The following is a 144,179-nucleotide window of genomic DNA, read 5'->3' as shown; positions in this document are numbered from 1 at the left end:
CAATTTGCAATTAATTACGAAAATTAATTACCCCTTTTAATTTATTTCAAATTTGTAAAATTTAACCATGTTCATGCAATTTAGATTATGAAAATAATAAGAGGCTCGTGATACCACTGTTAGGTTTTGATACATATGACAACATAAATCATGCGGAAAACCTTAATGCCAGGAAACATATTATTTACACATAATCATTTAGCATAATTTAGGTGCATACGTTTTGTAGCGTGCCCTCCCTAGCTGCGCCCGAACCGAACAAGAACAAGTCTTTAGGACTCCAAGTGTCGTCCCTCCGTAGATAGTCCACAGCACGTCCGGATCCGCCTTAAGCTTGACCAACTAGAATCGCCCTTAAGGTTCTAGGAATTTTCGGCTAATAGGTTGCAAGTGTTTGGCTGATTTTTGCTTCAAATTCTTACCTTTGAATATTTCAATATTCTGTATAAATATGTGACCCTAGGCACCTATTTATAGAGTTATGGAAAAGGAATTATAATCCTATTAGAATACTAGTTTAATTTAATTAGAATCCTGCTAGGACTCTATTTAAATAAACATTATCTATCAGGATTAGATTTAATCATATGACGAATCCCGGTAGCCTTAGGATTCGAGTTACACACACACGAGTGGCGCACAAGCACCGCACGGAGGCCTTACGGCCCACGCACAGCGCAAGGCCCAACTCGTCGCAGCACCTTGCTCCGTATGCGCGCGCCCAAGCCTTGGCTGGGCCTTGGCTTCGTGTTAGGCTTGGTTGAGGCTTGGTGTGTGTTTGTTGCGCTTTGGCTTGTTGGGCGATGGCCCGACTTCATGCTGGGCCTTCGTCTGGCAGGCCTCGTCCGATGTTAATTCGTACGATACCCTTCCGATTAAATTCTCGATTCCGGAATTTATTTCCGATACGAACAATATTTAATATTTCCGATTCCGGAATTGTAATACCCCGAAATTTTAAACTCGATTTATTAAAATTAAAAATATTTATTAACTTAATTTCGTTTTAATTAAATTACGAATAATCGAATTTCGTTATTTTAATCGTTTTTACGAATTATTTTAAACGATAAATTTATAAACTGAAATTATTTATTTTCGTTAACGATAATTTATTTATTTTTAAGGAATTATTTTAATTAAACATTTTATTACAAATTCTGAATTTTTGCCAAATATCTGGTTACCTATGTAGTGTTGTTGACCTAAATACCCCTGCACCTTCCATTACTGACATACCTGTTGTTTGTGAATACCCACGCGTTTTTCCAGAAGAAATACCTAGTATGCCCCCACCAAGAGAATTAGATTTCAACATTGAATTAATTCCAGGATCTACCCCTATTTCTAAGGCACCATATAGAATGGCACCAGCTGAGTTACAAGAATTAAAGAAACAATTAGATGAGTTACTTGAAAAAGGATATATTCGACCTAGCGTTTCACCTTGGGGAGCCCCTGTCTTGTTTGTGAAGAAAAAGGACGGAACTATGAGGCTATGCATAGATTATCGAGAGTTAAACAAGATTACCATTAAGAATAAATATCCTTTACCCCGTATTGATGATTTTTTTGACCAACTTCGAGGTGCAAAAGTGTTTTCTAAGATTGATTTGAGGTCAGGTTACCATCAACTTCGAATTAAACCTGAGGATATTCCAAAGACAGCCTTTAGAACCAGATATGGTCACTATGAGTTTGTTGTGATGCCTTTTGGATTAACCAATGCGCCAGCTGTATTTATGGATTTGATGAACCGTATTTTTAAACCATACCTTGATAAGTTTGTAGTTTTTTTCATTGATGATATTTTGGTATATTCTAAGAGTAATGAGGAACACGAGGAGCATCTGAGAAAAGTGTTAGATATGTTGATTGAAAACCAGTTATATGCTAAGTTGTCGAAATGTGAATTCTGGCTTAAGGAAATATCATTTCTAGGACATATTATCTCTGAGAAAGGTGTATCTGTTGATCCTGAGAAAATAAAAGCAATTGTTGAATGGCCTAGACCAACTAATGTACCTGAAGTACGGAGTTTTATGGGTTTAGCTGGATACTATCGAAGATTTGTTCAAGATTTCTCTAAGGTTGCCTTACCCATAACCCGATTAGTTAGAAAGAATACCAAATTTGTGTGGAATGATCATTGTGAATGTGCATTTCAAGAACTTAAGAAACGTCTCACCACTGCCCCTATTCTTACCCTTCCATCTGGAACTGACGGATTTGTAATCTATAGTGATGCTTCCAAGAATGGGTTAGGATGTGTCTTGATGCAAAACGGAAAAGTTATAGCTTATGCTTCACGCCAACTCAAAGTTCATGAACAAAATTACCCTACCCATGACCTCGAACTTGCAGCTGTTGTTTTCGCCCTCAAAATTTGGAGACATTATTTGTATGGAGTTTCGTGTCAAATTTTCACTGACCATAAGAGTCTTAAGTACATTTTCACCCAAAAAGAACTCAACATGAGACAACGTAGGTGGTTAGAACTTCTTAAAGATTACGATCTTGATATTCAATATCATCCCGGAAAGGCTAACGTTGTTGCGGATGCATTAAGTCGGAAGTCTCACCTAAATTCTATCCTAACTTTTTCCCGAGCCAACCAAGATGATCTACAAAAGATGGAAATTGAGTTTACCATGAAAGGAAACCCTTGTTTGAATGTGTTGGTAATGAAGCCAACTTTGATTGATGAAATTAAGGAAGCACAATGTAAGGACTTGCAATTAGAAAGAATAAGGAGTGAAGTGGAAAATGGGAAGTCACCTGGTTTTGTCATTCAAGAAGATGGCACGTTGAGGTTTCAGGGAAGATTATGTGTGCCAAATGATGAGAAGTTGAAAAAGAGAGTTTTAGAAGAGGCTCATAATTCACCATACTCGATTCACCCTGGAGGAAATAAGATGTATAAGGATTTAAGGCAAGTGTATTGGTGGAGCAACATGAAGCAAGAAGTGGCAGAATATGTGGCTAAATGTTTGACATGTCAGAGAATCAAGATCGAGCATCAAAGACCAGCAGGTTTGTTGCAACCTCTGGATGTGCCAGAATGGAAATGGGATTCAGTTTCAATGGATTTTATCATAGGTTTACCAAGATCAACCAAGGGAATGAATGCTATTTGGGTTATTGCATTTCTTAGCAATGAAGAACAATTCGAGTTTAGATCAACTTGCTGAGCTATATGTGAACACTATTGTGCGATTGCATGGAGTGCCTAGTTCGATCGTTTCTGATCGTGATACGAGGTATCAATCAACCTATTGGAAAGAATTGCAGAAAGCTCTTGGGACAAAACTTAACTTCAGTACTGCATTTCACCCAACGACTGATGGACAAACAGAACGTACCAATCAAATTGTCGAGGATATGTTGAGAGCATGTATTTTGGATTTTCAAGGAACCTGGGAGAAGTTTCTACCTATGGTTGAATTTTCGTATAACAACAGTTATCAGGCCACTATTGGTATGGCACCTTACGAAGCACTTTATGGAAGGAAATGTCGAACACCATTATGTTGGAGTGATATCGATGAGGCACGTATTATAGGACCAGAATTGATTCAAGAAACAACTGACAAGATTTGTTTAATCCAATCAAGAATGATGGCAGCTCAAAGTAGGCAAAAGAGTTATGCAGACCAACGAAGAAGACCTCTAGAGTTTGAGGTTGGAGATCACGTGTTCTTGAAAATTTCGCCAACAAAAGGAATAATGAGATTTGGTCAAACAGGAAAGTTGAGCCCAATATACCTCGGGCCATATGAGATATTAGAAAGAGTAGGTGCAGTAGCATATCGACTAGCTTTACCAACCGACTTGGAAAAAGTGCATAATGTGTTCCACGTGTCGATGTTAAGAAAATATGTTCCTGATCCCAGCCATGTGATTACGCACGAACCCTTGATGTTGCGAAACGATTTGACTTACGAGGAGAAACCAATTGAAATTCTAGAACGAAGAGAGAAACGACTTAGAAGCAAAGTAATTCCAATGGTTAAAGTCTTGTGGGCCAATCACTTGACATCTGAAGCTACATGGGAAGTCGAAGCGCAAATGAGAGCGAAATATCCCCAGTTATTCGTTTAGAAATGATAATATGTATGAATTCTAATATGCTTTTTGAATGATTATGTTATAATGTTATTCCGCCATGTTTGTCTAGGGAATAGAACGAATAAGTATGAATTGTATGATTTCTATGAATGGCTAGTTCGACTGAGCTCCAGTTTCGAGGACGAAACTTTTTCTAAGGGGGTAAGAATGTAATACCCCGAAATTTTAAACTCGATTTATTAAAATTAAAAATATTTATTAACTTAATTTCGTTTTAATTAAATTACGAATAATCGAATTTCGTTATTTTAATCGTTTTTACGAATTATTTTAAACGATAAATTTATAAACTAAAATTATTTATTTTCGTTAACGATAATTTATTTATTTTTAAGGAATTATTTTAATTAAACATTTTATTACAAATTCTGAATTTTTGCCAAATATTGTGAAATTATTATAAAAAAAAAAAAAAAATGTCAGCTTTATTTTCTTGCTCCCCACGCTCAAACCAGGAAGTCAAAAACTTCCTTCCTTCCCACATTTCAGTCCAAATGCAAATGCTTGGACCCCAAGCACAATTCCTAGCTTGTTCAACACAATTCTCATGTACAAATTCAGAATTTTGGATGGAATTTCAACAACAAAAAACACCATTTCAATCTCAATCTCAACTCTTGTTTTTCTGTGATTCAATCCAACCAACCACCAACAACAACCACCTCAACCACCGTGCACCACCATCCTCACCACCACTCCACCACCCCGCATCTCCCGACCACCCAGAACCACCGAACACCACCACCCCACCACAACTCCCTGCTCTCTCCTCCTCTCGCATCCCCTGCCTCCTTCTTTCTTCCTCCTCTTTCGCCCCACGCCACCACCACAACCACCGCACCACCATCACCACCTTATCCCTCCGATAACCACCAGCAACCGCGCCAAACCACCGAGCCACCCAGCCACCTCCCTCCTCTTTCTCCTCCTCCTCGTTCGTTCCCTTCCCCCTCCCCTGTTCGCGCACCCTCTCCCTCCCCCTTGAGCCGTCGCTGTCAGCCACCACCCACACCGTCACCTTCAGCGCGGTTTCGCGGTGCTGCTCCGCCCAGCCACCACCCTTTCTTCCTCTCCTCCCCTGTGTCGTGCTTCCTCTCCTCCCTCCCTTCTCTGTTTTTCTCGTGCCTCAACCAAAACCAAAGCAAATAAAAATCAGATTTTCTTTGGCCTTGTTTTTTTACTCTCCTCAAACCCTCATACAATTGGGCCAACTAACCATTTGGGCCTTTGGTAAGACCAATCTAAATTTCAGATTTTAAATTTAGCAATATTTATGTTTTAATAATTTTTATGATATAATTATTTACTAATAAATTGTTATTATTTTCAGGTTTAATTATCAAATATCGATTTTACTAATAAATTACTTAGCCTGAATTAACAAAAACGGAATTTTTAATATTATTTACATGAAAATCAATTATAAAATATATATGTATTTCGATTGAAAATTCGATTAATAATAAATTTTTTTGTTAAATTCCGAAAGTATAATTTTATTAAAAATTCGTTATTTATATTAAAACTCGTTATTTATAAAATTCATTACTTATAAAATTTATGATTTTATAAAATATTGATTTTAAATTATATTATCAATTTAACTGAAATAAGTTACTAAATGGATTTATCAAGGACAAAATTTAAATAAGATTTTCGTGTAAATTAATTAAGGAAAATATATATATTTCGATTGAAATTCCAATTAATTATATTCTTCACTAAAATTGGCGTTTAATTATATTTTCATTAAAACTATGAAATTATATATATTTTTTTAACATTATTATTAGAAAAATTGGTTAATTATAAAGTTTCGAAATTATTAAGTTAAATTATTTATCAATTTGGTACTAATTCAATTATTTAATATTTTTAAAGAAATTGGACTCGGAGCTCAGGACGAACGAACCAACGAAAACCCTTAGCAAATCGCGGAAGTGAGGTAACGGCTATTGCTAGTACCCGCAATTCCCTTATAAATGTGATTATGAAATTACAACGTATGATTGATTTATTAAATGAATGTTTTGACATGTTTTATGAATTGCGGGAAATGAAATATGATTTTATTGAATAATTTATTATAATATGATTTGATGGAATTATTCCTTATTTTATGATTGATTATAAAATGCTATGATGATTGATTGAATTTCTTATAAAATGCTGTTTATAAGAAACCAGGAAAGAAAGGATGTTTGATCTTATGATCCAAAGGAATTATGTTACTTCAACTGAAGTAAAAAGACTAAAATGTAAAATTAAACGAAACATGATAAATGAAAGTGAAATTCCTAGTCCGTTTGGCAGTATATGTTCACATGTTACGATTCTCGGTCATGCATGTACCCATGGGGCATCCGCCCATTGAGCCAAGGCTCTCATGTTTTCGGGCCAAGGCCCCATGTTTATGGACAGCGGTCCATCGTGGAAGACGTTCCACCATGTCATACTTGCCACGGCTAGCATGTGCACCCTAAAGTTATGAATGAATTAAATAAAGGACTTTATAAAATGTTTTATATTATTCTATTCTCCCTGTGTTATTAAATAAAATGAATTGAAATGAATTTACGTTGCTAGAATAGTTCGTTACTGAGTCTTCGGCTCACCGTTATTTTGTTTTCTGTTTTAGGTACCGCTGGGATCGATGGGAACGAGTAGTGGCGAGGATTTCACTTTAATAATTCCCACATAGTTTATGTTTTAAGTTTTAATAGTTTAATTAAAGACTTTTAGTAATTTATGCACCTTTATTTTGGTAATATAAAAGATTATTATATTAATTTTTGGGATTTAATATCTTATGATTGATGGTTGCCTTGTAATTCCCAAGGGGGAGTTACGGCAGGTAATGCCCCGACCGAATTAGGTTAATTCCGCTGCTAATTATGCTTTAATAATGTAATTAGAGGTCGGGGTGTTACAGGAATTAATTTCCGTTTTGAACAAATATTTAATATTTCCGTTTCCGGAATTATTTTCCGATTCCGATAATATTTCTGGTTCTGACAATATTTCCGTTTCCGGCAATATTTCCGATTCCGGCAATATTTCCATTTCCGATAATATTTTCCGATATGTACCATGTTTCCGTTTCCGGTAACATCTACGACTTGGATAATATTTATATTTCCGATACGATCCATATTTCCGTTTCCGGCAATATCATCGTTTCCGGAGTATTCATTTACTTGCCTTTGACGATCTCAGCTCCCACTGAAACCAAGATCCGTCGATTCCGAATATCCATAGATGGAGTATTTAATGCCATTAAATACTTGATCCGTTTACGTACTATTTGTATGACCCTACAGGTTCAGTCAAGACTAAGCACTAAGCTGTGGATTAATATCATTAATTCCACTTGAACTGAAGCGGCCTCTAGCTAGACATTCAGCTCACTTGATCTCACTGAATTATTAACTTGCTAATTAATATTGAACCGCATTTATTAGACTTAACATTAAATGCATACTTGGACCAAGGGCATTATTTCCTTCACTCATTATGTCCAGAGGTGTTTCTCGGTTTCAGAGTTCAACTGATCAAATAAACAGATAATCATAGCCTATGATTCATCTGAGCACGGACATGCATTTTACAGTTTCTAGCTCTCCGAGTGGCCTTGTACAACTTTCAGCATCTCATCCTAATTTATGGGAGGACAATCTCAATCTTGCGAACTTGAGATTAGACTTCGTTTGATAGGTGATTACCCGAGCATTGCCTTTATAGCCTTCTTTTACGGTGCGACGGTTGACAACGTCAAAGTAAGCAGTTCTCAAACAAGTAATCTCAAATCACTCAGGTATTGAGGATTAGTGTCTAATAATTATAATGAAATTTACTTATGATAGATTTTCATCTCTTACAGTTAAGTTTCATAGGTTTGTCCAATACTAGTCTTCCCAAAGTAAGTATCTATGCAAATGATTGCGACATTGGCATGTCCACATAGTTCAAGAAACAGAACTACTAGTCATCTTGCATTCTAGTCGTCTAACGTTTTCTATGCGTCCATTTTTATAGAAAACTCCAACCAGGGACCTTTTTCAACTTTTGACATTCATGTTCACTTGATAGACATTTCTTAGTCACAGGAATAGTCCTGATAGTCTATCTTGAATATATCGTCAAATTGAAGGGACTCATCATTTAATACTAAACCAAGATTAAATGGAATATGAAAATACATTTCATATATGATAAATGTTCAACCCCAATGTTTTACAACCATGGGCTTCAAACCCATCTTTAAAACAGTTCATGGAATTCAAAGTTATGCTTGATTTCCAGTGCTACAACGTGAGTGTTGCTTCTCACTTGTTGCATAGGTTTAGTTATCATGCTTTGCCAATCTTAATATCCTTTTCATCGAATGTTCTTCGAGATATGATGATAAGATCTTTTGAGTATGTTTATTTTGTGATCTAGTCTTTCTTGCTACATTAGTGGTTCTACGCATTTTGCAATGAAGAACCATTAAGTCAACAGACATGTGATCTACCCAAGTTCAATGAAGAACTCTTTAATATAAACAACCCTGTTTTATTGCTTCTTAGGCAATAAGTACTTTTACCTCAACTGTATAGGTTGCTAGTGATGCTTTGGTTGAATTTACTTATCCAAGCAGTTCACAGATATGTGGAAGACTTTCCAGCTGTATCTTAGAACATAGAAATTAATATTTAATTTCCCACGCAACAACTCATGGTCTCCAATCCATGTTGCCATTTCAAAACACGATGCTCTATAGCTCGTCCTTGCCAATGGTTAACTCCAAAGGGATCTTGCTTGATCCTTTGCTAGTGTTTATGCGTGTAGCATCAACTATTTAGCATATCTTTATTTCCTTGAATCAAGAACTATTCCTATGTACCTTTTCAAGTACCATAAGTTTTTCTTGATCTCAATCTAGTTGATCTTCACTTAGATCAATAGAGATTGGTATATGTTCGTTATGCCTAAAGCCATACGATACATTTTTGGCGATCCTCATATTATATCATACATGATAAATTCTTTTGCAGAATTATTCTCAATTGAATTATATCCATGTAACTTTAGCTCATTCAGTTTCAGTGGATACTGAATCCAGCTAAATTCTTTGACATATAATATAGGTTTAAGAATCTCACTTGGATCCTTTGATGTTTAACTTAGTAATTCTTATACATAGTTCAAACATTCTTTACTTATATTTATTCACATGGGTCGAATATCTCCAATGGAGTCTTTCGTGTTTGATTTAGTAAATGCCATTACTTAACAATATTATAAGATCTTTGTAACTAGATCTTAATACCCAGTATGTACCAAGTTTCTCCATGGTCCATCATTGATGAATAATTTCAAATCTAAGTCATTAGCATTTGAATGTTATTTCACAATAGAGAGATATGTGTGTGATACACATAGGACCAATTAAGTTTTACGTACTCCCACTAAACTTCTTATATATCTATAAGAGTCATGTACATTTTATGAAACTAAAATACTTATTAGCTTCACTAAAATACATTTTTAATTCCCAATTGCTTGCTTAAATCTGTACTTAGATTTCATAAGCTAGCTTTCTTTTCAAGCATTTATTTGGATCCACAAATCCTATGACATACCATGTACATAGTTTCTTCCAACATTTGATTGAGGAAGATGTTTTGTCATCCAATTGCCATATGTACCAATATGCAATCATTGCTTGATTTATAGATTTGAGCATTACGATTATGCATGAGGTTTCAACATAATCCATGCCGTGAATTTTCTTGTAACCTTTAGCAACTAATCTAGCTTTGTGTGTGAACACAATTCCATGTTTGATGGTTTTTATCCTTAAAACCAATTTGCAACCAATAGGTGTTTAATCTATTCTTGCAAATCAACAAAATTTCAATTTTTTCATCAAAACATTAAGTATTTTTTATGGCCTTTAACCAATTAAACATTTAGTCTATATATGGCCTCTAACCATTTTAGGGAATCTAGGTTTCGTCATAGCCTTCTTACAAGTCACAAACTCATTAATCAACATAATAGTTTGACTGCAAGTTGTAGGTTTCTTTACTGTCTAATAGAAGAATCGCATAGCTTCAATGACATGAACTCCATGTTTCTTTACTATCTAATAGAAGAATCTCATAGTTTCAGTGACTTGAACTCTATGCCTACTTGGGTATAGAACATCAAACAATAGAATATCAATAGATTTTTGAAAGTCTTTTGAATATTCTGTTCTCCTTGAAGAACTTGTAAAGTCTTCTAAGAGATGTCTATTCTTTAAAGCCACTTCTAAAGTCCTTAAAGAATAAGTGTTCGGATTTTCTGAAGAACTTCGAATGTCCGTTTATGTTTGTTGTTTGCCTCGAAGACTTTCGAGGTCTATTTTCTCCCACTTGTCATTTTGGAAATGAATCTCCAAACGAACATTATTTCGAGCAAACAAACATTATGTTCTCAAAAATTCGTGGTAGAAACAATACCCTTTTGTCTCATTTGAATAAATCACAATGAAACATATATCTAAACTTGGACCTTAGTTTGTCGAATAACAAACACCAAGCTCCCACTGAGTTTAGGAACTCTTTAGATATATCATGAAAAGATATTCTGAAATTACTTTTCAATAGCCTTGACGAATTTGGTTTAGTTTGGTGGTAGTTGAGCATTTTGTTTTAGAAATTATAGGAAAAGTCTTTATGATTCATCATTGATCGAATCAAGTACTAATTGAATTAGATAATTCCAACTTAGATACGCCATATCATATGGAGCTAGATCGTGAAATTACAACACACAATCATTGATGATCATTTTTGGTCTTAAAGTAATCATCGTCATGATCTAACCTAGATCTTTATGATTTCTTGCCATGTGGATTTTATACTTCTGAATCTTTGAACTAGTCAAACAGATTCAAACTTATATCACTTTGAGTAAATAAACCAATATTCACTCAAATCTAGGTGATATAATAAAGTCATAAAATCTTTCTTTAGCTTTGAACTCTATTGTCTAGGCGTTCTAACAATAGTTCATATATTTTGTTATGTTCAACAAGTAAGACTAGCTTGTCTTGAATTGATATAGAAATCAACCAACTTTCAAAAGTCCATCAAAATAGAGCTTCTGAATGTTAACTTGTTGACATGGTCTAAGAAACAATGCCAAAGATTAGTGGAACTCAAATCAAGAGATTGATTTGAACCTAGTAAAGTTCTTATTGTTAAAGAGTTGTTTGTTTTAATCAAGCATATTGACTCAACCCGTAAATGACCATTTCATTCAAATAAACAAACATTGTTTTTGTCTTTCTGAATGTGAGTCTTTCTGCGTTTGAAAACAGAAATTTAGGTATGCTGATTATGGAACAAAATAGTCATTAAGTTCCAGCCTTTGAAAGGACTTAAAACAAACTAGATGACCCTACAACTAATGTAGCATTGCCATGCTTCATTTCCCACTTGTAGGTCATTAGTGTATCCTAGCTTCCATTATTTGAGTTATTACCGAAGTAAGAACCTCAAGCGGTATATGATACCAAGGAAGTTTGATTGATAGGTTACTTTTTCTTTAAACATAAACTTATAAGTAGAAACGGAATTGTAAGTTTCTTTCACTTGTTCCTTGTTTTTCCTATTTCTTGTACCCTTTCTTATAGTCTTAAGAATTGAATTCTCTAGTGTTGACTTTTATACTTTGTTAGACATGTCCAATGTCACTCCATCAAAGTTCTTACCATTTTATTTATGTTTAATATTTGCTTCAACTAGATGATCTTACCAGAAGCTTCTAAAGTTCTCTAATTGTCGATCTATTCGAATGTCTAGGGACTAGACTCATTCGAGAATTAAATGGAAAAAGATATTAGGTTGTTAACCATTTGTTAAGCTGAGCGTTTAAACTCAATGCTTTATGATCTCAAAACTACATTGTATTTTGAATTCACAAGCACCAATCGGTTTGCCATTCGACTTTGATACTCGAAAACAACTATGAGGGGGTCGAAAAAGCACGAGGCTAATCCGTGACCTCGTCCCTCGTGGGTGTGACGATTCTTTTTATTCAATCAAGTGTAATTGGATTTCCTGTGAGTATACACCCAATTGACTAGTAATATAGGAGTCGCCATTCAGTTTTTAACAACAATGAGAAAAACTGACAAAACCCGGTTATCGTGACATAAAGGGAGTGCAATTATGTTTGACCACGACGGCCGTAGGTTCCCTTGTGATCCCTGGTGTGGGGATCTCTCAACATACACCCGCAAGGTAGAGATTGAGGGTTCGGGGGACTGTAACTACCGAGAGGAGTACTTCGCTCGTCGATAACTCCAGAGGCAGGATATCCTTACTAGCTCAGCATAAATAATTGAAGGGACATGCGTTAACTATTAAACTAATCTGAGTTGATTTTAGCAATATGCAACATATAATACTAGATCGATCGTGATTATCTGATTTAAATAGCATTAAGGGACCTATTATGATAATCCAATTTCCCAAAAATATTATATTTGTTAGGCGTGATAGAACAATCAGATTTAGTTAGTTTAACAGTTCATAAAAAGGGCGAGGAAAGCAATTAAATCATCGAAAAGGGACACATTACGACGCACCCTTGAGAGGTGCGTCACGGTTCTCAGAAAACTAACCACTTTGACTTTGCTATTTCTCCTTTTTATTTAACGAATCTCAAATTATGGGACAGGATACGTTCTGTTCGATTTATGGATCGATTGCGACAGAACGCGTGAACAATTTCGCAGCGTGAGGCTTAGGCTAAGGGTTGGAGTCAATACTCAGAATATGAATTGTGTGTGTTGTATCACGTCGAATTTGGGGCTGTATTTATAGGGAAGAGTTCGTGGAAAGATAGAATTGCAGAGTTCTAATCCACAAAGAATTAGGAAAAAACACGTACCCAGGTATTTTCAGCGCCCAGAGCCAGGCGTTGAAAATAGGGTCTGGGCTGTTTTCTTAGTCAGATTCGGATTCCTGAAATCCGTAGTGTTTGAGACTTAATTGAGTCTTTTAGTGCGTATCAATTTCATGACGGAATGCGTCTGGGCCCGTTACGAACTCTAGGCTCGTTAGGATTTTAATTAATACGTAACTCTTATTTCCGAATCATATTAGGAATAGGATTCTCGCAGTTTTCTATCTCATTTAGGATTTACGTTGGAGTGCAACACCTAATTCTGACAGGTTTCTATCTTTTATGACTTGCCACTTTTAGAAGCTACCCTTTACGGCAGTTACTATTTTTAGCAGGTTTCCATAAATAGCAGGTTTCTGGTGAAATGAAAAGGGGAATTGAGATTCGTTTATTTTATAGGAGATGCGTTGTCAAGTGGAGATTTACGCTTTCATCATCGAACCTTCCCTTTCGGGAATGGGGACAAAAGTAGGTGTCTACAGTTAGCCCCCACTTTGACTGAGTCTCGGGATGAGACGATGGTCAAAGTACTGGACGGAGTGCGTCACACAAGCCATGGTGTATGTGACCTGTTTTGCGAGGGTCTCACGAGCCCCCGAGTGATAACATTTGACTTAAGGGTCATCACTTGAAATGTCGACATATCCCTCACGTGTCATTGGGATTTGTCAACGGATAGTATAGAAACTTCCTCACTTTGTCATTGGAAGGATCTAAAGGTGCGTAGAAACTCCCTCACTTTGTCATTGGGAGTAGCTACAGATGTTTTCGAAATCAAAGCTATAAAGTGTAATTGGGCCTGGCCAAGCCCAATCACAAGGTAAAAAATGTTTTTAAAGATTCTCATTTTCAGGGCTAGCTAAACGAGAAAACCCCCTTGTTTTTATGGGACGTAAAACGAAGGAAAATCCAGCACATCGCTCTTTTTTGGAAAAAACGGAAAACCAATCTTTGGAAAAAGGGAAAGCTACTCACATCGTTCTTTTTTGGAAAAAACGGAAAACCAGAAAAAAGTTATCGCTGCAGCGACTAAGGACCTACGCTGTTAGTGACGCAGACCCCGCCGGCTAAAGATGGCGAGCCTGTCCACTAAGGGTGGACACCACGTCCGATAGAAGTGGACGAATCTGTTTTTGAAATTTGAAAATAAGGACCTACGCGGTTTGTGACGTAGACCCCGCCGGCTGAAGATGGCGAACCTGTCCGCTAAGGGTGGACACCCCGTCCGATAGAAGTGGACGAATCTATTTTGAAATTTGTTTTGTGTTTATTTTTTGAAAATAAGGACCTACGTGGTTTGCGCCGTAGACCCCGCCGGCTGAAGATGGCGAACCTGTTTTGAATTTGAAGACTTTATTTTTCGAAAACTGAGGACCTGCGCGGCTAGTGACGCAGACCCCGCCCGCTGAAGGTGGGCGAGCCCTGTCCGCTAAGGGTGGACGCCCCGCTCGCTGGAGGTGAGCGAACCTGAATTCGTCCTTTTTGATTTGGGATTCGCGTGGTTCGTGGCGCGATCTTGCCCGATTGAGGTGGGCAAGTCCCTATTTCTTTTGTTCATCGTGATTTCTTTTGAGAATTTCTTTTTGTTCATTCTTGTAAGAGCGAATTCTTTCGAGGGATGCTCGGATTTAGTTGCAACCTGAATGTGGGTTGACAACGTGCTTAGACGGACCATTGTCTCGTGGTCATCATCTTTCATGGTTTTGAGCTAGTTTTTGCGGCTCAATTTTTGTCACTACTTGGGTCCTTGATTATGGGACTATGTATAAGTATCAACGGTGACCTTTGTCTTGAGGTCGTAATCCGGTTTTATATTTTGAGATTATCCAAACACGGGACTTCGTACAGCGTAGTCTGGGAATATTGTTTTTAACTTTGTATACTCTATATTTTCTTTCGAGCCCCCAAGCACTCGTGCTTGACGGTCATTTCTTGTCAAAGAGGTTCCTTGGGGATACGCATTCTGTAATGTCCTTGATCGTGTTTGGGATTGTGCTCGTAAGTGCGAGCGATCTTTGTAGTGGTGTGCTACTCTTAACAAAGGCGTGAGGTGCGACTTTCAGTAAAGAAATCAGCAACTTTCAAGTCAAATGAATATGGCAGGGCCCTATAGAAGTCAGAGAGGGTCTGGGATCATTTTCGGCGCCCAAGCCTGGGCGTTAAAGATTTCGGCGCCCAGCGTTGGGCGCTGAAAATAATTCCTGGCGAGGTTTCTTGATGACACAGTTGGCCTTTTGTTCGTTCGTGAATGTTCGATACTTAGAATGATGATATGTATGTGTGAACGAGCGTTCATAGAATGGCCGTTGTGTGCGGTCCATTAATCAGTTTGCTTGAATCATTTTTCTTTTTGAGCAACGACTGATCTTGAATAGTTTGCTTAGAAGCTTGATAGGGTTCAGGCCCATTCATGAAGTGGGCTCAAACATCGTGCCCTTTTGATCGTTCAAACATTTCCTTTGAGATTTTTTTTTTATTTTTTATTTTGCTACGGTCGTTTCGTAGCTTGGAGCCCCCAAGTATGCATGTTGGGATGCTTCCTTTTGGCGTACGATTTTTGTAGGTTCTTTCGAGAAAGATGCCTTGGGGTTCCGCTCGTGTAGGTGCGAGCTATCCCTTCCGTGGGAGGCAATGTTTTGCTACCTTTAATCCTTAATGTAGAAGTCGTGTGGCTTGCATTTTGAATTTGGGCGATAAGTAGTTTTTTGCCTCTTTTACACATGCTCTTGGTCGTGCCTACATTAGTGCAATATGCCTTACTCCTTTTTTAGACTTGTACCGTGGGACGGTTGAACTTATGGTGCAACGTAGGCTTGTGTGGCCTAACGGCGTGTCTTAGAACATTCCTCCAGGCGTTTGGGATATCATTATTATTTTTGCATTGGAGTACTTCATCATGCCTCGTTCAGGTGTTCGAACAAATGTAGCACCTTCCGCGTGGGTTTGCACGGCTTATTACTTCGTTCGATGCGAGGATTCATAGGTGTTTCTTTCTTGTTTTTATATCTGGGCAAATTTTGACAAGCAGAAAGATTCAGCGCCCAGGCTGGGGCGTTAAAGATATCGGCGCCCAGCTCTGGGCGTTGAAAATGATTTCTGGGCAGAATTTTGACAGTTCTTTTTTCTTGATTTTTTTCTTTCGCTTTTTCTTTGGAACGATGTAGACTGTGTAACGGGTGCTTTATAGGGCGAGCGTTATGTGCAGTGGTTTGATCGGAGTTTTGGTGACTCGCGATTTTCAGTTACCCTTGTTAGTGGGGTGACTTTATATATTCTAAGTAGCGCTTAGAATTTGGGAGGGGTTGTAGCCATTCTAAGGTTTGATTTACACGATTAAAGCTTAGGATTGTGCCCCTATGATGTATGTATAGCATTAGCATCGAGAATTTTCGATAAAATCGTCATTTCGAGAATTTTTAGAGTGTTTTTCTCAAGCCTCCAACTGTAGCTACGGGATTGGCTTGGTGCTATAATACTTGGCATACGTTTTTATGCATTCATGGTGACACGGATCATGAATAGTTTGAACCAGACTCGTTTAGTGCGAGGTATGTTCGAGTAGTGGTTTTGCTACTTCTCTTGTAGATGTCGTATTGTGCGACATTGCCTATGGTCAAGGTAGTCACATGTTGAAGTGTGCCTTGACCAAAAGTTAGGTGTCTTTCTTTACCCATAACCACATTTAGAAATCTTTTGACTCACTTGCAACATCGAGATAAACGCATACTTAGCTTAAACCAACGACACTTTATTATGTTCGAAGAAGTCTTTTAAAAATCATTTGAAAATTATTTAAAATCCGAATCCTACTGTGTACAATCCAAGGTCTCCTAAGCAGGTTGACTCATAGAAAGGCTCGCACAGGATTACATGAGTGAATCAAAATACTGTTACGATTTTGGAATGCTGTCTAAGGATTTGCTGGAAGCCAGGGTGCAGGTGTCAAGATATTACTTGTGCCCGTTTGGCATATGCTTTTAGGCTTTTAGGGCCATCTTTTCCAGAGTTGCGGGAATATAAACCGTTTTCAAATTGACTTAGATTTACTTGGTGTATGTCTGCACAAAAGGTCAAGGTATACTTAGTTCTTTCCTTAGCTCTTTCATTTCAATTTTTTAGCCCCCTGTTGCTATTATGTCTTCCCTTTAATGATATTTTTAGAATTCGATTTTAGATGCCCGTGTCATATGTCTGAGTAGGGTGAGCCTTGGTTAAGTGCCAAGTCCTATTGACAATGTCTGATTTTTTTCAAAGGGGATTCGCAAGCATTTGAATTACCATGAACGGGTGCCCTGAGTTCGAAGGAACGATGGGGCGACGCCGTAGAACAATGCTCTTTATTGCAAGCTTACTGCCTTTACTACTTGTTGGCGATTATGACTGTGTCTAGTGGTGAAAGAAGGTCTTTAAGCGAACGACTATGTCTAGTGGTGAAAGGAGGTCTTTAAGCGAACGACTATGTCTAGTGGTGAAAGGAGATTTTTAAGTGAGTTAGTTCGCTTTAGGGAGGGTCAAGTCGAGTACTTTAGGGGTCATGGACGCTTGCGCTAGCCCCCATTCAATTGAGGCAAAGCGATCTTTTGAGTCTTGGCTAAGTGCCTAGAAGTGTGAGTGCTCCTTCTGGCAAGGGTACGTGCCCTTATTATTTTTCGATGTGTGCTCATTTTGGCATCTTGACGACTTGGATTCTTTCTTTGACTTAAATTTTTCTTTCGACTTGGATTGCAAGTAATTAAATTTCAATAAGGGACTTCTATTTTTATTCTTGTTTTTCTATAGGCTATTTTTGCAAATTGGTTGGACCGAATCATAGATTGCCTACGTATCCGCCTTAAATAGATTTAATTTGGAATCAGGTCTTGCGTAGTTCTTAGCCTAGAAAATGGTTTCATAGAATGCCTGATTTTAAACAAGTATGTTCTGAGGTGGAAACATATTATTTGAAACGGTAGAATAAGTGAAGTTTATTATTATTTCAGTCTACTGCCTTGCCGTAAGCCAAAAATTTGTTTTATATTTTTTTTTAAAGTACATGTATTTTTTGGTGGTACGTATATCTGAATACGTGTTGTACCCCCCAAGTGTTCGTTATTTTTCCGTGTATGTGCGGATAAAATGATGAGCACTTCTGGACAAAATTTAGCAAGCAGAGAGATTCAGTGCCCAGGCTGGGGCGCTAAAGATTTCGGCGCCCAGCTGTGGGCGCTGAAAATTATTTTTGGGCGGATCTTTTTTGGTGCGCTAAATGCTTATTTTTCTTTTTAGACGAACTTTTAAAGATGCTTTGCAAAGTTTGCTTTTTTACATTTTTTTTTTCTTTTTTTCATTTTTACGTTGAGAGTAGAATGTACTTTTCATTTGTCTTTATTTATTTATTTGTGACTTTAGACGGCTTTGAAAGATGGGTTGAATGAGATAGGATAAGTTAGGTATTGGTCAAGTCACGAGTTTACATCAATCAAGGCCAATGAGTAGTATGGGGACGGCTCAAGGGTATATCAACAGGATGTAACCACACAAGTTATATGGTCATTATGCTAATGGTGGTGTAAGAACAGGTTTTGGGCTTTGGAAATAATGGGTATGACGCACGTGTCAATGGCCGTGCGTGGTTTGCGGTTGACAACAAGTTCAAGAACAAGAGTCGAGGTAATGGTTTCTTGGGTTATGGCAATGAGAACATGGATGGGTTAGATGAGCTGAACAGGGACCCCAGAGCGAAGGCGTCTAAGAGCATAAGGATTGGAAAGGGTAGACATCGTAGAATTTTATGATTTGGATTGGTTGACTCAATTCTTTTCCTTCGTTTACCTGGGTAGGTTTCGCACTTTGGGAGGTACGGGCTAAGTATTTCATGGCTCTTTTTCGCTCTCCCTTTTCTCTTTCTTTTTTTTCTTTTTGCTTGGGATTTCTCCCTAACATAAATCCTTCAATCAATTTTTTGTTTGGGCTAAAAGGTAGAGGGTTGTGGTCTTTGAGTCACGAGGCGAGACTGAGTGAGCCTCGTTTGGTAGGCCTATAGTGGACCTCTAACTTTAGTAAGCCTAAGGTGGACCTTTTAAATTGTCTTACTTTGCAAGCGTATTTAGTCGTTTCTTAAAATGTGCAAATAGCGTTGATTCAAAATGTTATTTTTACCTTATTGAAATTTAACGAAAGAATTACATCGAAAATAATTTTTTGTTGTTTCTTTTCAGACTCCAGTTTCTGGGATTTAATTGGAAGTTGTGATTTAGACTCAAACTTTCATTAATTTTTCTGATTATAACCCGTGTATGAATACAAGGAGATGGCCTAGACTCAAAATAATGACGTGGCGTAAGCCTATAACACTTGACCAAGAGACTCTCAGACTTAGGCTAATTGGACCATAACTTTCGTTGGTTGACACTTTAGATTTTAACCCTTGGGTGTTCATTTGTCATGCGCCATTTTGCTTAATGTTGGCGAGGTAGTTAGTTGGGTAGATCGAATTTTTATTTTTGCAAGACTAGAATCATTAGTGCGGCTTCCCACTTAGTGTGTATTGCTTTACCCCAATGGTAGCCTTATGGTATGCCGATTTGGGTATTTTCATGGTTGGTCAGGTTGCATTCATGGAAAATCTTTTAGTCCGTACTTAGGAGTATTTAAAGGAGCGAGTGGCTCGAGAGGACTACGATAGTCGTGACCCAATGTGATTATAAGCCTTGAGGCCATTAATTTTTTTCTTTGCCAATGGTATTAACACCTTAGATTCACTTTGGGGATTGTGCGACTATGGGGGAATGATTTTCAGAATGTGACCGTTTCCATTTTGTAAATACTATAATATATTCTTTTTATTTGTGAGAGAGAGTATTGAGGCCGTGGATTCTTAGCCAGGGATGACAATTACATATGGGTGCTTATTGATTTAAATGTTAGGAGGGGAGACTCAATATGGTTTAACCTTTTAACTTGCAGAACGACACCAAGCATTAGGACCGATTCTACGGATAAGACAACTAAGACTTAGGATTTGGATTGTACTTTGGCATAGCCTAGTCTAGACTCGGATTTTTTTTTTATTCGAACATTATTTTTCCTTGAAGACTCTATTTGAACATTATTTTTTGAATACTTTGCCCATGTGACATTCAAGGTCGTTTAATTAGCATGCTCGGTTTTGGTGCCGAGCATTGTCGTCATAGGAGGCCTAACAACGACACAAAGAGTTATTTATTTTTATTTTTTTTGTCGCTTTTAGAATCAAGTGCCTTTTCATACGCCCTTGCAGCAATTTTTACGAAAAGTTTTTTTTTGCTACGTATTTTCTTCATGCGTGGGCACCGAGGCTGCTGTGCCTGACCAAAAGGCCAGGCAGCAACTTCAGCGCCCAGCAAAGGGCGTGAGAAATTTTGGCGCCCAGCCAGGGGCGTTGAAAATGCGTCCCTGGCTGGTTCACGTTTTCTGTTTGCGTCTACTTTTTGTTTATGCGACTTCGATTTTGCGTGCTTGCCTAATAACGTCCTTTACGCGTTGTGCAGCGTTTGTGGGATTCGTTACAGGCCATCCCGAGCGTCGCTTATTTTTGTGGCGATCGTTCGGGCTTGCGGAACACGTATTTTGGTATAACTCTTTGGCCAATTGGTTCATGAATGTTTGGGAATTTTTTTAAGGTCGTTGGTTTTCTAGAATTATTTATCTAGCATTATTCGTACGCACAATCATAACATAGTCACATAGTTCGCTACACATAACTACATTACAAACATGGATTTGAAAATTAAATATGTTACGTAGTTTATGATAGGCTTCTATGGGTAGTATTTGCACCTGGCTTGGTACCGCTTCTATCGTAGATCCAACACATGCCCCGGTTGAGGTAGTGTCTTCAACAGACGAATTTCGCTCAAGAGGCCAACCCGCTAGTGCAAGCCAAGGGGGCATGCAGGCGAGAGGGACCTAATGAGCGAGCGATTGGGTTCGGGATAGGTGTACTACCTGCACAAGTACCGAGTGGGCAACATGCGCAGCGTATGCACCCCCCTATTGGCGAAAAAAGGTATCCTTAGTCCCAACTCCCGAGAGAGCCGAGATTCGTTATGCGGTTCTGCCCGTTCACATTAATATGCTGATTTTCAGGTCGTCCCAACTTGATTGGGAAATAAACGCGGGGTAGGATCGTTTCACCCTTCGGCTATTTTGATTACCTACAAGCACGAGTATTTCCTTCACTATCCCCAGTGGAGTCGCCACTGTGAGGGGGTCGAAAAAGCGCGAGGCTAATGCGTGACCTCGTCCCTCGTGGGTGTGACGATTCTTTTTATTCAATCAAGTGTAATTGGATTTCCTGTGAGTATACACCCAATTGACTAGTAATATAGGAGTCGCCATTCAGTTTTTAACAACAATGAGAAAAACTGACAAAACCCGGTTATCGTGACATAAAGGGAGTGCAATTATGTTTGACCACGACGGCCGTAGGTTCCCTTGTGATCCCTAGTGTGGGGATCTCTCAACATACACCCGCAAGGTAGAGATTGAGGGTTCGGGGGACTGTAACTACCGAGAGGAGTACTTCGCTCGTCGATAACTCCAGAGGCAGGATATCCTTACTAGCTCAGCATAAATAATTGAAGGGACATGCGTTAACTATTAAACTAATCTGAGTTGATTTTAGCAATATGCAACATATAATACTAGATCGATCGTGATTATCTGATTTAAATAGCATTAAGGGACCTAGCATGATAATCCAATTTCCCAAAAATATTATATTGGTTAGGTGTGATAGAACAATCAGATTTAGTTAGTTTAACAGTTCATAAAAAGGGCGAGGAAAGCAATTAAATCATCGAAAAGGGACACATTACGACGCACCCTTGAGAGGTGCGTCACGGTTCTCAGAAAACTAACCACTTTGACTTTGCTATTTCTCCTTTTTATTTAACGAATCTCAAATTATGGGACAGGATACGTTCTGTTCGATTTATGGATCGATTGCGACAGAACGCGTGAACAATTTCGCAGCGTGAGGCTTAGGCTAAGGGTTGGGGTCAATACTCAGAATATGAATTGTGTGTGTTATTTCACGTCGAATTTGGGGATGTATTTATAGGGAAGAGTTCGTGGAAAGATAGAATTGCAGAGTTCTAATTCACAAAGAATTAGGAAAAAAACACGTACCCAGGTATTTTCAGCGCCCAGAGCCAGGCGTTGAAAATAGGGTCTGGCTGTTTTCTTAGTCAGATTCGGATTCCTGAAATCCGTAGTGTTTGAGACTTAATTGAGTTTTTTAGTGCGTATCAATTTCATGACGGAATGCGTCTGGGCCCGTTACGAACTCTAGGCTCGTTAGGATTTTAATTAATACGTAACTCTTATTTCCGAATCATATTAGGAATAGGATTCTCGCAGTTTTCTATCTCATTTAGGATTTACGTTGGAGTGCAACACCTAATTCTGACAGGTTTCTATCTTTTATGACTTGCCACTTTTAGAAGCTACCCTTTACGGCAGTTACTATTTTTAGCAGGTTTCCATAAATAGCAGGTTTCGGGTGAAATGAAAAGGGGAATTGAGATTCGTTTATTTTATAGGAGATGCGTTGTCAAGTGGAGATTTACGCTTTCATCATCGAACCTTCGGGAATGGGGACAAAAATAGGTGTCTACAACAACCATAAAAGTCGCTAAAAGAAACGTACATTTTAAATTGCTCACATCTCTCATTTCCGTGAATCGTTCTTGGATTCACTACCAATCGAGGAAATTTACTGTTACCTTTCTAAAAGGATTTACTGCAGTGCAAGATATTTAATTATAAACAATAATTAAAACATACATTGAAGCATGCAAAGTCTAAACATTTATCATGAGTAATAACTTGAAAATTAAAGCATTCATGCAATTTAAACAAGTCATTAGCATTTTATTCGAATTTATTGTTCTGGCAGGTGTGAATAAAATGATTCCAAGATCCTTAAATCATTGAAGAATTAAGCATATTATGTATTTAGACTCAATTCTAAAATATTTTAGGTAAGAAAAGCCTTTGCTAATAGTTTAGAAACTACTCTTGGTTGATAGGTACGTCTAAGAACTTATTAGGTAAACCTATCTCATTTGCCACGACATAAAAGGACTCCTTACTTATATCGTTGAGTTTCACCAAAACTAACATGTACTCACAATTATTTGTGTACCTTACCCCTTTAGGATCAATAAGTAACACCTCGCTATGGCGGAAAACTATTACTAAGATTGATGTAAAGGTTTATCCAAGTAAGTGTTAGTTTGGCATGACACCTTTTAACTCAATTTTAAAGTTTGGAACTTAAGGCTCTTACTATGTTGGTTAGATTTTAAGTGAACTAAAATCCTTAATCATGCAACATAATCAAGCCACAATCTCATTCATAATTAAGACATATTTAAATCAATAAATAACTTAAAACATGCATAAGATATAAATATGATCTAGTATGGCCCGACTTCATCTTGAAGCTTCAACTTCAAAGTCCGTCTTGAAAATGGATTGGAAACTCCGTCTTGAATTTTACCATGGGAGGCGCCATTTTCTTCAAATAGGATGAGCTATAATTAAACTAATTACAACTATTTGATGGTACGCAGACCATATTTAAACCAATAAAACTTGGTACTTTTGACCAATATTACATTCAAATTAATGGTACGCAGACCATATTTTCTATCCTATTTGGGCCATACTAGTCACTTTTCAATAACCTGCAAAACAGTACATATACAATATATACCATTCACCCATTCATTATCATGAATGGCCCACATAGCTAGTTAGTAGAACATATTATGCATCACAAAAACATTTGCAGCAATTAATCAAGGGTTCCAATAATCTACCAATTATTCAATCCTTAATAATTCTAATCAAGTTGTTTTAACCTTAAAGGAATGTAGACCTAATCCAGAGTTTATGACTAAAACACTCCCACTTAAACCAATAAATTTACATGCTTTACTAATTTTAAACATATTGTATTTACTAGTCTAACCGGAAACATACAAATTTAATTAAAATTTAAAGCTCGTATAAATTATAATTGAATCCTTTAATTTATTTTCAGTTGAATTAAATAAATGAATTTAAATTTATTCAAGGTTTTGATTTTAGTAAAATAATTAGTATAAATTAGAATTTATAATAATTAGATTATTCAAAATTAAATTCCGAGAAAACAATTTAAATTACGAATTTTAAAGTTAATTAAAATCGTTTCCGAACTGAAAATTCAAAATTAAATTCAAAACACATCAATCGTAACACGACGAGGCACTTGGGCTTGCGCCCAAGCCCCATCGAGTCATGAGGCAGCAGCGCCCCATCGACTGATCGCTCGACATGCACGAGCAGGCCACACCCATCGCAGCCAGCCTAGGCCACGCTGCGCGCAGCTCGCCTTGCTTCAACGCTACTGGTCGGCTCGCTGGGCGAGGCAGCGCGCGTTGTGGCGCAGCACGCTCGCTGCCCACACGCGACTGCTCGCCTGGCTCATGCCTTGCCCATCGCCCAAGTCCCATCGAGTCACACACGCCCAGCACCATTGCTTCACGCGCGCGCCTCTTGCTTGTTGCTCGTTGCATTCGTACCGCATGGGCGACGGGCTCCTTTGCTCGTCGTCGCATGCCCGCACTATACAACCCCCTTAAGGGTAACACGTAGCGTCCTTTGCTTTGTGCGTGCAACATTCATTTCATAAAAATTAAAACTTTTTAATTCAAATTTATTGACAAATTAATAAAACATATTAATTTCATAAATTTAGGGCGAAAATCGAAAATTTATTAATCAATTAATTTCCGATTATCATGGATTCAAATCTAGGTCATAAAAATTTAAAATTTATCATAAATTAACAATTTTTATGGTGGTTTTTAATCATGGATACCTAATTAAATCGTCAATTAATTATGAAAATCAAATCAATTATAAATTATTCGAATTTCAACAAATTAATTACAATTACAATTAGGTTGTATAATTAACAAGCTTAGGCATTCAAATTTATTAAACATATACAGTAGGTCAATCAAAAATTCAAGATTTAACAACAAGAAGCACAAATATTTAATTTTAACATCTTAAAATTACAAACATTGCGTTCGAAAAACTAAAACCTCCGAAAAGTCATAGTTAGACTTCGAATTTGGGAATTCTGAGTTCGGCCGAAAAATAATACTTTTGTCAAAAGTTTAGAATTCCTTTTAAATGCAGAATTAACACAAAAATCACTCGATTTCGTTGAGTAACGAATAAACTGCCGAAAAACTGCGTACATATAATTAAATAAACGCAAATTTGCAATTAATTACAATTACGAAATTAATCACCCCTTTTAATTCCTTGCAAATTTATAAAATTTAACCATGTTAAGCAATTATTATGGAATTAATTAGAGGCTCGTGATACCACTGTTAGGTTATGATACATATAAATGAATATAAATCATGCGGAAAAACCATAAAAGCCAGGATTCCAAATTAATTGCCACATAACAATTAGCATAATTTAGGATGCATACTCTTTGTAGTGTGCCCTCCCTTGCTGCTCCCGAACCGAACAAGAACAAGTCTTTAGGACTCCAAGTGTCGTCCCTCCGTAGAAAGTCCACAGCACGTCCGGATCCGCCTTAGGTTTAATTAACTAGAATTTCCCCAAAGGTACTATGTGTTTTCGGTTTTTATGCAGCAAATAAATGACTGAATTTTATGCCTAAAACTCTTATGAATACTTGGAAAACTCGTCATAAATTGTGAACTATATTCACATATTTATAGGGTATGGAATCGGGTATTAGAATCCTACTAGGAAAAGAATTAATTAATATGAATTTAATTAAAACTCTATTAATTAATTTATCTAGTAGATATAGGAATTTAATCTTAAAAGAATCCTACATGATTTAGGTTTCGTACGCAAGCACAAACACACACGAGCATGACCCGCATGCGCGCAGGCCATGCCCGCGCATACCCAAAGCCCGCAGTAGCTACGAAGCCCACGCAAGCTGCCATTGTGCTCGCAGCCTTTGGCGCGCTGGGCCTGGCGTGGCCTTGGGGCTGCTTTGAGGCGCGCTAGGCTTGATGGACGTGGGCCTGGCTTCGCGCTGGGCCTTCGTCTAGCAAGCCCGTCCGATGCTTATTCGTACGACGCGCTTCCGATTAATTTCCCGATTCCGGAATTCATTTCTGATACGAACAATATTTAACATTTCCGATTCCGGAATTAATTTCCGTTTCGAACAAATATTTAATATTTCCGTTTCCGGAATTATTTTCCGATTCCGATAATATTTCCGATTCCGACAATATTTCCGTTTCCGGCAATATTTCAGATTCCGGCAATATTTCCATTACGGATAATATTTTCTGATACGTACCATGTTTCCGTTTCCGGCAACCTCTACGACTTGGATAATATTTATATTTCCGATACGATCCATATTTTCGTTTCCGACAATATCATCGTTTCCGGAGTATTCATTATTTGCCTTTGATCTCAGCTCCCACTGGAACCAAGATCCGTCGATTCCGAATATCCATAGATGGAGTATTTAATACCATTAAATACTTGATCCGTTTACGTACTATTTGTGTGACCCTACGGGTTCAGTCAAGAGTAAGCTGTGGATTAATAGCATTAATCCACTTGAACTGAAGCGGCCTCTAGCTAGGCATACAGTTCACTTGATCTCACTGAATTATTAACTTGTATAATTAACACTGAACCGCATTTATTAGACTTACCATTAAATGCATACTTGGACCAAGGGCATTATTTCCTTCAAAGTGCTCTACCATTTGAGCTAATAGGTTTAAAGGAAAATAATATTGACGCTTCATTATTATTATTATTAAGTTTACTTTGAAAGAGATTTAAATTTAATTAACTTTTAGATTAATTTAGTTTACTTTTGGAAAACAAAACAGGAAACAACAAATCAACTTTGGCCAGGCTACCAAAGTTGACTTAAAAACCGAACCACCAGCCCTACACAACAATCCAAGACCCTACTGTTAAGATCCACCCTCAATGAAGACTTACCGTGTCCCCAATATTTTTGTTTCGTTTTACCTGTACCAAATAAACCCACAACAATTTGGCAGCATGTAACACAAGGGACATGCCATACATGAAAACCAAAATAAATAAAACTCCTCTATGTGCCACTCGTGTACAAGTTTCAAAGTTATTGCACGGAAATTGGTGTTTATCAATCAGGTATCAGTAACGAGGAAATGAACTCATAGATGATATTTACACAAGTTCAGGAATTTATGATACTAAAACCAGATTTATTAAAAAAGACACGTCTATTTTAACTTAGAGCTAATGTAGTCTTATGTGCTAATATCAGATTGCATTATAAAAAAAACCCTTAGCTCCTTCCTTGGATCTAGTGATTTGGCACTATAAGATGTTAAATATGGCTATGTGATCCTAATTCCTAAATTTTCTAGTTTACAAATTTCACTGAAACTTTATTTTGAGAGATGGAATGAGGTTAGCAACCTTAGGTTGTGTAGAAAAGAACATGAGACGTGTTTGTGATTTTCCAATATAATTACATACTCCGTATCTTTTTGTGAAATAATTTAACCAAAGGGCTAAAGCTAGGCAGCATTATAAATTTCTGATGGATTCAGAGGCAGTAACACGATTATTGCTAACCATGAAATAAGAAGCACAACTAACAAGAAAGACTCTAATCTTTACACTGACTGTGCACCATCCCCAGTCAACTAAGGTCAACAACTAACAAGCAGCCTGACTGAAATAGAAACCAATAGCCTAAAGTCAACCTGATCAACTTGCTTCACGCGACCTACAATACCCACCAAACAGAACCTGACCATATTTTGTTTACTTTGGATCATTTCTATTTACTTTTTTCAGTTTTTGCTTTACTTTTGAGTTAGATAAACCACTTAGTGCAAGGAAACCTCAAATTGCATCACATTTTCAAAAGTAGATGAATAACTAAGAAAAGTAAATGAAACTAATTTAAAAGTAAATCTCATAAACAAAATCTCAAGTTGCATCACATTTGCAAAAGTAGATAAATAACTCTGAAAAGTAAATGGAACTAATTTCAAAGTCAATTTAAATCATAGATGATATCAACTACCCAAATTTCTTTGTAGTTCCTAAGACCATAGAGTTTGCAGATCCGATAGTTTACCTTAAATAAAGTACAAATAGCAGAAACCATAAAAAAACCATCTAACATACTAGATATACTAACACGGTATTTTACCTCCAACAGGCATACCAAATCACCAGACTGTAGTAAAAGAATACTACTCCAACAACCAATTTTACAAACAATATCAGCTAACTTGACAATCCTAACATGAAGTTCAGATGGCACAATGAAGACGTTCATAACAAACTATATACCCTAACTCAGCCAAGAAGAAAGAAGAAAAAACTCGGTGGAAGTGAAGATGATTATCTGGAACTGCCTACTGTCCTGCCTCGATAACAAGCCGAAAACACAGAAATCCCTGCCCCAACTACATCAATAAAAGAACCCCCTAACTGACTAACAACCAGCAGCAACAACAACCTATCACAACACCCTAAGACGTGCAAGCTTAGAACCTGAACCCTGCAGTCAGACCCAGCCAAAACCAACTGCTAAAATGCAGCAACATATTGTAAACAACAACAACATATGAGCCTGCAACTTTCAAATGATTACATAAGCAGGAGCCAGAACAAGCCTATGTAACAGTTTTGCATGAATTTACTTCTTGACCTAATTGATTTACTTCCTAGCCTGAGTGATTTACTTATGAGCCTCGATGATTTACTTTTGAGCCTCAATTTGAAATAGTATCATGAGAAAATTTAAAATAGACCAATTTAGTTTACTTTAAGAGAGATTTAGTTTAATTTAAGAGATATTTAGTTTACTTTTAGGACTCAGGAGTGACTTGATTTGTTAGCAAAGCCATCAAAATTCACAAAAAACCTCCACCAAAATTGAATAAAATCAATTAATTCAGAATTAGGCTACGCATACCAGCGAATTGTATAAGAACAACATAAAATTTTAGCTGATGTTACTATAAGCTTAAGAATTTTCTACTGTAAGCATATTCTAATAATACCTGATTTTGAGCTCGAATTTGCAGGCCAATGAAGAAATGAGTCTTCGGAGAAGAAATTTGAAAAACCACCATCTAAGCTAATATTCTATCCCAGCGATTTGTAGATTTGTGTGAAGAATTTGAGCGTCGCACAAGCAAATTCGTAAAGGAGAGAGATGAGTGCGTTTGAAATCGAGTGAGGAGAGAGAAATTGACGTGAGGGAGTGAGCTGTAGAGAGAGAAAATGTCATTTCAATCAGGAGGGAGAAATGAACCTTCCGTTTTAATTCGCGATATATTATCTCAGCAGTCCGTTTTATTTTAATCCAACGGTTACCGGAGGTTCTCATTATAAGATAGTTCTCATTTTAAGGGAGGTTCTCATTTTGTTATATTAGATTTGTGTGATTAGATTAGATTATATATATATGAGATTAGATTAGATTAGATTTGTGGTAAACGGAGAGGTATTTTATGTATTTTAAACGGTTCAGACCGGTTTGTTCCGCCATTTGTCGGTCGACACCGGTCTTCCTTCCAAACCGGTTCGATCCGGGTTCCGAACATGTAAATAGCACTACCCACTAGGGATGGCAATGGGTCGGATCTGGACCGAGTCTGACAGGATCCAGACCCGCTTTTTAAGAGGTGGATCCAGATCCGACCCAGATCCGATGGGTCCAAAAAAGCAGATCCAGACCCAGATCCGTTGGATCTAATGGGTCTAGGGTCGGATCTGGATCCTAAATGGGTCCAAGCGTATTTGTTTTCTCAAAAAGTTTGTCCCTCATTTTTCTTATACTACGTAATTTTTCCGCCCATTTTTTGTATGTAAACGTAACTTTGCTTTAATAGAACCACTAAATATGGAATATTCGTTAACTTTGTTTAGGAAAAAAAACATATTAGCCTTGTGATACAATAAGTATTTACAGTTTCTAATATTATTATTTATATGTCACATCAAATAATTTTAAATAGTTTAGTATCATAAGAACTGAATAAAGATTAGCACGTAAAGATTGAATTATATTTAAATTTTAATAATTTTTTAAAAAATTTATATATATGGGTCTGTGTGGGATTTGGACCTTTAATTCTTGAATCCGGACCCAGACCCGCCCCATTTAAACAAAGACCCAGATCCGTCCCAGATCCACAAGGTCTAATTTTTGTGGACCCAGACCTTAAAAATGAACCGGATCCAACCGGATCTGAATCGGGTCATAGACCCATTGCCATCCCTACTACCCACCAACAGTTCCCCAGGGTCTCCGAATCTCCCCTTATCTTTATTCAATATAAATATACTTTTTCCTCTAACACAGCCGACTACCGATTCCCATTATTTCTTTGGAACCGCAAACCCTAAATGTAAGAAAAAATTTCGGAGAAGATGAATTCGGATGAGTTTGAAAACAAAATCCTTGCATCAAAAAAGTCGATTGGTAGCGGTAGAAAAATCCATTGTAGATGTGAGCCCGTTGTTGATGTTTATTCAGTGAAGTTGAATACGAATTCTTCTGAATCATGCGATGTTTATGGCGATATCAACTTGTTTGACATGAAAGGCGATAGCAATACCTGTATGCTATATCGACGTCAGGCAAACCAACCACAGGTTATACCTCCTAATCATGGCTACTTAAGGCTACAAGGTCCTCGCAAAGTGCCGCCGTTGGACAAACCTTTCATTGCCATGGATATCAGGGAGAAGACTACTGGAAAATCGATTGTAGAGGGGTCGACGCGTTTGATCAAGTCCATTGATAATGATGATGATGTTTTCGAACAATTTGGCAAAGTTTCAATTTCCAGTGACGGCTCTGGTGCCTCTGCTACGGTTGATTATTTAGCGCTAAGATATGCCGTGTTTGCTGCAGTTAGGATTGACCTCCTTGATAGCAATGCAGATGAAGTGTACGACAAACCGGAAGATGATGATGATGATGAAGATGAAGAAGACAAAGATGAAGAGGAAGTATTGGAGGTATATGGCAAAGTCACTGCTAATTTTAGTCTGTATAGTACTGAAGAAGTTTATCGGGTTAGTCTTTTCGACTGTTCTGATGAATCAAATATGATGGAATTGGTCGTGTTGGGTACTGATCTCTCTTTGAGTAGATCTTTGCTGGTTGTGCCACCGTATTCCCCTCTTGTGATTGAAGTAGACTTAACGGATGCTGCCAATGATGACGCCTTAATCGTTAATGACTCTGTCTCGTTCGAACCCGATAACCTTGGTTACAATCAGAAATTTATTAAGGGATCAAATGGTGTTGATGTCTGAGTTACTGTCAAGTGGATGGAACCATCTAAGCTAATATTCTATCCCACCGATAAGCTTGTCCCCGTAACAAATCCCTTGGTAAGTACTCCCTCTGTCCCTTTTTGTTTGCCCTTCGTGTTTTAGTCCGTCGGTAAAAAAATGTTTTCTTTATTTGAGATCCCAAATTTACTCACCCGTAAAATACATTTGGCCTGCCATTTTGTCTATTCCCAATCCCGCACAATAAATTTTGGGCTTACTATTTACCGCCCCACATTACTCAAAACCGCCCTAATATTTTACCTATATAACCCTCTTTATTTACCCCTGTTAAAATGAGTCTATGTTTCCTAAACTCAAATTCGATTTCTGATTGAACTTCCACACAATTCAACAAACAAATTTAATAAATAAACCACACAATTCAACCCAATCTGATTTTCTCTTCGTCATTAAAATCGAACTAATTGAACAAACGAATAAATCACAATATCATCCCAAAACAGGAAATTTAATAGAAAATTGAAAACCAAAAAAAACCAGAAAATTAAATCTAGCAAATTGGAATACATGAACTTTCATTTTAACATCTAATTGAACTCAAAAACCCAGAAAATTGGCGGCATCTAATTGACAAAAAACGTTTTCCTCGCCGGTTTTTTAACTCCCTTCGCCGCCGGTTGCTTGGCTCTCGTCGCCGACGATTCTTTTGTTACCTTCGCAGGATGATTTCGGCTACCGTCATGTGATTCCACCGGTGCTGTTGGTGCTAGATCCAAAGGAGAGGCGGCCGTAATGTACTGATTCTTGCCCCGTCGTCGTCGCTGGGCAAGGTGGCTGGGTTGTTCAACGGGAAAGTTGGTCGGGTTGTTCAACGAGCAAGGTGGCTGGGTTGTTGTGCTGTTGCGAGCCTGCGAGAAAAAGGGTAACAGGAAAGGGGAACGAGGTTGCAGCGGGAGACGGTGGTGGTTGGCAGCGCGAAACCGGAAAGGGGAACGAAGATGCAACAGAAACGGTGGTGGTCGGCGGGGCAATAAACTTGTGTCGTTTTTCCGACCACCTTCGCCGGCCACAGTGCTGCGACCCCGCCATCTGGTGGTCGGCGTTGAGTGAAGGAAAGTTTGTGGTGGTGGTTGGATTTTCTCTCTCCAAAATGGATGAGGTGAAAATTAAAAATCAGATTGGTAAATTGGATTAAGTAAGGGTATTAAGGGGAAAAAGTGAGAAATATTGGGGCGGTTTTGAGTAATGTAGGGCGGCTTTTAGCGCTCCACTAAATTTTTAATAAAGCATTTCTAACATATGGAGCAAAAAATTAGGGATATATCAGTAATTTTTCGTACTATCTCTGTTTCATTAATATGTTTACGGTTACTATTTGTCCGAATATTAAGAAAAAAACGTTTCATAAAGATCTTTACAGTACTATTTGCACGAATATTAAGAAAATAATAGAAAAGTTAGTTGAATATAATAAAACATGGATGAAGTAAGATAAATAGGTAAAAAAAAAAAAAAAAAAAAAAGATGAGTGTAAGAAAAAATGAATAAAGTAAGGGAAAGTGAGTGGAAAATGAATAACGGAGGCCGTATGTGTGTGTCGTTTAGTCGATTTTTGTAGTGTAATTCCACCTCTTCTTCTGACATGGCTTAATTTGTTGTTTATGTTCAGCCCAATTCACTCTGGTATTCTATTTTACACCCAATGGTAGAGGTATTTTCTGTTTTCATTGGTAGGAGAAAAGCCGAGGATTTGAATTTATATGGAATGATAAATTTCATAGGCCGTGGAGAATTCATTAATCTGTTCGATAGAGAGAAGGAAAACCCCTATCACTTGCCCGTTGGCACAAATTTTATACAATTGGAAGGTCCCAATCCCAATAGGGGTCTTAAGATTGGATATGATCGGTTTTTTTTGTATATAGACCTACAAGATGTCGAGGGACACTTAATCATCAAGGGTTGTATAGATTCATGTTATGAGTTTGTGGAACGATATAAACATTGGTTCGATAGGCACCACTGTTCAGTGGTTCAAAGTGCTAATAAGGATATCTTTGCTGCATTGCACTACAATATTTTCTCAAGTCCAGTAACTGCTAAGTTGAAGGTTCATTTCTTTTTCAAAGAAGCTGTACCATCTAATTCTTCTCAACATCCTTGTAGAATTTCTGGGAGTGTGGTTGCTTTCCATAGTAAGTATGATTATACAACAGAGTATGAGAAAAGATACTATCGTAGTGTGCTGTTTGAGTGTCCTGAAACATGTCCTTTGATAAGACAAGAAGGTGTGGATTTTGAAATGGAGCTTTCGAGAGTGCTGGTTACTGTTCCAACTGATTGCTCTTTGCTAATTGCTGTTGATTTGAGTTGTGGCATTGGATTAACTACTGAAAGATTGGAGGAGACTGTTGAATTTCAGTTATGCGATTCTAGCAAGGAAATTGCAGTTAAGGGTTTTGGTATCTACATTGATGTAGAATGGGATGATAAATGAGCTTGGTTATGTTTTTGTCTTTAATGATGCTTAATCTTATGTTAAACTGTTGAAGATCATTGTAGTTGAGGAATGCTTATTTATGTGTAGGCATGCTGTCTTGCCTAATGTATTTGTGTTTAAGTTTTCCCTATGTAACCTCTTGTCATTTTCCTATCAAGTATCAAATGAGACACTTGTTTTTCCGTTTCAATGTTCATTATCTATATTTTTCTCAAGATCTCCTTAACACACTTGTATTGTTGTTGTGCCTTATGCCTGATAATTTGTCAGGCATAGTCATTAATTTCTTTTAAGGTATTTCCTTCATGACCTTTGTAGCATTATTTCAACAACAGTAGCTAGCTAGTCTAGTTTTGTTCTGTCTAGTAGCATTCCATTGTTGGTGTCTGGCAGGTTTTGTTAGTGGCCTAATGTTAGTTAATTGTTGTTGTTGCTCATGTTGAACAGCAACAGCAAGTTCAAATGTATGCCAATGGACATGGTGTCTTGTGAGCACATTAAGGGAGAAATTCCCAATTTATATTCTATATAAGAAGTTGGGAAATCTTTCAATGTAAAATCAGTAAACAAAAAGCTGACAGAGGTCTGAGACATGCATCTGTTAGGTAAAAATTCTGAAGATTGAACAATCCAAAAACCCAGACTGTACTTGATGCTGCTACTCATGGAAGAAAAGCAGCGGTAGTTATGTCTGCTTGAAGAAGGTGTAGTAATGTCTGTGAGGCGTCTTCAAAGAGGCCTTCAGTTCTCAATTTCAGAGGTAAATCAATTTATCATCATCTTACCTGAACACTAATTCAGTAGGGTCCATTTTTCTTTTGCTTGAAGACGAAATTCTTGAATTGCCGTATGAAAAATTGTTTATAATGTTAGTAAATATTTGTATTAGTATATTTCATATATGTAATTCAATTTCTATTGTGTATATGGAAATATTGAGGAAATCATATGGAAATTAATCCTAACACTTTAAAACATATAAAGTTTAAGTTACTATTGCAGCAATAGTGTTGTGACGATATTGCCCCCCCTCTCAATCTTTACTACTGGTTTTCCCTTATGTCAAATCATGCCACGTTCCTGGATCTAACCCTTTTGTTTTCTTGGATGAGCTCTGACTCTTTCCCCTTTCGTCTTCTACTATCCTGCATTCTTGCTCATCAGCTCTCCCCTCTCTCCTCATTTTCTGTGTGCACTCTCATCCATGGAAGATGGGATCAAAAACTTTTCTTACTCATTGCACTCCTTCCGATTCTCCTCACTCTCACTTTGTCTTCTTTCTCCCTGGTATGATTCTTTCTTCTTTGTTTTTGCTAAAATTAGGGTTTTGTTTTTCGCTTGCAATTGTTGAATTAATTAGGGTGGATTTTAGTTGAATTGGCAAATTGATTCTGGACAACAACCTAACTTCTTCCCTGAGCTTAAGATTTTTGTGGGTAATCTTCCATTTAATGTTGACAGGTGCTGAGCTCGATGGATTGTACGGTGCTGCTGGTACCGTTGAAATGGTTGAGGTGAGTTTACGGATAAGATAACGATGTTAGGGTTTAATCCAATTGTTCTTGCTGACAGTTATTTATTGAATTTGTTTGTCGTTCGGTCCAATTTAGGGTTTATTGACGCTCAAGCCAATTAACTTCTCCTTCCTCCAAACCCCTGCTTCCCTACTCTGCAACTTTCCCTTAAACCCTAGTAAAACTCGGAACAATCCTCTGATTTACACTGTAAGTTTCTCTTAAATTTTTCATCTTTATCAATGTTTATTCATGCTCAATCGTTGATTTCATATTATAATGTTTTTTTTAAAAAATTTATTGTGAATTTGAATGATAATTTTTCTGGGTTATTTAAGTTGATGAACTTTTCTGGCTTTTGTGTTTCTACTATGAATGATTTTGTTGTTTATTTAATTTACAGTTTTTGATTTTCAACCGGGTATTGTAATTCTTGTTGGAGTGATTGTTGCCCTTTCGTCATTGTTGCATTTGTGGATAAGTTGACCGGAAGGACCGGAGAGTTTGGACTTGTGGCGGTTGATATCCTTGATTCACAATATCTTCTATCACATACCACTTTTGCTAATGTCTCTTTTTCTCAGAGCATATTCTTTTTGTCTGTTGTGAGTTGTGACTCTTGTATTATTATGCAGTAAACGAAGCCTATCTTCTTCGGATTACTGGTTACTTGTCAGTTTGAATGAGCTTTTCTCATTAGACAACCTCTTCGAAGAGTTTCAATCTTCTAGATACTTAAAAGGACGATGTGTAATTCTTTTTATATTTTATTTGCAGCCTTTGCTGGAAAATACCGAGGAGAAGCTTTCACAATTTTTCCATGCTCCGGTAATTGGCTGCTAAAAGTTTTGAGTTTTACTCTATCAGGTTTTGGTTGCTTCTTTCTTTACTTCCGATATTGACTCTTTGCAGGCAGAAATTCTTAATGTTCACGATGTTCCAAATATTTGGCATGTTCCACTTTTACTACAGGTGGGTTTATTCTTCATGTCAAAGAAATGTCAAACTGGTTTCACATGCTCTCTTTTATTCCGAACAAAAACAATCTGTCTTGGGAAATGCTGCTGCACTGCTTGCATGGCAACTCATAGTGACATTTTGGTTTGTGTTCTATATTACATAATCAAAAGGCCCACTTGGCTATAATGAGACAGTTATGTTTGCTCAAGTAAGATTTTCTTTCTCATGCCCTTGCTATTTGTATATGTATTTGACCTAGCTACAAGATATATCATGTCGATTTTGGCTCATTTGGGCACCCCTCTTATGGACTGGTCCGTGATACTTTTCCTGAAGGCATAGATAAGTATCATGAACTTATATTGTCCTGTGACATCTGTCATAAAGCTCTCTTGGTTTACCTAAGAACAAGATATAAAGCTTATGTGGAATCAAGAGATTGGCTTCTGGTGAGATTCTTTATAGCTAACCAGATTCAATTTATTTCAGTGTTGCTGCACCTCCCGACTTGGAAGAGTGGACAAACAGGCGGATTCAATTTCCAGAACTGAAAAAATCAAATATTAACCAGTGAGCCTCTGAGGCTAATTACTATGGAATATTACCTTCAAGCATCCTGCTGTTCAAAGATATTCTTGTTCTATCCGGAAGACAGAAGGATACTAGAAGAGGTAAGCGAGTTCTCTTCCTTCCCTTCTTATCCCTTCCTTCCCTTTACTAGAAGGGATCTGTATAGTGAACTGGGTTTTATTGTATCAGGGTGTTAGCATCAATCCCATTAATAGAATCTGTTGGTGATGCGCTTAACTTGGTGATGAAATCTCAGAATTTTGCTTGTAGAGTTGTCTCTCCTTCCGGTGATTCTCCTGTTATTTAATAAATAATGTTCAGCTGTTGTAAATCATGATACTAATTTAGTTCGCCGTTAGAATCGATTTTGATAAGCCTGTATGATAATGATGATGATGATGTAGGGGAAAGTTCCAGTTGCAATCAGGTTTCTGGGTTTGAGTCCAAATGTTCTATTAAGTATCCTGTTAAAGATTCGAGGCCTATGATTCAAGAAGCTCATTGGGTCACGCAGCTTTCAGGTTAGAGCAAGGCACGGATGATGGACAACTAAATAACCAGTTAGCTTCTCAGTCAGCAATCAGTTTTTGTCCTAACCCTCCAAACGGTTTTCACTCTGCCAACCAGTCTATAGAGGCCAAAGACACCGTCAGTCCGTCACTGAAGCAAGTGAATGCCACAGTATAGCGTTGAGAAATCGAGTGAAAGTGGAGAGAACAATCAATCCTTTTGACTTTGTTGAGAGGAGGAAAGTGAGTAGCACTTACAGATGCAGCACAGGCAGTGATGTTAACGATGTTAGATGGATTGCTATTCGCAAAGCTCAATCTAATTATGGGCTACTGCAGTTCACCCATTTCAGACTGCTGAACCATTTGGGATGTGGAGACGTAGGGAAGGTGTATCTATCTGAATTCGTTGGGACCAAAACTCATTTCGCAATGAAGGTCATGAACAAAGCAGCTTTAGAGAGCCGAAAGAAACTTTTGAGGGCTCAAACGGAGAGAGAGATTCTTCAATCTCTAGATCATCCATTCTTGCCCACATTGTATACACATTTTGAAACAGAGAATTATTCTTGTTTGGTGATGGAGTTCTGCCCTGGAGGTGGTCTGCATTCACTTAGGCAGAGACAACCTCATAAATGCTTCACTGAGCATGCTGCAAGGTGAATATTCTGTGTCCTTAATATTGCATTTATGCTATGCTGGCAATTTCTATATATCTTTGTGAAAATATTGTTGGTCGCAGACCCTTTTAGGCTTCCCTTTTATCAGTAGAAGAGTAACACTTGGAGAAGTAAATCTATGTAGTACTGTTTATAGTATATCTTTGTCGCACCAGAACTTTGTAACAACTCATTGTAGTCAAGAGGTCAAAGAGTTTTTTTTTTTTTGGTAAGCAAGTTTAGATGTATATTTCAATTCCCAAACAGCTTTTTACAACTCAAAAGGAGAGAAGGCACCATGAACCATCTAGGATGGACCCTGGTACAAAAGTCCAAACCCCAAAACCAACAACCTAGGCATACTATCCTAAAACAGACCTAATTACATCAAAAGAATACATCATTTACAAATGTTATCATACCAAATTCTATCATGAGAGCTAATCCTAGGATTAACTCTATAGTATCTGTACTTAAAAACTCCTTTTCGTTTGTTTATGAAACTATCTATGCACACTCATTTTTGGTGCCAGTATACTTCATTTCTGGACGTTTACGACGATGATTTCTTCTATGAACAAGTATGTTGCCCCGCTTTTTGACATCAAGTAATCTTACAGTTGCCTGTGTTCTGATGGTTCCTTCTTTAATTCATTGTTCACTGATTGGAGGTATCTAAGAGTACTTACTGGTGATTTCAGTTAGCTTAATTTATTCATCCTTGCAGATAGAACAATATAATGAAGCGGTTATTTATGCTTTGAGCTCATACGATGACGGGGTTGAAATTCTGGTTATGATTTTAGCCAAGCTGGAAGAAGTGTCAGATCAAGAGAAAGGAAGTGGCTGATTGTGTTGATGTCGAACCCGATAATTTACAAAGTAAAATTCACGAGATAGATAATAAAGGACATGGTGATGTTACTCCACCCTCATATGATGGTACTCATCATAGCCTGAAGAATCAAATATTTGAAGGTGAAGCAAGATCACTGACTACCTCCTTAGATAAGCAGCCTGATCGTCAGTCAAAAGAGCAACAGTGCCATGAACAACATAAGGTAAAACTAGGAAATTTCAGTGGCCAAGAAAGTCTTCTTAAAGAAAAGCCATCCAAGATTACAATAATTCAAGTCCCTCTTTCCTCGAAAGATCAGCTCCGTTCGAGGGTAAAACGCCAGTGTCAAGATAGCACTTGAATTTGACTTATCTATTGCATGCATATCCAAGTAAGTTCTATCTTAAAGACCTTTACTTTCAGGATACTAAGCATAGCTACTGCGTAGTATTAGATATTTAGATGTTAGTTTACTATATCTTTTTTCGTGCTCAATTATACTAATTAGAACAAGGAGAATGTTGGAGTACTACTCAAGTACTTTTATTAGTAGGAATCATCTAAACTTACTAATTATGATGCATCCTTGCTTTGAAATGCTTTTGTCTTTGTATATATTAGATCAAAATATGGAAATGTAGAGCTGTAATAGTATTATAATTTTGATAGTTCACAGGTGAATTATTTCTTCAATTAGACAACACTTGAAAATATAAATAAGGCAACTTGTAGCTAGGATTAGGAATGCTGTAAAAGGGCTTATGATTTGAGGATGCTTGCCCTGTTAAATGTGCTTGGTTTTGTTTTATTTAGTTTCATTACGCTAGGTGCTATAAAAGTTGCAAGACCTTTACATTTCATTTGGATGCACAGTAGAAGGGAAATGAAAGTGGAGGAAGGGGAAGAAAGAGAGAGAGAGAGGGGGGAGGGGGAGCTGATCACGAGCAACCGACCCAAAAACTACATGTCTTGAATAAAGAAACTGTCCCTAACAGGTCACTATAAAATGGCTTAAGACAATTACATTGAAAGATGGTTTATAGTGATGTTTCTTGGACTACAAGCTCATTAGATGTCATAAACCAGATACTTTTCTCAAGACTCGTATCAGACAGACTTATGAGAAATACTTTAAGATTTGGAATCTATCATATCTCTATCAAATTATTAAACACTACGTAGTACTATCGTAAAAAAGGATATATATAAACCAAACACTCAGGGTAACTATCTATCAAAGGGAGTGAACTTCAAGACTGCAATACTGAGATTTTCCTCCATGAAAGTGCGTGGGATCGATGTATTTGTTGTACAAGGGCCCTCGGAGAGTAACAGTGAAAATGTATTGCCATGCGTAGATGGATTATGAATTAATCATCTGTTTATGACACTTGAACATGAAACCGAAAAACATCTCTAAACACAAAAAGGATGACACCATATCTTAGCTTATGTTTTCCGAATGATATTAAGTGACAAAGGAATAGAAAATGCATGTACATTTGTGCTTTAGGACAAGTGAGAGGGAAATTTGTCCTTTAAATTTCCATTTAAGTCTAACAGTTTGATTCATATTAATTACAGAAAAATTATTTCATTGAAATCAAGTGATCGTAACGCCTATTTGGAGTGGAGGTCGTTTCTGATCAGTGAACTTGACTGGACTCATGGGTCACAAAAATAGTCGTTCGCGGATTAAATGTTTGATCAAGACGTTATTAATTGAGAAGTTAAGATTGAGAAAGAACAAATGTTGGTAGAGTGGGAGCAAACAGTCGTACGTCAAGGCACCAAGCGTCGTGGGCTGGGAAGCCGCACGAGCATTGGTGCCAATGCAAAAAGCCCGTGGAAGGTGCGCACACCGCAAGAGCATGCCCCATGGCCTGGCACACATATTTTTGAAGTCTTTTACTGTAGGTGGTAGTACTAGCTTGAGTCATTTTCTGGATGCTTTTTGCTTTTTAATATAGTGCCAAGAAAAGAGTCATGCTTCTACTTTTGATTGGCATGGGTAATGGTTTGTGTCATTAACTCATTGTTGAATTTATCGCAGGGAGTGACCAAGCAAATAGGAGATCCCATATATCAGCTAGCTTCCAAAGTTGATGAGTATGCTCGAGGCGTGATCACTGATACATGATCATCTTTGTTTGAAGAACTGGGCCTGCTACTACATTGGACCTGTTGATGGTCATAATGTAGATGATCTTGTCGCTATACTTAACGAGGTTACGAATACAAAAACCACAACTTCAGTGCTTATCCACGTTGTGACAGAAAAAGGAAGAGGATACTCATGTCTACTTCATTGACTCTAGCTTCAGTGCTTATCCATGTAGTACTAAATGGTTTCCTTACATATTATTTGCAAATTTAACATTAGTATAATACTAGATTAGCGCCCGTGCGATGCACGACTGAAAAAAATCTATTTTATGTAAAAAAATATAAATAATAATGTGAAGTAATAAACATTTTACATTAATTTTATCTCCGTTCATGTAAGCTTTCTTACACATCGATTCCTTCATTTTAACAATACTTTAAAAAGAAAGGAAATAAGAAATAAGACAAAATAGATAATCATTCACCGATTTACCGTCTTCCATAAATTGTCATCGTTCCATGGGTCAGTTCCTAACAAAATGAAATAAAACATACTTCGTATATACTAATCTAAATTATGTACTCATGTTAAAAATTATGTACTCATGATATACCGTATTTCAACATCGCTTTCTCTTCAAACCTCAAGCATAGGAACTCAATAGATGCAACACTCCTGCAACAATAAAAAAAAACACTTACAAAATAAACACTCATTCAACAAAAAAAAAAAAACAGCAACTCACATCTACTAACCACTAAATAAAACCACATACAAAGTTGGTGTAGCAGTACAATTAAGGGGCAGTGTGAGATAACCAAAAGGGGAATGTGGACCATGTGGTTGATTGAAAATAAAGTACTTTGTACTTCGCATAAGCTACTCTATGAAGATACCCGTAGAATGCAAATCAAACACCTATTTTTAACGGCTTAAAGGTCGCATGTTGCGACCTTTATCATTTTCGAACCCACAAATAATTTTACATATAAAACCCTCAAATTGTAATAAGCCCGAGGTGGAGATTGGAGAGGAAACATCAACCAAACTAAAGTTAGAGCCTTAGAGGCCAACATCTAATCTCTAAAGCTGGGTAAATAGAAAATCTACTCATTAAAGATCATTAAACAATCAAAACACTGAAAAAATCATTTTAACTTTCTATCCTTGAATGATTGCAGATATTGAGAAAGCTCAACATTCATCAGAATTAGCCGGAGTAATTTTTTTTGTTCCATACTGATTTGGAACATCATTATTGCAAAACAAAAAAAATCAAATACAAACTACTCCAATAATAAAGAACAAACCTGAAAAGTAATAGCAGTAAGATCAAAGCTTCCTCAACGACGACCTCATTTGTTTAAAGTTTTACTAATTATCTGTAGCTTCCCCCAACAACTCTAAAAAGTTGAAAAAAACATAGTAAGAGATTGAGAAATTTATAATTACATATGTTTTTCAATCTGATAATAATAAAACGATGAGCAATTATTAGAATCAAAAGACAGTACAAAGGATGAGAAAAAGAACGAAAGGAAAATCAAATTAAACAGATCAACACATCAACGAAAAAATTTCAGAAAAAGAGAGAGAAGGAAATACTGGAAACAAACTTGAAGGTTTAATTACCCAAAACCGCCATTGAAGCTGCTTCAAGAGCTGCAGTAATCCGAATTTCAATCTTACCTGAAAATCAAAATTCCAGAATCATTCACAACAATTTGTTCGAAAAACAGAGAAACTAATAGGAATTTTGAAAACACAAAAAAAAAAAAAAAAAAAAGCATTGCAGTCAATTGAATAATTATGTTCTCAGTTGTTCCGCTAGTTTTTCCCTCAATTTTTTAAGGGGGAATGGAATGTAGAGAAGCCTAGGAAATATCAACAGTCACAACCATAAATTAGGAGTAATTGATAAGCATGATATTGGAAAGTGTCAAACAAAAATAGAAACGATACGGGGAAAAGTGAAGTGTATAGGCAGTTTGAGCGGGAAAATATTGAAGGAGAGAGTGACACGTGTACAGTTTGGAGGGAAGGATGATGTCAGCGGTATTTGTTTTAGTAATAGTTATATAGATTTTAAACGGTTATCATGTTTTAAGCATTGTATCTCTTGCATTTACCAGAAAATTGTAAATATTCTTTTACGAACTTTTTATTTATAACTTGGGGATTGTGCACCTAGAATAGATGGCTCGAAGTAAGTTCTTCAACATCATTGATGAACCTATTTATATAAGAGACTTTAATATTTTTGGGGACCGTGCGCGCTAGCGCATGGGCCAACAACTAGTATTAAAAAGTAGGTACTCGAATTAGATGTTAAAAGTTACGGATTTTTCATGAAATACCCCCGAGTGTTAGCATAATTCAACAAATGCCCATCAAGTTTCAAAAATACATAAAATACCCCTCACAAATGACTTAATACCCCAAATATCCCTCGATGACGTCATCCACCTTTAATCAACCCAATTAACGTCTAATTACCCACATAATCTCTAATTAACCCCCCTAATCAACCACCCATTAACCCAACTAATTAACCCACCCATTAACCCACCCATTAACCCACCCATCTCTTTTTCTTTTCTTTCTCCCCTTCCTTCTTCCATTAACCACCACCCACCTCAAGTATGATGGCAACCAACTCCAACTCCACCACCACCTCCACCCTTCATCTTCATCTACCGTCGATGGCGGCGCGACAGAGAGGAGGGCAGAAGCGAAGGAGGAAAGCAAATGGAGAGGAGGGGGAATGGGGCTGCGAGAGATTCGAATCAAATACACCCGGCAATCACCCAGATATCACCCAGAAATTCGAATCAAATCACCCAGAAAATCACCTAGAAATTCGACGGAATTAGGTCACAAAATCACCAAGAAATTCGAATCATATACATCCGTCAATCCACCTGGTACTTCAATTTCTCCGGCTTATGCATTTAAAACTTCAATTCCCATGTTTAAGTCATACCAGATCGTGTATTTAGTTCTAATTGAAAATTTTGGGATTATATTTTAGGTTTGGAGAATCGACAAGTGACGGAACCGGGAAGAAAAATCAGAAGGGAAAAATGTAAAGAGGGAGAAATTGAAAGGGAAGATTTTGAACAAGAAGAGAAAGTATGCACAGTTTCCTTTGGAATTGGGTCAGTCTGATTTTCTTCTTCATACATGTAAAATTTGTGGGATGAAGTATTCTAAAGGGGATGAAATTGATGAGAAGGTTCATGGTACGTTTCACAAGAATTATAACATCATCAACAATCAGGCAATGTTATTGACAAAAAGGTGTGGTCGCCCTAGACTTGTACGTACCTTGAATACCTAAGCGTAGGGGCCACTTTGCAATAACGTGCACTCAACTAGAAATCACCTCCTATCATCAAAATAATGAAACTTAAATTATTTCCATGTTCATTAAATTTCCAGCAACTTAATAAAATTTAAAACCTCCTTTAAACTTTAGAATTCAATCGTTTTTCAATAATATAATCGTCTCAATTTGCAAAATCAATCCCTAGTACAAAAACATACTTTTTCCGCCTTTAAAATCAATAAAAATCAATACTTTAAACCTTTATTTAAATCTGAAAATATAATTGATTATCATAATTAAAATCATCACCTAATTATGCTAATCAATTGACTCATTAGGTCTAGGTTAAAACCCTAACTTGAAAATCCCAATAAAACTAGTTTATTATCATAAAAATCAATGCTTTAATTAATAAACAAATCTGAAAATTCCTCTTTTAATAATTAAAACAAACCTAATGAATCACAACACACAAATCCTCAAACCACGGTGTTCATAACCCGTTCCCAACATTTTAATTACTCAAAACAATATTAATAGTATAATTTAAAATGCAGAATTTAAATAGAATAGGTAAGGAAGAAGAGAATTATACCAATCCGGCCTATAGCACGGAACAACCACGAATATAATGTGATTGGGCGAAAAGAATTGAACAACGAACGAACAAGCAACAACGACAACACACAACGCACCAACCGTGTGCGTGTGTGCAGCGACGAAGAGGAGCGGGCAGCAGGGGGCCGCACGCGGGCTGGGCGAGAGGGGAGCAGCGCGCTGGGCGCGGAAGAAGAGTGTGAGGGAGTGTAGGTGTGAGGTCGGGCGAGTGAGGGAGAGCAGCAGCGACAGCCACACAGCACAACAACAACGACGCAGCAAGGAGAGGAAGGGGGTGTGGGTGGTGCCGTGTGCACGAGAGCACGAGCGAGCACGAAGAGAGGGGCGAGGGACGAGGGCTGTGCGAGAGGCATGAGGCACCAACGAGCAATGGTGCTCGGTTGAGTGCGGGGCAAGGGGGACGACACAAGAGGGCCGAAAGAAAGAGAGAGAACAGAGGAGTGTTGGGCAAGCAAAGCAAAAATAGGGTTTGTAAATTTTAGGGGCTCATTTAATGATGGAGGAGTCCTATTTAAAGGCTCCCTAATCCTTTGATGGGCTAGGCTTAGGATATTTGAGTTGGGTTAGGAATTAAATGAATTGGGCTAGCTTAGGATTTAAATTAAACTCTTTGGATTGGGCTCGATTAATAAAACGAATTGGACTTTTTTATTTGGAAAATTTTGTAATATTAATCCAACCTTTTGCCGATTTTCTTTTATTAAGCCCACCTACGACATATTTTTTAATAATCCCACCTTTACCACCCAACGTCTTTTATTGGGCCCAACACGTCATAAACCTATTGTCGCCGGTAATATATCCCTACGTGGAAGTACTCTCTCTAGATGTATTCAGTCATCATCATCAATTCATCACCATCTCGATGATTTTTTCACCAGTTATCGGTCACTTAAGCCCAATAAAAGTCGTTGGGTAGTAAATGTGGGATTATTAAAAAATATGTCGTAGGTGGGATTAATAAAAGAAAACCGGCCAAAGGTTGGATTAATATTACCAAATTTTCCTATTTGACCCGAAGCTTTTGAATCATTTGCAACTCATTTAATTTCCCGACTCAAGAATTAAATTCGTTTCGTAATTAATTAAAATAATAAACGGATATTTCATGAAATGCCCCCGAGTTTTGCCATAATTCACCAAACGCCCATCAAGTTTCAATAATTCATAAAATACCCCTCACAATCAGTATAATACCCTAAATACCCCCAGAGTTAACGGACGTTAAGTCACCGTTAGCATAAGTTTACCATTATACCCTTATTTTCTCTTTAGGCGCCGTTACCCATCCAAGATCAACCCATTCTCGTGTTTGTCGCCATTCTTCAACTGCTTCTCTCTCCCCTGTTCTTCCTCTTTCATCCGCCATAATTGATTCCATTAATCACCTTTCCCTCAGCCATCATCAATTTCTCCAACCTGCCAACCACTCCTATCTTCTCTTACAGCTGTCACACCTATTCGCAACCTTCCTCCGAAGCGGCTCGCACGGTAGCGAATTGTTCTTCCACCGCTTCAACGGACTGTGATGATAATGAGTTCTTCATGGCGGCTCTCATGTCCTAAGAAAATGGCCGATTAAGGTGAATGTCCCATGTTGGAGAAAGCCCCATCAAAATTGGGCTATTTGAACTGAACTCCGTCGCCGGAGACTATTCAGATTCATATTCACGGCGGCAAAAGGTTGTTGCTTTTCGATTTCTTGAACAAACCTCAAAATTCTTGCATAAAATACTAATCGAGGTTGGTAATTTGATAGTTTGTGATTTTAAAAAAAAATTAGGGTTTATAATTGAGAAAAGTAAAATTTGCAATTGGTAATTTGATGGTTTGTATTTTTTTCGACGCTGCTATTGCATTTCGTATTTTTCAATTGCCTATTATGCTATTTAGTATTGGGGATTATACATTGAATCAGTTATTCAAGATTTTTATGTTTTAATTACAGAGTTGTGTATATTTTACAATTAATTCCTATTCTACTTGGTGTTGTTTGTTTTCCAATAATTTGATTTGATTTGATTTGATTATAATCTGGGAATGAAGTGTTCTTGATGTTAATTGGACCAAAACCTTTCATTTCTTCAGGATTCATGAGTATGGATTTGAGGTCGAAAATGTGTAAATATTTTTGCAGGTACACGAGGTTGATATATGTTTGACCAGGTACACGAGGATGTTTGACCAACTGCAGCAACTCGTTCCCATTTCTCAAGACACTGGCTGACATCTCAGGCTGGCCATTAAATCGTTACCAAACCTTAGCATTCCTTTTTTTCCCCAGTCCTTGCTCGAGATCTTTGGTTTCGGGAGCTATTCTTTGGAAGTACTGCTAATTGGATCTCACAAATCGCAGTTGACGCTAGACAATATTTACACATTTGACTGATAACGCCTGTTAATATGGCATTGTTGTTGATGATATGGATATGGGTTGTTCCGCACGTGCATGTGTAAATATTGTTGTAATTTTCATAAGAAATAGTGACAGTCACAGAAAATACAACTATTCTTCTAATGGAAGCCAGACAATAGTAGAATGTTAGTTTCTTTTCGATACGTGTACGTACAACTATAATGTCTCCTCCTTGTACTCTTAAGAATTATTTTCATAGTGTTTTTCTATAATGTAATAAGACTACATATACTGGAACATTCCTGTTTTATATCAAAGCCAATGTTTAGGGATTTGTTACAATTTTCAAGTACACAAACAAAAGTACATGAACAACGACTAGGGGGCTTTTATAGCCTACCAGAACCAACGGCCACTTTTCATACACAAAAACTAGCCGTTGGAACAATAAAATTAGCTAAAATTCATGTTAGGGCATTTGATGAAATAAGTTTGAGATTAGGGGCATTTGGTGAAATAAGTTTGAGATTAGGGGCATTTGGTGAATTAGAAACTTAGCTAACGGCGGACTAACGACACGTTATTAGTAAGGGTATGGTGGGCATTTGTACGAATTGTGAGGGGTATTTTATGAATTGTTGAAACTTGATGGGCGTTTGGTGAATTACAGCAAAACTCGAGGGCATTTCATGAAATATCCGAATAATAAATATTCTAATTAATTAAAATACATTAAGTAAAATACATTTAAATATTATTTAAATGCTAATAAATCGTGAAATGCTTTATAAATATAATAAAATATACTTATAAATATTATAAAAATACGAGGTATTACAGTGACGGTTGACTGTCAAAGTAAGCAGTTCTCAAACAAGTAATCTCAAATCACTCAGGTATTGAGGATTAGTGTCTAATAACTTTAATGAAATTTACTTATGACAGATTTTCATCTCTTACAGTAAAGTTTCATAGGTCTGTCCGATACTAGTCTTCCCAAAGTAAGTATCTATGCAAATGATTATGACATTGCCATGTCCACATAGTTCAAGAAACAGAACTACTAGTCATCTTGCATTCTAGTCGTCTAACGTTTTCTATGCGTCCATCTTTATAGAAAACTCCAACCAGGGACCTTTTTCAACCTTTGACATTCAAGTTCACTTGATAGACCATTTCTTAGTCACAGGACTGGTCCTGACAGTCTATCTTGAATATTTCGTCAAATTGAAGGGACTCATCATTTAATAAACCACAAATTAAATGGAAAAATGAATTCTATTCATTTATAGTGAACGATTAACCAATAATGTTTTACAAAGATTTAAACTCTAAAACTTTAAAACATTAAACAAGGATATCAAAGCCATTCTCCAATATGCTTGATTCCCATAGCTGCAGTGTGCGAGTTGTGCTTCGCTTGCGGTAGAGGTTTAGTCAATGGATCTGAGATGTTGTCATCAGTTCCAATCTTTCTTATCTCGACTTCTTTTCTTTCAACGAACTCTCGTAGAAGGTGAAATCTACGAAGTACATGCTTGAATCTTTGGTGGTGTCTAGGCTCATTTGCCTGTGCAATAGCTCTGTTATTATCAATATAGGGCTATTGGTCCTTTAATGGAGGGGACTACACCAAGTTCACCTATGAACTTCCTTAGCCATATAGCTTCCTTTGCTGCTTCATGTGCAACAATGTACTCCGCTTCAGTTGTAGAATCCGCAATGGTGCTTTGCTTAGCACTTTTCCAGCTTACTGCACCTCCGTTGAGGCAGAAGACAAACCCAGACTGTGATCTGAAATCATCTTTGTCGGTTTGGAAACTTGCGTCCGTATAGCCTTTAACAATTAATTCATCATCTCCACCATAGACCAGGAAGTCATCTTTGTGCCTTTTCAGGTACTTCAGAATGTTCTTGGCAGCAGTCCAATGTGCCTCTCCTGGGTCTGACTGGTATCTGCTCGTAGCACTGAGTGCGCACGCAACATCCGGGCGTGTACATATCATAGCATACATTATTGAACCAATCAATGATACATATGGAATCCCATTAATTCGTCTACGCTCATCAAGTGTTTTTGGGCACTGAGTCTTGCTTAGAGTTATTCCATGAGACATGGGTAGGTAGCCTCGCTTGGAGTCTTCCATCTTGAACCTTTCAAGCACCTTATTGATATAAGTTCTTTGACTAAGTCCAATCATCTTTTTAGATCTATCTCTGTAAATCTTGATGCCCAATATGTACTGTGCTTCTCCTAGATCCTTCATCGAAAAACATTTCCCAAGCCAAATCTTGACAGAGTTCAACATAGGAATGTCATTTCCGATAAGTAATATGTCGTCGACATATAATACTAGAAAAGCAATTTTTCTCCCACTGACCTTCTTGTATACACAAGATTCGTCTGCGTTCTTGATGAAACCAAAGTCACTGACTGCTTCATCAAAACGTATATTCCAGCTCCTTGATGCCTGCTTCAATCCGTAGATTGATTTCTTTAGCTTGCATACCTTTTTAGCATTCTTTGGATCCTCAAAACCCTCAGGCTTTGTCATAAACACAGTTTCTGTTAAAACACCGTTTAAGAAAGCGGTTTTGACATCGATCTGCCATATTTCGTAATCGTAATATGCAGCGATTGCTAACATTATCCGAATAGACTTTAGCATTACAACTGGTGAAAAGGTTTCATCGTAATCCACACCGCGGACTTGCCTGTAACCTTTTGCAACCAATCTAGCTTTGAAAACTTCAAGTTTTCCATCCTTGTCCTTTTTCAGTTTGAAAACCCATTTGCTTCCTATGGCTTGGTAGCCATCTGGAAAATCGACCAAATCCCAAACTTGGTTTTCAGACATGGAGTCTAATTCAGATTGCATGGCTTCTTGCCATTGCTTGGAGATAGGGCTCGTCATAGCTTGCTTGTAAGTTGCAGGTTCATCACTTTCAAGTAATAGAATGTCATAGCTCTCGTTCGTCAAAATACCTAAGTACCTTTCCGGTTGAGATCTATATCTCTGCGATCTACGCGGGGTTACATTTCTAGATTGACCATGATTCTCACCAGATTCTTCTAAAGATCTCTGAGTTTCATCCTGAATGTCATCTTGAGCATTCTCTAGAGTTTGTTGTTCGACTCGAATTTCTTCGAGGTCTACTTTTCTCCCACTTGTCATTTTGGAAATGTGATCCTTTTCCAAAAAGATACCATCTCGAGCAACAAACACCTTGTTCTCAGATGTATTGTAGAAGTAATACCCCTTTGTTTCCTTTGGATAACCCACAAGGATACATTTGTCAGATTTTGGATGAAGTTTGTCTGAAATTAATAGTTTGACGTATACTTCACATCCCCAAATCTTAAGAAAAGACACTTTTGGAGGCTTTCCAAACCATAACTCATATGGAGTCTTTTCAATAGCTTTAGACGGAGCTCTATTTATAGTGAGTGCAACTGTATTTAGTGCATGTCCCCAAAATTCTATTGGAAGTTCGGCCTGACCCATCATTGATCTAACCATGTCTAACAAGGTTTTGTTCCTCCGTTCCGACACACCGTTCCATTGTGGTGTTCCAGGAGGAGTCAATTCTGATAGAATTCCACATTCTTTCAGATGGTCATCAAATTCATAGCTCAGATATTCACCACCTCTATCAGACCGCAGTGCCTTAATCTTCTTGCCTAATTGATTCTCTACTTCACTCTGAAATTCCTTGAATTTGTCAAAGGATTCAGACTTATGCTTCATCAGGTAGACATAACCATATCTACTGAAGTCATCAGTGAAAGTGATAAAGTAGCTGAAACCACCTCTAGCATTTGTACTCATTGGTCCACATACATCTGTATGGATTAAACCCAATAGTTCAGTTGCTCTTTCTCCAACTTTAGAGAAAGGTTGCTTTGTCATTTTGCCAAGTAAACATGATTCGCACTTACCATAATCCTCTAAGTCAAATGGTTCTAAAATTCCTTCCTTTTGAAGTCTTTCAATGCGTTTCAAGTTAATATGGCCTAATCGACAATGCCACAGATAGGTGAGATCTGAATCATCCTTTTTGGCCTTTTTGGTATTTATGTTATAAACTTGTTTGTCGTGATCTAATAAATAAAGTCCATTGACTAATCTAGCAGATCCATAAAACATCTCTTTAAAATAAAACGAACAACTATTGTCTTTTATTAAAAAGGAAAATCCCTTAGCATCTAAGCAAGAAACATAAATGATGTTTTTAGTAAGACTTGGAACATGGAAACACTCTTCCAGTTCCAAAACTAGCCCAAAGGGCAACGACAAATAATACGTTCCTACAGCTAATGCAGCAATCCGTGCTCCATTTCCCACTCGTAGGTCGAATTCTCCCTTGCTTAACTTTCTACTTCTTCTTAGTCCCTGTGAATTGGAACATAAGTGTGAGCCACAACCTGTATCTAATACCCAAGAAGTTGAATTAGCAAGTATACAGTCTATAACGAAAATACCTGAAGATGGAACGACTGTTCCGTTCTTCTGATCTTCCTTTAGCTTCAAGCAATCTCTCTTCCAATGCCCCTTCTTCTTGCAGTAGAAGCATTCAGATTCAGAAGTGGGTTGACTGACCTTCTTCCGTTCAGATTTGGCGCCAGTTTGCTTAGTTGGGCTGGCCTTGTTGCCACCTTTCTTAGCATTCCTCTTCTTTCCAGATTTCTTGAACTTGCCCCCACGCACCATAAGCACATCTTGCTTATCACTTTTGAGCGTCTTTTCAGCGGTCTTCAGCATACCGTGAAGCTCAGTGAGCGTTTTGTCCAGACTATTCATACTGTAGTTCAGCTTGAACTGATCATACCCGTTATGAAGAGAATGGATCGGAGGATGGTGTCTAAAGCCATTTCTTGAGAGAACTGCTGATCCAGCCGACTCATATTCTCAATGAGTCCAATCATTTTGAGAACATGTGGACTTACGGGCTCGCCTTTCTTAAGCCTGGTCTCAAGAATTTTCCTATGGGTCTCGAACCTTTCGACTCGAGCCAGATCTTGGAACATGTTCTTTAACTCGCTGATGATCGTGAAAGCATCTGAGTTGATGAACGTTTTCTGCAGATCTGCACCCATGGTTGCAAGCATTAGACATTTCACATCCTTGTTGGCATCAATCCAACGATTGAGGGCTGCCTGAGTGACCCCTTCGCCTGCGGCTTCGGGCATCGCCTCTTCCAGGACATACTCCTTTCCTTCCTGCATAAGAACTATTTGCAAGTTCCTCTGCCAGTCAAGGAAGTTTTTCCCGTTCAACTTCTCCTTTTCGAGAATTGATCGAATGTTGAATGTATTGTTGTTTTCCATAATTAAAACTACAATTGAAAAGAATAAACAAATAAATAATCATTCACAGTTTCTCTTAATAAACTTAAATTCTAGCATGCATGCATAATTTAATGTTCATTAAGCATTTTATTCAAGTTATGTGTTCCGGCAGGTGTGAATAAAATGATTCCAAGACCCTAAAAACCATTAAAGAATTAATCACATTATGTATTTAGACTCAATTCTAAAATCTTTTAGGTAAGCAAACGCCTTTTGCTAATAGTCTAGAAACTACTCTTGGTTGATATGTACGTCTAAGAACTTATTAGGTAAACCTAACGATTTTGCCACGACATAAAAGGACTCCTTACTTATATCGTTAAGTTTCACCAAAACTAACATGTACTCACAATTATTTGTGTACCTTACCCCTTTAGTACCGATAAGTAACACCTCGCTATGGCGGAAACCTATTACTAAGATCGATGTAAAGGATATCCAAGTAAGTGTTATTTTGGCATGGCACCTTTTAACTCAATTTTAAGTTTGGAACTTAAGGCTCTTACTATGTTGGTTAGACTTTAAGTGAACTAAAATCCTTAATCATGCAACATAATCAAGCCACAATCTCATGCATATTTAAGACATATTTAAAAGCAATAAATAACTTAAAGCATGCATAAGATAAATGTGATCTAGTATGGCCCGACTTCATCTTGAAGCTTCAACTTCAAAGTCCGTCTTGAAAATGGATTGGAAACTCCGTCTTGAATTTCACCGTGGGAGGCGCCATTTTCTTCAAATAGGATAAGTTATAATTAAACTAATTACAACTATTTGATGGTACGCAGACCATATTTGAATTGAAAAACAAATTTGGTGCTTTAGACCAATTACATTCAAATTAATGGTACGCAGACCATATTTTCTATCCTATTTGGGCCATACTAGTCACTTCATAACCTGCAAAACAGTACATATACAATATATACCATTCACCCATTCATTATAATGAATGGCCCACATAGCTGGTTAGTAAAAACACGTTGTATGCATCACATAAATATTTGCAGCAATTAATCAAGGGCACCAATAATCTACCAATTATTCAGTCCTTATTAATTCTAATCAAGTTGTTTTAACCTTAAAGGATTTGTAGACCTAATCAAGAGTTTATGACTAAAATTGCTCCCACTTAAACCAATAAATTCATATGCTTTACTAATTTTAAACATAAAAATGTATTTCTAATCTAACCGGAAACATAAAAATTTAATTAAAATTTAAAGCTCATATAAATTTATAATTGAATCCAATTTAATTTATTTTTCAGTTGAATTAAATGAATTTAAATTAATTCAAGGTTTAATTTTAGTAAAATAATTAATATAAATAAAATTTATAATAATTATATTATTCAAAATTAAAATCCGAGAAAACAATTTAAATTATTAATTTTAAAATTAATTAAAACGTTTCCGAACTGAAAATTCAATATTAAATTTAAAACGACTCAATCGTAACACGATGAGGCACTTGGGCTTGCGCCCAAGCCCCATCGAGTGCACGAGGCTTGACGCCCCTCGGCTGATCGTACAGCACCACGCAAGCAGGCCACACGCAACGCAGCAAGCACAGGCCACGCTGCGCGCAGCCCGCTCGCTCGTCGCGCCTGCTTGCCTCGCGTCTGCTGGCTTCGCTGGGCGTGGCAGCGCGCGCTGTGGCGCAGCACGCTTGCTGCCCACACGCGTCTGCCACGATGGCTTGCGCCTTGGCCCTTCGCCCTTGCCCACTCGCCCACATGCGCACAACACTCGACACAAGGGCAGCGTGCTGCCTTGTGCTCGTGTGCCATGGCCCTTGCTCGTTGCATCGTACCGCATGGGCGACGAGCTCCCTTGCTCGTCGTCGCATGCCCGCACTATACAACACCCCTTAAGGGTAACACGTAGCGTCCATTGCTTTGTGCGTGCAAGTTTTATGAGCGAATTGCATAAAAATTAAAACTTTTATTTCAAAATTAATGACAAATTAATAAATCATATTAATTTCATAATTTTAGGGCGAAAAATCGAAAATTTATTAATCAATTAATTTCCGATTAACATGGATTCAAATCTAGGTCATAAAAATTTAAAATTTAACATAAATTAACAATTTTTATGGTGGATTTTAATCATTGGTACCTAATTAAATTATTAATTAATTATGAAAATCAAATCAATTCTAAATTATTCGAATTTCAACAAATTAATCATAAATACAAATTAGGTTGTATAATTAACAAGTCTAGGCATTCATAATTGTTAAACATATACTGTAGGTCAATCAAAAACTCAAGATTTATCAACAAGAATCGCAAATATTCAATTTAACATCTTAAATTTACAAACTTTTGCGTTCGAAAAACTAAAACCTCCCAAAAGTCATAGTTAGGCTTCGGATTTGGGAATTCTGGGTTTCGGCGAAAAAGATCTATTTTTGTCAAAATTTTAGAATGACTTTTACATGCGGAATTGACACGAAAATCACTCGATTTGGATGAGTAACGAATATTCTGCCGAAAAAACTGCGTACATATAATTAAATAAACGCAATTTGCAATTAATTACGAAAAACGACAATTAATCACCCCTTTAATTCTTTGCAAATTTGTGTAATTTAACCATGTTCATGCAATTTAGATTATGAAAATAATAAGAGGCTCGTGATACCACTGTTAGGTTATGATACATATGAATAAACATAAATCATGCGGAAAAACCATAAAGCCAGGAAACATATTATTAACACATAATCATTTAGCATAATTCAGATGCATACACTTTGTAGCGTGCCCTCCCTAGCTGCGCCCGAACCGAACAAGAACAAGTCTTTAGGACTCCAAGTGTCGTCCCTCCGTAGATAGTCCACAGCACGTCCGAATCCGCCTTAAGCTTGACCAACTAGAATCGCCCTTAAGGTTACTTAGGAATTTCGGCTATTTGGGTTGCAAGTGTTTGGCTGATTTTGCTTAAAAATCTTACCTTTGAATACTTCAAAAATCGTCTGTTAAATATGTGACCCTAGGCCTATATTTATAGAGTTTATGGAAAGGAATTATAATCCTACTAGGATATGGACTTATTAATTAGAATCCTATTAGAACACTAAATAATAAATTTAATCCATTAGGATTAGGATTTAATCAATGCACGAATTCCGATAGGATTAGGATTCGTTACGAACACGAGTGTTGCACGACCACGAGGAACGCACGCACCCGCGCAGGCCTTGCGGCCCACACGAGTGGGCGCTGCCTCGCAGCCCACGAGCATCAGCTCAGCGCGCGCGCCTATGGCCTTGCTGGGCCTGGTCTTGCGCTGGGCCTGGCGAGGCTGTTGGCCTTCGTGTTGGGTGCTTGGCTTGCTGGGGGCGGGCCTGGCTTCGTGCTGGGCCTTCGTCTAGCAAGCCTCGTCCGATTCTAATTCGTACGATGCGCTTCCGATTAAATTCCCGGTTCCGGAATTCATTTCCGATACGAACAATATTTAATATTTCCGATTCCGGAATTAATTTCCGTTTCGAACAAATATTTAATATTTCCGTTTTCGGAATTATTTTCCGATTCCGATAATATTTCCGATTCTGACAATATTTCCGTTTCCGGCAATATTTCCGATTCCGGCAATATTTCCATTTCCGATAATATTTTCCGATACGCACCATGTTTCCGTTTCCGGCAACATCTACGACTTGGATAATATTTATATTTCTGATACGATCCATATTTCCGTTTTCGGCAATATCATCGTTTCCGGAGTATTCATTTCTTGCTTGTGACGATCTCAGCTCCCACTGAAACCAAGATCCGTCGATTCCAAATATCCATAGATGGAGTATTTAATGCCATTAAATACTTGATCCGTTTACATACTATTTGTGTGACCCTACGGGTTCAGTCAAGAGTAAGTTGTGGATTAATATCATTAATTCCACTTGAACTGAAGCGGCCTCTAGCTAGGCATTCAGCTCACTTGATCTCACTGAATTATTAACTTGTCAATTAATACTGAACCGCATTTATTAGACTTAACATTAAATGCATACTTGGACCAAGGGCATTATTTCCTTCAATTTTGTACTATGGCCATGTGCATGTGTGAAGTTTTCGGAAGAGGTGTTTTGTGTTTCTAATTCCACGCCTTTGTATTTTGCATAACCTTTCCTATATGTTTCAATAAACAATTTTTTTTAATGAAATATGGTCTAGATAATCAATAAACGTTACCTATAATCTCTTGGTTTTTGTAAATTGACTTTGCAAATCATCAAGAAAGCTAAACCAAAGAAAGCGCCAACTCAAGCTAGCAAAGATGTTCATCAATCAGTAGATCTAATTGCACAAGGAAGTTTACAAATCAAGAGTCAAGGCCCGAAAAAAGCCTTCATAAAAAGATTCAATTTCTCAAGAAAATTTACTTGTGGAACCATACGTCTTTCGCTCTCTTAATAAGGTGTGCAAATGGATGCATAGTCTTGCTAGTGGGATACCGGATGAAAATGCTATTGGAGTTCAGATGGACAAGTCATTATTCCACTTTTTCAATCATGGCATAACATAGGTAACTAAAGTCGATATATGTGAATTCCTCATAGACGATATTCTTAATATCTCAGTGATGCATGTCTTCATGAGGTAAGTAATATAGTTAGTTATGGTAATGTATATAATAAGGCAAATGGTGTGCCAAGTTTTGATTATTCTTATGTTTGTTTGTTCTCCAGGTCACTTCAGTTCGATGATTTAAGTTCCAAATATCATATTGAGTGGTTGGATCCACAATAAATAAGTGGTTCTAGTTGCATATCCAATCCATCTGAAGTCAGCGAATATCTCGATGACGGTAAAAGGTCAATGCACAAAAGCTAAAAACAAGTTCATATTAGCCCCGTACTATGAAGAGTACGTATGCCTTTTAATAGCTTTAGTGTCCTACATTAGTGTCGATTATAATGGTATTTTGTGATTGTAGTGGCATATTTGGATTATTAAACCATTCTTTTGTGATTGCAGCCTTCATTGGTTGCTCTTTGTGATGTGTTTCAAGCCACACAATTTATCAATTTGATTCTTGTCATCAAGATCCATTACGGCCCTTGTTGGTCAAGTCTCTATTGAATAAGGGAAAAATTGAATCTAAAAATACAACCATTAAGCGATTTGCTTAAAAAGGGCTGACTTTTCGTTTAACTAAGAATAGCACAACCTTTTAAACATGTCTTCTTTTAAAGGGCTCCCCTCATAAATGACTTGCTACAATAGGGAATATGAAAACCAAGCTCACAAATTAAACATTTTTTCTTTATATAATTAACAAGAAGAATAAAAAATATTGAGCATATTACCTATTTTAGCAAGTTATTATAGAGGGGAGCCTTTTAAAAGAATATAGGTCCAAAAGGTTGTGTTATTCTTAGATAAACATAAAGTCGGCCTTTTTTATGTAGATCGCTTAAAGGTTGTTATTTTTAGAATCAATTTTTTCTTGAATAACGTACATTTCGTATTTAGTTTTTTGTACATATCAAATAAAACTTGCAAACATATTTTACATTCAAGCATTGAATGTTAATTAACTTCCAATGAATTATGGATTGCGGAGTGTTGAGGAAAATAAATGTCAAAAAAGCGCAATTCCTCGATTGAAATCAGTTAAGTTAAATAATAACTTGTTCACTACTTATTCTACGGCCAAAAGAAATACATTTCCTTACCTCATTCATGTTCTCTTTAATCTAGTGCGCCCAACAAGAGGGTGGGATCGAGTGTGGCTATTACGTGATGAAATTCATGCATGACGTATTCAAAAGTTGCAATGAATTGAAGATCTGGAAAGCTACATAAAATAGTATATTTATGATGTATTTTTAGGCTAGAAATTAGTTAAAAAGAACTATGTACCTATAATTGGCATGAACCATCAAAAAGTATTCAAATTCAATGTAAAGAACTTAAAATGAACATAGTTATACCAAAAGAATCTTATATTAGGCATATTTTGACAAAAATAGCCGTTTTCGTTCCCAACTCTAAACTAATGAACCAAAATATGAATTCTTAACTCTTTACATGTTAGAAACCTCTAACTAAGCATATGAAACATAAAAAAAGGTTTATAATGTTTCCTTAGGTTCATTTGTTTATATTTGGGATCAAAAATGTCATTTTGGGCCATATATGACTTATATCGTCCCAAATGAGCTTTAGTTGTGCATAAATAACTTGAAATGAATCTTGAAAACCTCTAACTAAGCATATGAATCATAAAAAAATGTTTAGAATTTGGACTTAGGTTCATTTGTTGATATTTGGGATCGAAACTGCCATTTTGGGGCATATATGACGTATATCAACCCAAAATAGCTTTTACTCTCAATTTTCAACTAATGAACCAAAATAGGAATTCTTAACCCTTTACATATTTAGAATGCTTAGTATTAGGCTGTCAATCCCCATACTCATCTGCTTTGGTCCATTTATGCACATTTATGGCTCGTTCGATCCTTACATGTCATATTTTGACTAAAATAGTCGTTTTCGCTACCAATTCTCAACTAATGAACCAAACTAGTAATTCTTAAACCTTTACATGTTCAAAATACTTAGTATTAGGCTGTCAATCTCCATTCTCATATACTTTGGCCAATTTATGCACATTTATGGATCGTTCGATCCTTACATGTCATATTTTGACTAAAATAGCCGTTTTCGCTCCCAACTCTCAACTAATGAACCAAAATAGGATTTCTTAACCCTTTACATGATTAAAATACTTACTATTAGGCTGTCAATCCCCATTCTCACCTACTTTGGTCTATTTATGCACATTTATGGCTTGTTTGATCCTAACATGTCATATTTTGACTAAAATAGATGTTTTCGCTCCAACTCTCAACTAATGAACCAAAATAGGAATTCTTAACCCTTTACATGTTCAAAATACTTAGTATTAGGCTTTCAATCCCCATTCTCATCTACTTTGGTCAATTTATTCACATTTATGGCTCGTTCGATCCTTACATGTCATATTTTGACTAAAATAGATGTTTTCGCTCCCAACTCTCAACTAATGAACCAAAATAGGAATTCTTAACCCTTTACTTGTTTAAAATACTCAGTATTGGCTGCCAATCCCCAATATCATCTACTTTAGTCAATTTATGCACATTTATGGCTCGTTCGATACTTACATGTCATATTTTGACTAAAATAGCCGTTTTTGCTCCCAATTCTCAACTAATAAACCAAAATATGAATTATTAAACCTTTACATGTTCAAAATACTTAATATTAGGTTGTCGATCCTCATTCTCATCTACTTTGGCCAATTTATGCACATTTATCATGTCATATTTTGACTAAAATAGTTGTTTTCGCTCCCAACTCTCGACTAATGAACCAAAATAGGAATTCTAAACCCTGTGCATTTTAATACACTTATTATTAGGTTGTTAATCCTCCTTCTCATCTACTTTGGTTAATTTATGCACATCTAAACCTCGTTTGGGTCGTTATAGGTCATACGTAGCCTAAAATGGCATTTTTGCTCCTAACTTTCACAAAATGAACCTAAAGGATCGGACCCATTCTTAACCATTCACATGTTTAATATTATTATCTTAAGGTTTCTCTTATTCATAGATGACTATATATGCACATCGAAAGTTCGTTTAAGGCGTTATAGGTCATATGTAGCCTAAAATGGCATTTTCGCTCCCAACTTTCACAAAACGAACCTAAATAAACATCTAAAAAATTTACATGTTTAATATGATTATTTAAAGTTTAGAAGACTCATTCCACCTATTTATGCACATATAAAGCTCGTTAGGGTCATATATAGCCTAAAATAACATTTTTGCTCCCAACTTTCACAAAACGAACCTAAGTAAACATATTTTGACTAAAAAAATTATTTTCGCTCCTAACTCTCAACTAATCTTATCTATTTAACTTAATTTAATTTATTGGTTTGCATGTTGTTCTTTCAAAGGTTTTCAATACTCCAAGGGAGAAGCCCTTTACCAAAGAGACGATGCATGAAGTTCGAGACAAGTGGGCTACTTAATTCACCGCTTGTGAAATACCCTCGTTATAAATAGAACAAGCTAGTATTAAATATAACTAATCTTGTATATTATTGTAAACGTGAAATATATCTAATTTTTGAGGAATGTCAAGGTGATGTTTGGTGAAAGAGTCTGCTATAAATTATATTGTAGAATTTTATATTGCAGAATCAGAAATTATATTGCTGATTTTTTTTAAATAATCACAAAAAGGTAAGCTTATTACAACAAGTGCCACCTTTGTGAAGCTCAAAGATGGCGCTTATTACAACAAGCGCCCTCTTTGTGAAGCTCAAAGGTGGCGCTTTTGTAATAAGCGCCACCTTTGAGCTTCACAAAGGTGCATTTGTTATAATAAGGCCCACGTTTGAGCTTCAAAGGTGGCGCTTTTTCAGTGTCACCTTTGTGAATTTTAAAAATGTGATAGCTTTTTCAGTACCACCTTTGTGAATTTCACAAATGTGATCAGGCCATATAATGCGCTTGAAAAGCGCCACTTTCAACAACAACAACAACAACAACAACAATAATAATAAAACTTCTCTTTGATCACTCATCTACGTGATCGTCAAGATGGATGTCAAGATGGCGGGGGGAATGGGCTTACTAGGAGCTCTTTGATCACTCATCTTCGTGATCGTCATTGTGGTAATGCTGCTGCACAATCAGTCGCACGTCACTCTCTAACCACTGACTTGGCTATTTTCTTTGAGGCTGAGTCGACCTTTCGTCGTATGGGGATTTGGCTTTGTGGGGATTGTTTTAAGACGCATGCTATCCGTTCTAAATATTGTCATGGTGCAGGTTCTAATTTTGTGGCCCCACCTGATAATGGGGATGGTGTTGTTCGGTTTGTGCTCTATAGTCTTTCTAAACCGCAGCTCAATTCTGACGTACCTAGTCATGTGGATACTACGGTGCAAGACTATGGTTTTACCGTCACTCTTCTTGACTGATTGCTATCTACACGTCTTTGCACTGTGAAATCCATCCCTCCTAAATGTCATTTGGGTTTTTCCCGGGTATTGAAAGGTGCGCTTGATAGGGTGATTTGCAAGCCTGACGACATCTCTTGTTGGGTTAGTCTTCTCGTGTTGCCTCTGTGTATCCTTAGGACCTTTAGTCCGAGGAGTAATCGCGAGTGTTCTTCTTCCGTTAGGCGGCAACGACAGGAAGAGAGCATTGCTAATGCTATTCGTACTTGGAGTGAGCCAGGTGGTAGTATGTTGCTTTTGCGGGATGCTTTGGCAGCTGGATCCCCTACTTTGATGGATGTTGATGAGGATCTTGATTTGACAGAGCGTAATATCAAGCAGTGTCGTAGGAAGATTTGTGATGGTCATTACACTGTTGTAGTCCGTGTTCTTTCCTCTTCTGGTGTTGCGCCTTATAATGAGGTCACTCTTGCGGATTTACAGTCCAAACACCCTTCTTCCCCAGCTCCGTCCTTGCCTGATATTCATGTTGATCACCATCATCTCATGGCTACTTCTGCTGTTGTTTTGGACCGAATTAGGAGTTTTCCTCGTGGCACATCTTGTGGGAGGGACGCTTTGCGAGCTCAGCACCTTATGGATTGTTTGAGTGGTGCTGTTGTGGATGTTTCAGATGAGTTAGTTGACTCCATTTTTTGGGTGGTTAATCTCTTTTTAGCAGGGAATTGTCCCATGGGTTTGGGAGAGTATGTTGCTAGTGCTCCCCTCACACCTCTTGTCAAGCCCGGTGGTGGTATTCGTCCTATTGCTGTGGGTACTGTTTGGCGACGTCTGATTTCGAAGGTTGGTGATGTTATGGTTGGTCCGTCTTTGGGAAGTTAATTTGATGGTCTTCAATTTGGTATCGGGGTATCTGCGGGTGGTGAGGCAATTCTTCATGCTGTGAATCGGTTGATTGAGGATCGGGGTTCTGGTGTGGGTCTTTCGATGTTGGTGGATTTTTAAAATGCTTTCAATTTAGTTGATCGAACGACCATGTTACGTGAAGTTCGTCTTCGTTGTCCGGGCATTTCACGTTGGGTTGAATTCTGCTACTCTACTCCAGCCAGATTATATTATGGGGAGCATACCTTATGGTCGTCTCAGGGGGTGTAGCAGGGTGATCCCCTTGGTCCTTTGCTTTTTGCTTGGTTTTACAACCCCTGGTTTGTAAAATCAGGGATGCTTTTGATGTATGTCTTCAGGCATGGTATTTGGATGACGACACTATTATTGGTGACACCTTGGTGGTTGGGAAGGTTCTGCAGTTGATTAGGGAGGAAGGGCCTTGTCTCGGGTTACATCTTAACATTGAGAAGACTGAGGTTTTATGGCCTATAGAGGACCCTCGAAGCAGGCTTGTGGGGGTCTTTCCCGCTGATATTGCTCGTCCTTTGCATAGTGTTAAGTTGCTCGGGGGTCCCGTTAGTTCCAATCCAGTTTTTAGTGGTGAGCTTGTGATGCAGAGGGTAACCAAGACCATTGGGCTTATGGATAAGGTTGTTCAGCTTGATGATCCTCAGTGTGAGTTGTTGTTACTTAGGGCATGTACTGGAGTTTCTAAACTCTACTTTGCTTTGCGTACTTTTCCTCCTGGTATCTTTGAGGCGGCTCAGCGCACTTTCGATGAGGCTCTTCGTTCTTCCTTGGAGCGTATTGTTACTACTTCGGGGCCTGGCTTTGGTGATTGGAAGTGGCGTCTTGCCACCTTACCTTTTTTCTTTGGCGGACTTGGTGTCTATTCTGCAGGTGATGTTCGAACATTATGCTTTTCTTGCTTCTCGTTTGCAGTCTTCTGGTTTGCAGACAAAGCTTCTACGACATGCTGTTATTGTTGGTCATGGTCGAGCATTTGAGGATGCGTTGAGTCTATATAATAGAACGGTGGAGTATGACATCCTGAGTAACCCTAGTGAGGTCGCTGCCCCTAAACTCATGAATAAACTGGCAGATATATACTTCACAAAGGTTACTGCATCTGCAGAATCCACCTTCACTTTATCTTCTCGACAGTTGGCGTTGTGGAAATCGCAGCAGGGTGATCACACCTCTGCTTGGCTTCGTGCGGTCCCCATATCAGGTTTGGGACAGACGATGAATGCCAAGGCTTACCGATGTGTGTTGTGTTACCGGCTGGGGGTTCCTTTGTTCTTTGTTACGGCCCCATGTTCTGCTTATTCCAGGGTCTTTGCGGGAGACATCTTTGGTGATCATGCGGTGTCATGTGTTGGCATCGTGGGTATTAAACATCGGCATAATGTGGTTCGGGATACCCTTGTTGATGTTTGTTATCGCTCTGGGATTTCGGCGCGGAAAGAGGTTGATGTTGGTCTATCTGGAGGGAACGATGGGGCACTCCGGCCAGCAGACGTGTTTCTCTACTCTTGGGATCAGGGCTGTGACGTGTGTGTTGACTTGACTGGATCATCCCCTTTGACACAGTTTGGGTTGGCTGGATTTGTCCCGGGCCGGATTGTGGCTGAAGCGGCTATTCGGAAACGGGTCAAGTACGAAGCACGTTGCAGGGCCATTGGTTATAGCTTTCTTCCGTTCTCTTTCTCTTCTTCGGGGGAGCTGGATAAGGATGTTGTAGCGTTGCTGAAGCGGATTCAGAAGTTCTCTAGGACTCAGGACGTTGAGGCTCGTGCTGCTGCTCATATTTTCACCAGGATAGGCTTTGCTATAGCTAGAGGAGTGGGGGCCCATATTGTATATCGGCTTCCCACTAACTATTTGTAAATTATTTGACTTTCTTAGCATAATAATAATAATAATAATAATAATAATAATAATAATAATAATAATAATAATAATAATAATAATAATACCCACAGTGGTTCTAGTACGGTTTTTGTGGACCCCCCTGATTCTGGGGATGGTACTATTCGTTTTACTCTCTACGGTATTCAAAAACCTCAAGCTCCTGCTTCCGAGCTGTCTACTTCTGATGCGCCTCGAGAACATCATTTTTCTTTTGATGTTGCTCTTCTAAACACTTTATGGTCTAAGCGGCTGCGTTCTGTGAAAACCATCCCTCCCAAATGTCGTTTGGGTTTTTCGCGTGTTCTGAAAGGGGCGCTTGATAAGGTGATTTGCAGACCAGTTGACATCGCTTGTTGGGTTCAGTTTCTCGTGTTACCTCTGTGTGTCCTAAAGACTTTTTCTCCACGAAGTAATCGTGAGTGTTCCTCCGGTGTTAGGCGGCGACAACAGGAAGAGTGTATCACCTCTGCTATTCGTTCTTGGGGTGTGCCTGGTGGTTCTGAGCAACTTGTCATAGACACATTGGCTAGCGTGTCTCCCCCTCTATTGGATGTTGACGAAGACCATGATTTGGCGGAGCGTAATATTAAGCAATGCAAGAGAAAGATTTCTGACGGTCACTACACTGCTGCCGTTAGGGTTCTTTCTTCCTCAGGTCTTGCCCCTTACAATGATGCTACTCTTGCAGATTTGCAAGCAAAGCACCCTTCCGTTCCGGTCCCTACCTTACCGGATATCCCTGTTGATCAGGCTGTGTGGGTTGAGGTTGTGGAGGAAAACCGGGTGGTCCACTAGGCTGCGGGTTGTAGTTACTCCGCGGTTGGTATGAGTGTTGTGGTGGCGGTTGGTACTGTTGTTGTGGTGGTGGAGGGTGTTGAATCTGATGGGGGTTCTGGACATTAGTACTCCTATATGATAGTAGGGGGTTGTTTTTATACCCCTCATTGTAAGAGTTGGAGTACGGATTGTTCTGCTTGTAGGACTGGAATGCATTGCATTGTTCGATGGAGCTCTGACATTCCTGTGCATAATGGCCCTGCATCCCACAACTATTACAGACATTGGCAGATTGGGCACTCATTGCAGCGACACTAGCATGTTGGGTGGATTGGGAAGATGCTATCTGTATATTATCAAGCTTGTGATGTAGGGCAGTTAGTTGAGCAGTAAGTTGTTCAATAGAATTCATTTCATGCTTAACACCCCGGTCGGCAAAACCTCTAGGATTCCCATATTGGGCACTATGGATGGCCATCTCCTCAATCACCTCTAAAGCTCTAGGCACCTCCAGTTGCATAAATCTCCCACTGGAAGCTGAATCCAAAAGACACCTAGACTCATTACCCAGACCATTATAGAACTGCTGAACCAGGAACCAGTCAACCAAACCATGGTGCGGGCACTCTCTTTGCAAGTCCTTGAATCTCTCCCAAACCTCGAACAAACTCTCATCTGCTTGTTGAGAGATACCTAATATTTGACCCCTTAGACGAGCTGTCTTCTCAGGTGGGAAATATTTAACATAGAATGCAAGGGCCAAAGAATTCCAATCGGTGATTTTCATAGCTGCGCGGTTGAGACTATTAATCCATAGCTTTGCCTTCCCACTCAATGAAAATGGAAAGAGTATCTCCATAGTCTGCTCCGGTGTTAAGTTCTTCTGCTTAATGGTGGCACAATACTGAATGAAAGACTGAATATGGAGATTAGGATCTTCACCCTTTTCCCCGCCGAATTGGTGTCTCTCGATCATGTTTATCAGCTGGGGTTCGATCTTGAAATTCTCGACCGCAATGGAAGGCATGATTGCCTTGGGAAGCATAGACAGACTTGGCTTAGAATATCTGTAAGCCTTGGCACTAGTGGGGGTGGCGGTGGTGGTGCTTGGTCACCCATCTCTGAATCTGTATGGAATAGATTGCTAATCAGATAGTCGGATTCAGAGTCAGAATAGTCCCTCAACTGTTCAACGAATCTACGCCGTCTACGAAAGGTCCGTTCATGTTCAGGATCGAACGAAGTTAGATCGCTGGTATGGACAGTCCTGGGCATAAACAAGTAAAAACTAGAAAACAGTCGTGAGATCCGGTCTCAAGGAACGGGAGTCCCTTGAGAAGTAACAAACAATAATCTAGAAAAAACAATTAATAACAGAAAATAAAACCGTTTCCCCGGCAACGACGCCAAAATTTGACAGGCTAAAGTCGTATCACCTAATCAAAAATAACCTAAGTCCACTAGCTAGGTAGCAAGGGAAGTCAGGATCGAATCCACAGGGAAACAGTGTTCTTTCTACTATTAATCAATTAGACTAGACTATTGGGAACAAGAGTTGGTTTGGTGGGTTGCTAAAACTACGACGATAATTAAACAACTAGGAATCAATATATTAAGGAATCTAGGGCATAGGTTCACCAACAGATAACAATCTAGGACAATAAACAATCACGATAATCAACAAAGTAATTAATTAGACTAGCATGCTCTCTCGAATCGATACTAATCATAGACTTAGAATTAACGGGCTCTCGCTACGTATTAACTCTAATTCCACCTATTGACACAAGCCTAAACATCAAATTGCATCTCTCGAATCTTAACTTGATATTGCATAACTACCACAATTAAACCTGCGCAAATCTAATTGTATAGTGAAATAAACCAATCAATAGGAATTAATTACAATGCCAACAATCACAATTATTCAATATCCCTTCATATTATTCATGGATCCCCAAACCCTAGAAAATAGACTACTCAAGCATATTAACAATAAACAAAGCAATTAGCATGATTGAAAACATAATTAAAGCTAAACAAAGAATTGAAATAAAGAACAATACCTTAATTGAAGAACAAGATAAATAGAAAGCTTGAATTTTTATTGAAATTGAAAACTAAGTGTTTGCATAAATTTAGAGAGAAAACAAAGCTAAGAGAAATAAACTAAGGGGCTAATACTAGAAAATAAGATAATAAGGTCTCCAACTAAATTAACTAAGGGCTGTATTTATAGTTTAGCCCAAAAACATAAGAGAAAACCGGAATAAAACTAAAATAAACCGCGCGCTAAAGGCTCCAGGGTTGTCGTCGCCCGGTCGGGCGGCCAACCGCCCGACGGGTTTCCAGCTCGAAACCCGCCCGACGGGCGCAAGGATGCCCGGCGGGCGAAGAGAGAAACTTCTGAAAACATCTGCACGCGCCCGGTCGGGCGCCACTCGCCCGTCGGGCGGAGGGAGAACTTGCTGTTGCTGCCTTTGATGGGCGCCCGATGGGCACGGGCGAAGATCCGCCCGTCGGGCGCCTGCTGCCTGCTCCTTTATGCTTGCTCGCCCGATGGGCGAGGGGAAATCCACCGGGCGGAGGGCTAAGTGATCCGCCCTTCGTCCGCAACACCGAGTCTAACTTCCGGGGCTCGATCATGAACATCTAGGGCTCCCGTAAGTCGACAAAAGTCGTCCCGAACTCCCTCGGGATCGTGTGGTGGCCTAAATCATCAAGAAACGGGCCTATAAAGACCAATTTCTCACTAAGTATTCCTGAAACTCAAGGCACACTAAAATTCACAGATTAGTACTAAAATGGCTCCTAGGAGCTCATTTGACGCATAAAAGTACTGAGGGACGGGGGTGAAAACAATATATAAAACGCACATATCATCTTTCCTACGGATATTGCTCGTCCTGCGCTTGGTGTTAAGTTGCTTGGTGGCCCAGTCAGTACGGATTCCTCTTTTTGTAAGGGGTTGGTTTCGCAGCGTGTGTCGAAGACTGTTGTGTTGATGGATGTTGTAGCCAAGCTTAATGATCCCCAGTGTGAGTTGTTGCTTCTTCGTGCGTGTACTGGAGTTTCTAAACTCTACTTTGCTATGCGCACTTGTCCGCCTCATCTTTTCGAAGCGGCCCAATTATCTTTTGATGTGGCTCTGCGGGCTTCTTTAGAGCGCATCGTGACTGCTTCGGGACCTGGGTTCGGTGACTGGCAATGGCGCCTTGCCACCTTGCCTTATTCTTATGGAGGATTGGGTGTTTATTCAGCTGGTGATGTTCGGCATTATGCTTTTCTTGCATCCCGTTTGCAGTCTTCTGGTTTGCAGGATTCGCTTCTTCGGCTTTCAGGTGTTGATGGTCCGGGACCGGCCTTTGATGATGCTCTTGGTCTTTTCAATAGGACCGTGGAGACCGACCTTATGCGTAGCCCTAGTGAGATCGCTGCCCCCACTCTCATGAAGAAATTGGCAGACATATATTTCACGAAGGTTACTACTGATGCGGAATCCGCCTACTCCTTATCTTCGCGTCTTGTTGCCCTATGGAAATCACAGCAGGGGGATCACTCCTCAGCTTGGTTGCGGGCAGTCCCCATCTCGGGGCTAGGCCAGACTATGAACGGTAAGACTTATCGTTCGGTTCTTTGTTATCGGTTGGGTATTCCGTTGTTCTCTGATTCGACGCCGTGTTCTGCTTGCTCTCGGGTTTTCGACGGGGACATTTATGGGGATCATGCCGTGTCTTGTGCTGGGATTGTGGGTATCAAACATCGACATAATGTTGTTCGTGATACCCTTTTGGATATTTGCTATCAATCGGGGATTTCTGCTCGCAAGGAGGTTGATGTTGGGCTGACTAGTGAGAGTGATGGAGCTCTTCGTCCTGCAGATATATTGCTTTACTCATGGGATGGCGGTCTGGATGTGTGTGTTGACTTGACTGGGTCTTCCCCTATGACGCAATCTGGGTTGTCAGGCTTCGTTCCGGGTCGGGTTGTGGCGGTTGCAGCGCAGCGGAAGCAGGATAAGTATGCGGCACGTTGTAGGGCTTTATGTTACGGTTTCTTTCCTTTTTCCTTCTCTTCTTTTGGGGAATTAGAGAAAGGGGTTGTTTCTTTGCTGAAGCGGGTCCAGACGTACTCCAGGGCTCAGGACATTGGGGCACGGGCAGCTGCCCACATTTTCAGCAGGATCGGGTTCGCCATAGCTAGAGGAGTGGGGGCCCAGATTGTATCTCGGCTCCCCTCCAACTTCTTGTAGTTCATTTGATCTTTGTAGCTTGTTAAGCTTGTAACGTTTTGGTGTTTTCCATAATAATAATAATAATAATAATAATAATAATAATAATAATAATAATAATAATAATAATAATAATAATAATAATAATAATAATAATATTATTATTATTATTATTATTATTATTTGAGGACTCCAGACTCAATCACCCTTGCATTGGTCTTTTTTCTCAAAATCAGCAAGTAACTCAATGCCTTTAGCAGAGCTTCATAACTGAAGTCCACTCCTAGCAATAACTCCAAGAAGCAACAATTTATAAAAAAAATGATCAAAAGTAATAAAACCAAAACACAGAAAGGCTCAAACACAAACCACACCCCACACCCCCCCCCCCCCCCCTCTAACCCTCAAAATACATACAAATAAAAGCCATGATATGATGTAGATACCTTTATCCGCTAATAGAATATTCTCGATACATTGCTCGTACTCCTCTGTGTACTGCGTCAACAGAACACCCCATGTATTTCTCAAATCAGCAGATGACATCCGAGTAATTTGACTATTAGTTGGACTTTGATCAGACTTCAGAGTTGTTACAATTGCAATTTCATCTAATATTGCAGACGAGTCAACAACTATGCAAGTGATTACAAAATTTGAATGTAGCATGAGATGTCAATCTTTAGGATTAAGCTATTTCCACAAGGGAGCCACGATCTTTTGTGCAAGAGGTTGTGCCGCAGAGAATTCTGTCGCAAGTTTCATGGCTTATTTATAAAACTTCTCGATAATATCAAGCTCTTGACCAATTAGGGAGGCACTCAACTTATTCCAGCAATTCCTTAGTTTGCAAAGTGCATGCCTAGATCAAATTGAAATAACTTAGTTGATTACTCATTATAGGTTAAAGTTTATCCCTAAGCCATAAAAATAGAGAACTATCCTAACAGCTCAATACCATGACAAACCTGAAAATCTTAAAATGCATAAGTGTCAATCCACTTCTTGTAGGGGTGACTACTGGCGTTTGGATCAGCTGCTTTCTAAGATAGGCATATAGCCTCATACAACTGATATAAGATGTCATTGCACCCAAAGTGTAGCTGCTATCTTTGCCTTTTCGAATGGAGTTGCAAGCTTACCAAGACCTTTTACTCTTCCAACTTTTCACGAAGCGTTGCTAAAAGAAAATCTATATACTTTTGAGTTGCAGAAGGGAGCTTTCTTTGCCAAGGTCGGAACCCCATTCCTGCAAATATCATATTATAAGAGCACAAAAATCTCTGCAGGAATTTTCATATAACAAATTAATGAATATTTCAATCATTTCCCTAAGATGCATCGCAGTACTGTGTAACAAAACTTTATCATTGTTTGGAAAAGCCACTTAAGTATTTTTGTAACTTTATACGCATGAATATGTATCAATAATAAGCTACAAAAATTATTTTACATAAACAACATATACAATCCAGCAAAGAAAAGTTGATAGATTAGTCAAAGCAGCACAAAAAGGCATAAACACCACACCATTTGCTAAACAAAAATACATTAATTAAATGCACAGCTTCAAAATTTAATAAAACCAAACAAAAAAGAAAGCAAAATTCAAGGGAAATGGCCGAAGTCATGATTTGATTAAAATCATTGGCCAACTTCTGAAACAAAGATGTATTTAATTTGAAGGTGACAAACTGGAGTATATGAATCTACCGCTGTGTGAATAGCCTCGAGTGATTTCAACAGCAGGAGCATTTTCTTCGGATCTGCGTATCGAGGTAATTTTTAATGCCCTAAACCCTAGAAACAGATGGCTCGACTCACCTTCATTAGTAATTGAGGTGAGGGATTCTTCGTTGATGCTCGACTCACTCTCAGATGGAGTTAAGCTTGGAAGCTTATCAGAGTGCGCAGAGAAATTGAGGAGAGAGGAACGAGCGGATAAGCAGGATAGTAGAAGACGAAGGGGGAAAGAGCACATCCAAGAAAAAGGATATGGCACTTGTCATGATATAAAGAGAAGGGGCAAACCAGTAGTTAAGCTTGGAAGTTAGGGACAATACCGTAAACACATTATTAGATGAATAGTAAGTTGAAGTTCTCTCTTTAAGATTTAGAAGTGTTAGGATTCTGATTCATTCATAAATGACAAGCAGCAATTACCTGACTTACAACACTTCTCTTCAGGGAAAAAAGATGCTAAAATCCACTTCCCCCTTCTCAAACATGCATCTGCTTCATGGAGATGTTTTGTCCAACATTTTCACATACAAACAAACATAATTATTATGATCTTCTATGTTACTCAGACACGGGAGTCGGTGTCGTGTCGGACACGGGTGTATCCAAATATTTGCAGACACAGTTAAAGGAGTGTCTCGACTTATTTTTTAGACACGGCTCCCGCACAAAGTGTCGGGTAAAAAAGTGACACTTTATCTAAAAATACAAAAATAGTTATTAATTTTTTTTTAAATGAAAATTAAAATATTAATAAAAGTTACTTAAACATCCAAATGCAATTTATTAAAGTAATCTAATAATAAATGAAAAACTGGAGCAGAGAAAAAAAACTAAAATAAAAAATTGAATGGGAAAAGATACTCCTAGACGTCACTTTGTCTACCTATAATAAATGAAAAACTAAAATAAAACATTGAGTGGCAAAGGTAGGCACGTGGGTTTGTCTACTTCCCACTACGGGTGTGCACAGGCCCAAAATCGGACCGAACCGGACCGGTACCGGTTGGAACGGTAGACCGGAATTTTCAGAATTTGTGGACCGAGGACCGGCCCGGAAAGAGTCCGGTCCGGACCGGAATCGGACCGGAAAATTCAGGTCCGGTCCGATTTTGGACCGGCTTGCACCGTTTTTTTTAATTTTTGCAATTTACAATCTTAAACTCAATTTATTTTTACGATTTTATCTTTTTACGACCTATATTTCTCTTTAAGTATAGCATACATCACATCATAAGCTTAATTTAAAGGGGATAAAGGCCAATTATATACAAAAAATTCTCAAAGTCTTTTTTTTGCGGGAGGATATTAATGTATGTGCGCTATAAATTAGGCTCTTCTATCTAAAATTTATATTTTTAAAATTATATTCCGGGTCACTGGTCCGGACCGGAAAATTCTGGGTTTTGACCGGACCGGACCGGAAAACCGAAGTCGTGTATTTTCAAGGACCGAGGACCAGACCGGAATCTAATGATCCGGTTCCGGTCATATTTCCGATCCAATTTCCGGTCTGGACCGGACCGTGCACACCCCTACTTCCTACGCATTTCCTCTATTAAAAAAAGAAAATATAAAAAGAAAAAAGTTGAAACTGTAAAGGTTTAAAGCTAGTTGTCCATCTACCCGCACAATTGCACAACCATAGGGATGTCAACGAGCTGAGCCAAGCCGAGTATTTGCCTGTTCGAGCTAGGCTTGATAAAAACATTTCGGGCTCGAGCTCGAGCCGAGCTTAATTGAGCTTTAATTTTTCCTGTTCGAGCTTGGCTCATTTAAGTTTTTCGTTGTTCGAGCTTAGCTCACGTGTAGCTTGTTTAAGTTCAAGCTCGAGTCGAGCCGAGCTATTAGCACACGGGCCTTAATAAACGAGCTTTTAACAAACGAGCCTTAAAAAACAAACAAGATTGAATTTAAACGATCACATAAATAAAGAGAAATATTATTTTCAAAAATTATAAAACATAAAAACATAAACATAAGGGTTTTGACCTTTAAGAATATTGATATACTAGATTAGATCCCGTGCACGCACGGATTTTGATAAAAAAAATTCACAAAATATTTAACTGAATATCTCCCAAACTACTGCATAGTTATAACATTTTTAACATACTCGTTTATATTTATTCATCTAATATGCATATTTTAAATGCTAATATGATAAATTGACCAAAATATCGAGTGATATATTTTCAATTATTAATATAACGATTTGACTAAATATTACCAATTTAGAATAATTATTATTACGTCGTATCTATTATTGCCATAATTTATAAACAAATTTTGTTTCCATACATAAATTGTTTATAAAAAAAATGTAGAGAATAAAAATAAAATAAAACAGATATACTTTTTTGGGAAAGTGATTTTTGGCGGGAAAAAATCTCACCAGAAATTAACACGTGTCATTCCTGGTGTCTCTTTTAGTATATAGTAATAGATCCTTGATTGAAGAAATAATAATAACATATACGGTTTTTGTAGTTTGGGAGTATACTACTCCCTCTGTTCCTCTAAGTTCTTCCCATTGTTGAAATTGGGTGGATTTTAAGAATATTGGAATCTTTGTAAGTATGGGTATAAGTGTAATTAGACCTGGCAAACGGGTCGTTCGGATCGGATTCAGGTCGGTTCCATTCAGGTCGGGTCATTTCGGGTTATTTTTCTTGCGGGTCGGTTTCAGGTATGGGTCAGGTCCATTCGGGTTACGGGTAACTTTGGTTTTTCATAATTGGGTCGGGTCTGATTTCGGGTCAGAATTTTGGATCAATATCGGATCGGGTCATATCGGATCGCGTTTTTCGGGTTATATCTGATTTTTCGGGTTATATCGAATTTTTCGGGTTGGATCAGATATTTCGGGTTTTTAGTTTTTATTAGGTTATTTATCTTTAAATTTGGTGTCATTCATAAAATTATTATTATTATTATGCAACAATATTTTTCACAAAAAAAAATAAAAAAATTAAGGCTTAAGACTTAAGCGTATATAGTTTGAAGTTTAAGGGTTATGGCATGAGAGTTATAGTAAAAAAATAATTTAAAGGTTACATTTTCAAATTTTTAAAAGTGATAAGTAGGCGATTCTAGTCTTAGTTCTACTATTAATTTACGGTCAAGAAAACGAGACTTGAAACGTGGAAAAATATAATACTCCGTAATAGATTATCATGATTTAGTAAATTGTGTACTTAACTAGTGTCGTTATAAATGAAATTTATGGTTGTATATTTGATTTCTTTTATTATGTTTGTTTTATTGTATTGCCATGTACCTTCTTTTATGTAATGAAAGGATGGCTTGTAATGTGATATACTCATATACTTATATAGCTCAATTGCTATTGTCTAGTGTTGAACTTAGATATCAAGGTCTCTCGAAAAAACTTTGTAATACTGCAAACATTTGATTTTTGTTAGAATGTGATTCAATGAAAGAGTTAAATTCTTAAATAGCCTTGGTATAAGAGTTAAAGTCTTAAATAGCCTTGGTATAATGATTTAGGCTCCGTTCTATTCGACTTATTTTGTCTAAACATATACTTTAATAATCGAGTTACATATATAACTATGTACATCCGTATATTATCTAAAATTTATTTGAACGTATTTGAGCTTATATGAACTTAATATGACTAAATTAAGTCGAATAGATAATATACTCGTTCTATGTCAATAAAATTTTGCAATTAGTTATAAAATGCTACTTGTATATGCGTGGACATGAAGTATATAATGTTACAACGTGTCTCATGTGGACCAGCCACATTATCAACTTGATGGTGTGACGCGCGCACACAACTCTTTCGCGCACAACTACTACGCAAAATGTTGTTGACTGGTGTTACTTGCTTTTCTATGCCGGTGTTACTTATACATCGTATCCGCTGTTACTTTTCCTGTTTTATTACAGTTTCTTGAATTTCATGGCAGGGGTTAATTACTTGTCAGAGATATAAGTACTTACATTTTATGTTATGGAAGTGCTTATATATAGCTTTCTTGTTTCAAAGGAGTAAAAACTAATAAAAAGAAAATAATAATAATAATAATAATAATATAAATAAAATAATAATATGATGGAAAATTGGTAATATTAATCCAACCTTTGACCGATTTTCTTTTAATAAGCCCACCTACGACATATTTTTTAATAATCTCACCTTTACTACCCAACGACTTTTATTGGGCCCAACACGTCATAAACCTATTGTAGGCGGTAATATGTGGCAGTACTCTCTCTTGATATATTCAGTCATCATCATCAATTCATCACCATCTCGATGACCTTTTCACCGATTACCGGTCACTTAAGCCCAATAAAAGTCGTTGGGTAGTAAAGATAGGATTATTAAAAAGATATGTCGTAGGTGGGATTAATAAAAGAAAACCGGCTAAAGGTTGGATTAATATTACCAAATTTTCCTAAAATATGATAAGCTAAAAAAAACTTGTAGTTTAAACTAATTGGTAAATTTAAGTTGCTAGGTTGATTTTCGGTTTGGATCGGTACGGGTTGATTTAAATTTTACGGTTATTTTCGGTTCGGGTTAATTCGGTTTCGGGTGAATCATTCGGGTATTTCGGGTCGAGTCGTTCGGGTATCGGATCAATTCAGGTCAAATCTCTTTCGGGTCGATTTCGGTTACGGGTCGGTTCTGTTTGGTGTTCGGGTTAATTTCGGGTCGTCGTCGGATCAATTTCGGGTTACGGGTCGGATCAATCGGGTCGGTTTTTCGAGTCCGGATCAATTTTGCCAGGTCTAAGTGTAATGATTGAATGTAAGAGAAATGATTGTATGTAAGAGATTAAAATAAATAAAGGAGAGAGAAAATAAAGGAGGTGAGAGAGTGAGTATATGGGGAAGGGAAAAGAATTAAATAATAGGGGTTAAGAAATTTAGGTGGGAATTTTAGTAGAATATTTAAGTATTTTGGTAATTAGAAATGGATATAAGGTTATTTTGGGAAAAATATATGGCCAAAAATAGAAATGGGAAGAACTTTTAGGAATGCTCGAAATAGAAACGGGAAGAACATTTAGGAATGGAGGTAGTAGTATTTAGTTAATTTCTTACCCTTAATTTTAGCATAATTATATGAATAATATCATAATATATTATTTGTTAATATTTTATTATATTTCATATAGAAACATTTGTGTAGAAATTTAATATAAACGAGCTTTTAAATGAGCTTATAAACAAACAAGAACGAGCTTGGAAACAAACATGAACGAGATGTTCGCGAGCCTAAACTAGTTGAACAATAGGTTGTTCGAGCTAGTATCATTTATTAAACGAGCTTGAAATTTTTGTTCAAGCTCGTTTGTTTACTAATGAACGAGCTTTGACCGAACTTGTTCATGAGCTGTTCGCGAGTGTATCGGCTCATTGACATATCTACACAACCAACTCAAAAAGCAACAAAACTACGGGATTGAAGAAAAAGAACGCCGGAGCTCGGAAAAGCCATGGATATGGTTGATTCTCAAGGAATTCAACTCTTTTTTCTTCTACAATAAAAGCCCCAACAATATTTTCCTTCTCTCGCCTTCCCCGACCGTCAATTGCTAGAGTTAGGTTTCGAACTCTTCAAGATCTAGTGCATTTGTTTACGGGTAAGACAAATTTTACAACCTACAGTGTGTATCTTCCTCCTGAATGGCAAATTATGAAATTTTTTACTCGTTTTTTTTCTCCTTTCGATTTCGACATTTCATTTCGGACCCTTTTCCGACACCGGTGTCGATACCTTCCCAGACACGTGTCGAGCGTCGTGTCGCGGGTCGTGTCGACACCGACACCCACCGTCCGGCGAAGTGTCGGAGTAACATAGATGATCTTACTAAACAAAAGTCAGTTTTGCGGTATCTTTCGTTTCTTAAACATTATAAGCTAATTTATAAGAGACTTTGAAGCGAAAAGATCAAAATTAACCATATGGCATTAAATTTAACTGATAATGTAATCGAAAACATAGCAAGCACTCTTTACAAGTATTCACTATCCCTTACATAAAAGAACAGAAAGAACAAATACATAGTGCTTGACTTGCTGTGATATTTCATAATTATTTTTAAGCCACCGGAATGGAAACTCCCAGCCCACCCCAAAACAAACAAACAATATAGAAGTCAAAGCAAAACAGAGAACAAGCGTACTGAAAAAGTGAATAATATTTAAGGGGGAAAGGGGGGAAAAGTTCAATTAGGTTTTCTTGTATGAAAACAAAAATTCTATATCTAAGTAATCACATAGCACAAAACACAATGATAGGTATCAACAAGTATTGATAAATACCATCCACAATCAGGTGACATGCTCACAACTTCCATTTGAAGTACAAATGGGTAGTTTGACAAAAAATAGATAATATGATGATCAACTCCTACAACTCCAAACTTGTATCAAGGTTAAGAAAAAAATATTTTGCTTTTAATCAGGCAACCAGTTTAAAAGAGAAATTGTACCATGTAGAAAGCGAAACAAGTTTTCTAGGATGAAAACAAAAATGAAATATCTTGAGTAAAATCTCAAGTCTTAATCACATAGCACAAAGTGACAAAATAGAATGACAGGAAGCAACAAGTATTGATAAATACCACCCACAGTCAGGTCACGGGCTCACAGCTCGCATATGAAGTCCAAACAATAGATAGTATGATGATCAACTCCTACAACTCCAAACTTGTATCAAGGCTAAGAAAAATACTAGTCTCCAATTAGGCAACCAGTTTAAGAGAGAGATTAGAGAGCTCAAGAACATACCAGGTAGCAAGCGAATTCCAATCTTTTGAAAATGAACATCCACAAAGTGGGCCATCATCACCAATTAATCTCACTGGAATCAAGAACAAAAGGTCCTGCCTGTCTAAGAGCTTCCTCGCACAATGCAGACGCTGAGATGCTCTAACAATAGAGAACTTAGCTAAAAACTTTTGAGCCTCCAGCAATTCTTGGGTACCGTCCGTATAAAATGAATACTGAAGCATTTCTTCTTCAACCTCATCCTTAGCTGAAGCTGCTTCCCCCTCTTCCTCATGGGATTTCATCAGCTTTTCCAATCAAGCTTAGCCATAAGCATCCGGGGCCGGTCCTGTCTTTCCATCTCTCTCTCTCTCCCCAAAGAGAGTGATAGGTTTACCAAGCTGCCGAAGCCGAGTCCGCACAGACATATCGTTTGTGGGAACGGCTAAAGCAACAGCATGCATTTCATCATGAACTCACGCATAGCTTTCTCCTGCCTCTCCCTCACCTGACGACTTTCCTCTGTGATTTCATAACCAGCAGAGAAACCCTCCACACCCATTTCTGAATCTTGATCATCATCATCAGAGTCCGTATCACTTGCCTTTGCCTCACCATTTTGCGTAACAGGGGGGCGGACAGGTAGAGGAGCTAATGGTCTAGACATTGCAGGAGATACAACAGGTAAAGGAGCAGTTGGTGGGACAAGCACGGGAGGTGGAGCTGACAAAGGGTTAACAGTAGGAGGAACTGACGGAGGAACACCTGCAGGTGGGAGAACAGCAGATGTGGGGATAGAAGATAGTGACTGGCTCCCAGGACCAGTGATTACAGTAGCTGGCACTGAAGTAGCCATCATATCAGCATCAGCCCCCGGAGGAGTTGGTTCAGGAGCTAAAGCTGAAGGAGCTTCTTCATCTATCTTCATTGTTCCTATATAAGTAATACAAATAAAATTTAGCCCATCACAGTCACTTAAACGATTGTCAAACCTCAGATATCTCGTTGCCTCTGCTGCAACAAAGAGTGCAGACAATTACAAGTAAGAGACATCAAGACCAGTCAAAACAAAACAACACAACACAAAAGTAATCCTAAATAATCCACTCACATTGCACAAATTCAAAAGAAAATCAAACAAAAAGGTAAGAAACATATAAGATCATTACCAAACAGATCAAGTGAACCTGAAAAGCCGAAAGTATCGATGACAAATTGCCCACATACATGGTGGAGCTTTCAACATGATTAGAGGGTCAAAAACAATTAATTAAAACAAGGAGTAGTAGATGAACCCTTGTAGCCAAAGCAGCGATCAGAAAAAGAGCACATTCATAAAAAGTGTCTCTCGAAGTAACTTTCATATCATCTCACGCTGTCTATTAAAATGATGGTAAAAGAGCAAGTTTGAATGGATTCAACTTTCCAAGCTATTCAATTAAAAGCTCTATTCCGTACCTATTCAAATAGAGGCTTAGATTACTTTATTATGAAAAGAAGGGAATGAAATGTACCTTTGAAATCTTCTTTTCATACTTTATCCTGGGGGACCGTGCCCCTTGTTCCACCAAGCATATATACCATAAGGATTTATGTAAAGCGCGTCCAACAGAGCCAGGAAGACCATGAATGAAGAGGCAATGATGTAAATCCCAGACCATATGTTATCTCCAGTACCAAACAAAACTGATATAGCAGAACGTTTTGATATAGGATATACACAGGAGTTTATAGCTCCAAATGCCTTCCCCTCTTCCTGTTAAGAAGAAAGTAATGTATATGAGAAGTGACGCAAAAAGAAAAAGATGAGGTAACAATGGAAGGATAACGGACCAGTTTAGGTTCTGATTGTCGAGTGACATAAATTTGAATGTCGAGATTCAAGGCATTGTAGGAAATGCGGTCCATGGAATCCATATTTATCATTGATAGAAGTGGCATCTCATCTGAGTTTTTAATGGCCCAAACAATGAAGTTAATTTTGGGCATGCAAGATTTTCCCTCTTTGAGACGGTGCATTACATCACTTAAGACAGCAAGGAAAGGGGAAATACCAATGCCACCAGCCACTAAGACCAGGTACTTGTACCTATGAAGAGCCAGGAACGGGTAAGGCTGTTTCTAAGCAAGTACTAAGAAGTTACAAAACTAATTAATGAATAAATAGGAAATTATCCATGTTAACCTGATACTATAGGCTATTCTGCGGCCCATTAGTGACACTGCCATTACCAGTATAATCACAACATCGACCGATTGCAGCGATCACAGTAATCAATATCAAAATTAGCAACATTTAATTCACAAGCCATCAACTACATTATAAACAATCTAATGTCAATCAAAACCTAAAAATAGAAACGAATCATTACCAGATGCATAAGCACAAGTTGCCAGACTATACTCGATTAGAACAGTCTTATCGCCATCTGGATACCACAATATCTCCTCTCTGATATTCTCTCACTGCAATAATTCAACAAAAACAATCAGAAATTAACTCATACAATTTTTTAATTATTTCAAAAGCAAAAAATTTAAAAATTAACTCATGGGACGAAATCGGAAATATCAAAACCCTAACTTCAAATTGAGTTCGGTGTTGACGAAACTCACCTCATTGCAAACCCCGAGGAATTAAAATTTGTTGCACTTAGAACACAAAAACCCAGGAATTACAATCGTTTGAACCAAGACCATATTTAAAACCGATAATTCATATGAATATGAAAAACAACAAAAACAGCATCAAGATCTAACAGTAGCATAGAAAACCCCCAAAACAGAACATCAAACCATATCAATTGCATCCAGATCTACAGATAAAAAGATAAAAAAAATGTTTGAAGACCATATTAAGTAATCAATAGGAGCCTTACCACATTGGAAAAGAAGCCAAGGATGTCACTATGGCAACAATGAAATCAAGAACGCACGTTAAGGAAAGGTAGTAATAGCAGGGGAAAGAAGAAGAAAGTGGAAAGGCAAGATCGAAAACGGAAGCACGGAAAGGGCGAGGAGAAATATAGACCCACCAAGGAAGAGGAGAGATATTACCATACAGGAACCAGGTGTGAAAGAAAGAAGAAGGGGAGCAGGGAAGACTGAAGAGGGAAAAGGAAAGCAGGGGAGAGGGAGAAGGGAAGCAACGTGGAAGGGCAAACCAGTAGTAAAGCAGGAGAGTTGGGGGCAATACCGTAATCCCACTATTGCTGCAATAGTAACTCCAAGTTTACTCTTTTAGAAGCGTTAGGATTTCTCAATTCTCATACCAAAATGCAAACAACGTCACTAAACAAGTTAGTTTCTGGTCATTGATGACTTAAGCAGCCAAATTTTGATGACTCCAGCAGCCAAGTTTTAGCTACCACCATCTAGATTTTATCTTATGCCCAAAGAGACTGAAACACAATCCTGGCTTACCCAGAAATTTCAGGGAATGCGGTAGATTCAGGATCATTGAAAATGTACACCAAAAACAAGCCAACCTCTCCAAAGAAACAATTAGCTAAAGGATGAGTCCAAAAATTTGACCGAACAACAACCCTTGCATAAACTTTCGATTATCAACATTAACATATTCAACCACAACTAACTCAATATCTACACCAGAAGCATAAATGTCAACCACCGGTTCCTTTGCCTTGTTAGTCAAACCACGAGCAGTCTAAAACCCCGTCAAAAACAACTTATTCAGAATTACATGTAACAGCTCTTTGATTACACAATTAATATTCAAAGAAGAAACTCAATTATATCAGGAAATTAGTCCAGATTTATACCTTGCTCCTAGCAGTAAGTACATCGGTCATAGTAGGAATCCTCTTCATTATTAGGCATCATCTTCTCCTCTTTTTCTTTATCTCTACCACTTCCACTGCTTCGGTTTCGTGGTCAAAACTTCCCTCGTCGCCAGCGGCTTCGGTATTGCACTTTTATTTCCCACCACTCCCTGAGCAGCCTGCAACATCAAAACACAATATAAAACGTAGTATCATCCAACAAAGACATTAATCCAACAGAAACAATAAATCAACCCAAGTCAATTAATAATGTGATTGTAGACCTTCTTAATCTTGTTATCTCCTGTTAACTCGGCCCCAAATTTCCTGTAAACACGAAACAAAATCATTTTAAAAGTTGCATAAAAATTCAATTGATTTAGGGAAAATCTTGTAGAAGGAATGGTGGTTTACCACAGAAAGCTCCAAATTATCAAACAAATAAGATAATGTCAAATCAAGGATGCTCCGATTAAGAAGTATTAAGGAATTAAGTCATACGCAGATATAAACCCTAACTCTATCTCGGAATTACTAAAATGCAAACAAAAAATGAAACAAAATTCAGAAATTATACCTCTTAATCAAGTTGTCTCTTACAAAATTAGAAACCCTAGGACGATCAGTGAAAAGATGGTCAACATTGAACTGAGAAACATCCTTCAAAACAAACCTCAATACCAATGGAAAGAAAAGCCTTCTCATGATACTCACTCCAACCCTAGAGTCTGAAAAATGTGAGGAAGACAATTGTGATCGGGGTGAGACAAACCCTAGAGTGAGATTCGCATTTCACTTTCTCCATTCCACGACCCCCTTACAATTGAGAGATTTAGCGTTACTTCTGACAATACGAAATCATGTGGGCTATCATTCCACGGAAAAGTAAGGAGATTAGTTGTTTTTTGTCTTTTGCTTTGTGTGTTGCTGGCTGTTAAGGTTTGTTTCTTTGTTAGGTGTGTTTGTCAACCTTGTACATACATTTGATTACAATTTGTTAATATATTTCTTACTTACCAAAAAAAAAAGTAAGGAGACATAAATCATCAGTAGGAGAAGAGGGAGGGAGGAAGAGGAAAAGCAGCGAGGAGATAGAAAGAAGACCCAATTAGGTGGGCAAACAAATCCGGAGAAAGAGAAAGAGAAAAGGGCAAATCAGATTTTTAACTATTGTTAAGGCAAAGACAAAAAAAACATGAAGGAATTGAGGGGCAAATCAGACAATTAACTATTGTGTGAATAGTAATCGAAGTTTGTGGCTTTATAAGTGTTAGAATTAAGTGCTGCATCAGGTGTTGGCCAAAGCAGGGTATAATAGGAATTAAGTGGAGCTAGCTACCCTTTGTTATGAGGTAAGTAGCCAGAAAGAATGAATCAAGTAAGGGATCTCCCAGCCCAATTCACGCTCTCGTCGCTTTTCCTTTGGTATCATCCTATTGAATTTCTGTTTCCCTTTCTCCAGAAGAGGATCAATCACAGCATAGTCGTTGGCATCTTCATTCCATGTCATGTTATTCTGCTTAAGTACACAAAATATGAATCCGTTATCACATTCAAGCTTAATTTGCACAGAATGACATGCAGTTGAACAATCTCCTAGGTCTCATCATTCATCAGCTTGTTTCCTCACATTTAAGCTTCAGGTGTAATCCTACCCAACATATGGGAAATTTTGAAGTACCTTATTTTCTAACAAGCAAATAGGCAAATGTCTGGAATCAAATCAACTATAAATTAGAAGTTTAAAGAAGCATGTAAATTTACACATGATATTCACGAACAGCCAATTTTTCAAAGGGATTATTAGCTTCTCAGTATCAATACTAAGAAAAATATTTCAGGCGAATTATTCAGGTCCATGCCAATATTTGAGATTCAGAATTCATAGATAACAACCGACATCTTAACCTAGCGGTAAAAGTAAGAGTAAGGTTCTAGTACATTAGTTATTTAGTTTCAAAGATCAAATGGGGCTTTACTCATACAGCAATGAAATATTTAGTGCATTGGCTTATGAATCATTACTACCTCCAATCTTTTTGAATAATGATGGATTTTTATGATTCCAAGGAGATATTGAATGAGCAATGAGAAACAGTCATCCTTTGGGTCATTAAATTTGCTCCAATTGCTACCATAATTTAATGAATCGGCATATGGGGACGGCCATTATAGGTAGTGCAATATAATTCTTATAGTAGTATCTTGAGGAGGAAGATAGTTGGTAGTTTTAGAGGGAAGGGGAGATTAAGAAATGGTATAAAATGTATGAACAAGGAGAATAGGTCAGAAGAAGATATCAAGAATATTTAATTGCCAGTTGCTTTCTTTAGCATTTGGGAGTGTTAAGTATGAAAAAAGCCACTCAGAAGCTTGTATCTACCAATCAATTGTTTTGTTTTCGAGAATATTAATCACAACTATCATCTTCTTCCTTTACATCTTCAATTGATTACACTCCTGTTATGCTAGTTCATAACACAACTTTACGTAACATACATTGTTGTTTAACAATTTCTAAAGGGAGATATTGTTCTAGGAGGAACTGCAGAAATTTTCAAGTGAGAAGTGCATCACAGTTTCCACTTTCCAGATTCATGCTTAAAGGACGCTTGTTTCCCGAGTCTCAAAATGGCGAAATTGGAATATTTTATTGCTAGGAAAAGAATGTAGTAGTTTGAGGAGAGAGGAAGGATTACCTTTCCAAGGTCAGGTGCAAACTTCAGGCGGACAGTTTTCCAGTCAGATAGATCTTCATTAGTTCTCCCTTCGGATTCACCTCGTGGTTCAACATGCTTCAAAGAAATTGAACTTTTGAACCTGTCAAGTTTGGCAAGTACCTGGACAACGCATATGCAAAATCATTGAACAGTATCAAGCTACCATACAATTTTGAGACAAAACAAAGATCAGCCTTTAGCAAGAAGCAGTTCAGCACCTACAAAACCAGAACAAATCATATATACAAGGAATGACTTAATAGAAGAAAAAATAACAACAAGAACAAAAACATATTCCCATCCCTCTTTGCCCTATCTTTTTCCCATCGAACATGACTGATGAACATGGTATCCGAATTCCAAAAATGGATATTCTTTTCCCATTTAAAAAGTTGATTTGGCTTTCAGTAATAGACAAGGAGCTTAAAGGTATGAATAACATTGGATACATCCAGTGGGTATTCTTACAAGATAGACTGCCCATAGTTTGGATATATTTACATTTATGTATTTATTTAGTTTGGCAGGTAAGGGATTTAGCAAACTCGGATTTTCAAGAAATTTTGACTCAGGTACCGTCCTATTCACTTGAATTTCACTTATATATCTTATCTTATTTTATCTTATCTTATTGGCCCTGAACTTATCATCATATCTTATTAGCTTTTATTGGAAGTTATTAAAAGGGATCCTTTGAACATATTAGCCCTTACTTTATCTAAACAGAGCCTTATTCGGGTCTCATGGAATTTCCGCTTCAAGGTGCTACTCAATACGCTAAAGAAAAACAAAATCTCAATGCTATCAGATATTGCAACAACATTGGGAGCTTCCACTTTAAGGTTCTAGGCTGTATCTTAAATAAGAAAACAAAATATTAATGCTCTCAGAAATTGCAGCAACGTATGGAGTTCCCCCTTCAAGATGCTACTCTATATATTAAAACATAAAAAGAAATCATAACGCTCTCAGAAATTACAGCAACATGCTTTATATGCCCAGGATAAAACAATTTTACAAACTTAAGTGTGACTAAAAAAAGCAACATGCTTTTTACATTGAGGACATCTAACATATAAGTGCTCATGTTTTCACCACTTTATCAAGCTGCAGAAATGAAGGTGCAATAAAATAGAAGATTAGAGCGGAGACAACATACATCTTCTTTTCGCCCCTTCAGTCTCCGCTTTTTTTGTCTCTGCAACAATCTTTCTCGTTCAGCATTATTTAATAACTGCAGGTCCGTGTCAGCATTAGCCGTACGTTCTGCATTAGCTTCTGATCCTATTCCCCTTTTCCTGATAGACAGTTTCGCCACTTTTCTTTGATCATCTGAACTTTCAGGATCTGACCTGTTGAATATAACACCAGAGTTATGTGTCATATACTTGGATATTTTAAGATAGGTGGTAGGCAAGTATACCTCGTTATACTACATAGAGCTCAAGGCCTTATTGCAATATCGTGAAAATGACATACAACGATACAAGTACAGAAACTCCCGAGGAAACTTCTTACACCTCCAATAGATGATGGAATGCTTCCTGTCAGACTGTTATAGCCAACGTTTAACACCTCCAATTTCTTCAAACTGGTTAATTCTGTGAAGATAAAGATAATTAAACGATACTATACACAAACTACATCCCAGGTACCTATACATACATGCATGATTCTTGAGATGCAAACTAAGAAAGACAGAACATGGAAATAACCATCAAAATTAACTGCATTGTTCAGTTTATTGAATTCCACATTTAAAGTCTTGAGGCATGGCAGCGCACAGCATTGTCAGACTATTAACACTTATATCAAGCACTTCCAGTTTTTCTAATCTAGAAAATTGAGTCCTCCCTGTAGACAAAAGAAGATTGTGGTGAAAATGTTATAATTTCCCTATTTGGTATCATGCTAACATTGTGACTTAATCAAATTTTATTTAGAAGTAAAATTCTAGTTCTTTACTGGATATATGCGGAGCCAAATGAGCACATGTATATTGGACCAAGAACCTGAAAATTCTTGTACGGCTGTGCATATTGTAAGGGTTTGAATGCACAAAAAAGTCTCATAAGGAGTCAAGGTAAGAAAGAGGTGACCATTTCCAGAAGCCACTCTTTCTGACAATATACTTTCTCAGGCTCCATGTAGGGACTTACCAAGATCCAAGACTCTATTAGACAATTACATATCATTACCTCAAGTACCCCTTCTTTCGTTCTGAAATAGGCACTTTTATTTTGAAGTTGATTGACTCGATATCAATGGAATTGTGTCAAACAGATGACTTCAAGCATCCCTATAATAAGTTCAGTTTTTTGGAGTTACTTCCATCCTAAAACTAATTGGCAATAGATTGATTGGTCCCACGTGGTTTTCCTGCATGAAATATTAAGGGCATGTTGCTTGCAGTAGGAACTTATTTTATTCATGATATAGTCACCCAATGCTCTCGTATAAATACAAAGCATATGAAGAAAACAACCTTTGCACTTCTATCGTAACAATGTTTGCTTAATAAATTGCAAACTTGTATGTTCTTCTATCATTTTATTTTCCTACTGGCAGCAGATGATGGCATAAAAGGCCATTAGCCTATTTATCCCTTAAGCATTAAGAATTTAAGATCAATGGGTTTAACAATTCATCATGTGGCTAGCTATTAACAGTCAGATCCTCAAGAAAAAAAGCTTCTACTCACGGACATCCAATTAAGTGACAAAACAAAAAAACTACCTCAAGTCAGCAAAAGAAGGAACCTGAATAGCAAACAATAAAAATGATGAACTACAAGGACTTATAAGTGTAATCCAACTTTCATTTTGCAACAGCTCCGTCCCAATGCTTAGCCCCAACACTTCCGTAAATCAGCTAGCATTTAGCCAATAATAACTCAAAAATATAAATCCCGAACAATCAAATACTAACACTCACCCCCATAATCAAATTATACACATAAACAAGTTTTAATTCACTCAAATACAACACAAGAACACGAATTACTCAGAAAATCAACAAAAACAAAACTCAAATTTAAATTCAAAAACGCTAGTGTAGCAGAAATAATCATAAATAACTCTATATATTTTCCTCTTTCTAGCAGATCGAAACAATTTCCGAAACTGAAAAGGAAGAGATTTACCAGTTCAGAGATTGACCATAAAATGAACACCAACCCTTCGATGCTGTCAAAATGAGAATCGGCGAAGAACTCGACGCCGGATAACATGAAACTCCGACCACCGATTCAATAGATCTGATAAAATCGGAGCCCGTAGACGGCTAGATGCCATTGATTAAGATGATTGGAGGCATTTTTCTCCCCTCTTAGGGTTAGAAAGGATGATCTCATGATTCTCACGAAGTTGATTAGAAACACGCCAGCTGGATAAAAAAATGAGTTGAGTCATCCATAAGGGCATATCCGTCAACGCACTATTCTTAAGAGAAACTCTATTTTTTTGAAGAAGGAATTTAAGGACATTGTGGGTATTAATTGAAATATTAGTTGCCATGTTTTGGCTTTTAGAAGGGTAAAGGATTATGAAGTATTATTTAGCCATAACATTATATAGCAGCAATAGAGTAAGCTACCTTTCTTGAGGGTCGAGGTCCTGATCCATATATCAATGACGTTGGAGGTTATCTGAGAATAAAGCAGATTTTATAAAGGGAAGCAGTCAAAATATTATAGTACATAATCAGTAACAATGAGAATAGTTCTCGGGGTGTGCGGATGTGTATAAGCAGTTTATGCAAGTATTATATACTTCGCCCCAGTTATTTAGGGACGAAGAGATAAAGAAATCATATGGTCTTCCAGCAGCAGAGTGCTAAGAACTGGAAACTTGGTAAGAAGAAATTAAGAACATAAGAAGGTAAAAAATCAGATACTATCTTCAAGCATTCAAGAGGCAAAATAGACTTCAAATAACTTCCTCTCCCTACTCTCCTCTATTTATAGGATATCTGGTTACCTTCCCCTGTCCCTTCTCTAACTAATTATCTGCCTTTTCCTCAAGCTACTTTCTTAGAGAATTTCAGTGCTATTCCCCATGTACACCTTCCTTTGGCCAGTTCACTACAGAGAAAAACAACACTAAGGATTCTTCATGATAATTGTTGTAAATCCATCTGAAAGACAGCATATCGAATACATGGGTGGGGACTGCTCTTTGCATAATGCTTAGCTACATCTGCATTGCATGATCCCTGTGATTGGAGAGAAGCACATAAGACAATCTAGAACGAACCTTCCTACAAGGCGGCATGCTACAATCTCCAATGACTTTCTCACTCAGAAAATGATTTAGTCTCATATAACCTTGAAGGTCTCTTTTTAAGAAAATTCCAATGTAACACTAACCCAGTCAAAATTTCATACCTTCCGTTTTCTGACAAATAATAAAGCCTTGTTAGAATCATTATATTCTGCACAGTTTTAAAAAGTTTATGCAAGAGTTTTCTTATATGGCCTTTCAGATACAATTTAAAGTCAAAGAAGAATAAGGAAAACTGGTAAAGGCAAAACCAGGTTTTTGGTGTACCTCATCAAATTTCACAAGTTCTGGGTATGAACTTGTGGTTTGTAAGCATGCACATTATTCATCATGAACAAGTTCGATTCTGGTATATATATTTCATATGTACGAACACATCAATACATTATTATCAAGTTGGTGATAAAATTATCAAATCTAAGACTAAAACTCTTCAAAGCTTTCTAACATTAAGTCTATGGATATACAGAGTTGATGAGGCAGTTCAGAAGAGTATTGACATTAGAAACACTAAACGAGTAAACGCTATAGCCTTACGCGATCATCTTGATCAGTTCCAAGCAAAAAGAAAAAAGGCTTCGATTTGGACATCATTCAAGTCGCGACAGGATAGCTAGAACATGCTAAATGCACATTATGTAGGCCGCGCTTTAGTTGCTTCAGCAGCAGTGTCAATCTCACAAGTCACAAGTGATTAAGGTTGCTGTGGTTTTTAACCAAAAAAATCCAGATACCTCCTTTTCATATTACCTCTCCCCTTCCACAATTGCATGATTTGCATTTTGGAAGTTTAGCCCCTTGCATGTGAAATCTACATGCTAAAGATTGAGAATTTGGACTCTTATCACTGCTAAAAAATCAAAAGATGAATACGGCTAGATAATTCAGTACTCCTACATGCATCAATACTGGTGAGCAAGACTTGAGCTGTTTCATCCTCTTTATATCAGCCACTAAACGCAAACGAGACGTAACTGTGATAAAAGGTTTACATGAATACAGGTCAGATGGGACTATGGGAGAGATAATCAAGGACTTCTTTATTAGTTAATGAATATTGACTTCCTTTTTAAGTATTGACTTTGACCAAATGTATAGTTGGTCATGCAGGAAAGTCCTAGGAACACTATACTCCGACAAATGGTTACCACATGTTCAAAGACTTCAGACTTCGATGAAATTGTGTTAAATCACACACACATTTCAAAAATATGATATGATGCAAAAACTTAAAATACACCCACTGCCTAGCATAAATGGCAACATTGGCAAGGCATAAACCTCCTTCCAGGGAGTTCCAAATTACATAACCTTATCCGCAACTAATCGAGAATGCAAAGAGAATCACATCTAAAACACCTGCAAACAAAACAATTCCAACATTGCAGTAGATTTATCACAAAACTTATAATGATAAACTTAACAATACTAAGAGTATTTGAGAAGACAACAGGAGAGAATACTAAGAGTTGAGTAGCCAAGAGGAACAATCTACCATTTACTAGCCATAAACATCTTTCATAGCACATTTATTCTCCCACAGTTTCTACGATTAATGTATTCTTACTTCATCAAGAGGAATGATAAAAGCCAGTTGAATCAGAAAAGGGCAAAGAATTACAGCTAAGTCTAGAAACTAAATAAGCTAGCCATTCCAAACAAGCAAAGAAGTAAAAAGATAAAGTATACCAGTCACATTCCCTGCCACGTCAAGTGTACCCCACGGTTGAAAATGCCTGTTGAACAAAAAATTAAACAAGAAGCTAGCATCAGTTTGCGAGGCAAATGGGATTATTATCTCAACTATGCTTAAATATGTGACAGTAGCATGTAAACTCATCACTCGGATCCATCAGAGCCAGGAATTTACACCAGCATTAATTAGCACGCTGCCATTGAATTTTATCAACAGAGGCTTGCTAATTTTCGATCAATTTTGGTTTGTCATTTTATTTTGGGTTCAGGTCAAGACTTTAGTATACTCCGGAGAAAAACAAAATCAATTTTGGATTATTCAGTAAGAGGAAGACAATCCTGATAACAGTGGTAAGTTTTGACCTAGTCCAGTGTTACAAAGTGCAGAGTACGCTTCAGTACGTAGTACGAGTACGCAGTTCGCTACCTAACTATGTTAAATTAGTCCAAAGTGTTCCACAATACTAATACGCCAACACGCCATACATAATACGGGTGTACTCGGTATGTATTACGAGGGGTAAATGACCGTATTAGCTAACACTGCCCAAGTCTAACATGAAGAGGAGATGGCTGGATGTTTAGAAATTGACAATACTTACAAGTGATTCTTCTGGAGACAGAAAACTGCCAAAAGCTGCTCTTCCCAGAGGAGTGGTACTGTATAACTTAGTATCATTATTCCACAAGGAATTTTTTATGACATAACCACCTAAGAGAATCTTGTGCTGATTTGAAAGCATCTTCAAATGGCTTTGTAGAATTAAGGAGTCTACACCTCACATATCGGTGAACATCATTAGCTGTTTGAACAATGAACAATTCCACTGGCCACGAGGCCCAAGACTTCCACAGGATAGCATCATTCCTCTTTTATCTTCTGAAAGACAAGATTGCAGAGGAGGACAGCTGTCGTTCATAAGGGATTTTATTCTCTTAACTTCTTCAGGTCTACAAAGAAGTACAAAGTACGTCAACGACAACAGTCTAACAGGCACATCCAGTTCATAACTGATACAATTGTATAAGTGGGACCTTAAAAGCAAAGTAAAGTAGATGTTGGCTACTTCAAGTGGAATGTTAAGTGAAATAGTCAACACGATAAGATAAAATTAGAAAATAATAGAAGAATCCTCCGACCCTCCCCCAACCCACGAGAAGAAAGAAAAAAGAAAAACTACACAGCTCCTGAATCATGAGCAAATTAGACCACTAGGCATTCGACCATATATGAGAATGCTAAGTAAGAAGTTGTAAAAACATACACTTTCTCCTTTTGCATCTTTGCCGGATCGACCAGCTCTACCAGCCATTTGTTTATACCTTGTCCCATCAAGGAAATCACGACCAATTTTTGGTTCACGAAATATGACTCCCCTAGCAGGTAAATTAACACCAGCAGCTAGATATGGTAGTTTGGACACGTAATAAGCCTTTACGAAAACAGATTTCAACAATGTCTCTTTCCTCAACCTGTACACAGCATAATATGCAACTCTTCGGAAAGCTAACATGTCAATTTCTCAGGCTACATATCAAGAAAGAAGCTGGCAACAAACAAAGAGGAGTTATCCATCCATAGATAAGCAATAGAAAAAAAGCATACCAAAATGAGACCCATATGTACTAAAGTACTTATCATGAGGCCAGCATGACAATAGGCAACACCAGAAGGGAGAGTTTGCTCCAATACGGGATCTAAACCCACAGGACACCTTCTTAAGGCATCGATGGCTGAGAAAACATCAATAAATTCAGTCGACTCTTCTTGGATTTTGGCAGAGAACTTCTTGAGATACAATGAGGTATTGAGATATGCTTGGTTGTAGATTCACATCCTTTCCGACTTCAGCAGAAAATGAGTACAGAATGACCATCTTGAACAACTTGTGAAAATTCAAGTCCGTCATATATAAAACAGAATGCATAAATCATAGAGGCCTCACTAGGCATTGAATTAGATACTACCTCATTGCATAATTCCACAACATGATCTGGATCTTTGCCTCCAAGATTCGCTGACTTAGAAATTTCCTAACAGTTTCCATCTTTTTGTCATAGATACTGCTGCCCACTTTTATAAATTCCTCCAAGAGTACTGGTCCTGTGACAGTAGCATGTAAACTTATCACTCGAATCCATCAGAGCCAGGAATTTGCACCAGCATTAATTAGCACGCTGCCATTGAATTATCAACGCAACAAAATGGACTAGTAGATTAAAGGACAGGTTTTCGTATATCAAACAGAGAGAACACAAACGTACACTAATCAAGATTCAAAAAACATTAAGCACGAGCATCTGCTTCACAGAGAGAAATATATGGACTTGATGTAGGACATGATACTATTCAGTTCATTAAATTACATGCCATTGTTTCCTACTATATATATTCCTCGCATTAGCTTCGGAAACAAAAAGGCCAAAACATTAAAAACCTTACAAGTTATAACAAATTAAGCATTTACAAGAACCCTTAAAAATTAGAAGGTAAAACTTGAAGTTGGACACTCTTATAAACCTACGCACTGTACGCAGGAGGAAAAAGGTAGGTTTTTTGAGTAAGAAATCAACATATATAGATAGATTTTTTGCATATATCATTTGGAGGTAGGAGCCTAATGGACACTGCATTTGATCTCTTATTTACCAGTTACAGGAAGACTCAAGGCTCAAACAAGCACCATCAAATTGTCCCTAGAAAAAGGATGCGCGTAGCTTACCAACTTTCTCCTGTTCCTTTGCCCGTGCTGAGTTGTTCACGAGCACTTCTCCAACTGTGATCATTTACCAAGCATATATATCCATCGAAACTTTAGAAACGCCATTCATGGATTCAATGTCCTTGATGGTAGACAACGTTGCACAATAAGTCAACTCCAAATGAGAAGTATAACACCATATTATAAAAAATTCAACTTCTTTCAATGGCTCCATTAATAAATAGAAGAGATTTCATTCATGTTCATCCAGAAAAGCAAATAGAAAGAAAAGGACACTAGTGTCATTCTAAAAACAAAGACTGAACACGAACTAACTATCAACTATCAGATCAAAAATACTCTAGTCGCTAGGAGTTCCAATCTTCCTCCTCTGCAGATGTAGAACACATTTGCCCTTTTTCTGAAGGTCTTTAATTAATCCATTAATTGTACCCATCTCCTCTAAGAAGTGCTCGGGGGTGAACAGCACAGCCAGCGCTTTGTGTCCCTCCAACTCATTCCCAACCCCCAATTTCTTAACACCCAATGGGTTCCACCCATAACCCAGATCATAGAGCAACCATAATACGCATAAAGTACTCCAACCACGAATTAAATTAAGCTGATCCTCATCCAGATACACATTAATGTGGCTCCACACGCTTGTTTGCAGGGTGTTGGCAACTAAAAAGAGTAACACGTCAAATCGGGCACACTCGGTAACCAAAACACACATATTAAAAAATGCAGATTTGGTTTTTTCTGGAACAGATTGTCTATGCAAGTCAATAATGGAGTTAGCCAAAATCCAAAAACCCATCTCATTCGGAATATCATCGGGGTAGCTACTATCAAAAAATAACTCTTTAGACTTCGGAAAGATGAGATGGGTATGTTTTTCAAAATCCTTTACTCGTTTCCACTTTCCTTGGGCAAGAACAGCCACCAAATACAACCTTGGCTTCCACATGAGCATTCCAATCTCATACTCCCCATTAAACCTAAAATTTAATAAAACGAATTCACCCTTACCACGCTTCTTTAAAATAGCATCTTCTTTTCCTTTCTTTTTTCCTTTCCCCTTTCTCATTCACCTCATACGAACTCGCCTCACCAACCTTATACTTCTGCTTAAATCGTTCTAACAAACACCTATTCAACTCTTGTGACACCTTAGCCCGAACCCCGCATATGAATACCATAAAGTCCATATAAAACTGTTCACTAGTGCTACTTACATCAAGGGAATATACGTCCTCTTCGGCAATGTCTTCAAGGTCAAAATAACCCTTTGTCCCCTTGAGAGTAGGTTTGTAGTTCTCTAATTCTTCAACTTCAACTTCGCTACTAGAGCCATCATCAATGTTATCACGACGAAGACGTCTCGAACGAATAGGACTGTAATCTGCAATAAATTACTAACGGTTAGCAACAATTATAGAAAGTTGGCTCATAATTTAACAACAATAATTAAATAGAGGAGAGATTAGGAAGAAGAGAGTTGCCTTGTTTTGGGGGAGCCATTAAAGAGACGGAGGATATGCTGACGGCTAGAGTGTTTGGTGGACTCTCGAATTCGGATTGGAGAGCTTTTTTTTTTTTTTTGAGGGACGGAAATGGAGAGCCTAGAGGGGATATTGCCCTAACGGACGCAGGGTTCGCGTACCATACTTTCTAAGTTTCTAGTCGAGTCTTTCTAAGATGCTCATCAAAGTTGAAAGGCTTCAATTTGTTATAGCTACCCACCTTGAGTAGATGGGCCTAGTCAAGTCTTTCTAAGTTAGCTCTAAGTTTCTAAGACGTAATACTAAACAAAATTACCGAATTAACTTTCTAAGTTGTTAGTCAAGTCTCCCAACTTCTTTTTTTACGAAATTCTAAAATTCGGATCGGATCTGGATATACGAATCTTAAAAATCGTGATCCGTATCTGATCCGATTTTTTCTCAAAATTCGGATCGGGTAAACAATCGGACCGGATATCAAAAAATTCGGATATTTCAACCGCATAGCAGATCGCGGGATCAGAAATACGGATATCCATTTATTCATATTTTTTGCTCACCCCTACCGAATGGAGAGCCGATCAGGAAGATCTCGGCGTGGGTGGGAATCCCTAACCTGTCGGTGGAATACTACAACAAGCAATTTCTATATAAGATTGGGTCGGAGATTGGGAAAGTGATTCGCATTGACAAGAACATTGAGTCTATGGATCGTGGGCATATGTCCGTTTCAGCATTTGAAGTGGATTTGTCAAAGCCTTTACTCTCAAAGTTTAGGTTAAATGGCAGAATTTGGAAAATTCAGTATGAAGGGTTAAAGGCAAATATGTTTCAAATGTGGCAAACTAGGGCATAAAGAAGGCGAGTGTGAGCTTTATCATATGGCGAATCAAGAGGGGCAACTGGTGGTGTGAACTGAAGGGACTGGAGGTGAAGGTGTGTCTAGAAACATGGGTGATCCTTCTCCAACAGTTCGACCAGAGGAAAAGGATAAGTATGGGTCATGGATGCTAGTACACGGGCTAGTTAGACCCTTTGTCCCTGAACAAAAAGGTAGTCAGACGAAGGCTAAAGAAGGCGTTAAAGGGAAACAAAAAAGAGTTTGTAAAGGAAGGTGTGACAATGAAGAACGGGAATCTAGAGATGGAGCGCCAAAAAGGATCGAGATTTAGTATCCTTGGTATACAAGACGAGAAGATGGAAGATGAAGAGCTAGCTAGGAACAACACAATACCTCAAATGGAGGTAGACCATATGGGTCTAAGTGTGGCTTGGGACAGTGGTTAACCTACAGAAAGATGATAGGAAGGGAGCGTCAGTGACTGCTTCACATAATACTTCTACTGGAGAAGGGGACTCGATGGTAGGAAAGCAATTAACTGTAGATTTGGAGGATGCCATAATTGTGGAGGGTAATGGTGGGGTCAAAGAGCAGTGTCAAGTTAATCAATTTAGGAAATAATCTCTCTAGAGACGAAAAGATTAATTTATTAAATATTAAGGAGGGATTTATTTCTTTTAGGACTCCCTTGACAATTGACATCTCATATGAGGAAGTTGCATCCTATTGGGAATAGGTTTAAAAAAGGAACGATCTTAAGAAATGTTCCACCCCTTTCACCAGAACCGTGAACCCTATTGGAAAAGAGAATTTTATTCTGCCTATTTTTTCTTTGCAGCAGGTGTTGCTTCCACATACAGGTTGCAGAGAGAGCCGACGACCCAAAGCCAGACCCATGATCACTCTTCAAGTGCCGATTACCCAGTAACGACCCAGGAAATTCGAGTCTCGTCGGAATACGACACTTTCATTGGAGAAGTGATGGAGGGGCTTTCACTGATCAAGGTACACCCACTAGCCAACACAGTCCGTCTCCGAGTGAGTTCATACCTGCCACCGAGGAACAACCCGCCTGAGTTGATGGCAACGTTTCATATATTGTTCGAGACAATGGAGCCGATGAGAGCGTTGAGGGAGGCGTTTCTGTCAATCATGCTTGACATTTTTTGTAAACGTGCTTGATACCTAATGTTTTCGGTGTTTAATATGATTAAAGTTATGATCTGGAATGTCCCGGTAGTATAATGGTAAGTATTCTCGCCTGTCACGCGGGTGATCCGGGTTCGATCCCTGGCAACGGCGCCAAATTTTGATAGGCTAAAGTCGTAGCACCTAATCAAAGATATACCTAATTACACTTACCAGATAGTAAGGGAAGTCGTGATCGTATCCACAAGGAAACAAAGTTCTTCCTATTATTAAAACTAGGATCTAGACTATTGGGAAACAGAAAAAAAATTGAGTAATTAAACTACGACAATATAAAATAGGGGTAAGTCAATTAATAAAAGGCCTAGGGTAAAGGTTCACCAATGAAAAATAATCTAGGATGATAAACGATCACTAACAATCAATAAAGCAATTAATCAGACTAGCATGCTCTCTCGAATCGATATTAATCATAGACTTGGAATTAACAGGCTCTCGCAATTTATCTATCCCAATTCTACCTATTGAAACAAGCCTAAACATCACATTGCATCTCTCGAATTTTAACGTGATATTTCTATACTAAAACAATTAAACCTGCGAAAATCTAATCGCATAGTAAATGAAATTAATCAATAGGAAATCAACCAACAATGCCAACAATAAAAAGTAATTAATCATCCCTTCATATTAGTTCATGGATTCGCAAAACCCTAGATTAAAACTACTCACTCATAATTGAAATAATCAAAACAATAACATAAGTATAAATATGATTCTAAGCAATTAATAAAAAAAAAAAAAGCAATTGAAATTAAATATTAAAGTTGAAAAACGAAATAATACCTAAACGAAGAACGAGAGAAGAACTGAAAAATTGGAACTTTAAATTGAAATGGAAACTAAGTGTTTGATAATTTGAGAGAATAAAACTAAGTTAAGGAATAGACTAAGTACTCAAAAATCAAGATAATAAGATTACAAAAACTAATGGCTTATATAGTCTTGCCCAAAACATGCTGAAAATCGGAAATAAAAATAAAGAAAAGCGCCGGAAGAAGTCGTCGCCCGATCGGGCGCTGGGCTGCCCGACAGGCATGCTACTCGTAACCTGCCCGACGGGCATGCATCCTCCCGTCGAGCGGATTTTCATTCTTTAGTATTTCCTGCGTTGTGGGCACCCGATGGGCACCGGGAGACGGGCGACCCGATCGGGCGCGTGCTGAAAGGTTGCTTTTCTCCTTTTGCTCGCCCGGTTGGTCTCCCTTCGCCCACCGGTCGTAGGGTGACCAGTTCGACGCATCATTCTTCCCTAGTAACACTGAGTCTAACTCTTGGGGCTCAAACATAAGCATCATAGGCTCTCAAGAGTTGACAATGATCGTCCCAAACCTATGCGGGACCATGTAGTTGCCCGTAACATCACGAAACGAGCCTAAAAAGGCCAATTTCTCTTCAAACGACCTGAAATCTCAAGGCACACTCCATAACACATATTATTACTCTACGCGGGATTCATCGTTTATCTTTTCTATTGAACTTGGGGTGAGTTAATTCTCTATGTCACATTAATGATCTTTGCTTAGGGACAAACAAAGGTTTAGCTTGGGGGAGTTCGATATGTTCATATTTTATAGCGTTTTTACCCCCGTCCCTTAGTACTTTTCGATCTCAAATGAGTTCTTCGGAGCCATTTTTAGTACTAATGTGATCCTTGTAGTGTGTTTGTAGTTTCAGGTTTATCATTGTAGGAATTAGCATATTTTAATGCATTACCTACTCATTTGAACCACTGCAAGAGGTGGTGTACTTTAGAGAGCACGAACATTGAGTTGGAAGAGTTTTGAAGCAAAGCGAATAACGAAAGAAGTAGAAAAATGACTATTGTCAATTATTTTAATCATAACTCAAGTTCTACAAATCCAAATGAAGATATTCTAATTGGGTTGGATTCTAGACTTCAAGAGCTTTCCAAGAACTGGTCACTCACCGAATTTCGACGAATAACGAAGGAGATATAGCGTTTTGTAGATATGGGATTGTGTAGTTTGTACGGGCGCCCGGTCGGGAGAATGGCTGGCCGATCGGGCGGATGCCTGCCCGTCGTGCGGGTTACGAGTTGACCGCCCGATCAGTCGGCCCATTGCCCGATCAGGCGACGACAACCTATGGGCGCGTTTTACTTAGTTTAATTCTGGTTTTGTTTTTTTTGTAGGCAAGACTATAAATATGAAGCCCTTAGTTCATTGTAGGACGTCTTATTATCTAATTTTCAGCACTTAGTTTATTTTTGCACCCAGTTTATCATCTCAAACTTATTCTAAACAGTTAGTTTATTTGAATTAAAGTTTCAATATTTAGTTTTTTCCCTCGTTCTTCGTTTAGGTATTAATTCGTTCCTGAACTTTATTATTCAATTTCAATTCATTCCTTTATTTTATTAATTGCTTTAAATCATGTTTTCATGAAATATTATTGTTGTGTTTGCTTCAATCATGAGCTAGTGATTAGTTTTAATCTAGGGTTTTGAGAATCCATGAACTAATATGAAGGGATGAACTGTTGTTGTTAATTATTGGTATTGTTGGTTGATAACCTATTGATTGATTTCATTTGGGATGCGATTAGATTTGCGCAGGTTTTATTGTATTAGTCTAGCTAGCAATATCAAGTTAAAGTTCGAGAGATGCAATTTGATGTTTAGGCTTGTTTCAATAGGTAGAATTGAGATTGATAAATTGCGAGAGCCTGTTAATTCCAAGTCTATGATTAGTATCGATTCGAGAGAGCATTCTAGTCTGATTAATTTCTTTAATGATTATTAGTGATCGTTTATCATCCTGGATTATTGTTCATTGGTGAACCTATACCTTAGGCCTTTTATTAATTGACTTACCCCTATTTTATATTGTCGTAGTTTAATTACTCAAACCAATTTTCTGTTTTCAAATAGTCTAGACCTTAGTTTTAATAGTAGAAAGAACGCTAGTTTCCATGTGGATACGATCCCTACTTCCCTTACTATATTTTAGTTGGTGAAAATTAGGTCTATCTTTGATAGAAGTGCGATTTAGCCTGTCACCCGGGAGTCTGCAATAAAATAGTTGCAATTCGAGAGCTAGTTCTTATGAATCAACCAATTGTGCTAGCGCTTGTGGAAACACATGTTAGTGGAGACCAAGATCAAAAATTTTGTGATTAGATTTGGTTCTCAGGAAGTACCCGGGTAGAGGCTCAGGGTTTTAGTGGAGGGATATGGATTTTTGGAGGGAGAAACTTGTTACGGTTACCCCTTTTGAGAGTCACTCACAACATTTAACCGTGGAGATTAAAAAGGTAGGGGATACTCCGTGGTTGTTTTCGGAAATATACATGAGTCCAGATTATACGTTGAGCAAGGAATTATGGAGCGCTCTTGAAGATATTGAAGCAAGGTATTCAGAGCCGTGGTTATTGGTAGGAGACTTTAACGAGATAATAATGTAATACCTCATATTTTTCTGAATTTATAAATATATTCTATTGTATTTATAAAGTATTTTTATGAATTTTAGAATTTAAATTGCATTTAATTATGATTTAAATGTATTTTTATTTAATTAAAATAATTATTATTTTTATTAAATCTGAAACGAATTTATTATTTGAATCGGGAAATTTATTGGGTCGTGTTTATAAATGGTTTGAATTTATGCTAAGCCCAACTCGTCCCACTAGTTGAGCCCAACTGAGTTTCTAAGCTCCAATTTCTAATTCAAACCCAATTGCCTAAATTGCAAAGCACAATATTTAATTCCTAAGCCTAAGGCCACTAGGGATTGGGGAACCTATAAATATACCTTCTTCATTAATTGATCCCCCTCCCCATCATAATTTTCTCTCCTCCTTTGCTTGTACTCGGCCTTCTCCCCTCTCTGCTTGCTCGTCCCCTTGCCCGCACGCACACAACGGAGCACATTGCTCGATGTTGCTTCGTGCTCATGCTCTCACAACACTCGCCTCACCCCTCTCTTGTGCACGTTACGTTGTTGCTGCCTCTCGCGCACAGCCTCGCACGCCCATAATCCCTCTCTCACTCTCTCGCCTCGCTCTCTCGCTCCCTGGCAGGCTAAATCGTACTCCTATCAAAGATAAATCTAACGTTCACCAACTAAAATATAGTGAGGGAAGTAGAGATCGTATTCACAGGGAAACATCGTTCTTTCTACTATTAAAAACAAGGTCTAGACTATTGGTAACAATAAAAAGGGTTGATTTTGGATATTATAACTACGACGATAATTAAACAGGATAATAACAATATTAAACGAATCTAGGGCAACGGTTCACCACAAATGCAGACTAGGGATTGCCAACAAACAATAATAAGCAATTAATAATTATAACTAGGAAAACATGCATCTCTTCGAATCTTATGGATTCCTTAGGAAATTACAACTAGTAGGCTCTCGCAATGTACTAGAAACAATTCCTATCTAACAGCCACCGATCATGAACATCAGATTTATACCTCTCGGCGCATAATCTAAGATTCATCAAACTCAATAAAAATAGTCCGACCGAACAGAATTGACGAATAATTAAAACAAGTTATAGAAATTATAATTAAAAACCAAATATTTAAGTCTAATAAAATCCCCAATCATACATTTGTAGATCCCCTAAACCCTAGAAATTAAACTACTCAATCATATTAATAATAAACAAAGCAAATAATATTATTGGAAACATGATTGAAAACAAATAATGGAATAAAGAACTAACTGAAATTGAATGATAAAGACACTCATTATGCAACATTTACAAGGCCAATAGTTATAAAAAAAAAACAAAGCTAAAGGTAATTAATAAACATGTTATACCTATATAGGAATGGGCTTACATGACCTAAAAGTCGTTTTATTCGGACAGTTCCCCCCGCTGCACTTATACACTTGGTATGCCCTATAAAATTAACGAAACACTTGGTATGCCCCAACTGGGAGATCCCTTACTTGATTCTTTCTGGTTACTTCCTCATAACAAAGGCTAGTTCCACTTAATTCTTATTAACCCTGCTTTGCTTGACGAAAATGTTATTTCAAGCAATTGTTTATACGTAAATGTACTAAATTCCTTAGCGTTGTATTTGATGATTCTTAGGAAGAGGGGAAAGGGGGTAATTGATCAACGAAGGTCCGGCCTGCTTCCCACCTGAAAGGACCGGGGTCGTCCCCAAAGATCACATCAGAGATTAAACCTTTCTTTGTACGTGACTCATATGTGAGGGTCAACACTCAAAATTACAAGACTCGCATGGTTGATTACGAGATTAAGTATTTGCTGGCGATTTTTTTAGTACAAAGGTAGCTTTGACCCACTTTTAGTGTTGTAACGGATTTCCCTCTAATTTTTTTAATACTTCCTCCATTTTTTAAGGAAAATTTGACAAAGGCAGTCCAACTATGACCATTCATCTTTAAAGGTCTCAAGTACGGGTTATTACTGGCAGGTTTCAACTAAGGGGGGTGTTGACTTCGCGTGGTCCTTTTTGATGGTGACCGGTTTTGTAAGTTAAAACTTTTCGAATTGTTTAATTATTTTAATTCGAATTTTTCGTATTACGGAAAATGATTTGCAGGAAAAATAATCATTAATCAAAAATAAAATTCAGAAACTCAGTTCTTTGTTCATCTTCTCTATTCTCTCTCTCGTGTTCATCCAATCATCCCCCCGAAAATCCAGACGTTTTGGTTCATCCCAATTTTAGAAAACTCAGTAACTACACAAACACCAAAACACAGCGAAGAGTTATCATGCTTCCCAATCAATTTCCCATATCCCTCAACCCATTTTTCTCTCTCCTCTTTGATCAATAGCTACTCCACCATCGTTGGAGGTGCGCCGATGTCGTCGACCCTTCTGTTCTCGACCTTCCGCCGGTTCTCCTCCCCAACGTCGTTGATTAAAGTTCGCATTCACCTTTCTCTCTCTTCACTTCGATTTTACTCAACCTAGCTAGGTACTGGTGGTGGAGCCCTTATTCACGGTGGTCTATCATTGTCCTCTCCAACGATTGTCGTTGTCTTTCAAAATAAGTATTGTCAGCGTTGTTCATGTTGCTGTTGTTGAAGGACTTGAAATTTTGGTTGCTTATAGAGCGGGGATAGATCGATTAGATAATTATTATTTGCAAGAAAGTGGATTCATTTGGAATTTATGAACACCAAGTCGCCAACACCATATTCACCATTGTTGAAGATTTTATCAAGAAAATCCAAAAATAAATCAAGAAATCATATTGATTTTTGTAAAAATTATTATCAATTGTGGTGCCTCTATCTCCACCTTTCCTCTGATTGTGGGTGTTGGTGGCGGTGTTGCGTTACTGCAACTGCCCCTCTCTTCTTGTCGGTGATGTCCATATATAGCAAGGGAAGAAGATGAAGCGGAATAAAATAGAGAAGGGAAGAAGATGAAGATCGCCGAGAGGATGATGAAGAAGAAGTGGGTTTTAATTTAAAGGGAAGGGTGAATATTTTAATTGGGCGGGTTTTAATAAAATGGGTGAGCTTTTAATTAAATGGGTGGCCTTTTTATTAAATGGGTGGATCTATTTTAAAGTGGCACGTGACTTTAGTAATTAACCAGTCACTTCATCATCTTCCACTTACAAAACCGGTCATTTCTGAAAAAGGACCACACGAAGTCAACACCCCTTAGTTGGGGCCTGCCAGTAATAACCCGTACTTAATTGTGACCTTTTAAAAATGAATGGTCATAGTTGGACCGCCTTTGTCATTTTTTTCTTTTTTTTACTTCCAATCACTTTGACTTTGTCACTATTCATATACTCCCTCCGTCCCAAAATTATAGTCATATTTTTCAAATCGGGCGTCCCATTATTTTAGTGTTGTTTCCTTATTAGAACACAAAAATCTCTCATATTACCCCCATTTGGGACCACAAAACAAAAAGAAAACGTACTTTATTCTTTTTAACATGTACTATTTTCTCTTTCCTATGTAGTTTTTTCATTTTTACATGTACTATATTCTACTTTTTCATCATCAATGTACTCAATTTCAATTTCTCACACACTATATTCCACTTTTCTTAAAATCCGTGTTTTTAGTCAAATAAGACTATAATTTTGGGATGGGGGCGTACTAAGTTTGGCTTGAATATTTACCAATATTTAGTAATCAAATGTTATTATGTAAAATATTGTTGGATTAGTCACAATGTATATTTTAATAATATCAACTTTTTTTTTTTATATAATTTTTACAAATAGAGATTTAGAGATATTAAATAGTCAAATAATTAATGCATTGGCAAGTGGATCGGTCCAAGTGATACAAGTAAAAAAAAAAGGAGTACTTTGTACTCCGTAACAAATTCTTATTTAAAGGTGGTGTACAATAAATATTTGTTGTACAACGAACTAAAAGTTAACTCAAAATGCTTAAAAGTTATCCTATTATATGTAAAATGTATCTATTTTTTAGTGATAAACTAGTTAGTGGCTCAGGTGACTCCCCACAGTGTTAAATTTAGTTCGTTTTTTAGTGATTTCAAATTCACTTATACTAAGTTTCTTTGTATAGGTAGTTTGAGAATAGTATGAATTATATTACATATGCAGTTTAAGAACATAACTAGTTTACTAACAACTGGTAAACTATTTTTTTTAGTACTTTTCTTTTTTTGCACTACTTATGACTTACAAGAATATTTTTAAGTTATAATTGTATATTGAGTAACAATGTCAAAATACATTTTGGAGGAAAAAACACATTTGATTAGCTAAATGAAAGCGCAACATGTTTTTAGCCTATTCTTTTCTTTGTTAATTTCATGTTTTTTTATATTTGATCTTAATACATTTCTAGAAAAGATATATGATTTGATTAGTAAATGAAAAAAAAAAAAAAAAAATTATTATAAATTATTACCCAATTACATAAATTTGGCATTTATGGTTTAATTCCATTCTTCGATTGTTCAAGATGTTACAGTATTATGGTTTACATTAAACACACATTAAAATAAACAAATAAAAAGTGCTACCGTAAACTTTCTGTGCAACACTAGATCTCAATGACTCAAATCAATCCAGTGACTCACTGAGTAGTACCCTTCTCGTTTTTAACCCAACTCCCATTTTCTCTCTCGTCACGTAACCTCACGTCCCAATCCCGAAGCACGTGCAAATCACAGTCCTCATTCTTACGTAAGGACCACCCAATACTGACAGTAAGGACCACCCAATACTGACAGTGCAACATTTTTTTTTTTTGGTGTGTTTTTGAGGGGAACGACCTCGGTCGTTAACTGTTATTATTGATCAAACAGAAATCAGTTGCTATTACATTCTCAAGCATCCCTGGACATCCTCCAATCCCCACACCCGAGTAGAGAACTCAAGCGGGGTGAGGTGTGCCATTGTGTGGGCTGCCATATTAGCATCTTTAATTCTCTATATACATGAGAAAATTTGACAAAATGAAAACTATTAGCAATAGCTTGTATCTCTCGAGCTATCATCCCGAGATACGACCCGTCCCTACGCTTGCCATTAATCAGGTTGATCACTTGCAAATTATCGCACTCAACTTCCACGTTCACCCCTGACACCAGTGCAACAATTAATCAGGTTGACAGTGCAACAATTATCCCGTGTGACGACATCCACGACACCAGCTAAATATACCCAAGGTCAATTCCGTCAACGGAGTGACAACGAATAGTAGTTTGATACTTTGGTGGCTTACAGTATTATGGTGGGGTGATGCATGGTTTTGGATCCTCTAGAGTTCTAAAACAACTCTACAAGGTAGAGTTTGAGCATATCAACCATTGAATGAAAAATCAATGGTTCATATATTATCTTTCCAAATTTTTCCCTATTTTTTCTCATCAACATGATCCATTGATTTTAAAATGTATGGTTTAGATACAACTCTACATTGTAGAGTTTTATTAAAACTCTAGAGAATCCGGACTCGTGATGCATAGAGGATAAAAAGTAAAAGAATGATAGTACAAAAATAAAATAATAATAATAAAAAAAATTATAAAAAAGGAAAACAATGTTGGTGTAGTTGGGTTGGCGCTGATGAGTGATGAGGTATAGGCCAGGTAAGGTTGTTGCAATCTGTCCTTCGTTGTTCTTGTTTGCCAATTGCTTCATTTATAATACTTCTTCCGTTTCGAAAATATCGCACCATTTGTTTTTTTACACTATTTACGCTCGACTTTGGTCATTTTTTGTGATTCGTACGTAAGGAAATTTTAGTCATGTGGGGTCATGTTAGATTCGTATCGATATATATTTTCTAAATATTAATTTTTTATAATTTTTACTTGTACACGATTAGAGATATTAAGAGTCAAAGTAGTGGTTAGAAAAATAAAAGTCAAACATGGTGCGATATTTCTGGAACGGAGGAAGTATAAATTTACTTTATACTACCTCCGTTTCAGAAAGTTCTTTACAGTTACTATTTGCACGGACTTCAATGCAATATTTAATTATTAATATATCCAATTTCATATGTGGAAAAAATAAAAAGTTAATATTCTGAAAACACATACCAAGACCCATCTAATTAACAAGATCTTACATGTAAAATTTTGATGTATATAATAGTGATAATTTACAGTCAAAGTTTTTATATTTTGGACACATATTCCTAAGCGTAAAAAACTTTCAGAAACGGAGTAAAAAACTTTCAGAAACGGAGTAAAAAACTTTCAAAAACGGAGAAAGTAGTTTATATACTGCTACATCTACGTACGTAGCCTGAACAATAAGAAACTGACCCAGTTATCCTATTATAGTCCGAATATTATTGATTTAAGAATTCACTATAAAATACGGAGTAACAGTTTACGTGCTTAATATTTAAGCCGTCAACTCGACTTACTTATATTTAGCCTTTCGGACTATTATAACTCGTATTTTTGATATTTTATGCGCATATCCAATTGATATTAAACCAACCCATCATTTCTCAAATGGTAATAATTTAGGTATTCTTGATAATAACACGAGTCAATATATAAAGCCTTTTTAATGCTTAATTAGTGTGTGTTTCGTGCGATGTCTCGATTACAATGTTGGATAATATACAAATTTTTTACGCATTGTTTACATGTATTGCGCATGCGAGTTTGACCTTTTTTTAATAACTATTCAGATATCGTTTATTTTATTTGGATGTGATGTATTGTATATATGTAGTACTTATCAATTTTCAATAATATTGTACTTCCCCTTTTGGGTTGTTAATTAGTATTTGTAAATCACGTCCAATATCTAATACTCCGTACTCCGTAAATGTTTTGTGTATATGTTATGATCTACATATGCTAACACAATTGTTGACTAATTAATGAAAAAACGTGTTCTATTATATGTAGAAAATGGACAAATTAAAAATGCAATCATTATTCAAAACCATTTTCAATAATGGTAACAAAATTAAATTTTCTTGCAATCACTATGTGATGAAATTAGAAAATTAATTACATAAACCATGTGAAAATATAGTGTAAATACACGTACACTAATCATATCCCACTTAAATATACTCCCTCCGTATTTATTTAAGAGATACACTTGACCGGGCACGAGTATTAAGAAAAAGAATTGAATGAAATAAAATAATAAAACAAGTGTGGTTGAGTAGATATTTTAATAAATAAACAAGTGGGGACCATGTCATTTGGGGTATGAGGTGGGGTGGATTTCTGAAATTATTTGTTTAATAGGATGATGGGTCATAATGTAAATTAGATGTATCAAAAGGTCTTGCGCGCACAAGGTGTACAATAAATTTATTGTACACCAAAATAACTTTAACCCATATTTTTGTAACTTTAACCTAGTTTTGATTAACTTTTATATTAGTAAAAAATGTTGATAGATAAACATGTTAAAGGATTAAATAATTAATTTTATACATTATTAATGATTTTGTAGAAATAAGTTTTATTAAAATAAAAAAATTTATCACCAAAAATTATGAAGTATAACTTTTACATATATAAGCATAACTTTTAAGCATTTTGAGTTAACTTTTACTCTGGTGTACAATAATTATTGTAAAATCATTGTAAATAAGAATTTGTATAGACGTATTATTTAATTAAATGGTGAGGTTGATAAGTTACTAAAAATGGCAAGTGTATCTTAAATAAATACGGCTGGAAAAGCCAAGTGTATCTCTTAAATGAATACGGAGGGTGTATTTGAATAGAGTTAAAAGACGTAAAAAATGGAATAGATATAAAATAAAAATGGAGTATAAAATAAAATAAAATAGGACTTTTAATAAAACAGGGAGGAGAAATTTACAAACGAGGGACTTAAAATCAAGAGCTTTGAATTTCTCTCTCTTCTCTCTCTTTCGCAATTGGCACACACACAGTAGAGAGAGAAAGCTAGAGAGAGAAAGCTAGAGGAGGAGGAGAAGAAGATGGAGAATCATGAGGGAGGAGAGAGAGAGGAGGAAGTGATGGGGTCAACTCTGACGATGGAGAAAGTCAAGGCAGCTAAGAAGTTTATCGAGAATCACTATCGATCTCAGATGAAGAACATTCAAGAAAGAAAAGAGAGGTTCTGATTTTTTATTATCTTTTTTCAATTTAATTTTTGGATGTAGTTTTGATTTTAATTGTTGTTATTTACCCATTAATTTGAAGTGAATTTGTACTGATTTAGATCTCAGTTAATTGTTTGATTTCTTTTTTGCTTGTGCTGATTTTTTTTTCCCATTTATTTGAGGTTTTGGATTAAGGAACTGACTTTTGGTTGATTGATTGATTGAGTGAGTGATTGATTTGGATGACATTTTTAAGAATTGCGGCATTGTGTGTGAGCTGATGATAGTGTTGTAGTAGGTGGAGTGGTAATGTGTTGTAAGTTAGGGGTTTTGTTTCTTGGAGTAGAATCCAATTTACGGTTTTAGATTTCAGAAATAGATTGAATTCAATAGGGAAATGCTGAAGTAAGTTATGGAGAATCGACAGGAGAAACGAACTCGATCTTGATTGGAGTTAGTGAAGGAAATGAGTGTTGGTATGAAATGGAAGTTCTAGGCATGCCTGTTCCAACTGTAATGTGTGTTTGTAATTAGTGGAAAAAAGAAAACTTATACTTGAAGTTAACGAGGGGTGCCATTCCTCAATTTTTCAATTGTAGTAGGAATTGTGGTAGGGGGCAGAGGAGTTACCATTGTCTGTCCTGTTTGACGAGATCTACTTGAGGTATGGGTGAAAGTTGCTAGGTATTTGAATATACTTTTACCATGGTATGTTTGGAGAATTGAAGGATTCTGATAGATCCACTGTTTTGTGCTTGGTGGCGTCGCTCTCAGTTGGAGTTAGTGAAGGAAATGAGAGTTTCAGACTTGCCTCTTCCAACTGCAGTGTGTGTGATAGTAAATTAGCAGATAAAATAAGTTAGTACTTGTGGCTAGTTAGGGATGCTGATACAGTGATACTTAAAATTTTCAGGTGTAGTAGGAAGTGGAGGAGGGGGGAGGGGTGAAGTTATCATTATTCATTCTGAATTTGTGATCTACATTGAGAAACAGACGAAACTGGTTGAGTGAAAAGGGTTTATCTTATTATGATAAGTTAAGAGATTTGAAGTATTTTGGTAGATCCACCTTTAGCCTATAAGGGAGTGTGAAATGAGAGTAGTTAAGATTTCATTCTGCAAGGGAAGAGAATTGAAGGAGGTACGCCTTGAACTTGTTGCTTTGGTAGTAAAACTGATACATTTAGTTCTCTTTAATGTTGTCGCCTTTCAAGGATATAATTCACCCGATATGGATGTAATAAGTGAAGGGATCTGGGTTCCTTTTAATGATCCAAAGATTCTTTTCTTGCGTTTCTTTTAGTAAAGTTGTCTTCTTGTATATGTACTTTTTTTTTTAAATCCTCTTCTCAAGTATATGGATCATGAATGGCATGAGCCATGAATTGAAGGAAATGGTGAAGGTTTCGTCATCATTGTCTAGAAATTTGAATGGATAAACTTATGCTTGTGGTAATTAAATAAGAAGTGTGCACATGCCATTAATTTAGAGAAGCTAGGTCCTCTGGAAGTATTTAGTTATGGACATTATGAATATTGGTTATTAAGCTGGTTCTTGTCGTGAGTTGAAGAAGGTACAATAGCTTAGTATACTTGCACACTTTATGTGGAGGGGAAATATTGGATAAGGTAGCTCAATGAAAGAGTTCATGTTATCAAACCCTCTTAGTAGCTAATGGCCTGGTTGGATAGGCTTGGTGGGGAAGAGATAAAATCGGGGTTAATTCAACACACATGTAATATGTCTTTGTTACGGAATGATCGTGATCTTTTTGTTGGGTTCTTCTTGGTTCTTATCTGGGTCATCGACTATTCTAATTTTCTTCTCTTGGGAACATTACGTGGATGCCTGGTTAGGGAATTCTCTGAACTATTCTACTTGGGTTGTATTTTTTCTCCCAACATTTTCTTTTCATATTGGTCATTTTTCCCTTTATAATACGTCACTTTTCTGATCTAGTATTAATTCACCTTTAAAGGAGAACTATATCAAAATTGGTTAAACTGTCTTAGTTACTTTCAGATAACAAATAGGATTCCACTTATCATTTGTGATATTTGCTGTTAAGTTGCCTTATGCTGGTTTATATTATAGATATTATCTGTATGTTGTAGTGACCTATGTCTTTGTCATATACTCCAAACAGCTCAAAGTTCAAGCGTGAAGTCTTAATCATGGTACCAATTGTTGTATGTAATAGTTCATAACATCTTTTACAGATGGGATAAGTTTCTCAATTTATGGTTCTGATAGAATATATTTCTCAATTTCTTCCTTAAATTGAAGGAGTTATCTGGTTGGTTCTTAATCGAAAGATTTACTTGTACTCATTTAATTTGTTTTCTCATAAGGTGCAAAAGCATCACACTGATGACTGTTGTTATACCGGTGCATAATTTTGATTTTGGGTTAGAATGTGCCTTTTAAGTGGCTTCGTACCTTATTGTTGTAGACGCTGGGTACTAGAAAAACAGCTAGCTTCTTCAGATGTGCCCGAAGAAGAGCAAATGAGCTTGATAAAAGATTTGGAGCGAAAAGAGACAGAGTTTATGCGACTGAAAAGGAATAGGATATGCGTCAATGACTTTGAACTATTGACCATCATCGGGAGAGGAGCTTATGGTGAGGTGAGTGTCGATAGTAATGCATTCAATATATTGTTCTCTCTAATCCTGGATGTGATGGAAATCTGCATGCAGTGCTTATAATTTTTGGTATTTTATAATTCTACATTTGAGTTTTGCAGTTTTCGGATGGACATTATTAGAACCAAGTTGTTGTTAAGTATTGTACATTTGTACTTAATAATGATCCTTTTGTTGGGCGTTCCCCCCCAATCTTAACCCCCCCCCCCCCCTCTCCAGTAATAAGAAAGTGGTATCATTATTGGTTCCAGATTTAAAGTTACGATTTCGTGTAAGACCTTAGTAGAAGGGGTTTGGTGGGGGCATCTTTTTTATTAGAGACATCCAATGTTTAATATTGTTTGTAGAACACTTCTTACTATGCTTTCTGGAACCCAGTCTAGACTGTCTAGCTGCATAATGTAAGAACATGTTAAGCAAGTATTTTGAAGTCAACTGTTTCTGCCCTGTATGTTTACGTACTACCCTCTGTGTCTCTGAGGCTGAGTATCTTTTTTGCTTGTGCCTAATGCTCCTGTTCTATACAGGTGTCACACTATTGTGATCTTTCTTATCAGTCTGATTTTACTTGCCCAATTACCACCCCCCCACCCCCCCCCCCCCCCCTTCCCCTGCCAAAAAAGAAGAAAAGAAATCAAGTATTTTAATGTATTTTAGCAAGGCATTGCTGAGGTGTGAGTTTGTTGGAAATAACTCTTATAATGTGATAGTAATGATGATCTTAATGTCCTGTAATTTTAAGTGAACTTGCATTCCTTTTTGGCTGAAATCTACCAAGAGGTTCTTACTTCTTACCTGCATTAATATACTTTGGTTATTGATATCCTGTCTCTTCATTGTTGCCTATTACAAAAACTTCTATTGGCTTACAGCTAAAGAATTATGTTGTTATCACCGTATTTATACTGTGTTGATTTCCCATTCTCCAGGTCCAACTGTGCCGGGAAAAGAAATCTGGAAATATTTATGCCATGAAAAAATTGAAAAAATCCGAAATGCTTAGCCGAGGACAGGTAACGCTCTACATATTTTGATTGTTGATGCAAGTTCATAAAGCTTATACTGAAAACTTTTTGGCATTTTCTTAGAGTAAGCTGTTTTGACGAATCAGGAACTTGTGATGTTTTTAGAGACTGATAGTTGATTGATGTTATGAATGTTGTATAACTTGACCTTTATCAAAACTTGAGTTAGATACAATTTTTTTACTTTATTATTTCATAATCTCCTATTTCAGATCCTTCAATAAGATATTCACTAGTGTCTCAATTGCCTCTTCATTTGATTTACATTTCTGGATTTGTAAGAATGGTATTTCTTCTATTTGTAAATGGAGCTATTGCAAAAATTGATGATCACAGTGGCCTTGTAACGCTGGAAAAGTTTGTGGTTCATTCTATTTCCTGACCAATCACCTGTTTGTGCTCTTATATAACGTTAATGGTCTTGTTTTTGGAGCCTCCAATTTTATTTTATTTTTCAGGTGGCCTCTTTTAATATAACCCTCTTTTTTTTGGCTGAATACTGATTACGATACAGCATGAATTCTCACTTAATTGTTCTGGTAGAAAGTTCATTTCATCTCAACTTCTTCTTTCCTCCTAGGTGGAACATGTTCGAGCTGAAAGGAACTTGCTTGCAGAAGTTGACAGTCACTGCATTGTAAAACTATTTTACTCCTTTCAAGATGCTGAGTATTTGTATCTGATCATGGAATATCTTCCTGGGGGTGACATGATGACCCTTCTGATGAGAGAGGATATCTTAACTGAAAAGGTTGCAAAATTTTATATAGCACAGAGTGTCTTGGCCATAGAATCTATTCACAAGCATAACTATATCCACAGGTTTGTACTGTATCATTGTCTGAGATGAAAACTTCAGTAAACATAATCCATTTTTAATGCTTGTATCCTGTATTATTTTGTGAGTAGCTACTGAAGGTATTTTTCCTGAATCTTTATCCAGGGACATTAAACCAGATAACCTTCTTCTTGACAAGAATGGCCATATGAAACTTTCAGATTTTGGCCTCTGTAAACCTCTTGACTGTGCAACGTTGTCTACCATCAAGGAAAATGAATCCATGGATGATGTTTCTAAAAATTCAATGGATATAGATGCTTCGCTTCCTGATGCCGGTAATGGTCACAGTTGGAGAAGCGCTCGTGAACAACTTCAGCACTGGCAAAGGAACAGGAGAAAGTTGGTAAGCAAGCTATGTGCATCCTTTTTCTAGGGACAATGTGATGGTGGCTGCTTGAGCCTTGAGGAATAAGGTGCTAAATTAATTATGAATTCAATCATCTTCCTGTAACTGGTAAATAAAAGGTCAAATGCAGTGTACAGTAGACTCCTACTCTATCTGTCTATACTGAGTTCTTACTAAACTAGTATGAGAAACATAGTTTTTCCTCCTGCATAGGTTTATATGAGCTTTGTAAGCTGATGCCTTCCGTAACTTGCTGTAACTCGGAAAACATAGCTCTAAGAGTTTCCAATTTAGAGTTTTACTTTTAATTCACAAGGGTGCTTGAGCATGCTTTAACTTGTTAGTCGGTATAAGGTTTTTAATGTTTTGGCCTTTTGGATTCAAAAGCTAATGTGAGGAGTATCTATATTTGGAAAAAAGGCATGTGATGTAATCAACTGAATAGTGTCGTACACTAAGTAACTAAGTTTGTACTTTTCTGAAGTTTCTCTCTTTGAAGCAGATGTTAGTGCTTGATGGTTTTTGAATCTTGATTAGTGCATTAATTTGTTGCTCTGTTAAATGTACACAGCCAGTCTTTAGTCTACTAGTGTGTTTTGTTGCGTTGATAATTCAAAGGTGGAGTGTTATTTAATGCTGGCATGCAATTATGAATTCCTGGCTCTGAAAGATCTGAGTGATGCGTTTACATGCTAATGTCACATATTTAAGCATAATTGAGATTACAAATCACCTTTGCCTTGCAAATTGATGCTAGTTTCTTGTTTAATTTTTTGTTCAACAGGCATTTTCAACCGTGGGTACACCTGACTATATTGCTCCTGAAGTTTTACTGAAGAAGGGATATGGCATGGAATGTGACTGGTATGCTTTTTCTTTTACTTGTTTGGAATGGTTAACTTATTTGGATTCGAGACACTGCTCTAATTCTTTTCTTTTTCTGTTGCTGTTGGCCTTTATCATTCTTCTTGTGTCACTAAGAATAACTTTTTTATCGTAGAAGTGAGAATTTATGTATTAGAAGGTATATATGGCTAGTAAATGTAGATTTTAGCCTTGGCTACTCAACTGTTCGTATTATCTCCTGTTGGTTTCTCAAACATGATTGTTAATTTCATCATAATAAGTTTTGTGATAAATCTTCTACCAAGTTGGAATTGTTTTCTTTGTAGGTCTTTTTAGATGCGATTCTCTTATGGCCCGTTTGGTAGCCGGTAATAAATGGTGGGAATGGCAATAAATCTAATTGTTATTTGGCAGGAAAAATAACATCATAACGTCCATGTTAATGAAACCTTATCTCAAACTTGATGTTCTTTATCATAATTTTACATTCCCAATACCATTTACCAAATGGTAATGGATGGTAATGAAAATTTATGAAGAAAAAATAAGTAATTGTGAGTAAACTATACCATGGGAATTAATATTGATTTTCCTTACAAATTTACATAAAAATTCACCCCATTGACACCATTTATGACCAGCTACCAAGCGGGCTGTTAGTATTTTCGATTAATTGCTGATGAGAGGATATGTGGATTCGGACCTCCCTGGAGGGAGGTTCACACCTTTTCAAAGTTGGCATTTATGATAGGGTTATATTTTAAGGTTTTGTCTGATATGACTTTAGAATTTGAATCATGAGTGTGTATGATTTGGCACAATTTCATTGAAGTTTGAACATATGGTAATCGTTTCTTCATGATCCAAACATAGAGTTCATAGGACTTTGCTGCGTGACCAAACTGCACATTTGGTCAAAGTCAATACTTTAGTTTTTATTATATATATCATGATAATGTCATTGCCCCAGCTTTTCGCCTTTCGGGCACACCCAGATTAAGTTATTTCCATGGTAATTTATTTACCATTTTGTAAAATCACGGGGGCTGTCAGAAAAAGAAGTCGATATTCAAGGCTACTTAAAAACTTCTTGACTTTCTCTCTCATGAGCCCTGTGTTTATATAAACCCCTTATTGCAGTTGCATCTCGTTTGCACTTAGAGGTTGATACAAAGAGGAGGAAACAGTTCAAGTTACTCACCAGTAGTGATGCTTGTATGTTGCAGTATTGAATCATATAGTTGTACACTTGTACTCATCTTTTATTTTTTAAGCGTTCATAAGAGTCCAAGTTCTCAATATTTAGCATGTAGATTTCTCATTAAGGGGCTAAATTTCCACAATGCAAATCATGCAATTGTGGAAAGGCAATAGTATATCTGGCCTCTTTGGTTAAGAACCATGGTGAACTTAAGCACTTGTGACTCGTGAGAATGTGAGATTGAAGCTGCAGCGGGAGCAACTGAAGTGCAGCCTACATAATAGTCATGTTCTAGCTTTCCTTTGTGGTCCTTGTAGACTTGAATGAAGTCCAAATAGAAGCCCTTTTTTTCCTTTGCTTGAAACTGATCAAGATGACCTCTTATCGCTATAATATGTTGTGTTTCTACTGTCAACACTCTTCTAACTGCCTCATCAACTCTGTATATCCACAGAATTAATGTTAGAAGCTTGGAAGAGTTTCCAAGTTTGATACTTTTATCACCAACTTGATAATGATGTATTCGTACATATTAAATTTTAGTTCCACAAATGAGCTTTTTCTTGATAAAAAATGGTCATGCTTGTGTATATTTCTGTAAAATAAACTTGTGATTTGCTTTACTTTGCTGGTGTGAGAAGAATGAAGGTTTATCTCACTTGGTCTGTTTTTGTTTTTGTCCTTCATGCTTATCTGTTGAGGTTCTATGCAGGTGGTCATTGGGTGCAATTATGTACGAAATGCTAGTTGGTTATCCCCCCTTTTACTCTGATGATCCGATAACAACATGCAGAAAGGTATGCTGTACTTTTGTGGTAAATAGATCATTGTTGACTAGCCAATAATGCTTTCTCTTGCGCTAAGTTCCTGGAAATCCTGAATCCCTGTTTTATGTTAATGGGAATTTCACCATGTATGCATGCAGATAATGCCATGTAGAGAATTAATTGTTATCTTTTAAATATGAGTAAGACATTGCATCTTTCTGTCTAATGCAATCTGTCTGAATATGTTTGATAGATTGTACACTGGAGGCACTATCTCAAATTTCCAGATGATGCAAAGTTGACATTTGAGGCAAGAGATCTCATATGTAGGCTGCTTTGCGACGTTGAACATCGATTAGGCACTGGAGGGGCAGAGCAAATTAAGGTGTGATATTGGTTGTAACATAGCTAAATTTCTTTTCTTTCATATATTACTTCTGTTATTCTCTAAAGCTAATAAGCATTATCAGGTACATGCTTGGTTTAAGGATGTTGAGTGGGATAGATTGTATGAGACGGACGCAGCTTACAAACCACAAGTTAATGGGGAACTGGATACTCAGAACTTCATGAAATTCGACGAGGTACGCCAAGAAGTTGGTTTTCTTTTACTGAATCTTCTTTATTATGACAAAAGATAGTTCCATTGACTTTAAATTGTAAAGACCATGTACAAAAACTTTGCATAGCAAACCTTTGAAACTGTGCAGCAGTGAAGAATGTTTTGATTCTAATAGGGCTTTATTACTTGTCAGAAAGGGGAGGGGTTTAAGGAATGTTCTTGAGAGGAGACCTTCAAGGTTATATGAGACTAAATCATCTTTGAGAGAGAGAAAAGAGCATTGGAGATTTTAGCAGGCTGCCTTGTAGGTTTATTCTAGGATTGTATTTTATGCTCCATTCTATTCACAGCAATCAAGACAGCTAGATATAAACAAGAATTACGCAAATGGGAAAAAAGTTATTACAAAGATCAGCCCCCACCCATGTATTTGATATGCTGTCTTTCAGATGGATTTATAGCACATTATCATGAAGAATCCTTTGTGTTGTTTCTCTCTGTAGTACACTGGTCAAAAGGAGGGGGGTATCATGGGGAATTTGTAGTTTTGTTAGAGAGTAGCTTGAGGGAAAAGGCGGAGAATTAGGAGGGAGAGGTAAAAGAAACCAGAAATTCTATAAATAGAGGAGAATAGAGGGAGAAAAACATTTGGAGTCTATTTTAGTTTTGAATATTTTATCAAGCTTCTCGGTTGTCTCTAATGCTTGAATATATTATCTGATCTATATGATCAATCATATCAATACCGTTTTCTGTTCCTAATTACTTATCAAGTTTCCAGTTCTTAGCACTCTGTTTCTGGAACACCCTCTGATTTCTTTCTCCTTCCGTCCGTAAATTATGGCAGAAAATTATAAAATACATGCATACCCTGCTCACAAGTCACAACCACGCTCACACACTCCAAGAACTAGTTTCTGGTTACGTACTAATAATTTGTTTACTGCTTCTATGTGAAATCTTCTTTGTTTTCAGGCGAATCCTCCAACACCATCAAGATCTGGATCAGGACCCTCAAGAAAGGTAGTGTACTTCTATGACATCAATATATAATGTTCTCGCTATATAATAAGAATATTATTATTATTAACGGAAAGAGTAGAGCTGTTTTTTTTTTTTTTTTTGGCAATTACTACTCCTGACATTCTCTGCACCACGGTATCAACCTACTATCTAATTTTGGGTGCTAGTGAAAAGATTTTATGCAGCCTTACCAGCTGAAACAAGTAGGCCATTATCTCAACAAGGCCTGCGAAGAAATCGTTTTCATTAAGTTAACCTTCTTTCACGAGTACTGATAGTGGATGCAGAAAGCGGTTAGATCAATAAAAACTAGCTAGCTGGTGAGAAAATTTCACAGATCACTGAAACATGGATGGGAAGGGGGGCGGGGGGGGGGGGGGGGGGGGGGGGGGGCGGCGGGCGGTGAACTTAAGGCTAAAGATTAAGTGAAAGAGCCTGCTATATTGTTGTGGTAACAACATTCAAATGTGGGCATATGACAGAGCTAGCAACCTTCAAACTCTGGATAACCAAAATATAACCGTTTGCAGAAGCATGTTTGGAATTTTGTACCATACCATATATTATGCAGTCACTGCAGTGTCTCTTATGAGACCCCTAAGGTCTGGCTATGAATAGGCTGGGTACAGCCGTATGGGAAGCCAGAGTTGGAGCCTTAAGCTTGCTGTTTTAAGGTAAGTAAAAGTAAGGGTCAGCAAAAAGCAAGGGAAGGGATTTGTTGAAATGCTTGGTGAAGCATCTAAAACTACCTCCGTTTTTTTGTTTTTTTTCTGACTCACTGCAGATACGTAGTTTAAGAAAATTGTGAAAAAGGTGAGTGGGTGTAAGACAAAGTAGGATAAAGTAGGAGAGAGAGTGTAAAAAGGTGGATGGGTGGGTGAAAGAAACTAAGAGAGAGTGAGTAAAAAGGTGTGCAGAAACCTGATGTAGACCTAGATATTGGACAACTTGCCCAATCACTGTCACGGGTAAGCAGTGAGTGTTGCAGCAGATGCTGGTGCTAACAGAATTCCCGATAAGAGGGGTAAGATAAGATGGTAAAGGGGGTGAGTAGAACCAAAAAAACACAAGTGGCAAGTGAGTAGAACACAAAAAACAGAGGTAGTCTAAGAATTATAATTAGTTTGACACACTGTTACCTGGTTCGCTAGTATGAGATTGGGTACGGGTTCGCAATTCGATACCTAATTTGCTAAATTAGACCAAAGTTATACCAAAATTATACCATTTTGATGTTATAATTCGCCTTTTCGGTTCGCGGTTCGTGGGCTGATTGGAGGATTAGGTAACACTGGTTTGACAGTTGGTTCATGGCTGAGTTAAACTTAGGTGTAACTCTTTGAACTGAGAAGTTGGCTAATATTAACTCTTCCAACTACCAAGTACCGACCTTGTTGCCAGACATAGAATCTTTATTCACCCAGCGTGTGGGCTAATCTGTTCTGTTTCACACTCTCATGTTAAAATCTGAATTTGCTTCTATAAAGCAATACTCGGTGCATGGTTAGTTCGTAAATCACAAATTTTTTAAAAACTACAAGGTGCTAGTAGGGAATGGAGTACCAAACTACCAACCCCACCGCAATAATAATAATAGGAATTTTTGTTGGATTTATGGATACTGGAAGCTGGTGGGGGCAATGAATTCTTAGCATTTGAAACAAGTACTAAGAAAGATGTAACTACTCAAAGAGAACAATAATTTTGTGTGAAACAAGGTCAAGGACTAGTTGGCCGTTATTATGAAACTGTTTGTCAGCTTGTTCATCACTTGCTGTGGACACTGAAAGAATTATGATCATAAATACATGATAAAGATAAAGTTAAGTTTGTTGGCCATTATTATTGAACTGTTCGTCAGATTTCTCATCCCTTGCTCTGGACATTCAACATTATCATTCCCCATTGCCTCAAAGAGGCTCCCACAAGAAGCGGGGTAAGGGGGGGTCGGGTGTACGCAACCTTACCCCTGCAATTGCAGAGAGGTTGTTTCCAATTGACCCAAAAGCGATAACGGGACGACAACGGGAAGACCATCTTCGATAACGGGACGACAACCTTACCCCTGCAATTGCAGAGAGGTTGTTTCCCTTGCTTTGGACACTGAAAGAATAATTATCCGTAAATACATGGCAAAGAAGAAGTTAAATTTGTGAGCCGTTGCATGTTGGTTTAGTTTAATAAGTTGCTATGTCCAATTGATCTATTGTTCCTTCTGTTCACTTCTTTATGTCTGATGGAGTTTTCACTGGCAATATTTTTTGTTTATAACACCCTTGTTCCTGTTTCCATCCTTATTTTCCTCTTTAGATGTGTTTTATTCTCTAATCTGGTCTCTTATGGTGCTTATTTTATCCTCTCAAAACTGTTGCAGATGCTGACGTCAAAAGATCTAAGTTTTGTTGGCTATACTTACAAGAACTTTGATGCTGTTAAAGGTCTAAAGCATTCTTTTGGTATCTTCTTTCATCCCTGACTCTTGATGCTATGATTTTCTTGTAGATACTGCCTATGCTTCCTTATTTAACACCTTCTTTTTTCATTTGTGAATGTTGCAAGGGTCTAAATTTTGTGCAGTACACGAGGGAAATAATGACTTTATTTGCATAGAGATTTCACAGCCCTATATGAGCTATCCTACGGGAAGCAATGCAATAACTGAGACATCACAAGGTTTTAGAAATGGGGGGGGGGGGGGGGGGGGGGGGGAGGGAGACACCCTTAGGGCATGCTTGGATTGGGTGTAATGGTTTATGGGGGTAACAAAAGTCAAACCACCATAATAAAAGGACAATGAAGGTGAATTGAGGTGGTTGCAAGGAGGTAGGTGTGGTGGCATTGTGATGAGAGATTGTGGTAGTGGTGGTGTGGTGAGGAGAAGGGAGGGAGGGGGAAGTTATTACCTCCCAAATGAGGGTAATAATCACCCTAGTGGGATGGTGGGTAGCTATTCCCCCCATAATGAGAGTTTTTGTTCCCCCTTTCCTTTAATTTTCTTCTTGCCAAGACTAGCTTGTTCTCTTTGCCACCACTTCATCCCTCATCATTACCTTCAATTACCTTATTTTTTTTTAGTTTGACTTTTATTACCCCCTAATGTATTACCCTCAATCCAAGCATGCCTTAAAGTTCATACATCTTAATTCTCAATCACCATGCTTTCTTTCTTATCTTCTTCTCTAATAGATTCAGGACAGATCAGTAGAGGCGAAGCAGCGAGCCGCACTGATCTCTTTCCAGAATTCTCCTCCTGTGGTCCTTCCCTTTTTTTAAAAAAAAACTTCTGTCAATGAGGACAAAAATTCCCCAATGTCGATATCGAGGAGATAAGGAATGAATTTTGAAGGAAATATCTACATTTATGGCAGCGGCTTTTGTTGTATTGTGGGTGAGTTTGGCTCTTTTTAGGATCGACATTTTTAGGCTACCCTAGGATGTGGCTTTGTGGTTGCAGCAAGTTGTGTCATTTGGTTGGGCCAATGGTGGTGCCTCTTTGTGCGCAATTTAGATGGGTGGACCATGGTGCACAATAAGCATGGTGCACCTTAAAGAACACAAGTGCATATCTAAAAGAACATTACCTTACTTGAAAAGAACATGAATGTGGATGGAGGAGTATAAAGGTTATTTTTTTTAAAGGTACATGAGAATTTAGGTGGAGGGCAAAGTTGGACTACTGATTGAATTTTATACTTTTTTCCTTTTTCCTTAGAAAATCGTTTTTCTTAAAGCATTTAAATGCATACCATGTAATTTTGAATTTTTTTTGGTTTTAAAGCCAACGGGAACTCTCTAGAATTTAGCTTGGATTTTGTGGATGAACCCATTTTCAAATTTTCTGCAATGTAATTTAGCTTGTGTCAAGTTGCTGCTTTCTTTGAACAACCTTGTGTAGTATAGAGTAAGACTGAGAGAGGGTTGGGAAGTGACTAGGCGAAATGAAGAGGGAGAAGGAAAAAGGACTGGTGGAACCATAGAAAGGGCGATGGAGGTGGGTGGAGTTGTGGAGGAGATGAAAGAGAGAAAGAAGGAATGGGTTGGCATAAATTCTGCTATGACATTTTGAACAACAATTTGCAGTTTATCTCAAAATCTGATATTATTCTAGGATAAACTGAACTGAGGATGCAAGCTTTAAACACTGAGGTCAATTTCCTATGCTCGCCAAACAAAAATGGATACTTGCTGGTCCTGTGTACATGAATAGAGGCTTCAAAGATGATCTCAACACAGGAAAATGCCATAGATGTAGGAAACAACATCATTGATCTTTTAGTAATAGGATTGATTTGTTGAACGATTGGCCTGATCATGACTTAAGACTTGTAGTTAGTTTGCGGATTATGGTAGCATTTAAGGCCTCGTGATTAGGTGTTGGTGGCAGAATTTGTAATGTCTAATGGCTTAACTCTATATATATATTGTAATCTCTAGGTGTGGCAAAAATTTACTCATAACCGTTGTGTGGCAGAAAGGAAATCCTTACAATCTGCCAAGTCTGCTCATTTCCCTTTGTGTTGTGTGTGATGACTATAAAAAGTTTAATTTCTCGTTTTGAGTACCAGGATTATGTTTCTTCCTTTACTATTTCTAGTACATGTCTTGCTTTGGCATTTCTTGACTTGCTTTGGCACTGCAGATCGCAAGGGAAGCACTTCACCTAAACGCCCGTCTCTGGACTCTATGTTTAGTAATAATTCTTCTTCCTAATGGCTATATACCTTAAACTCTGATTCTAATGGCTATATTTTGTTCCAATTACTTGTTCATGCGTTTAACGTACCACAATTTTTGCAGATGAAAATGGGATGGACTATACAGCAAAGCACGCAGAAGAAATGGATGTACAGATGCTAACAGCTGATGATTGTATGTCCCCATGAAAAGCATGCGAGAATAAAGAGGCAATCTTGTAGAGTTTGTGGCAGGAATGCGGGGCTTTACCAAAATGTGATGCTTTGTATGATTTGGTTTTCTGAGCGCGCTCTGCAGCTTCACTGTCATTTAAGATTTAAAGTGTACAGCATTGAGAAACATCAGGTAGAGCCCGATGCAGGGTAGATTTGGCTAAAATGGAGTTTCATATTCAGAAGGGGGTTTGTGTAATAGAGACTTTTGTCCCCTCTTTCTTTTTTGTTTTTGTTTTTCTAGTTTTCGCCTTTATCTTGTGTTTTGCTTAGATGGTTAGAAATTTATAAGAGTATGTAGAACTTGGTCCTGGCTGCCCAGGTTGGCTAGTGTAGGGAAATGCCTTCTCTAGTGGCAGTTTCTGGTCGCTGTTTTGAACTGGTGTGAGGACTGGAAACTAACTTTGTAACATTTGTAACAAAATTATGGAATTTTAAAAGGGGAATTTGGAAGTATAAATTCAGCTTCTAATTTGCCAGATATATGTAATATAATTTTAGACATCTGTTTTGTATTGCGTTGTGTAGGGCGTTCCACAAGATGCAGGCCAAAGAAAATACAGTAATAGGAATACTGTTTTCATCATCTGTCAAAAACGTATTTTTTGACTTTGTTGACTTTTGTCAAAACTGCCAAATCAAGTTTGCGTATATAAAGTTGGTTTTCTTATCTATATTATTAAAGCGGAGTGGTGGTTAATGTGAGGATTCCAAAAGCCCAATTCTCAAACCACAACTACTTCATGTCATCACCTTTAATTCTCTTAAATTAAGCTAAACCAAATAGAAAACTACCAAAGCATGAAATTAAAATATCAACACGAGGCAAAGAATACTAACAAAACAGAAAAGTATTAAAAACTTTAGTCAATTTAAATAATAATATGGATAAAGAAGGAAGCTAAAATTAATGCTCTACGGAGTATTTACTAATTTTATAGGAATCCCGTGCATTTTGCACGGGCACAAACTAGTAATTAAATAAGACTTATGCGAATTTATAGAGTTCGGCGTTGATAATATCAGCTCGAACTTCCCCTTGACAAATAAAAGGTTCTCTAGAGTTTCGAAAGAAAAAACAGATGTTTTTTACTTTTGATTTAAAAAACAAATTCTATCACAAAATTAAGTATCTTGTGATTAAGGTGGTTTTCTGTTCAATTAAATTTGACTAATTTGAATTTATCCAAACTAATTTGGAGGGAACTTGTTTTGTCTACATGATGCGTGCAGTAGGATTGAAATTGAGTTTAGTGTGAGTATAAAATTAAGGAAAATTTGTCATAAAGGACCTTTTAAAACACAAAAATTGTGAGAAAGGACCTTTTAAAAAAAAAGTTGTGAAAGAAGGCCCAATTGAGATTTTTTGTTGTGAATCAGGACCAAACGTGATTTTCCGGTAGTCAACCACTACTTTCCGGCGTTGACTGGCGCGTGACAAGCACGTGTTTGACTTTTTAACAATTTTTTTTAATCTTCCCTCCAAATTTATCCCCCCACCCTTTACTACCCTAACTACCCAGAAACAACAAAAAAAAAAACAAAAAACAAACAAACTCGATTTTCTCTTTCCTGCGCTACTCTACAGCTTCCTATTCCTCCTTCGTTGTGCCAAACTCTCCAACAACAACAACCCTTCTTCCTCTAATGATGCTGTTTTCGATTCCGTCGCCGCCGACCGCAAACGTCGCAACGCGTTGTTTCGATCCCCACCGCTGCCATCGATCCGCCGCGGCGAGGTGGATAACCAAATTGAGGTAATTAGAGAAAAGCTCATGTTCGATCTTCGCTCTGAATTTAAGTCGACAAAATCCACGCCACTTATTTAAGAAATTTCGATTTTCCCCCTCCGCCTCCGCCAGAACCACGACCGTAGAACCTCCCCGAAAACCCTAATTTCAAGATTCCAAAAATTGGAGAAATGAGAGCCAAAAAATTGGGGTTTTTAGTATTACATCGTACGAAAAGGGCCGAATAACAATTGGGTTGCGTGAATTTGATTAATTTCAATTGAGGAGCAGAAATTCGAGCTTGGAAGGAAGAAGAAAATGGGGGAAGAGGCAGAGCAGGTTTTCAGCAAGAGAGAGAGAGAGCCGATTTTTTTTTTTTTTTTTAAAGTTTAATAAGTTGTTGGGGGTGGGGGATAAATTTGGAGGTAAGATTTTTTTTTTTTAAAAAAAAAATTGTTAAAAAGTCAAACACGTGCTTGTCACGCGCCAGTCAACGCCGGAAAGTAGTGGTTGACTACCGGAAAATCACGTTTGGTCCTGATTCACAACAAAAAATCTCAATTGGGCCTTCTTTCACAACTTTTTTTTTAAAAGGTCCTTTCTCACAATTTTTGTGTTTTAAAAGATCCTTTCTGACAAATTTTCCTAAAATTAATAAAAATGCAGAAGAAAAACCTCGGATTCACGTTACTCTACGTGTCCCAGAAAAAAAAAATTGTAAGAAATCTTACAAAAGTGGGTGCTTAGTTCAATATTTCTATCCCATTACATAGTGTTGTAACCATCCTTAAATACTAGTAGGCGACATGTCTGTTATAATTCGTTCTTAAAAAATCAATCACTTTTTGTAAAGTTTAACTTCAAATATTACATTTATTTTATGGAACATTACATAAAGTATATAACCCTTAAATCCTTAATTAGTACATTGATACCATTTTATTTTACTTTTTTGATACCATCATTTCCGTTGGTGAAGAATAGTGATGGCAGTTAAGTTCTATCCCTTAAATTTGATCATCAACCTACTTAAAAATGCTTCCACTTAATGTCTTATATTTGCAGTCTTTAATGAAGTATAACAACGAATTATGGTTACTAAGAGCAACAATTCATGCATCTCAAGCTTTTAAAATTTAATAAAAATAAAATGCTACTATCTTTAAATAACTATTCATTGTAATCAGTACTAAACTAAACAAGCTCGAAAATTGTCAAATAAAGAAAAGTTTAAACAAACTCGGACCAGTAATAAACCTCAGTGATCATGGCATGGTCAAACAAGCTCGAACCTTTTATCAGTTTCTATGTGACAATTCCTGCACAAGTTGTGCAAAATAATTGTCCTTCTGAACAGCCTGAACCCACCTTGCATTGATTTGAACTCTCTCGAGACTCTGTCTCAAGGTTCTTGCAATTGTAGGCTTCATTCGACTTGAGAAGAATTCTTCGACTTCCTTTGCCTTTTCAGTGGTGGAGAACTGTGGAAGCAAATGTGAAACAGATCCATATTAATTAAACAACCAAAGCAACAAAGTATGAATTTTGTGAAGTGTGCTTTTCCATTATATAAAGTTGACAAAGAATGGCAAGAGAGAGAGACATACAGGTGACACAATTGCACTGATAAAGCGGGTGATTAGATAACCGGAGCCCCATGTTTTTGAAATGTAATCCCAGTTATCCTGTAACAAACATTAATGAAGAAAGTTTAGTTAAAACAACTGTAAACAAATAATTCAAGTCCAAAATGTTGTACCAAGATAAGATTTTTCTTTTTTTTTTTGAAGCAGTGATGGTTGAGAGTTGCATTGGGATTTGGGAAGATTGTGTAAATGAAGTCGTTAATTCAAAGTGGCGATCCATAAACTTTATAAAAGCATAATATCGAACATTTAACAACTACACTCGGATAAAGGATGCTGTATTCGGTATAACAGTTAATGGGAATGAGCTTAAATCACCTGAAGCCATTTCCAAGCAGTTTCACGCCCTTCCTTGCTGACTGAGAGTCCAAAAATAGCATCTTGACTTCGAACCTTCACAGTTAATTTTCTCAAAGATCAAGTTATTGCATCATTTAGAATCAAACATCAAAAGGTTCTGTAGTTATAGCTTACCTCAGAAGACAACAAAAAGTTGAGAACTTCAAGAACAATATTTGGGTCTGGGCAGGATGCCAGTGAACCTATGAATCACCGAAAAAACCAATATACAGAAGAAAAAAGAAGGTTAATGAGCAAACTTGGTAGCCTCAGAATATGCACCAAAAGGTGAGACCATTTACCTATTATACGTCCCTTCTCTTGGCTCAGATCAGTCTCTCTGTATACTTTCAAAAGAGCTTCATAACCTGATTTATTTGATGCATTGACTTTCTGCATCACAGCAGTATATGTAGCCTATACACAATTGAAAAACACGGACGAATACTATGAGATTTTGCGCTTTGAACTAATATTGCAAGGGTCAAAATTATGCAGGACATGGCAAATGAGCAAGGAGCTATGTGAAAAACATGTCATAATTTGACACTAAGTTCTTGTTCACCAAATTTATAAGACGGAGCAGAAGAGACACAAGAGAGGAAAGTGTTCATTTTGTTGTTGGGCTACCCACGGACACATTACTGATATAAGGAGCAGAGACAAATTCAATTCACGTGTAAGGTAAGGCTAGGAGCTCTATTACTAGTGGTTCGTTTCATGCTCAATCTAAGAACCACATACAGATTCCGCTGTTCAAAGGTCACCTTGATTTCAATCCAGTGAAGGAGATCATTTCTTACTTTGGGGATTTTTGGCGGCACCATTAATTTAATTTGTCCATTGGTTCAGCTTTTGCAGCAGTACAGGAAGAATTTCCCCGGATTAACCATGACAATGATGTCTAGTGGCATTTGGAATTTTCTTGGCAGTAGTTTGTGGTGGTTATTCGGAGTAATAAAAAATTAAGGTTCTTTTTAATTCGGAAAAATTGATTCTAAAAATACAACCTTTAAGCGGTCTGCTAAAAAAGGCCTGAATTTTTGTTTAACTAAGAATAATACAACCTTTTGGACATATTTTCTTTTAAACGGCTTCTCTTAAATAATGGCCTGCTATCTCTCCCGCCATATGTCTCTTCCTCCTCTCTCCCCCTTATTCTTCTTATATATTTAACATTTCCCTCCATTCTTCTCTTCTAATCAAGGATAGTTATAAAAATATGATAAAGAAAACAGAGGATATTTTACAATAATTAGCGAATCAATTACCAGCTCTTAAGTCTCAGTGCTATCAGCCTATCGATGAATGTACAAGTGAAATGCAACTTGTAAAACGATTATCAATTCCCAAAATATTTGGAGCTTATTAAAACTCCCATATTGTCAGAAGTTCTCTGCGTTTTTCGGGCACTTGCATCTTCATTCCTACTGACTGACACTTCTGATCTAATCTTTTCTACCAACCGTGCAATGGATGATCACATCAAATCAGGGTCTTTAGATTATGCCCACCAACTGTTTGACGACTGTCTATGTGAGACGTTTCTTGGAATTTGCTAACTTCTGGGTACAAACGCTCTGGAGATGTTGTTTCTTGGAATTTGCTAATTTCTGGGTACAAACGCTATAGATTACCAGGGAAAGCATTTGAATTTTATTCTGAAATGTTATTTCAAGGTTATAGACAAAGCCCATTAACGTTTTCATCTGTTATGAGCATTTGTAGTAACACTGGTTTTTTGTTTGAGGGGACTCAAGTAAATATATTGTATAGTGATTTCACTTGGATTTTGCGGGGATTTGTATACTGGAAGTTCTATTGTTCATGTTTGTACGCAAATGGGGTTTGTTTATGATGGGTTGAAAGTTTTGGATGAATGTCTGAGAGGTATGTTGCTGTTTGGAATTTGGCTTTTCGAGGATTTTGTAAATTGGGTACAGTGGGATGAGATTGTAAGGTGATTTCCTAGAGTTAAATTTGATGGGGTTAAGTAACTTATGTTGAATGATCTTATGGCATTGTGTAACAGATATAAAAGCCACGTCAGCATATTACCCATAGTAGCAGGTCATTGTCTAAAGAAGCTCTTTAAAAGAAGATATGTCCAAAAGGTTGTGATATTCTTAGTCAACAAAAATTCAGCCCTTTTTTAGCAGACCGTTTAAAGGTTGTATTTTTAGAATCAATTTTTCCTTTTTATTCTTACTTGTACATTAGTCAGCTTTTTTTAAATCTAAAACTAATAGGCTTTGGAGATGTCAAATTCCCTTATTTGCTAAAGGAGTTTCAGTTTTATTTTTAAGTTTGAAAGCTTTAGCATTGGTTGAACAGTTGTTTGAGAAGGGTAAAAGGTAGACTAAGGGTTTCCAAGTGCAATCTTTTTAATCTTTTTAACCCGGAGCTTGACTTAATTTTTGGTTTAGTACTTTCTCCCTCCCTCGACCAAAATGTGTTTTCTTACCTAACATAAAGTAGTTTATAATTGGATTTCCAAAATGTACTAAGGCGGAGTGATTGAAAAAGCAAATGATCCAACAACATTTTATAAAGCATCTTTTAGTAAAATTGTGTAAAAATCATTATTACAAGAATTGGGGCCATGTAATGCATATTTCAGGACACACAGAATAAACAATACTCCGTAAATGTGATGTATACATGTACAAGAGGAAGTCAGTTTTATGCGTTACACTACCTTTCTGGTATCAGGTGGTAGAAGCGGTGAATCCCTGTCAGCACAGAATGCGTCAAAACGCCTAATAGCTTCATTTAGGGTATTCTCGTGCCCAAGCTCAGCAAGCACAGTCAGCAGTTCCCCTCTCAACATGGCATCCAAGTGGCTCTCACCGGACTTAGAATCCCAGCCAAGTTTCCTGCATTATATTTAAAAAGAAAATAATCAAGAAGAAAATAAACAAAGTCGCAATTGGCTAAAGCAGAGCCAAAATCAAACTGTTAACAAATCCATAAGCATTGATGAGTTGACTCTTAATAAGCATGACATAAGCATAGAAAAGAAAAAAGACAGCCAGAAAACTAACAGATTCAGAATTCATATCAAACTACCCCTCAACAAACTAATGTAGTTCCACACTCTATGCCACACAAGCTCAAAAAAACCTTCAGCAGAAAAAGAAAGAATCTTTTCCATGGTTGCTTAACTAGAAATGTCTCCTACTGCTCAAACAACAGTGTTAAGATCCATCAGAGTTCAATGCGCACAGAAATTTCTCACACGAAATGCTCCATATTGAGTTAAACTTCAAATTTGAAGTAATTGTCAATATACCACACAGCTCTAAGCAACACAGAGAGAAAGACCTCTATTCTTAACTACTGAGCCATCCATATCTGTGGTTAAATAAAAACCAACTTTTGCTGCTACAAGGTAGCATGGTTAACTCTGAAATTTCATGATAGAAGAAATGCTTTTTCGCCCTCGTTTACGACTAAAATAGTGTACAATGTTGAAGTTTTCTTCTATTTTGCATAGTTGTTTATTTTAGTGATTTAGTTCATTCATTTTAAAGCTCTCCAGTAAATTATAAATTGATTACTCAGAATACTACACTGCTACGCACCATTTAAATCCACTGTTTCCCACGTTTACCATTCTCTCGCATATTTGAAAAGGACGTATACTAGACTCTCTCTAAGAATTACTTAGAGAATCAATTTTAGTGGACAATGAGCCAAATGAACAACAATTTGAGGTCATTAAAATAAGCTTGCTTACATCGTCAAAATCTATAAGTAATACAATAAGACCTAAAGTAAAAAAAATAAAATAACACAAAACAGACACATCTTGATTCAACTATTTGCATAAGATAATCATAAATGTAACTGTAGTGTGCTATGCATAAATGAATGAACTCATTTTGAGCTCATATAAATGGTAAACGTGCAGGATACTCACAGTGCAGGATACTCAAAGAGGTTGATGAAGAACTTTCTGAGATTATCAACTAATTCAGGTGTGGCGTCAGCAACTATTCTCATAACTTTGTAGCTAATCTGAGGAAACGAAAAAAATAAAAAAAATTAGCATTTCACACAATTGAGTTGCTTCAGTAAAAAAAAATGATGGTTAAATTACATTTATCAAATTGGATAGAACAGTATATTCGGTTTCCTCTCTGAATGATGCAATCAAAGTCAACAAATTTATCAGAGATTGCTGACCACTGGTACACAGGGCAAACAAATCATCCAGAACACCTGTTGGTAAGAAGTTTAATGTCAAACAATTACAGAACTATTTATATAATAGAAATGACACAATAAAGCCTGCACAAACAAACTTACCAAATCTATCAGTTGCAGACAATTGGCCACTCTCTATAGCATGTCGAAGTTTAGCTCCAAGTTCTTCATCATATTTCACTCTATAAAACCCAGTCTGGTCCACATTAAGCTTAACATAAGCAGCATCTTTGATACCAAGACTTCCAGACTTCTCTTTCAGGAGATAACTGTAACGGTTATCGTAGGATCCGCAACATAAAGTGATTGGGACAATCCATTGGCTATCACTAGGGGAACCGCTCAACAAAAAGTGTGACTGTCATCAATTACACAATGTTAGATCTAGAAGTTATATAAGACATTAACAAGGAAAAGTCCAAGTGGTTGGTAATTAATTAATTTCTTGTAGTGGTAGCGCACTAGACCGAAAGTAAAAAAAATTACGAAGTATAAATTAAGCGCATTGCACCTGTTCTAAATCGAGCTTCTCGTCTTTGACCCTCACGGAAACAACCGGATATCCTTTCTGCTGTGTCCATGAATTCATTAGTTCCTTTACTGGTTCACCAGATACCTCCTCAAGAACAGCCCATAGGTCTTCAGTCTTTGCATTTGAGCAAGCATATTTCTTTATGTAGCATGCCAGAGCTCTCTGGTAGAAGAATTTAGTTAAACATAAGTCAAACCATTAAACTTTGAAAGAAAATGAAGATAGAAGATACCAATATCAGGATGTCTAACCAAGCAAACATGTTAGGGAGACCAAAAGAACTTATGACGGAACAAAGCTACATTAGAAAGCCATGCAATGATGTGTGAAACTATTACAATGAAATCGACTTGCAATCAAAATTATTTCCATGGAATCAGCTTGAAAATTGTTTTCATCTGGGTATTTCGAGCATTTTACGAGCGAAGATGAAATTCTTCAACGCCAACCAATCCAATTCTATACTATGCCAACCCGTGTCAGTTAAAAAAAATAGAATTTAGAATTTTTCAAAGAAAAGGAATAAGTGAAGCTCAGATACTGGAAGTATGATGTTCTGAGGCACATGCACCAAACTATGCGTTCACTTGGGTGCATATAAGAATTTTCAGCGAAAAAAATAAACGGTATTTGAGTTTAACTGGAAACAACATGCAATTCCTAGAACAAAACAGAAAACAAGAAGTCAAAAACATATAGCAAATTCGGAAATTATACAGACACTCGGAAATTATACAGACACAACAGGAGTAAACCTGAAAAGTATCTGCCCCAATATAACTTTGAAGCATCCTGATGACAGATGCGCCTTTCCTGTAACTGATGGCATCAAATATTTCATCAATTTCACTAGCATGATTTATCTCCACCTGGAAATAAGACACAACTTTAGCATTATAAGTTGAATTTTTCAGATACTGATACACCTAAACAAGCAAACAATAAGTAAGAGTAAAACCTCAATAGCATGTGATTCAGAAAGACCATCCAGCCTAAGCCCATCAGTAGTCTGGTCAAGAAATTGAGTCCAAATATTCCATTCTGGAAAAATAGCATCAGCGGCTAAGTAGGATACCTGTGGACAGACCAATAATAATAAAATAATTTCAGTATTTAAAATGCTGAAATTTTCAGTTTAAACAGAACATTGCTTTGATTATAAATTAAAGTTACCCATGTTGCAAATCCCTCATTCAACCACAAATGAGTCCACCATTCCATAGTCACGAGATTTCCAAACCACTGATGTGCTAATTCATGAGCAACCACGATAGCAACCTTAACAGAAGAGAATTCCATTATTGAACAGACAGAACAAATAATTTAGTGATGCCTCAGCCAGCTAAGCAAACTAATTACCCTTTGCTTGTTAGCAGCAGCGGAGTGCTTCTCATCATACAGCAATGCATTCTCACGATATGTAACCAAACCATAGTTCTCCATGGCACCAGCAGCAAAATCAGGAATCGCAATCATATCCAATTTGGGCAAGGCGTAAGGCACATCAAAATACCTTTTAAAAGTGTGAACAGTATTATAATAACAAACAGATAAGAAGAAACATGGGAAAATATATACGTAGTAGTTTGGAATCAACAAAGAAAAGACAGTGTGAGAGCAAGTTACTTTTTATATAATTCAAGGGTCTTAACAGCAACCTCTAAAGCAAACTTCCCTTGGTCTGACTTGCCAACTTGACAATAACATCTAACTTTAATACCTGCACAATAAGAAAGAAATGTGGTCATATATAAAGATCCCCTGAGGCGTAGTTCATTAAAAAACAGTAGCACTACAAGCAGAATTCCAGGTATACCATCAGATGTGCTACTTTCCACAAAATCAAACAAACCCACAACTACAGCAACCAAGTATGTCGACATGATTGGTGACTCCTCAAAGTAAACAGTCTTAAGATCTCCTTCTTTCTTTTCTTCAATGACAGGCATGTTGGAGAGTGCTATAAGATTAGATGGAACATCCAGGGTAATCTTGAATGTAGCCTGAACAGAAAAGAGATAAACAAAATTCATACGATAAATAAGGAGCTGTAAACAGATTGGCGAGCAAATTAAAGTTTAAACAAAACTTGAACAGACTGCATCACTGCAAACAACAATCAAGAATTCCTAAGACTTGGTAATGTTAGCATTTTTGACAACTTAGTGTTTACCTACAAATCGATATCACTAGTAGCAGGAAAATCACCAAACAAATAGTTATGCGCATAATCACAGTGATGACACAACCCAACTCCATTATTTTCAAGGAATTCTTCTGATTATTGTTCTAATTGAAAATCTCTAACCCTAAGTTTAAGTGCTTCTGTTCCGAACAAAATCCTTGCATAACACGTGATTACATGAACACAGCAAACGAATTCAGATAGTTGTAAAGCTAATCTAAGCAACCCTAAATGAATCAGCAACAAAAGAAACAGAAAGTAAAAACCTTGGCTGCTGGTTCATCCCAGCATGGAAAACATCGCCGGGCGTCAGCTGGCTCAAATTGAGTGACTGCCATGTTCTTCTTCTCCCCATTGATCTCATACACACTGAACATAATTTCAAAAAAAAAAAGCACTCAAGGATCAAACTTTAGCAATCCGGAAAACTAACAGTGTGACAATGTAAATGGAGTTCAATCGATACATTGCATGCCAAATCAAAGTCCATGCAAAAGGCCAACTAATCAATCCCTTACTTTTAATTTTAAAACTTTCTGCAATACCAAAGACACATAACAAGAATAAAAAATTAAGAACCCAATTAAAACATTAACCATTTAATTGAAAAAAAATCAAATACCTTCTATAAAATCCCTTCATTTGATCATTTAGGGTTCCTTGAAAGGAAATATTCAAAACCCCAATTCCAAGCGAAAGCTCCTCCGCAAATTCAACAATTAATAACTCATCTTCTTCAATCAATCCCACTCCAGAAGCTCGAAGTTCCTAAATCAAATTTTAAAAAACAAATCTTTGTTATCCCAAAAACAAAAATGAAGATAACACCCAAAATTTTAAAACAATTCACATTGGAGAGCGATCATCACCTGAGAAGATGACTTGGGTTTGAAGGAAACAGATGAAGAATCAACATTGAGATCGGCAGCATTGAGTACAAGGTATTTAGTCGATGAAACGACGTCGACGTCGATTGAAACGATGCCATTGAATATGCAGGAATCAAGGTCGGGTTTTAGGCGGATATCGTAGCGTTTAGGCGTTGCGAATTTGGGGAGACGAGGTTTGCCTTTGAAGTCTGAGTAAGGAGATGCCATTGTTTTTTCCTACTTGTTCTTGTGGAGTTTAAGTTTTCTCTCTCCTTTGTTCTTCAAGTGAGTAGAGAGAGCAAGAGATTCATGTGAAAATTTGAGAAGGTTAATTCATTGAGTTAAAACATAAATTTGGGGGTTGCTTTTCCCATTTCTCACCGTTTGGATCAAACTTTTTTTTCACCCACCTATAAAACATTTTTTTGTCAAAAATTAACTCATAAATATAAAAGATAAATCCCTTTAATTAAAAGATTAGACCCTTAGTTAAAGTTTTATATGGCTTGTTATAATTTGTTTCGCGTTAAACAAGATACTTGAGTCATAAAATGAGAAATAAGTGGATATTGTTACAATCACATACATCTCAATTGTACCTTGGACTTAAGAACAAATCGCTTGGAGGATCGACAAGAACACACATTTGAAACGAGTTTAGTGTACGAAAAGGCATATTGGGTTTTGTATTAAAAAAAACATAGTCGATACAAGAGTAGATTACAGAGTAATAGAGTACAAACAACAAAGAGATTAAGGCTACGTTTGTTTTGACGAAAAACACTTTTCCGGAAATTTATTTTCTCATATTTGTTTTGTTAAAGGTGAAAAATAATTTTCTCAATTATTTTCTCAAAGGTGCGTGGAAAACAACTTTCTCTAGAGGAAAACCAACTTCCTCTGAAAAGAAGGAATGCCGCATTTCCACTCTAATCCCTTACATTTCCTTTTCTCTCATCTCATTCCCACTTTTATGTTATGTTTCTTTGTAATTTTTTCTTACCAGTAAACAAACAAATGAAAACTATTTTTCGTTGATGTTTTCCCTTGAACATTGTTAAAAGAAATGATTTTCCGTTGAAACAAATGAAACCTAGTAGGGAGAATGTGTTGAAGTGAGGTAGGAGTAGATCCTAGAAGAAGTATGAGTTATATGCGTGAATAGATAAGTGTATAATAATTAGGATGATAAAAAGGTATAGTACCTATACGCGTAAACAACAAATGATTACACACCTAATTGCATGTAAGAGTAACTATTATTTCCACTTGGCTAATTACAGTAGGAAGGAACCCCAACTAGTGGTAAGTGTGAGATTTGGATTAAATTTCCAAGAACCTAAGAGGTAAACCCGATGCAAATTGCTCTAGGTGTATTAAGAGGCGCATTGAGGGATTTAAATAGATGACAAGTTGCTAATAAACAGATTGACATAAAGGAAATTTGATGCAATTTGAGGAAAATTTGTGAAATTAATTGCAGTTGTGAACCCTGAAAAAATCACGTAAGTAATGACAAATTGCAAAAAAAGAAAAAGAAGTTGACAAGTGTTTAGAAGAGGAGGATTTAAGGATATAATTCTAATTTACCTAAGGTATGAGCCAAATTAACTACTCCGTAAGAGTGTTAGTAAAACTAATCTAAGAACAAACCCTATACAAGTAGGGAAGAACACTCTCATTGTTTTGAGCTGGTTGCTTTAAAGAGATTTTTTGAGCTATATAGTTGCTTTCATTCTTACACAAATCTTTTAAATTTCCTCCTTCAAAAAACGTCTTTTAAATTTCCAGATATCATTATTTGCTTTAAATTAGTTTTATTTATATTCATGTTGTAGTTAACGGTAAGTTAACTTGACGGAAAGTAGAGTTGAGGTACTAAGGGATGAAAAAAAGAAAATATAAGTTCTAAAGGTGAAAAATTAAAAGGTGAGACCCCAAACATTAGCTTAACTCTTAATTCATTTATAAATTTTATAAGATGGTGGCTAAGATAGAAAAAAGATCAAAAAATTATATGATGGAAAATATTAATTTGAAAATCAAGGAGTATGATGTCTAATCGGTCGGGTAAATACGAAGTATGATGCCTGGATCGTGAAAAAGCATGTTAGATCGATTTCAATGACAACCTAGCCAAGGACGCCTTAAACAATATAAAGGCCTTGTGCTAAATATGAAAGTGGACCTCGAAATTTTAATATGCCAAATTATATGTGTTAAATTCTTTTCTTGATTTGTAAGTAAGTAATTTTTTTTAATACACTACATTCTAACACAAAAACACAAAAAGAAATATACAATGAAATTTAATGAAATAGAAATACAAAAAGTAGCACACATAGAAAAACATAACTTATAGGGGTGAGGCTACCATTGGGCCTAAGTCGCCATCCCCCCAACCCTTACTCAGTTACTTGGGCCCTTAAAAAAAGCTAAGTCAGTCAACAAAAGCAAAAAGGTTTGGGCTTTAGATCAGTAGCCCCCTTAATTACATGCTATAATAAATTAACAAATGATATTGTGTGCACTAAGTTTGTGAGATCTAAAGATTTAGATTCTTAGAATAAAGAGATTATGTCTTAAAAAAAACTCCACCTTCACAGTAATACAGAATATATGTTGATTATGTTTTCAAAATACACACCCATCGTCTTTAAATATACGGATTTTTCATGAAATACCCCTGAATTTTGGCGAAATTCACCAAATGCCCCTCGACTTTCAGAAATTCATAAAATACCCCTATTTCAATACTTAATGTATCAAATACCCTTATGACGTCATCAATCCTAATTAATCCATTTAACTCACCCATTAACCCATTTTTTTCCCAATTAATCCACTAAACTCCTAATTAACCCATTTTTTCTTTTCTCTCTCCCCCACTTTTTCTTCCAGTTTCTTCCATGGATCTCCCACCTCCACCAGGATGGTCGAATTTCCATCCGCCACTGTCGCCGCCAAGCAACAATAACAACATCAGCAGCGACGGTGGAAGCAGACCGGCGACTAATTTTCTTTGTTTTTCGACTGCACCACCAACTCATTTTCTCTCCTTCTGTCGCGACAAGTCCAACTCCATCTACCCCATCAACTCCATCAACAACTCCGAATAAAATTCCCAGAAAAGGGTGTAAGCAAGAGAGGCTCAAATCTGCATTTTATCAAAACAAAAGAGGCTCGAATTAGGGGAGAATTTTAAGGGAGAAACAACCTTTTTCTGTTTGATGTTATTGTTTGCTCACTTTCTTTGAAGTTCTTCGTTCTTCAATTTTCTCTAAATCTCTTCTAATTTCTCTTCGAATTTTGTTTCAATTCTTCGAATTTCTCTTCGAAATTCCTCAAATTTCTCTTCGAATCTCTGGGGTTTTTTAAATTAATGAAATTCATTAAATTCGTTCAATTGCTTTGACTTTTTTGTGTGATTAAATATGATGGAATTTGGTTTGGCTTCGATGGAAAAAAATGTAGTCATGATTTAATGGTGAGCTGATGAAAGGAGGAAGGTGTTAGGTTATGATACATATGACATTACATAGATCATGCGGAAACAACCATTAACCCAGGACTACATATTATTTACACATAATCATATAGCATAATTTAGATGCATACTCTTTGTTGCGTGCCCTCCCTAGCTGCGCCCGAACCGAACAAGAACAAGTCTTTAGGACTCCAAGTGTCGTCCCTCCGTAGATAGTCCACAGCACGTCCGGATCCGCCTTAAGATTGACCAACTAGAATCGCCCTTAAGGTACTAGAAAATTTCGGCACTTATTGAGCAAGATGTGTGTTTGAATTTTCTCTCAAAAACTCACTTTGAATACTTTGAAACTCGTTATAAATTGTGAGCCCAAGCCTCATATTTATAGGGGTATGGATAGGGAATCGAAATCCTATTCAGATACAAATTAATTAAACCTAGAATCCTACAAGAACTCTAATTTAATTAATTTATCAAATAGAATTAGGAATTTAATCATTAACCGAACTCTGCATGTTTTAGGAAACGTGCACGAACACAAACACTTGCACACACACGCACGGCAGCCACGATGGGCCGCCCATGCGTGCGCGCGAGCAGCAGCCCACGCAGCGAGGCCTGCGCGAGCTGCAAGCCCACGCAGCTCCCGCGCGCGCTGCGCGCGCTGTGCGCGCTGCGCGGCCTGCTGGGCCTGGCCTTGCGCTGGGCCTGGCGTGGCTGTTTGTGCGGCGCGCTTGGCTTGCTAGGCGATGGCCTGGCTTCGTGCTGGGCCTCGTCCGGCAGGCCTCGTCCGATGCTTATTCGTACGATGCGCTTCCGATTAAATTTCCGATTCCGGAATTCATTTCCGATACGAACAATATTTAACATTTCCGATTCCGGAATTAATTTCCGTTTCGAACAAATATTTAATATTTCCGTTTCCGGAATAATTTTCCGATTCCGGTAATATTTCTGATTCTGACAATATTTCCGTTTCCGGCAATATTTCCGATTCTGGCAATATTTCCATTTCCGATAATATTTTCCGATACGTACCATGTTTCCGTTTCCGGCAACATCTACGACTTGGATAATATTTATATTTCCGATACGATCCATATTTCCGCTTCCGGCAATATCATCGTATCCGGAGTATTCATTTCTTGCCTGTGACGATCTCAGCTCCCACTGAAACCAAGATCCGTCTATTCCGAATATTCATAGATGGAGTATTTAATGCCATTAAATACTTGATCCGTTTACGTACTATTTGTGTGACCCTACGGGTTCAGTCAAGAGTAAGCTGTGGATTAATATCATTAATTCCACTTGAACTGAAGCGGCCTCTAGCTAGGCATTCAGCTCACTTGATCTCACTGAATTATTAACTTGTTAATTAATACTGAACCGCATTTATTAGACTTAACATAGAATGCATACTTGGACCAAGGGCATTATTTCCTTCAGTCTCCCACTTGTCCTTAGGGACAAGTGTGCATTCCCTAATTCCTTTGTCGCTCGATGCTTGCTCTTGAACATAAGGTAAGAGTTGTCATCCTTATTATGTCCAGAGGTGTTCCTCGGTTTCAGAGTTCAACTGATCAAATAAACAGATAATCATAGCCTATGATTCATCCGAGCACGGCCATGCATTTCACAGTTTCTAGCTCTCCGAGTGGCCTTGTACAACTTTTAAGCATCTCATCCCGATTTATGGGAGGACAATCCCAATCTTGCGATCTTGAGATTAGACTTCGTTTGATAGGTGATTACCTGAGCGTTGCCTTTATAGCCTCCTTTTACGGTGCGACGGTTGGTCAACGTCAAGGCAACCAGTTCTCAAACAAGTAATCTCAAATCACTCAGGTATTGAGGATTTAGTGTCTAATAATTTAATGAAATTTACTTATGACAGATTTTCATCTCTTACAGTAAAGTTTCATAGGTCTTGTCCGATACTAGTCTTCCCAAAGTAAGTATCTATGCAAATGATTATGACATTGCCATGTCCACATAGTTCAAGAAACAGAACTACTAGTCATCTTGCATTCTAATCGTCTAACGTTTTCTATGCGTCCAATTTTATAGAAAACTCCGATTAGGGACCAATTTCAACCTTTGACATTCAAGTTCACTTGATAGACATTTCTTAGTCACAGGACTGGTCCTGACAGTCTATCTTGAATATATTGTCAAATTGAAGGGACTCATCATTTAATAAACCACAAATTAAATGGAAAAATGAATTCATTTCATTTATTGTGAATGATTAACCAATAATGTTTTGCAAAGATTTAAACTCTAAAACTTTAAAACATTAAACAGAGACATCAAAGCCATTCTCCAATATGCTTGATTCCCATAGCTGCAGTGTGCGAGTTGTGCTTCGCCTGCGGCAGAGGTTTAGTTAATGGATCTGATATGTTGTCATCAGTTCCAATTTTGCTTATCTCGACTTCTTTTCTTTCAACGAACTCTCGTAGAAGGTGAAATCTACGAAGTACATGCTTGACTCTCTGGTGGTGTCTAGGCTCTTTTGCCTGTGCAATAGCTCCGTTATTATCACAATACAGGGCTATTGGTCCTTTAATGGAGGGGACTACACCAAGTTCACCTATGAACTTCCTTAGCCATATAGCTTCCTTTGCTGCTTCATGTGCAGCAATGTACTCCGCTTCAGTTGTAGAATCCGCAATGGTGCTTTGCTTAGCACTTTTCCAGCTTACTGCTCCTCCGTTGAGGCAGAAGACAAACCCAGACTGTGATCTAAAATCATCTTTGTCGGTTTGGAAACTTGCGTCCGTATAGCCTTTAACAATTAATTCATCATCTCCACCATAGACCAGGAAGTCATCTTTGTGCCTTTTCAGGTACTTCAGAATATTCTTGGCAGCAGTCCAATGCGCCTCTCCTGGGTCTGACTGGTATCTGCTCGTAGCACTGAGTGCGTACGCAACATCCGGGCGTGTACATATCATAGCATACATTATTGAACCAATCAATGATGCATATGGAATCCCATTCATTCGTCTACGCTCATCAAGTGTTTTTGGGCACTGAGTCTTGCTTAGAGTCATTCCATGAGACATGGGTAGGTAGCCTCGCTTGGAGTCCGCCATCTTGAACCTATCAAGCACCTTATTGATATAAGTGCTTTGACTAAGTCCAATCATCCTTTTAGATCTATCTCTGTAAATCTTGATGCCCAATATGTACTGTGCTTCTCCTAGATCCTTCATCGAAAAACATTTCCCAAGCCAAATCTTGACAGAGTTCAACATAGGAATGTCATTTCCGATAAGCAATATGTCATCGACATATAATACTAGGAAAGCAATTTTGCTCCCACTGACCTTCTTGTATACACAAGATTCGTCTGCGTTCTTGATGAAACCAAAGTCACTGACTGCTTCATCAAAACGTATATTCCAGCTCCTGGATGCCTGCTTCAATCCGTAGATTGACTTCTTTAGCTTGCATACCTTCTTAGCATTCTTTGGATCCTCAAAACCTTCAGGCTGTGTCATAAACACAGTTTCTGTTAAAACGCCGTTTAAGAAAGCAGTTTTGACATCCATCTGCCATATTTCGTAATCGTAATATGCAGCGATTGCTAACATTATTCGAATATACTTTAGCATTGCAACTGGTGAAAAGGTTTCATCGTAATCCACACCGTGGACTTGCCTGTAACCTTTTGCAACCAATCTAGCTTTGAAAACTTCAAGTTTCCCATCCTTGTCCTTTTTCAGTTTGAAAACCCATTTGCATCCAATGGCTTGGTAGCCATCTGGCAAATCGACCAAATCCCATACTTGGTTTTCAGACATGGAGTCTAATTCAGATTGCATGGCTTCTTGCCATTGCTTGGAGCTAGGGCTCGTCATAGCTTGTTTGTAAGTCGCAGGTTCATCACTTTCAAGTAATAGAACGTCATAGCTCTCGTTCGTCAAGATACCTAAGTACCTTTCCGGTTGAGATCTATATCTTTGCGATCTACGCGGGGTAACATTTCTAGATTGACCATGATTCTCACCAGATTCTTCTAAAGATCTCTGAGTTTCATCCTGAATGTCATCTTGAGCATTCTCTAGAGTTTGTTGTTCGACTCGAATTTCTTCGAGGTCTACTTTTCTCCCACTTGTCATTTTGGAAATGTGATCCTTCTCCAAAAAGACACCATCTCGAGCAACAAACACTTTGTTCTCAGATGTATTGTAGAAGTAATACCCCTTTGTTTCCTTTGGATAGCCCACAAGGATACATTTGTCAGATTTTGGATGAAGTTTGTCTGAGATTAATCGTTTGACGTATACTTCACATCCCCAAATCTTAAGAAAAGACACATTTTGGAGGCTTTCCAAACCATAATTCGTATGGAGTCTTTTCGACAGCTTTAGACGGAGCTCTATTTATAGTGAGTGCAGCAGTATTTAGTGCATGTCCCCAAAATTCTAATGGAAGTTCGGCCTGACCCATCATTGACCTGACCATGTCTAGCAAGGTTCTGTTCCTCCGTTCCGACACACCGTTCCATTGTGGTGTTACAGGAGGAGTCAATTCTGATAGAATTCCACATTCTTTCAGATGATCATCAAATTCATAGCTCAGATATTCACCGCCTCTATCAGACCGCAGTGCCTTAATCTTCTTGCCTAATTGATTCTCTACTTCACTCTGAAATTCCTTGAATTTGTCAAAGGATTCAGACTTATGCTTCATTAGGTAGACATAACCATACCTACTGAAGTCATCAGTGAAAGTGATAAAGTAGCTGAAACCACCTCTAGCATTTGTACTCATTGGTCCACATACATCTGTATGGATTAAACCCAATAGTTCATTTTCTCTTTCTCCAACTTTAGAGAAAGGTTTCTTTGTCATTTTGCCAAGTAAACATGATTCGCATTTACCATAATCCTCTAAGTCAAATGGTCCTAGAATTCCTTCCTTTTGAAGTCTTTCTAAGCGTTTCAAGTTTATATGGCTTAATCGACAATGCCACAGATAGGTGAGATCTGAATCATTCTTTTTGGCCTTTTTGGTATTTATGTTATATACTTGTTTGTCGTGATCTAATAAATAAAGTCCATTGACTAATCTAGCAGATCCATAAAACATCTCTTTAAAATAAAACGAACAACTATTGTCTTTATTAAAAAGGAAAATCCCTTAGCATCTAAGCAAGAAACTGAAATGATGTTTTTAGTAAGACTTGGAACATGGAAACATTCTTCCAGTTCCAAAACTAGCCCAGAGGGCAACGACAAATAGTAAGTTCCTACAGCTAATGCAGCAATCCGTGCTCCATTTCCCACTCGTAGGTCGACTTCACCCTTGCTTAACTTTCTACTTCTTCTTAGTCCCTGTGGATTGGAACATAAGTGTGAGCCACAACCTGTATCTAATACCCAAGAAGTTGAATTAGCAAGTATACAGTCTATAACGAAAATACCTGAAGATGGAACGACTGTTCCGTTCTTCTGATCTTCCTTTAGCTTCAAGCAATCTCTCTTCCAATGCCCCTTCTTCTTGCAGTAGAAGCATTCGGATTCAGAAGTGGGTTGACTGACCTTCCTCTTTGCAGATTTGGCGCCAGTTTTTTTAGTTGGGCTGGCCTTGTTGCCACCTTTCTTAGCATTCCTCTTCTTTCCAGATTTCTTGAACTTGCCCCCACGCACCATAAGCACATCCTGCTTATCACTTTTGAGCGTCTTTTCAGCGGTCTTCAGCATACCGTGAAGCTCAGTGAGCGTTTTGTCCAGACTATTCATACTGTAGTTCAGTTTGAACTGATCATACCCGCTATGAAGAGAATGGAGGATGGTGTCTATAGCCATTTCCTGAGAAAATTGCTGATCCAGCCGACTCATATTCTCAATGAGTCCAATCATTTTGAGAACATGTGGACTTACGGGCTCGCCTTTCTTAAGCTTGGTCTCAAGAATTTGCCTATGAGTCTCGAATCTTTCGACTCGAGCCAGATCTTGGAACATGTTCTTCAACTCACTGATGATTGTGAAAGCATCTGAGTTGATGAACGTTTTCTGCAGATCCGCACTCATGGTGGCGAGCATTAGACATTTTACATCCTTGTTGGCATCAATCCAACGATTGAGGGCTGCCTGAGTGACCCCGTCGCCTGCAGCTTCGGGCATCGCCTCATCTAGGACATACTCCTTTTCTTCCTGCATAAGAACTATTTGCAAGTTCCTTTGCCAGTCAAGGAAGTTTTTCCCGTTCAACTTCTCCTTTTCGAGAATTGATCGAATGTTGAATGAATTGTTGTTTGCCATATTAAAAACTACAATTGAAAAGAATAAACAAATAAATAACCATTCACAGTTTCTCTTAATAAACTTAAATTCTAGCATACATGCATAATTCAATGTTTATTAAGCATTTTATTCAAGTTATGTGTTCCGGCAGGTGTGAATAAAATGATTCCAAGATCCTAAAATCATTGAAGAACTAAGCACAGTTTGTCGACTTAATCCTAGAACATCTTAGGTAAGCAAAAGCCTTTTGCTAATAGTCTAGAAACTATTCTTGGTTGATAGGTACGTCTAAGAACTTATTAGGTAAACCTATCGAATTTGCCACGACATAAAAGGACTCCTTACTTATATCGTTGAGTTTCACCAAAACTAACATGTACTCACAATTATTTGTGTACCTTGCCCCTTTAGGACCAATAAGTAACACCCCGCTGAGCGAAAACTATTACTAG

The 144,179-nt window shown here is 37.4% G+C and overlaps 4 protein-coding genes, 2 long non-coding RNA genes and 1 other non-coding gene across 27 annotated transcripts; 3 read left to right on the top strand and 4 right to left on the bottom strand.

Annotated features, from left to right (window-relative positions):
• Positions 1 to 30,480: 30,480 nt before the first annotated feature.
• Positions 30,481 to 41,483, top strand: LOC110795866 (uncharacterized). 20 transcript variants are annotated; one of them, XR_008932223.1, is made up of 11 exons: positions 30,481 to 31,539; positions 34,549 to 34,703; positions 35,405 to 35,457; positions 35,554 to 35,667; positions 35,861 to 36,062; positions 36,235 to 36,285; positions 36,430 to 37,088; positions 37,177 to 37,274; positions 37,392 to 38,155; positions 38,883 to 39,384; positions 41,047 to 41,483. XR_008932223.1 is itself a non-coding variant. In XM_056842390.1 (5 exons), the coding sequence occupies exon 1, from the start codon at positions 30,568 to 30,570 to the stop codon at positions 31,459 to 31,461; it is 894 nt and encodes a 297-aa protein (XP_056698368.1). In that variant the 5' UTR covers positions 30,489 to 30,567; the 3' UTR covers positions 31,462 to 31,539; positions 34,549 to 34,703; positions 35,405 to 35,457; positions 35,554 to 35,667; positions 36,235 to 36,367. The 20 variants fall into 20 exon arrangements, 6 of the variants coding, with proteins under 6 accessions (XP_056698368.1, XP_056698366.1, XP_056698378.1 ...); XR_008932218.1 differs by having other exon boundaries at positions 36,370 to 37,088; XR_008932220.1 differs by having other exon boundaries at positions 36,235 to 36,324.
• A 90-nt stretch (positions 41,484 to 41,573) lies between these two features.
• On the bottom strand, positions 41,574 to 43,114 carry LOC130472014 (uncharacterized). Its single transcript, XR_008932233.1, has 3 exons — positions 42,733 to 43,114; positions 42,411 to 42,503; positions 41,574 to 41,775 (listed from the first exon to the last, which is right to left on the bottom strand). It is a non-coding gene; the product is annotated as an uncharacterized lncRNA (long non-coding RNA).
• Positions 43,115 to 65,926: 22,812 nt separating this feature from the next.
• On the top strand, positions 65,927 to 66,033 carry LOC130466526 (small nucleolar RNA R71). Its single transcript, XR_008926744.1, has one exon. It is a non-coding gene; the product is annotated as a small nucleolar RNA R71 (small nucleolar RNA).
• An 11,188-nt stretch (positions 66,034 to 77,221) lies between these two features.
• On the bottom strand, positions 77,222 to 88,762 carry LOC110795867 (uncharacterized). The gene is made up of 12 exons (XR_008932232.1): positions 88,522 to 88,762; positions 88,139 to 88,190; positions 87,687 to 87,928; positions 85,968 to 86,145; positions 85,704 to 85,896; positions 84,524 to 84,664; positions 82,109 to 82,151; positions 81,825 to 82,003; positions 80,415 to 80,508; positions 79,876 to 80,131; positions 79,557 to 79,798; positions 77,222 to 78,975 (listed from the first exon to the last, which is right to left on the bottom strand). It is a non-coding gene; the product is annotated as an uncharacterized lncRNA (long non-coding RNA).
• A 4,615-nt stretch (positions 88,763 to 93,377) lies between these two features.
• On the bottom strand, positions 93,378 to 94,930 carry LOC110795865 (uncharacterized). The gene is made up of 2 exons (XM_022000893.2): positions 94,727 to 94,930; positions 93,378 to 94,626 (listed from the first exon to the last, which is right to left on the bottom strand). The coding sequence occupies exons 1-2, from the start codon at positions 94,743 to 94,745 to the stop codon at positions 94,250 to 94,252; spliced, it is 396 nt and encodes a 131-aa protein (XP_021856585.2). The 5' UTR covers positions 94,746 to 94,930; the 3' UTR covers positions 93,378 to 94,249.
• Positions 94,931 to 108,048: 13,118 nt separating this feature from the next.
• LOC110795864 (uncharacterized) lies at positions 108,049 to 122,985 on the top strand. Of its 2 annotated transcripts, none has more exons than XM_022000891.2 (13): positions 108,049 to 108,321; positions 110,760 to 110,934; positions 111,882 to 111,965; positions 112,558 to 112,799; positions 112,921 to 113,161; positions 113,949 to 114,028; positions 115,924 to 116,008; positions 116,232 to 116,363; positions 116,449 to 116,562; positions 117,516 to 117,563; positions 119,938 to 120,019; positions 122,203 to 122,253; positions 122,361 to 122,985. In XM_022000891.2, exons 1-13 carry the CDS (start codon positions 108,182 to 108,184, stop codon positions 122,444 to 122,446), a joined length of 1,560 nt encoding a protein of 519 aa, XP_021856583.2. In that variant the 5' UTR covers positions 108,049 to 108,181; the 3' UTR covers positions 122,447 to 122,985. The 2 variants fall into 2 exon arrangements, with proteins under 2 accessions (XP_021856583.2, XP_021856584.2); XM_022000892.2 differs by having other exon boundaries at positions 108,053 to 108,321; positions 119,938 to 120,001.
• Positions 122,986 to 125,311: 2,326 nt separating this feature from the next.
• LOC110795863 (aminopeptidase M1) lies at positions 125,312 to 134,313 on the bottom strand. Its single transcript, XM_056842373.1, has 19 exons — positions 133,981 to 134,313; positions 133,734 to 133,879; positions 133,378 to 133,480; positions 132,743 to 132,929; positions 132,553 to 132,646; positions 132,286 to 132,439; positions 132,100 to 132,204; positions 131,885 to 132,001; positions 131,682 to 131,795; positions 130,906 to 131,088; positions 130,497 to 130,752; positions 130,288 to 130,409; positions 130,108 to 130,205; positions 128,884 to 129,061; positions 126,488 to 126,602; positions 126,321 to 126,388; positions 126,165 to 126,239; positions 125,808 to 125,885; positions 125,312 to 125,681 (listed from the first exon to the last, which is right to left on the bottom strand). The coding sequence occupies exons 1-19, from the start codon at positions 134,206 to 134,208 to the stop codon at positions 125,499 to 125,501; spliced, it is 2,604 nt and encodes an 867-aa protein (XP_056698351.1). The 5' UTR covers positions 134,209 to 134,313; the 3' UTR covers positions 125,312 to 125,498.
• Between the last annotated feature and the right edge of the window lie 9,866 nt (positions 134,314 to 144,179).

The sequence above is a fragment of the Spinacia oleracea genome, chromosome 1 (assembly GCF_020520425.1).
Source record: "Spinacia oleracea cultivar Varoflay chromosome 1, BTI_SOV_V1, whole genome shotgun sequence".
In the NCBI taxonomy this organism is placed as follows: domain Eukaryota; kingdom Viridiplantae; phylum Streptophyta; class Magnoliopsida; order Caryophyllales; family Amaranthaceae; genus Spinacia; species Spinacia oleracea.
This window is presented reverse-complemented; position numbering and strand designations above follow the sequence as displayed.

What these genes read in the sequence shown, in the direction of transcription:
- LOC110795863 (XM_056842373.1), bottom strand. Translation starts at nt 134,208, where the DNA reads ATGGCATCTCCTTACTCAGACTTCAAAGGCAAACCTCGTCTCCCCAAA. An exon ending in TACCACCTGATACCAGAAAG is followed by an intron (nt 126,603 to 128,883) that starts GTAGTGTAACGC and finishes AATTGTGTATAG; the next exon opens with GCTACATATACTGCTGTGAT. An exon ending in CTGCTTGGAAATGGCTTCAG is followed by an intron (nt 125,886 to 126,164) that starts GTGATTTAAGCT and finishes TGTTTGTTACAG; the next exon opens with GATAACTGGGATTACATTTC.
- LOC110795866 (XM_056842390.1), top strand. Translation starts at nt 30,568, where the DNA reads ATGAATTCGGATGAGTTTGAAAACAAAATCCTTGCATCAAAAAAGTCG.
- LOC110795864 (XM_022000891.2), top strand. Translation starts at nt 108,182, where the DNA reads ATGGAGAATCATGAGGGAGGAGAGAGAGAGGAGGAAGTGATGGGGTCA. An exon ending in GAGGGGCAGAGCAAATTAAG is followed by an intron (nt 116,364 to 116,448) that starts GTGTGATATTGG and finishes AAGCATTATCAG; the next exon opens with GTACATGCTTGGTTTAAGGA. An exon ending in GATCAGGACCCTCAAGAAAG is followed by an intron (nt 117,564 to 119,937) that starts GTAGTGTACTTC and finishes AAACTGTTGCAG; the next exon opens with ATGCTGACGTCAAAAGATCT.